Source organism: Salvelinus namaycush, chromosome 19, assembly GCF_016432855.1.
Source record: "Salvelinus namaycush isolate Seneca chromosome 19, SaNama_1.0, whole genome shotgun sequence".
Lineage (NCBI taxonomy): Eukaryota > Metazoa > Chordata > Actinopteri > Salmoniformes > Salmonidae > Salvelinus > Salvelinus namaycush.
Window position 1 is genome coordinate 31,833,069 of NC_052325.1, and position 124,248 is coordinate 31,957,316.

At 42.8% G+C, this 124,248-nt stretch overlaps 3 protein-coding genes across 3 annotated transcripts in view; all 3 read right to left on the reverse strand.

Moving 5' to 3' along the window:
* The window catches only part of LOC120063986 (gamma-crystallin M2-like), a 1,166-nt gene extending 264 nt beyond the window's left edge, over positions 1-902 (reverse strand). The window contains exons 1-3 of the mRNA XM_039014296.1: positions 891-902; positions 332-577; positions 1-18 (exon numbers count right to left, since the gene is read on the reverse strand). The exon at positions 1-18 is cut by the window's left edge and continues 264 nt beyond it. Coding sequence (XP_038870224.1) covers positions 1-18; positions 332-577; positions 891-902 — 276 coding nt within the window. The remainder of the gene's footprint in view (positions 19-331; positions 578-890) is intronic.
* A 36,634-nt stretch (positions 903-37,536) lies between these two features.
* On the reverse strand, positions 37,537-107,586 carry mao (monoamine oxidase). The gene is made up of 13 exons (XM_039014297.1): positions 107,574-107,586; positions 65,919-66,013; positions 65,462-65,599; positions 47,942-48,046; positions 47,700-47,791; positions 47,387-47,528; positions 40,929-41,078; positions 39,996-40,155; positions 39,171-39,267; positions 39,029-39,082; positions 38,808-38,865; positions 37,852-37,949; positions 37,537-37,672 (listed from the first exon to the last, which is right to left on the reverse strand). Exons 1-13 carry the CDS (start codon positions 107,584-107,586, stop codon positions 37,537-37,539), a joined length of 1,338 nt encoding a protein of 445 aa, XP_038870225.1.
* A 3,052-nt stretch (positions 107,587-110,638) lies between these two features.
* LOC120063988 (norrin cystine knot growth factor NDP) lies at positions 110,639-119,373 on the reverse strand. The gene is made up of 3 exons (XM_039014299.1): positions 119,361-119,373; positions 118,822-118,991; positions 110,639-110,863 (listed from the first exon to the last, which is right to left on the reverse strand). The coding sequence occupies exons 1-3, from the start codon at positions 119,371-119,373 to the stop codon at positions 110,639-110,641; spliced, it is 408 nt and encodes a 135-aa protein (XP_038870227.1).
* Positions 119,374-124,248: the final 4,875 nt, after the last annotated feature.

Here is a 124,248-nt window from a genome sequence, read left to right on the forward strand (position 1 = left end):
CCTGAAGTTTCCTATGTGCTGTTAGGAGGAAAGCAAAGGTTTCATGGATCAGGGAAATGGTACATACATGTCTATAATATGAGAGTACAACTATTAAAACCTGTTTTGCTTCACCCTACTGTAATTTAATGGCTATTACAACAGCCATCGGAAAGCCAATAGCCATAGGCAGCGCCATCCATGTCTCTAGCCATAGGGCCTCTTTGGGGGCAACAGGGCCTCTTGTGGAATGGGGAAATATTGCATTGTTCATATATGCTTTGTGAATTCTATATAAAGCATCATTGTTAGCTTCCACTGTGGAATAGCACCCACTCTTCTTTCCACCTACCATGGGGATCATGCGGCAGGACCGGATGCAGTCGTTCATTCCCATTCCCATGCGCTGGTAGTCAGGGTACTCGCCTCTCCTCATGAGGTACTGGTTCCCCATGTAGTTGTTACGATCGTAGACCATGAAGCAACCGCTGTCAACCCTGCAGGAGTGACACCTGCTCAGGAAGGAGGACATGTCAGCGCAGTCCTGGGTGGTCTCATAGGAACGGCCCTGGAAGTTCCTGTCCTCGTAGAAGGTGATCTGGAAGCACCAAAAAATATTTACAATATTATGGCAATATAAATAAAAATATATGAACCCGCAGATACGAGCTGCTTTATAACTAGCAGTGCTACATGCTCCCAAATGTTAAATCATTACAGGTTTTGCAAAATAACCAGCGAACAAATGTAAAAACTGTTTGGAGGAAACAACAACATTGTATGGATGTCGAAAAGAAGCCTCACGTGAAAAAAGGTAACTATCACTTTAAAATGGTGATTCACTTAACCAGCCATTATTCAGACATTGGTGAATTAAAACACTTAGAGTGTGGGATAAAACAGTAGCTTACTTTGCCCATCATGATTGCAGTTGTTCCTGAGAGCTGTGCTGCTGCTGCTACACTGACGTCCTGTCTGTTTTAGCCCTTACCTTTATACCTGACTAAACCCAAAGAGCCTGTGGCCTCCCATTGTATAAAACCCTGACCCAGCAACATATGGTATAGAGGCCTGCAGAGTGCTAGAAGACTTTAGAATAGATTTTTCCATTGAGAAGTCAATGCAACTGAGCTTTTGAAACAAGTATACAATGGTCTCTTTGACATGGTTCAAATCACACTCGGTAGTGTTCAGTGTACAGTAAACGTGCTCTATTGCTTTAGTTTGTTTGAATGTGATAGCCACAATCACATCATAAGTCTATACCAACTGCTGTTATTTTGGATTCATGTTTGGTGACTAAATATTCAGGTTTAATAATGTGTTAGGACCAAGTAAAGTGTTATCCAGATTGTTATATTCTTTTGGGAGTCCAGTTTAGCAATTAGAAGCAATAAATAGTAAGCTGATTGATTGATTGAATTTATTAGACAATAAAAAATGAAAAAACATACATAAGGGCGCTCCAGCCGGTGACGCCTCCACAAAGAACTTAAGAAAATCATCACGGGTAACACAATAAAGCTTGAACGCTTATTTCCATTGTAGAAGCAACAAACAATGACAGACAAAATTGTTGTTTGTTTCATAAATGAGCTACTGTAATTAGTACAGATCCATTTCCTAATAAACAACTCTGGACAGGTACATCTCCCTTGTCTCACATACCCCTAATATATACAGCATTAATGATCTTATATATAGACACAAGAAAATCACAATATAATACACAATAGGCACCAAAAGGCAGACCATATGCTATCCCAGGCATGTCCTTCTCACCCACGTACTGTAGTCTTACAACTCACTCTTGAGACATGCTGCTATTTAGCCATTTTTTCACTGGGAACTTGAAACTGCCTATGGAGGTTATACTTTTCAATTATTTTGGAAGACTATTCCAAAGAATGGCAGCTGAGTACAAAAAGTTTCTTTCCCCATACCACTATTATATCTAAAAGGATCAACATCAGTTTCACTCCTTCCAGTGGATTATCCAGGACAAAGTTAAAGTAGTTACATAGGTACCTGGGGACCATAATATGTACAATATTATGTACAAGACACAATTTAATCTGAGAGACTCCCTCCTCCACTTTGAGTCATCTGAGGCTTTCAAAGTGGGAACGGTCAAGATGAGTACGTGCCGGAAGTTTAAGAATAATCCTGACTAATTTGTTCTGAGATGTCTGCAGTTTGTTTTTAATTATCTTGGAGGCACTCTTGTACCAGGAAGAGCACACATAGTTAAAGTGGCACTGAATAAGAGCTCCTGCCAATGCCACCATTGCATTCTTATCCAGAAATGTAGAGGTTCTTGCCAGAAACCTAATTCTATGGTTCACTTTGGAGATAACTTTTTGTGCCACGTTCTCCCCTGTCAGATGGTTATCAACATACATCCAAGATAATTAACTGAGTCTTTTGCTGTGACTACTATGTCACCTACTACCACCTTAAAGTCAGGGCATTTCCTCAGTTTCACTTTGGACCTGTAAAAGATGGACTCTGTTTTTCCAAGGTGGAGTGACAGCTTATTGTCATACAGCCATATACTGACATTCAGAAGATCAGCACTGAGGGCTTTCTTAACCAGATTTTTGTCTTTGTGGGAAATCAACATTGCAGAATCATCTGCATAGAGGAAAAGGTCACATGTACAGACAGATTTCAGATGATTTATATACAACAGAAAGAAAAGTGGGCCCAGCCCACTCCCTTGGGGTACCCCACAGTTCAAGGTTTTGGGTTTAGACAGGGTCCTATCCATCATCCACTGTTTTCTTCCTTGCAGATAAGAGCTAACCCATTTTATGGCTAAGTTATTAATAGGGCACATGAACCGCTAGCGGGACACCTACGACAACATCCGGTGAAATTGCAGAGCGCGAAATTCAAAATACAAAAATCGTAATATTAAACATTCATGGAAATACAAGTGTCGTACATCATTTAAAAGCTTAAGCTTCTTGTTAATCCAACCGCGTTGTCAGATTTCAAAAAGGCTTTACGGCGAAAGCATACCATGCGATTATCTGAGGACAGCGCCACACATTAAAATACTTTTTCAACCAGCACAGGCGTCACAAAATCACAAATAGCGATTAAATAAATCACTTACCTTTGAAGATCTTCCTCTGTTTGCAATCCCAAGGGTCCCAGCTACACAATGAATGGTCGTTTTGTTCGATAAAGTCCTTCTTTATATCCAAAAAAGTCTGTTTAGTTGGTGCCAATGATCTCAGTAATCCACTCATTCAACATGCATACAAACAAATCCAAAAAGTTACCGGTAAAGTTCGTCCAAACAAGTCAAACGATGTTTCTAATTAATCCTCAGGTACTCTAATATCTAAATAAATAATAATATTTAAGACGGAGAATAGTATGTTCAATAAGGAAGATAAATATCGAAGAGCGCACACCTCATTCACGTGCCAACAAGACTTTTCTAATGAGAGACACCTTGGAAAAAATACAACTACTTGTTCATTTTTCAAGAAACAAGCCTGAAACCCTGTCTAAAGACTGTTGACATCCAGTGGAAGCCATAGGAACTGCAATCTGGGTCCTATCTATTTGTATATCCCATAGGCTAGCATTGAAATGGCCTGTGACCTCAAAACTTCAGAGTGTTTTCTATACAATGCTACCAATTATATGCATATCCTAGCTTCTGGGCTTGAGTAACAGGCAGTTTACTTTGGGCACGTCAGTCATCCGGAATTCCGAACACTGCCGAAGAAGTTAAAGCTAATTGTTTTTAGTTTGATTAACAGAATCTCATTATCCACTGTATCAAATGCCTTTTGGAAATCAAACATAACCATACTATAAAATTTCTCTCCGTCTGCTTGATTCCTGATGTGGTCAGTTAGTACGCAAGTGTAGGTGGAATGGGGTTTCCTAAAGCCAGATTGGAGCTCATATAGTAGGTTATGTAAGGAAATATAACTATCAATTTGTTCGAACATAATCTTTTACCATGACCTTCGATAAAATGCACAGGATTGAGACAGGCCGATACTTAATACGTTTAATTCCCTTTTTTATATAGAGGAATGATCCTTGTAAGTTTTAGTTCCCTAGTTCAATAGACAGATTTACAATGTGAGTTACGCAGGAGGTGATAATTACCGCAGCATCCCTTAGTTGTCATGTCAAACATTACTATGGCAACACATACACATATCATTATTATTAGGGACCATTATTTCTCCTGGGCATGACTATTCACTGTCTGATCTTCTGCCCCTGTCAAAACACACACAAACACACACACACGAGTGGCAGGAGGCTACCGAGAGTCAACTGTGCCCAGAAAGGTGCTCAGCGAGTCAGGTTGCTGCCTTATTGCACAGCACTGCTGGGATCTCCAAAGGATTTTCCGTTAGCGGTCAAATTAATTAGAATGTCTAGATTCGTTAGATGCCTTCTCGGAGTAATCCAACCATAATCTCAGCTCAACTGTATTCTTTTAATTAAAATGACTTCCTCACTGTGCGAACCAAGGGAATATAGTAATGTAGTAAATCAGAGGGGTAGGCAGAATGAGACTCAAATCAAATCACATTTTATTTGTCACATGCTTCATAAAGGTGTAGACTAACAGTGAAACGCTAACTTAGAACCTACTTAGGACTGAATTTGTAATAATACAGTTTATATCCAGCTTGACCTAAGACCATTTTCGAGGTGTGAAAATATCAATTTTTGTGAGTCCATACAGGACTGTCATACCGTATCTAGAAATAAAGTATGAAAATACAGTATGTAATTAATAACTTTGGGGGTGCTTATACTTATACTGTTATACACTTGTACTCCCCCTAAGACAACTGCAGGGAGTGGGGTCACGGCCAAGGTCACCATTGTCCAGCGCAATTGGGGTTAAGTACCTTGCTCAAGGACACAGTGCCTTTTGGTTACTGGGTCAATGCTCTAACCTCGAGGCTACCTGTCACCCCCTACTATATGTGCTAGCCGGTTTTACCAGTGAGATGGGTAGTGTGTCTGGTTCATTAGCTATAGGGGGCTATGTGGTGTCACTGATAAAGCATAGAGAGGATCTATTCTGATCACAGCTGCTTAACGATCCACATTACTCACACTGACACATGCTCCAGACAGATAAAAGAGAGTGTAAGAGAGGGGGAGAGTTAGAAAGAGAGAGGGAGATAGAGAGAGAGAAAAGAAGGAAGGTCAAGGAGACTAGGAGAGAGAAGTGCATTATGCTGAGAGGAAAGATACGAGGGAGAATAAACGAAAGAAGGAGAAAAGCAAAGAGAGAGATTATTTAAATTATACTGAGGGACGTGTCAGAGACAGACAGAGATAGGCCTCTCTTACGGCCATGGCCCCTTTGTTTCACCTTTGGAGACCCCAGAGGACATGCAGCTGTTTGAAGGAGCTGAGGCTGTGTCATGTCAGAATGAATGTCCTGTTTGTGGCAATCAACATTAAATTGCGAGACAGCAAGATGGGTAAACATCAGCTGAACAGTAACTATGTAGTAGTTAGTGAAATGGGGACTGGAGAGGACCAAATGAAACACAAGCAGACAGACAGCATGCTCTTGGAAGACAAGCAGCTGTGTCTCTTTGGTCTACAGACCATCTATCTGACTTCTAACATCTTTCTTCTCGTCTAAAAGAGCAGGGAGTCAGTCAGCTAAGCACTTGGAGAGAAGAAGAGAAGGGTTTCCTCCCTTCCTGGCAGAATGAGAAAAGTAATTAGAGTGAATTACACCAGGCTCTGAGTTTTAATTTCAGCCTGGCACTTTGTCACTCTCTCCATCCCTTCATCTTTTTGTCGGAGACAGAGCAGTAAATAAATAGATGGAGGGAGTAAATCTGATGCTGGATGGAGAGTGAAGTGAGTGAGTCCCAGAGTTGAATCCCCTGGGTGGGGAAATTACTGCGGTTAAGTCAAAAAGATTGGCTTCTCACCGAGGGATATATGTCTACTGAAGCTCTCTCTCTCTAGTCTTAAACCCTGAGAGAGAAAGGGGGGAGGGAGAGGGGGGGAAGAAAGTTATGACCTTATATCCCTAGTATCTCTCATTTTTTCTGCATCCCTGCCCTCTCTCTCTCATTCTCTGGACTCTCAGTGATTCTGTAGGCCTACATACCTGAAGAAAAATGTTATCTGTCAAAATCTGTAATTGCCATCTATTTCTTATTCAGACACTCTTGGAAGAAAAGGAAAATTTATGGAGGCATACTTCGTTACTATGAAAACCAACAACATTTAGCATTCCCCTTACTGTTGAGAGTAGAATAGTAGAATACAATTTTTTTTAAATGGTTGTGCACCAGCAGTTTTTATCTTGTTATGTAACTCATTTAACCCATGTCAAATAAAATGTTTTAGATTGATAAGTTTGTCTGGTGTCCAGCTATCTAAACTTGTAGTAATCATGGTCGAATTATTCTCTCCGCCCCATGGCAAAATGAGTAGAATTGCATACAATTTGTTATAAAATTGCTAAATCTTCTAAATCTAAAACTTGCTTTAATGGTGCAATATGCAGAAATCTTTCCACCATTTCCTGGTTGCTAAATTTCTAATAGTTCACCTACTGTAATTTCAGTTTATGTGACAAAACAAGCTATGTAGAGAAGCCCTACCATCTAAATTGATGTTAAATACCTTTTCAATAATCTTCAACTGTTTGATGGTGGTGTACAAAACCGGAAATAAAAGACACAAAAACAAAACTTGAGAACAGGAACAAAATTTTGCTTAGGGCCCCCAAAAGGCTGACTGCATGTGTGGGTACGGATCTGGGTATGCAGATCCACGAGGAACTGCGGCCCCTCATGAGTTCAGATTTTTTGTGGCCCCCACCCCCATCAAAGTTGCCCATCCCTGCTTTAAATAGATAAACAGGTCTATTCTACTTTCATTTCACTTAAACGCAATCTCCTACTCCGGTTAAGTTTTGGTGAGAACATAACCTTTTGAAGATGAGCCAAACTCTGGAGGTTTTTGTGTGTATGTGTCTGTCTGTGCACGAGTGTGCGTACATATGTTTGGTGTGTATGTGTAGTGCGTGTTTGGATGACTGCGGTGTTAATGCTAGCATTCCTCTTTTCGGTCTCTCCACCTGTCTTTCATTCCTTTGTGATTCCCTCCTTTCATCACAAACTGTGCCCCAAACGGAAAAGTAACATATGGCCATATATACAGTATCAAAGAACGTGACATATATTTAAAATATATGATCATATATTTAAAACCCATATATAAATGTGAAATTTTAAAATACATGATCATATATTTTAATAACATATATAACTCTCACACCCGCCATTCATAATTTTTGTTATGGATATGTATTTTCATCATGAAAAATGTACTCAGAACATTATAATTTTTTTCTTTCAATGCAGGGAAGCCTGGTCTAAGGCACTGCGCCACCATCTGTGCCACCAGAGATTCTGGGTTCGAACCCAGGCTCTGTTGCAGCCGGCCGCGACCGGGAGGTCCAGGGTTTGGCCGGCAGGGATATCCTTGTCTCATCATGCACTAGCGACTCCTGTGGTGGGCTGGGTGCAGTGCATGCTGACCAGGTTGCCAGGTGTACGGTGTTTCCTCTGACACATTGGTGTAGCTGGCTTCTGGGTTGGATGTGCATTGTGTCAAGAAGTAGTGCGGCTAAGTTGGGTTGTGCTTCGGAGGATGCCTCTCCCGAGTCTGTATGGGAGTTGCAGCGATGAGACAAGACTAACTACTACAGAAACCCATCTCAGTATGAATGTTTATTTTTGTACATAACATTTGTGGAATCACAATAAATGTATAAAACATGGTTTAGATATTGTTGTAATCAATGACTACCAAATATGCTAGTGAGAGGAAGCCCAGTGGCCGGCAGTAGGAGAAGATGGATTTTGTCCGACATTCTGCAAATGTTCTCATCGATGTAACATTTGATCTCAATACAGTTTTCTGTTCCCAAAACTAGAATCTGTTACGAGTGAACAGAGTGGACTAAGTTTTGTAGACTTTGCAATTTTTTAAAACTTTGACAAAGGGTAAAGGCAAATTTAATTATTGCACATGCGCACTTCACAAAGAAGCCGCTCCCGAACTGAAATATGGAAATTAAAGCTAGAACGTGCAATATGATCTCTCTAGCTCGTGCTTGGCTCCGCCCACTATGACTAATTTGAAACAGGCTGTGGTTTATCTTGGTTTAGTTATACAAATCTTATACCGTTTCTCCTGTCTAAATAGTTATCTGATTGATACTTACCTTTTACGTTGAAATTGTGAAGTTTGAATTTGTAAATTGATCGAGTGAAACTGTTAGCGATCTTGACATAGAGATGACTGGGTTTGAGGCTAAGCAAGGCTAGCTCATAGAATAACACAATGGCACTAAATAATGTTCAGGTTTGAATTTATTGATTTATAGCTCCTCTGAGGTAATATTGTGGTTTCTTTTCTACTCTGTTTATATGGTCTAGGCCCTGACATCTCCCCACCCAAGTGTTATATATTACAGAGTTGTATTTCATTTTCTACTGTGTACACTAAAGTTAATAAAACTGTGCTAATGCTAGCCTGTCAAGACTAAAGGGTTGCTATTAGCTTAGCGGCTACCGTTAGCTGGCTCAGTATTGAGATGGCTGTACTGGTTTATGATTTATTTAGCTATTTAAAGGAATTTTTTATTGAAACATAGCACATGCGGTTAAGATACAGTTGAAGTCAGAATTTACATACACCTTAGCCAAATACATTTAAACTCAGTTTTTCCACAATTGCTGACATTTAATCCTAAAAAAGGCAGACTATAGTTTGCAACTGCACATGGGGACAAAGATCATACTTTTTGGAGAAATATCCTCTGGTCTGATGAATCAAAAATAGAACTGTTTGGCCATAATGACCATGATTATGTTTGGAGGAAAAAGGGGGAGGCTTGCAAACCGAAGAACACCATCCCAACCGTGAAGCACAGGGGTGGCAGAATCATGTTGTGGGTGTACTTTGCTGCAGGAGGGACTGGTGCACTTCACAAAATAGATGGCATCATAAGGAGGTAAAATTATGTGGATATATTGAAGCAACATCTCAAGACATCAGTCAGGAAGTTAACGCTTGGTCGCAAATGGGTCTTCCAAATGGACAATGACCCCAAGCATACTTCCAAAGTTGTGGCAAAATGGCTTTAGGACAACAAAGTCAAGGTATTGGAGTGGCCATCACAAAGCCCTGACCTCAATACCATAGAACATTTGTGCGTAGAACTGAAAAAGCATGTGCGAGCAAAGAGGCCTACAAACCTGACTCAGTTACACCAGCTCTGTCCGGAGGAATGGGCCAAAATTCACCCAACTTATTGTGGGAATCTAGGGTAGTCTGACAGTCCAGGCCACAACGTGTGCTCTCATATGGTTGGCCGCCATGCAAATACTCTTCATAACACTCTTGGTTCTCTACTACTCTGCCCCTTCATACACACTGCCTCCTCCTTTATCCCCAAGCACTCCCTGGCTTAACGAACAACAGCCTTGCCTCGTTGGGGCAGGAAGTCCATATAAGGCCCGGGGGTGAAGCCAACAGGCTGCCAGATATCTCCCCTCAATAACCACTCCCCTCACCTCTCCCTACCGTCTGCCACAATACATATTGTGAAGGAACATTTTATGTTTCTGCTTTTCTAAAAACCAATTTGACTGGGTTCATGCAAGTGACTGATTGATCATGCATGGGAGTTATCCTCACTATCAGTTTAAGCAATTTGGTAGTACACCCAGAACATTGTTTTGAAGACGAAAGGGGTATCTCAGTTTCAAGGTCTCAGCTTGGAGAGAAGGAGCCTCATGAGGTATTGGTCGGTCACATGCATGAACCAAACGTTAATGATGAATTAATTATATAATAATGAATTAGCTAAATCATGCAAAAATAATTTGTCTGTGTAAACAGTATACAAGAGAACTAACAGGACTGCCCCGGCAGAGCTCCTGACCAACGTGTACTATGGTGCATTAAGTTTGTTGGAACCTCTCCAGCTTGATGATAATAAAGAATGATTAATTTAATATTGACTTCAGGTGTATAAGCAATATACAATATATAAGCATAGTTTTTTCCACCATATACTGTATGCCCATATAAAACATATAAGTAATGTACATATTTTGCCATAAATTACTTTTTCATAAGGGGCTCCTGGACCCCCATTGGCTTTACTGTAACCATGACGATTCTAATGCTGCCAAAGTACACCCCCCGGAGGGTTGCTGGCATCAATATCTCAGGTGCCACCTATCGCCGATGTTCCTTTGAGCAAGAATCAGATGAACTCGTGGATACAACTTTTATGTCTCTGCTTCTAGTTTGAAGGAAGTTGCTAACTAGTGCTAGCGTAATTGCTAACTAGTGTAGCACGAATACTAGAAGTCTATGGTATCTGCTCACATGCTAGAAGATATTACATTAGCTCGCAAAACTACCTCTTAACTTCCATAGTGTACACAAAAACATACAAATGGCATCCATGAGCTCATCTTACTCTGGGGAAGTAGATTTGCCAAAATCCCAAAGTTTCCCTTTAACCCCCTAAACCGCTCTTTGGGCGTTGGCTCCCCTCGGCGCTGCACTGCGAGGTGGAAGAGACAGAAAAGAGGAATGCTAGCATTAATACCGAAGTTACCAAAACACACACACACCAAATCATGTGCGCACTCTAACATGCACACACTCTCTCACACACACACACACAATTTCAAAAGTATTTTTACTTAAGTACTTTACACCACTGGTCTCAGGGTACAGAGATTGAGTGAGGCAGAGTAAACAGCTCAAACTAAATTTTATTTCATAATTGACCAACAGAAACACTTACAAATAAGAACCTTAAAGTGTAACTTCAAATAACAAACGTTATCATAACCAGATCGTCTTTCAGCCCTAACCTGCCAACTGCCATCTCCAGCCCTCTCCCTCAAACATGAACAGCAGCAGCCTAATCAACTGTTGGGGCTGATTGTCTAGCCAATCACATACTTGATTGACTTATTACCCTCAGCTGGGCTCCATTAGCCACCCAACAGGGAAGGTGCCAGAAAGGTGCTGGAAGGGCGTGGTAATAGGGTTTGCCTACTCCAGTGCCACACCTAGTGTCTAAACCATAAAGACTGGTTTTCGATCAGTCATGGTATTTCTGAGTTAATGGCCCACTCTCTGTCTTCTAAACCATAAACACATGATTTAGATCAGTCATGGTGTGTCTGAGTAAATGTCCTGGGTTGTGATACAACACACTGCACTGATGTCACATTCTGCTAGATCACAACACTTCAGTCTAATCTTTGACAGCTAGAAGGTTGTGTAATCACTGCTTGGGGTGCTGTGTATGTATATGTGTGTAATCTGGCTTAGTTTCTGAGATTTGGGTTTCCGGCAAAGAGCTGTAACACGCTCTGGGCATATGTTTGTGAAACTGCAGTGGGTTTATGTAACAGAGAAGACTCTGACTGCCATATGGCCTATCAGGAACCTGGCTGTGGCAAGACTGACAACACTGTTAACATGTTCTTTGTATTGTCTTTGTGATGGATCATGAGAAGGAGATGGTGTTTACACATGTTCAAATATTTTCTGCATTCGTATCAGTTGTAAAGGCAACAACAACAAATGCATGTGAAAACACAAGCTTATAGTAACACACGTACACGTGCACACACACACCACCATCCCCACCTTATTAGACTATAGCCCAGCTCCATGGCTCCAGCTGTGATATGAAATCTGACACAGCCAATTTGCCTCCCAATCCGTCAGCCACTGGAGCAGATTCATAAAGCAGTGTTTAGTAAGGCCTTAGAGCCTCAGGGCCCCACCTCCAGTCTTAAGCACCCATTCTCCTCCTTGACTCCCCTCTGTCTCACCCCTGTCCCCCCTGCCTCCCCCATGTCTCCCCCTGCCTTCCCTATGCTTCACTCAGATGCAGAGATCCTCTCCAATATCCTGCCGGTTTACAGGGTTTCCCTGGGGTCTCTGTGAACTGCAGGGGTGAGAAGAACCATCCCTGAGATCCCCTGAAGAGGTATTGTTAGATTACACTGAGCAGTATAGGGGTTTTATTCTCCAAACATCACCCTCCTAAAAACAAGGAAACACAGGGTATTTTCACACTTTTGAGCTTCCTGAGCTTCCTGAGCTGGCCTGGATACATACACTGTAATGGAAAATGTTTTATTATACGTTAACTTTTTGTATTATCAGCAGTAAAATATGTTTTACTGCAGCATACTGTAAATTATGGTGCATTGTGGGAAAGAATTGCTGTATTTCGAATGGTACTGTAATTATACCCCACAGATTACAGTGCCTTACCGTATTTTTGGAGCGCCAAAAACTTTTTGACCATTAGTGGGTGCATGGTATTGTTGTTTCTGGCTCATTAAAATATTTTGAGGCGTGCCTTGTAAGAGGCTATATTTGTTGTACCTGTGAGTGAGAATGCTGTACCAATTTAACTTCTATGTGGTTATAGTGCCCCTACAATTTAAAATGTATATGGGACAGATTGGAGTGGCAGCAAGTCTTCAACCTTAAATGGTTGTGCTTTTTGCCATGTCCTTTTGGTCTGTTTTGACCTGTAGTTGTTGCCAGTTTGGAAGCCTTTGTTATTAAGGCCTCTAGAAGTGCAAGTGATATAAAATACAAAATATTCATTAACATGCTGTAATGTTTGTGAACACTTTACCTAGCAGCCAACCTGCTTGCACCAATCCCTTGTAATTACAGTAAAATACAATCACCTACCCTCAACGAATTTCATTCATTCGTTCCGATTACGGTAGCTTTTACTTTTTTACAGCGTAATACAGTACATTTTACAGTATTGTACTGTGTTACACAGTACTTGCTTTGATACTGTATTTATATTACTGTAGATGTACTGTAATATGAAATACAGACTTTTACTTGACACCGAGCTGCCTGTAAGCTACTGTCAAATTCATGGTAACCCCTTTACAGTGTAGTGACTATAGTTGCTGGAACCATGCTGAAAAAGGCAACGTATGTAAAAAGACAATTCGTGTGAAAAGGGTTATTGTTGAATAATGCAATACTGGTTTTATTTCCTATAAACCAGATGGATCTTGTGCATACACTTTTGGGAGTTCTGTTCAGCATCAGTGACTTTCCCTTGGCTGACAAAAACAATAGTTTCTTATGATTAACGCTGGAATCCTTAGTGGTGAAACATCCATTTGCGATATTACAATAACAAATAAGTTACTGCAAATAACAAACACAGTTTTCTCCCTGCACATTTTTTTACCATGCAGCTTGACGCTCCTCAGCTCGGCAACGAAAGAGTCATTCCACCAATTAAGTGTCTTTTGAGTAGTATACAGTGGGGCAAAAAAGTATTTAGTCAGCCACCAATTGTGCAAGTTCTCCAACTTAAAAAGATAAGAGAGGCCTGTAATTTTCATCATAGGTACACTTCAACTATGACAGACAAAATGAGAAAAAAATATCCAGAAAATCACATTGTAGGATTTTTTATGAATTTATTTGCAAATTATGGTGGAAAATAAGTATTTGGTCAATAACAAAAGTTAATCTCAATACTTTGTTATATACCCTTTGTTGGCAATGACAGAGGTCAAACGTTTTCTGTAAGTCTTCACAAGGTTTTCACACACTGTTGCTGGTATTTTGGCCCATTCCTCCATGCAGATCTCCTCTAGAGCAGTGATGTTTTGGGGCTGTTGCTGGGCAACACGGACTTTCAACTCCCTCCAAAGATTTTCTATGGGGTTGAGATTTGGAGACTGGCTAGGCCACTCCAGGACCTTGAAATGCTTCTTACGAAGCCACTCCTTCGTTGCCCGGGCGGTGTGTTTGGGATCATTGTCATGCTAAAAGACCCAGCCACGTTTCATCTTCAATGCCCTTGCTGATGGAAGGAGGTTTTCACTCAAAATCTCACGATACATGGCCCCATTCATTCTTTCCTTTACACGGATCAGTCGTCCTGGTCCCTTTGCAAAAAAACAGCCCCAAAGCATGATGTTTCCACCCCCATGCTTCACAGTAGGTATGGTGTTCTTTGGATGCAACTCAGCATTCTTTGTCCTCCAAACACGACGAGTTGAGTTTTTACCAAAAAGTTCTATTTTGGTTTCATCTGACCATATGACATTCTCCCAATCATCTTCTGGATCATCCAAATGCTCTCTAGCAAACTTCAGACGGGCCTGGACATGTACTGGCTTAAGCAGGGGGACACGTCTGGCACTGCAGGATTTGAGTCCCTGGCGGCGTAGTGTGTTACTGATGGTAGGCTTTGTTACTTTGGTCCCAGCTCTTTGCAGGTCATTCACTAGGTCCCCCCGTGTGGTTCTGGGATTTTTGCTCACCGTTCTTGTGATCATTTTGACCCCACGGGGTGAGATCTTAAGTGGAGCCCCAGATCGAGGGAGATTATCAGTGGTCTTGTATGTCTTCCATTTCCTAATAATTGCTCCCACAGTTGATTTATTCAAACCAAGCTGCTTACCTATTGCAGATTCAGTCTTCCCAACCTGGTGCAGGTCTACAATTTTGTTTCTGGTGTCCTTTGACAGCTCTTTGGTCTTGGCCATAGTGGAGTTTGGAGTGGGACTGTTTGAGGTTTTGGACAGGTGTCTTTTATACTGATAACAAGTTCAAACAGGTGCCATTAATACAGGTAACGAGTGGAGGACAGAGGAGCCTCTTAAAGAAGAAGTTACAGGTCTGTGAGAGCCAGAAATCTTGCTTGTTTGTAGGTGACCAAATACTTATTTTCCACCATAATTTGCAAATAAATTCATAAAAAATCCTACAATGTGATTTTCTGGATTTTTTTTTCTCATTTTGTCTGTCATAGTTGAAGTGTACCTATGATGAAAATTACAGGCCTCTCTCATCTTTTTAAGTGGGAGAACTTGCACAATTGGTGGCTGACTAAATACTTTTTTGCCCCACTGTAACTTGGTAAAAAAAAAAATACTGCATATATTTTACCTCATTTTTATATTCTGTCATAAAGAGCACATGTACAACTAAATAAAAAACACTTTTTCCCATCTCAAGTGGTTAAATAAAAAATTACAATAGTAATTTTGAGAGCCAAATAAATTAACAGGGTTGACCGTAACAGAGTTGATGACTTCATCTTAAATATTGTGTGCAACAGGGAGGGGCAAATGAATGCAAGCTTCACTAAAACATTTAAATTGTTGGAAGATTTGTAGCCTGTTTATCTATGGGTAATAAGGTTGAGGTGTTATGTCCGACCCCCTCAGTTTTCCAACAAAAAACACCAGAAGATTGCAAAAAAATAGTAAAACCAGCTCACCTATGATTTGACTATTAGATGTTCAATGTTTAATTGAATGACCTAAAAACAATAACAACGGTAGTGGGGCGGCCAATGGCACTGTTTCCCCCTACTGCGGATTACATCTTTCACATTAGGGTCTTTCAATAACCCATTGTCTACAATCCTTCTTAAATGAGAGGTTAGTACGTGAAGTTTAGTTTTGCCAGTGGTTTTGCCAGTGGTTGTTTTTATACAAAGGTGTGTTATCCTGTGCTGCTACTTATCTCTGCAGAACACTGATGGCTCTTTTGAACTGGGGTTCTGGGTGAAAGACAGACAGACAGACAGACAGACAGACAGACAGACAGACAGACAGACAGACAGACAGACAGACAGACAGACAGACAGACAGACAGACAGACAGACAGACAGACAGACAGACAGACAGACAGACAGACAGACAGACAGACAGACAGACAGACAGACAGACACGCACATACACACACTGAACTGGAGACTGGAGCCACAGAGATAAGCAGAACTCTCCAGTGCATAACAGGATAAAAGAAGGGTTTAAAAGGAAGGGTTTATAAGAGGTGTAGTTTGTTTTTCAACATGTCAGTGGGATGTTGAACTGAAGATATACACTGAGTGTACAAAACATTGAGAACGCTGTTTCCATTACAGACTGACCAGGTGAATTCAGGTGAAAGCTATGATCCCTTGTCACCTGTTAAATCTTAAATCCACTTCAATCAGTATAGATGAAGGGGAGGAGACAGGTTAAAGAAGGATTTTTAAGCCTTGTCACAATTGAGACATTAATTGGGTTGACTGTACCCTTTTGGGAGTTCACTGTTTCCATGACATAGACTGACCAGGTGAATTCAGGTGAAAGCTATGATCCCTTGTCAACCTCTTAAGGATCGGACCCTTTTTTTCAATTTTCGCCCGAAATGACATACCCAAATCTAACTGCCTGTAGCTCAGGAACTGAAGCAAGGATATGCATATTCTTGATACCATTTGAAAGGAAACACTTTGAAGTTTGTGAAAATGTGAAATGAATGAAAGAGAATATAACACATTAGCTCTGGTAAAAGATAATACAAAGAAAAAACCATACGTTCTTTTGTATTTTTTGTACCATCATCTTTGAAATGCAAGAGAAAAGCCACAATGTATTATTCCAGCCCAGGCACATTTTGGCCACTAGATGGCAGCACTGTATGTGCAATGTTTTAGACTGATCCAATGAACCGTTGCATTTCTGTTCAACATTTTGTATCAAGACTGCCCAAATGTGCCTAATTGGTTTATTAATAAGTTTTCAAGTTCATAACTGTGCACTCTCCTCAAACAATAGCATGGTATTCTTTCACTGTAATAGCTACTATAAATTGGACAGTGCAGTTAGATTAACAAGAATGTAAGCTTTCTGCCAATTTCAGATATGTCTATGTCCTGGGAAATGTGCTTGTTACTTACACCCTCATGCTAATCGCATTAGCCTACCAATCCTGTAGAGGTTAAATCCACTTCAATCAGTGTAGATGAAGGGGAGGAGACAGGTTAAAGAAGGTTAAAGAAGGATGGCACCTACTGCCATTCAGAAGGTGAATGGGAAAGACAAAATATTTAAGTGCCTTTGAATGGGGTATGGTAGTAGATGCCAGTTGCACTGGTTTGTTTCAAGAACTGCAACGCTGCTGGGTTTTTCCAGCCAGGTCACCCGTGATACAAGTCAGTATTCAGCCTCCATGCAACTCAATATTAGGAAGGTGTTTCCAATGTTTGGTATGATGAACTGGAAAAAGTGTGTGCTGAATGATATCCCTCTGCCACATGCCCAGGGATAGAGCATAGACTAGTGCTGAGCGATTAGTGCTTTTGAGGTTGTTTCGGATTGATTATTTTAAAAATTATCACGTTTTTTGTGATTTTGATAATTGTTTTAGACATTAAATGAACTATGCATTATGTGTGTTGAATACTCTAACACAGAATAAAACAATTAATACAAGTCCCATGATAGTAGTGACTGCCCATTACTTCTTATCACTTATCATGTATTCACATTACTATAAGAAAAATATTTGTTTTAATTGATGGCTTTATTATTTAATTCCTAGTCATCAATTGAAATCAAATGACATTTCATTTGTCACATGCACCGAATACAACAGATGTAGACCTAACCGTGAAATGCTTACTTACAAGCCCTTAACCAACAATGCAGTTCAAGAAATAGAGTTTACTAAATATTTACAAAATAAAATAAAATAAAAGTAAAAAAAATGTATCCAATCAAAAGGTAACACAAGAAATGTACATAACAATAACAAGGCTATATACATTTACATTTACATTTAAGTCATTTAGCAGACGCTCTTATCCAGAGCGACTTACAAGTTGGTGCATTCACCTTATGATATCCAGTGGAGCAACCACTTTACAATAGTGCATCTAACTCTTTTAAGGGGGGGGGGGGGGGGGTTAGAAGGATTACTTTATCCTATCCTAGGTATTCCTTAAAGAGGTGGTGTTTCAGGTGTTTCCGGAAGGTGGTGATTGACTCCGCTGACCTGGCGTCGTGGGGGAGTTTGTTCCACCATTGGGGTGCCAGAGCAGCGAACAGTTTTGACTGGGCTGAGCGGGAGCTGTACTTCCTCAGAGGTAGGGAGGCGAGCAGGCCAGAGGTGGATGAACGCAGTGCCCTTGTTTGGGTGTAGGGCCTGATCAGAGCCTGAAGGTACGGAGGTGCCGTTCCCCTCACAGCTCCGTAGGCAAGCACCATGGTCTTGTAGCGGATGCGAGCTTCAACTGGAAGCCAGTGGAGAGAGCGGAGGAGCGGGGTGACGTGAGAGAACTTGGGAAGGTTGAACACCAGACGGGCTGCGGCGTTCTGGATGAGTTGTAGGGGTTTAATGGCACAGGCAGGGAGCCCAGCCAACAGCGAGTTGCAGGGGTGTACCGGCACCGAGTCAATGTGCGGGGGGGTACAGGTTAATCGAGGTAATTTGTAAAGTGACTATGCATAGACTTTTAATAAACAGCGAGTAGCAGCAGTGTAAAAAACAAAAGGTGTGGTTCAATGTAAATAGTCCGGTGGCCATTTGATTTGTTTAGTTGTTCAGCAGTCTTATAGCTCGGGGGTAGAAGCTGTTAAGGAGCCTTTGGTCCTAGACTTGGTGCTCAAGTACCGTTTGCCGTGCGGTAGCAGAGAGAACAATCTATGACTTGGGTGACTGGAGTCTTTGACAATTTATTGGGCCTTCCTCTGACACCGCCTAGTATATAGGTCCTGGATGTCAGGAAGCTTGGCCCCAGTGATGTACTGTGCAGTACGCACTACCCTCTGTAGTGCCATATGGTCAGATGCCGAGCAGTTGCCATACCATGCAATGCAACCGGTCAGTATGCTCTCGATGGAGCAGCTGTAGAACTTTTTGAGGATCTGGGGACCCATGCCAAATCTTGTCAGTCTCCTTAGTGGGGAAAGGTGTTGTCGTGCCCTCCACACAATTGTCTTGGTGTGTTTGGACCATGATAGTTTTTTGGTGACGTGGACACCAAGAAACTTGAAACTCTCGACCTGCTCCACTTCAGTCCCGTCGATGTTAATGGGGGTCTGTTCGGCCTTCCTTTTCCTATAGTCCACAATCAGCTCCTTTGTCTTGCTCACATTGAGAGAGAGGTTGTTGTCCTTACACTGCCAGGTCTCTGCCTCCTCCCTATAGGCTGTCTCATCGTTGTTGGTGATCAGGCCTATCACTGTTGTGTCGTCAGCAAAGTTAATGATGGTGTTGGAATCGTGCTAAGCTACGCAGTCGTGGGTGAACAGGGAGTGCAGGAGAGGACTAAGCATGCACCCCTGAGGGGCCACAGTGATGAGGATCAGTGTGGAAGATGTATTGTTGCCAACCCTTACCACCTGGGGGCGGCCCGTCAGGAAGTCCAGGATGCAGAGGGAGGTGTTTAGTCCCAGGGTCCTTAGCTTTGTGGGCACTGTCTCTACAGAGCTGCTGCCTATGCTGTCTGACAAAATCACAATTTTCGTAGTTCTTCAAAGTAAGTAAGGCATACTTTTATGACTGCTGAGTGCCAACTATCAATCAGTTAGATTTAGCATTTTCTTGCTCGCAAAGGAACTTCTTACCATCCCTCTTGATCTTGTGTTCACTCCTCTCTCAGTCTCCATGTTTGCTCTGCACAGACTGGAAAGTTTAAGCGGGCACGCCATGGATTATAGTCATTGTAGTCAATTACCACGTTTTCTGTATTAAACTATGTAGAATATGGGCCTGTTGTAAACTACGACTCCCTACTACATCGCACAGTTCAGGCTTGATCTGATATTGCACATCAAGGTCACAGAAAAAAAAAATGGAATTCAAATTATTGACCCGACTCCTTGGTCAATTAGTTTTTTAAAGACGAAAAATAACCACATTTTTGGTTAATCGCTCAGCACGAGCATAGACTGTAAAAATAATGGACAAAGCCATTAATGACATCACCCCATTGTTCCCTATGTGAAGTCTCAGTGGCGCATTTGAAGATCAAGAAGTGTCATTTTAGCACTTCGCCATCTTGCTTCATGGAGGACTTTTTGGGAACATTGCATGCGCAATTTGAGCTACTCTAGGAAGTGACATTGCAGGCTAGCTCAGTGCTGCCCCCTCTCATTGTGTATCTCAAGTTGAAGGCAGTCTTGGGTACTGCAGGCTGCACATTGTGTTTCTGACTTCTGTGTGCGGTTTTAAAATAATTGGTTCAAGGACGTACATCTGGTGAAATAAAATAAAGTATTGGTCCCATGATTGTGTTTGGTAAACTTGTATACCCACAAATATTGACCATGAAGATCGCTATACTCCAATTGACTATAATGGGGGGATTCTGCTTCCTGAAAACATTGCCTGCAGTACCCCGGTAGGCTTTGAACTTGAAATCCTCAATGACCATGTTTACATGCACACCCATATCTCCTTATTATTTGAGATACTCAAGTATTCTGTTCTTGAGTTGCGCATATAAACATCATATCCCGTTTACAATAACCCAAAAAAGCTTCTATTCCAGTTATGAGAAACCTGGATAAGATGCCTGGGATATGCTTATCTTAGACGGGATACTGTGGCATGTAAACATCTTATCTCATTTACTGTGGTTTTTCATGGTCTGCGCAGGCTGTGTCGCATATCATGGGTGCATGTGATTGGTTTTCATCTTTTTTATTTTATTTAACCTTTATCTAACCAGGAAGAGCTCATTGAGATTTGAAATCTATTTTTCAAGAGCGTCCTGGCCAAGATTGTCAAACAAATCACTACCTGCACATTTTGATCCACCATAATAATTCCATAATAATTTATTTAGCTGAGACTCTGTACTGGACCATATAGGATACTGTCTACTTTCACCCCTAATTTAGACAAGTTTCTGTTTATAATTTCCAACATTTGGTAGGCCATATTATAATTTCGGACATTTGGTAGGTCATTTGTTTGTCAACTATAGTTAGATACATGCAGCTTCTTTTCTGTCATAACTTGTTGTCATTGAAGACTAAATAAAGTAGTGCTCACCAGAATCATGTCTTAGAATAAATGCATTAGTAATCTATCCAGTACATTAGTAATCTATCCAGTACATTAGTAATCTATCCAGTGCATTAGTAATCTATCCAGTGCATTAGTCATCTATCCAGTGCATTAGTAATCTATCCAGTGCAGTAGTAATCTATCCAGTGCATTAGTAATCTATCCAGTACATTAGTAATCTATCCAGTGCATTAGTAATCTATCCAGTGCATTAGTAATCTATCCAGTGCATTAGTAATCTATCCGGTGCATTAGTAATCTATCCAGTTCATTAGTAATCTATCCAGTGCATACATTATTAATCTATCCAGTACATTAGTAATATATCCAGTGCATTAGTAATCTATCCAGTACATTAGTAATCTATCCAGTGCATTAGTAATCTATCCAGTGCATTATTAATCTATCCAGTGCATTAGTAATCTATCCAGTGCATTAGTAATCTATCCAGTGCATTAGTAATCTATCCAGTACATTAGTAATCTATCCAGTGCATTAGTAATCTATCCAGTGCATTAGTAATCTATCCAGTGCATTAGTAATCTATCCAGTGCATTAGTAATCTACCCAGTGCATTAGTAATCTATCCAGTACATTAGTAATCTATCCAGTGCATTAGTAATCTATCCAGTGCATTAGTAATCTATCCAGTGCATTAGTAATCTATCCAGTGCATTAGTAATCTATCCAGTGCAAGTGCATTAGTAATCTATCCAGTACATTAGTAATCTATCCAGTGCATTAGTAATCTATCCAGTACATTAGTAATCTATCCAGTGCATTAGTAATCTATCCAGTGCATTAGTAATCTATCCAGTCAATTAGTAATCTATCCAGTACATTAGTAATCTACCCAGTGCATTAGTAATCTATCCAGTGCATTAGTAATCTATCCAGTGCATTAGTAATATATCCAGTGCATTAATAATCTATCCAGTGCATTAGTAATCTATCCAGTACATTAGTAATCTATCCAGTGCATTAGTAATCTATCCAGTGCATTAGTAATCTATCCAGTGCCTTATTAATCTATCCAGTACATTAGTAATCTATCCAGTACATTAGTAATCTATCCAGTGCATTAGTAATCTATCCAGTACATTAGTAATCTATCCAGTGCATTAGTAATCTATCCAGTGCATTAGTAATCTATCCAGTGCATTAGTAATCTATCCAGTGCATTATTAATCTATCCAGTACATTAGTAATCTATCCAGTACATTAGTAATCTATCCAGTACATTAGTAATCTATCCAGTGCATTAGTAATCTATCCAGTGCATTAGTAATCTATCCAGTGCATTAGTAATCTACCCAGTGCATTAGTAATCTATCCAGTACATTAGTAATCTATCCAGTGCATTAGTAATCTATCCAGTGCATTAGTAATCTATCCAGTGCATTAGTAATCTATCCAGTGCATTAGTAATCTATCCAGTGCAAGTGCATTAGTAATCTATCCAGTACATTAGTAATCTATCCAGTGCATTAGTAATCTATCCAGTACATTAGTAATCTATCCAGTGCATTAGTAATCTATCCAGTGCATTAGTAATCTATCCAGTCAATTAGTAATCTATCCAGTACATTAGTAATCTACCCAGTGCATTAGTAATCTATCCAGTGCATTAGTAATCTATCCAGTGCATTAGTAATATATCCAGTGCATTAATAATCTATCCAGTGCATTAGTAATCTATCCAGTACATTAGTAATCTATCCAGTGCATTAGTAATCTATCCAGTGCATTAGTAATCTATCCAGTGCCTTATTAATCTATCCAGTACATTAGTAATCTATCCAGTACATTAGTAATCTATCCAGTGCATTAGTAATCTATCCAGTACATTAGTAATCTATCCAGTGCATTAGTAATCTATCCAGTGCATTAGTAATCTATCCAGTGCATTAGTAATCTATCCAGTGCATTATTAATCTATCCAGTACATTAGTAATCTATCCAGTACATTAGTAATCTATCCAGTACATTAGTAATCTATCCAGTGCATTAGTAATCTATCCAGTGCATTAGTAATCTATCCAGTGCATTAGTAATCTATCCAGTGCATTAGTAATCTATCCAGTGCATTAGTAATCTATCCAGTGCATTAGTAATCTATCCAGTACATTAGTAATCTATCCAGTGCATTATTAATCTATCCAGTACATTAGTAATCTATCCAGTGCATTAGTAATCTATCCAGTGCATTAGTAATCTATCCAGTGCATTAGTAATCTATCCAGTGTATTAGTAATCTATCCAGTACATTAGTAATCTATCCAGTGCATTATTAATCTATCCAGTGCATTAGTAATCTATCCAGTACATTAGTAATCTATCCAGTACATTAGTAGGCTATCCAGTGCATTAGTAATCTATCCAGTGCATTAGTAATCTATCCAGTACATTAGTAATCTATCCAGTGCATTAGTCATCTATCCAGTACATTAAATTTAATATAGCTTGTTGGGACAACCACATATCTCAGTCATAGTAAGTACATTTCCCTTCAATAAAGTAGCTATCAGCAAAGTCAGAGCTAGTAAGAAAAACAAAGTGTGAGTGTTAGATCATGAAAGGCTTTATTTGACATTTTTGCCTGGGGGGGGGGGGGGGGGGGGTACGCTTTGAAGAGGTGGAGTTTCAGATGTTTTTGGAAGATGGGCCGGGACTCTGCTGTCCTAGCTTCAGGGGGAAGCTGGTTCCACTATTGGGGTGCCAGGACAGAGAAGAGCTTGGACTGGGCTGATAAGACAATCACTTTGTCTAGGGTGCATATTTTATGTGGTTGAAATACTGTTTGCTTGCATAACAGTGTCAAAGATAATACATTACACACACATTCACATTTTATCAAGAGATGATGAAAAAATAAATCATATACCTCCACTCTTGTTCCAGAGACAAAATTAAAATGTATTGTATCACTTTACTGCAAGAAATTCATAATTTAGCAGGAGTTAATATTATATTATGCTACATGTGAGAGGTCATAGGCCTACAGTCAGTGTCAGTATTTCAGTTAGTATTCCATCTAACCCATATGAACTTAAAGGAGCAATATTCTGTTCACATGAGAGGGGGCAGTCGTTCTCCCCTTGGAGAGAGCCTAATTTGTGACTGGCTACTGCCACTATGTGGAGGCTAGAGGTACTGCAGCCTGTTGTGTATGCCTGACATTGCCCACCCATTAGATCCCAGCCAGCCTTCCAGCCAGACAGTTAGTTGTGTGCAGTGGGCTTAAAGGACACCACTTAACACTGGACTCAGACTAAGACCTTGTTTACACCTTGCATTAACATGTGGGTTTCGTGGTTTGTTCGCATCTACACACATTAAAATGTATCTCTTATCCGTCTACTGTGTCCGCACTGAGACCAAATTTCCTGGTGCCCAAATTATTTTACAGATATTCTTTCAAAATAATAGGAATGTATTTATTTTAAGACAATTGTTGATGCCATGATTTTAAAGGCCATTATAATGATTTAAAGAGTTTGAAGCCCAGATCTGTTTACACTTGATTAATATCCAGATACAATGGGTCCCTAACTACCTCCAGAGGTGGTCAGGAAGATCTGATCACAATCATATCACAATGCGTCTTTTAATCGTCTACACCAGTCTAAACATGTGAGCACAATCAGAAAGTGGGCAAGATCAGGACAAAGGATGCACGTTAGCTACAGGTATAAACAGGGCTATAGGTCAACATCTGGAGACCACAGACTACAGTTCAAGGTTACTAGCTTCGGAAAGTCTTCAGACCCCTTCCCCTTTTCCACATTTTGTTACGTTACAGCCTTATTCTAAAATGTATTAAATTATATATTTTTTCTCATCAAACTATACACAATACCCCCTACTGACAAAGCGAAAACAGGTTTTTAAAAACAGAAACACTTAATATACATTAGTATCCAGACCCTTTGCTATGAGACTCGAAATTAAGTGCATCCTGTTTCCATTGATCATCCTTGAGATTGATTGGACATTATTTGGAAAGGCACACACCTGTCTATATAAGGTCCCACAGTTGACACTGCATGTCAGAGCAATAACCAAGCCATGAGGTTGAAGGAACTGTCCATAGAGCTCCGAGACAAGATTGTGCCGAGGCACAGATCTGGGGAAGGGTACCAAAACATTTCTGTAGCATCCATCATTCTTAAATGGAAGAAGTTTGGAACCACCAAGACTCTTCCTAGAGCTGGCTGCCCGGCCAAACTGCAGAGAAGGGCCTTGTTCAGGTTGGTGACCAAGAACCCAATTGTCACTCTCACAGAGCTCCAGAGTTCCTCTGTGGAGATGGGACAACCATCGATGCAGCACTCCACCAATCAGGCCTTTATGGTAGAGTGGCCAGACTGAAGCCACTCCTCAGTAAAAGGCACATGACAGCCGCTTGGAGTTTGCCAAAAGGCACCTAAAGGACTCTCAGACAATGAGAAACAAGATTCTCTGGTCTGATGAAAGCAAGATTGAACTCTTTGACCTGAATGCCAAGCGTCACGTCTGGAGGAAACCTGGCACCATTCCTACGGTGAAACATAGTGGTGGCAGCATCATGCTGCGGGGAAGTTTTTCAGTAACAGGGACTGGGCGACTAGTCAGGATCGAGGGAAAGATGAACGGAGCAAAGTACAGAGACCCTTGATGAAAACCTGCTCCAGAGCGCTCAGGACCTCAGACATGGGCAAAGGTTCACCTTCCAACAGGACAACGATCCTAAGCACACAGCCAAGACAAAGCAGGAGTGGCTTCGGGACAAGTCTCTGAACCCGATCGAACATCTCTGGAGAGCTGAAAATAGCTGTGCAGCGACGCTTCCATCCAACCTGACAGAGCTTGAGAGGATCTGCACATTATGGGGTTTTGAGTGTACATTGACGTAGGGGAAAAAATAATTTAATCCATTCTAGAATAAGGCTATAATGTAACAAAATTTGGAACAAGTCAAGGGGTCTGAATATTTTCCAAATGCACTGTATCTAACTCATTAATTTACTCACTCGCATGCGTTGATCTGGCTAGTTCACAATCCTGCCCTGCAGTCCTACACACACGCACACATAAAAGATAAATGACTCCGAGACCAGTAGGAGGTACATTTCAAATAATTTATCATCAGCTTTGTAGAGAAATCATACAAAGACATTAAAGAATGCAATTACACGACTAGAAAGTTGGAGACTTCATACACACAGCCAGTGGGAGAGGGATGGAATAGATTAGAACAATCTCAGCTCAAGAACCAGACACAGAGAGGAATAGATGTGATAAAGAGGTCAATGGAACTCCATGGGGGGGAGATGCCGTAGGGTAAAGATCCTCAATCTCCTCATTGCCCCCCCCAGCTAAATTTGGGCTATTGTTTATATGTGTATTCCACACTACTGTACGTTGAGTATAATTCTTATATGGATTTCAACCACAATACATGTTCATGTCGTCACCAATCAACTGCATTACAGTTAAAAACAACTTTGACTAGCACCACCGATTTCTATATGCTAGCTATGCTACCAGCTTATACGAACAGGAGTTAGCATTTAGCAGTCACAACTTCTACATGTTATGCAGCAAAAACAGCCAAATATATCCAAATCAGACTTTAGTAACCACATGACAGTTTTGACAAATATCCATTTTGTTAGATCAGATTTGTTGAATGTGCGCCAATCTGGCATCCTTCTTCTATCCCCCACAGTGTGCGTTCCATGTACCTCTTTACTGCATCTATTGGACACTGATGATGTCATACAGGGAATCAGGGGAGCAGCTGGGAGCTGTAGTTCTAAAGGTTCCAGTTGGTTCCTGTAGTTCCATTCACTTTTCAGAATCATTATATACTTAAGCAATAAGACCCGAGGGGGTGTGGTATATGGCCAATATACCACGGCTAAGAGCTGTTCTTAAGCACGACACGACGCGGAGTGCCTGGATACAGCCCTTAGCTGTGGTATATTGACCATATACCACAAACCCCAGAGGTGCCTTATTGCTATTATAAACTGGTTACAAACATAATCAGAACAGTAAAAGTATATGTTTTTGTCATACCCGTGGTATACGGTCTCATATACCAAGGATTTCAGCCAATCAGAATTCAGGGCTTGAACCACCAACTTTATAATGTAGATTATATAAAGACTATACTTCTACTATACTTCTTAGAGAATGTTGAGATCTTTCTTGACATCGTTGTCCAATCCCTCTTCGTCAGATTCTAGTTACAACCAGGTCGCAAAAGTTATGTTGAGGCGAATCAAGTGCAAAAAGATGCAATGCTTGGGGCCTGGGGTTAGCAGTTAAAGTCTAGTGCCAAGGTAGGATGTAAGCTAAGCTAAAGTAAGGGATAGATAGCTTATCAGAGGAGTACATCAACAACAACATTACAGAACACCTAAATAGCTTCACTGGAGACGGATGGGCGGATTTACACAGTTCACAGTCTGCCATTTTAAGGCTCACGCATACACACTGGTGGTAGAAAGCTAACTGTAGTATCATGGAAGTTAGCTTGATTGTTTGTTTAGCCAGAGGCTAAACTAATCCTGTAGGAAACAGAGCTCAGTCATTGTCCTACTGTAGGAGGGTGACACTCAATCCAAGAATGGCCAATGAGGTTGCAGCTCTAGTTAATGCCAAATGGGGGAGAAGGGAGAAAGTGGGAGGAGGGAGAAAGTGGGAGGAGGGAGAAAGTGGGAGGAGGGGACGGGAAAAGAGTTTCATAGTTACACAGGCACTTGATAAATGACAACACACCACCACGACTTGTAATAAGGCACGACAGACTATACTCACGACGTACGCACACGTCTTCGGGACGACACCACGTTAATCCACCACTCAATGTACAAATGTACAGTACGCTTCAGAACAGATGGGTTTACAGGTTGATACTCTTATCTACTTAGAGCTATAATTTGGTTAATCTATTTAATCTATTTATTTATCTTTTAATTCCCTCACATTTTCTGAGGAGCAGTATCTTTTAATTCCACTGTTGTTTTGTAAAAAATAATCAAAATAAAAAATAGAGGGATATATCTGATTGGATAGAAATCTTTTCAAAACATATTTTTGTTGGGGGGAAAAAAATTCTATATCTGCTGAAAAAACGGTGAAACTATTTATTCAGTATCATGGGGAAATTTAATATAGCTATAAGGAAACTCAATGCTCTGGCTTCAGCAGAAATAGATGGGAGAAGCAATTTCATAAGGTTAAATAGTCGGTGTATATTTCCCTGGCTAATGGTTAGCCTGCTCAATAAATACTGCCTAATATATTTCTGTGATAAATCTAATACAGCATCTCATGTAGCAACGAGAGCATTAAAATAGAATGGTTACAAATAAGGTCTTTCCATAATTACACACGCACGCACACACACACAATAATGCATGGAGAGACAGACACAATAAGTGTACTCACACACGCACGTATGCACGCACAAACGCATGCACGCACAAACGCATGCATGCACAAACACATGCACGCACAAACACATGCACGCACAAACACACAGGGTTAGGTAGTGACATAATGGATGGAGCTCTAGCTTTTGATAAGGGCAGAATATCACATGTTTGTAGTACTGTAGTAATATTCTTAGTATTTTGTTTAGTTTGGTATTTTTAAAAATGGTTAAGGACCCAGACAATAAAAGGATTGTCTCTAAAATGACTTCCAAGTATAATAGGCATCTTGAAAATACAGTTTATGATTATCATCGAGGATTGAGCCTCATTGTAAACTATGGCAAATAGAAAGTGAAACGCATGATATTTCAAATTTGCTCATAGGAGATTAGAATGGAAACAACAATGACAGAAATCATGATATATGGAGGAAATACATTAAAATACTTCCATTCTCTATACAAGGCATACCATGACTATTAAGAGCAGCTTGATGGAGACACAACTCTAGATGCAGGATTCTGGTTACATTAATAACACAGGTATTCGGACACTATTATAACGTTACTAAACTGTTATTATGACTTTACTAAACGTCATCTTAGAGCTGGTTACAGCTTCTATGCCATTAGAGATCAGATCAGTCAGCACCTAAAATCAGCAGCGGTAATTAACACGGAGGTAACACACACACACACACACACACACACACACACACACACACACACACACACACACACACACACACACACACACACACACACACACACACACACACACACACAGAGATAAATTAGTCTTCACTATCCTCAAACAGTCAACGCAGGTTTGTGAATTTATTGGCAATTTCTGGAATGATAATGGTCATCAGAAAAGCTACTGTTTTCTTTTTCAATAACTCTGATTTAGTTGTCATCCTTCATTGGTTAAAGAGTCTGAATCAGACTTATTTTGGTTTATTTTGCTCTCTCTCTCACTCCCCCCTCTCTCTCTCTCACACACACACTCTTTCTCTCTATCCACTCACATCTTCCATCGCAAATCTGAGGTGTCAAAGACACAAATCTTAGCAGAACAGACAACATTATTGTGAGTTGGTCTTGAGAGATGGTCTGTTGGGAGACTGTTTACACTAGTTTTAGAACAATGGATGGGGGCGATGGTACAGTAGTGAATGACAGGGTTAAACAGTCTTTACCAAGGCCTATAACACACAGTGGCTATGTCTAATATGGCATCCTATTCTCTATATAGTGCATTACTTTAGAACCATAGCCATATATGGTCAAAAGTAGTGCACTACTCTTGTTCTGGTCAAAAGAAGTGCACTGTAAAGGGAATAGGGTGCCATTGGAGAATTGCTCTGTAGAGATGCAGGAGAGAAGAAGGAGGAACGTGGGAGGGGTTTAGGTTTAACTCCGGGTGAGAAGCCCCTTCTTATAGGCCAAAAGGCCTGCTGCCGTGGCAACAGACAGGACAGAGGCTACGCCCAGGAAGTTGATGAACCCACCCACCGACGGGAGGTTCCGCTGCCAGAAGGTGGTAACGAATGGCAGTGGTGGGACTTCCTGTGTGTGAGAGAGAGAGAGAGCAAGAGAGAGACGGGGGCACAAAGTTAGGTCTACATTCGCTAATGTCCTTTAGATACTTTACATTTAGATTTAAATTCGTTTTATATGTGACTTATAAAGTATTGAAATCCTTACCATTGACTCAGGCTCTGTTTGCCAGATCTGATTCTGAGGAATCCTGCCCATCATACACATGATCTGGAACAACAATTCATTCCTTTACAATACAAAACAATACACAAGACCATATGTACCACAATTTCTTTGTAATATATTTACATTTTTCTTTTTTGGGGGGTATATGAAATAAATATACACTCCCCTGCGTATTTATTTGGACAGTGAAGCTAAATTTAGCTAAATACTCCAGCATTGGGATTTAAGATCAAGTTGTAAGGTGGCGCCGACAGACATGGCAGCTCTGCTTCTAGCTCCTAAGCAACTTTGCAGTATATTGTTTTTTGTGTGTTATTTCTTACATTATTAGCTCATAACGTTTTGTGTGTTATTACATAAAGCCGGAAATAACTTTTGGATATCAGAGCGGCGGTAACTCACCAGCATTTCGACCAGGAATACAACTTTCCCAAATTGGATCCTTTGTTCGTAACCCCCAGGGCATTTTAAATTATCCCAGAGGGTGCTCCAAGACGCCTCCTTGGAGAACAGGTATTCAGGAGTGGACTTGTAGTCCAACTCAGGAGGTGTGCACACCATCCACCGCTTCCGAGTATATTACTCGCTAATGTTCAGTCTCTGGACAATAAAGTAGACGAGCTCAGGGCGGGGATCTTCTTCCAGAGAGACATCCGGGACTGTAGCATACTCCGTTTCACAGAATCATGGCTCTCTCTGGATATACTGTCCCCATCCATACAGCCAGCTAGGTTCTCAGTACATCGCGCAGACAGGAATAAAAAACTCTCCGGGAAGAAGAAGGGGGGAGTTGTCATGCCCTGACCTTAGAGATCCTTTTTATGTCTCTATTTTGGTTTGGTCAGGGCGTGAGTTGGGTTGGGTATTCTGTGTTCTAAACGGACCAAGCAGCGTGGAAAAAAGGAGAAATGGACATGGGATGACATCCTGGACGGCAAGGGTTCCTGGACATGGGAGGAGATCCTGGCCCGGAAGGGATCGCCTTCCATGGGAACAGGTGGAAGCATTGAGGAAGGCGGAGGCAGCGACGAAAGCAGAGCGGCAGCGTTACGAGGGAACACGGCTGGCAAGGAAGCCTGAGAGGTAGCCACGGGGAGTTTGGCTGAGTCAGGTTTTGAGCCAACTCCCCGTGCTTACCGTGGCGAGCGTCGTACAGGCACCATGTTATGCGGTGGAGCGCACGGTGTCTCCAGTACGCGTTCTTAGCCCGGTGGCTACATTCCAGCTCCCCGCATCTGCCGAACTAGGGTGAGCATCCAGCCAGAACGGGTTGTGCCAGCCCTGCTCTCCAGACCTCCAGTGCGCCTCCACGGCCCAGTGTATCCGGTGCCTCGGCCAAGGATAGGGCCTCCTGTATGTCTCTCCAGCCTGGTGAGTCCTGTGCCTGCGCCCAGAACGAATCCTCCTGTGTGTCTCCCCAGCCTGGTGAGCCCTGTGGCAGCTCCACGTACCAGACTGCCCATACGTCTCCGCCCTCCAGTGATGATCCATGGCACGAAGCCTCCAGTGAGGATCCATGGCAAGAAGCCTCCAGTGATGATCCATGGCACGAAGGCTCCAGTGATGATCCATGGCAAGAAGCCTCCAGTGATGATCCATGGCAAGAAGCCTCCAGTGATGATCCATGGCACGAAGCCTCCAGTGATGATCCATGGCACCATGCCTCCAGTGATGATTCATAGCAAGAAGCCTTCAGTGATGATCCATGGCACGAAGCCTCCAGTGATGATCCATGGCAAGAAGCCTCCAGTGATGATCCATGGCACGAAGCCTCCAGTGATGTTCCATGGCAAGAGGCCTCCAGTGATGATCCATGGCACGAAGCCTCCAGTGAGGAGTCATGGCACGAAGCCTCCAACGAAGGCCTCCAGTCCGGAGTCTCCAGCGACGCCTCCAGTCCGGAGCCTCCAGCGACGTTCTCCAGTCCGGAGCCTCCAGCGACGTTCTCCAGTCCGGAGCCTCCAGCTATGTTCTCCAGTCCGGAGCCTCCAGCGACGTTCTCCAGTCCGGAGCCTCAAGCGACAGCCTCCAGTCCGGAGTCTCCAGCGACGGCCTCCAGTGACGTTCTCCAGTCCGGAGCCTCCAGCGACGGTATCCAATCCGGAGCCCCCAGCGAGGGTGCCCAGTCCGGGGCCTGCAGCGAGGGTGCCCAGTCCGGGGCCCGCAGCGAGGGTGCCCAGTCCGGGGCCCGCAACGAGGGTGCTCAGTCCGGGGCCCGCAACGAGGGTGCCCAGTCCGGGGCCCGCAACGAGGGTGCCCAGTCCGTGGTCGGCGACGAGGGTCCCCGCACCAGAGGTGCCACCAAAGTGTGGTGAGCCAGTGGTGGAGCGGGGTCTGCGTCCCGCACCTGAGCCGCCACCGTGGATAGATGCCCACCCAGACCCTCCCCTATAGGTTTAGGTTTTGCGCACCTTTGGGGGGGGGGGGGGTTACTGTCACGCCCTGACCTTAGAGATCCTTTTTATGTCTCTATTTTGGTTTGGTCAGGGCGTGAGTTGGGGTGGGTATTCTATGTTCTATGATTTGTATTTCTATGTTTTGGCCGGGTAGGGTTCTCAATCAGGAACAGCTGTCTATCGTTGTCTCTGATTGAGAAGCCCTTTTTTCCACCTGTCTTTGGTGGGAAGTTGACTTTGTTTAGGGCACATAGCCTTTAGCTTCACGGTTTGTTTTTGTAGTGTTTATTGTTTTGTTCGGCGTCATTTTTATTAAATAAAGGAAAATGTACGCTCACCACGCTGCACCTTGGTCCTCTTCTTTTAACGGCCGTGACAGGTGGTGTATGTTTCATGATTAGCTACTCATGGTGTGATAGTGATAATACACAGAAACTCAAGTCCTTTTGTTTACCCGACCTAAAATACCTCACAATCAAATGCCAACCATATTACCTCCCAAAATAATTATCTTTGGTTATAGTAACAGCCGTGTATATTCCCTCTCAAGACGATTCCACGACTACCCTCAAGGAATTACACTGGACTTTATGCAAACTAGAAACCACATATCTGAGGCCGCATTTATTTTAGCTGGGGATTTTAACAAAGCAAATTTAAGGAAATTGCTACCGAAGTTCTATCAACACATTGACTGTAGTTGACTGTAGTACTCGCGCTGGGAAAACACTCAACTACTGCTACTCCCCCTTTCGAAATGCCTAAAAGACCCTTCCTCGCCCTCCCTTCGGCAAATCAGATCACGACTACATTTTGCTCCTCCCTTCCTATTGGCAGAATCTCAAACAGGAAGTAGCCGTGCTAAGGTCTATTCAACGCTGGTCTGACCAATCGGAATCCATGCTTCAAGATTGTTTTTATCACGTGGACTGGGATATGCTCTGGGGTGCCTCTAATAACACTGACGTATACACGGATACAGTGACTGAGTTCATCAGGAAGTGTATAGGGGATGTTGTTCCCACTGTGACTATTAACATCTACCAGAAACTGTGAATAGATGGTAGAATTCGCTCAGAACTGCCACATTTAAGCATGGCAAGGTGACTGAGAATATGGTTGAATACAAACAGTGTAGTTATTCCCTCCGTAAGTCAATCAAACATGCAAAACGTCAGTACAGAGACAAAGTGGAGTCGCAATTCAATGGCTCAGACATAAGATGTAAGCGTGTTAACCCTCGCAAGGCTGCTGGCCCAGACGTCATCCCTAGCCGCGTCCTCAGATAATGCGCAGACCAGCTAGCTGGAGTGTTTACGGACATATTCAATCTCTCCTTGTCCCAGTCTGCTGTCCCCACTTGCTTCAAGATATCCACATTGTTCCTGTACCCAAGAAAGCAAAGGTAACTGAATTAAATTACTATCGTCCCGTAGCACTCACTTCTGTCATCATTAAGTGCTTTGAGAGTCTAGTTAAGGATCATATCACCTCTACTTTACCTGACAACCTAGACCCACTTCAATTTGCTTACTGCCCCAATAGATCCACAGACGATGCAATCACCATAGCACTGCACACTGCCCTATCCCATCTGGACAAGAGGAATACCTACGTAAGAATGCTGTTCATTGACTATAGCTCAGCCTTTAACACCACAGTACCCTTCAAGCTCATCATTAAGCTCGGGGCCATGGGTTTGAACCCCGCACTGTGCAACTGGGTCCTGGACTTCCTGACGGGTCGCCCCCAGGTGGTGAAGGTAGGACACAACACCTCCACTTTGCTTATCCTTAACACAGGGGCCTCACAAGGGTGCATGCTCAGCCCCCTCCTGTACTCTCTGTTCACCCATGACTGCGTGGCAATGCATGCCTCCAACCAATCATCAAGTTTGCAGACAGCATAGCAGTAGTAGGCCTGATTACCAACAATGACGAGACAGCCTACACGGAGGAGGTGAGGGCCCTGGGAGAGTGGTGCCAGGAAAATAACCTCTCCCTCAATGTCAACAAAACAAAGGAGCTGATCGTGGACTTCAGGAAACAGCAGAGGGAGCATGCCCCTATCCACATCGATGGGACCGCAGTGGAGAAGGTGGAAAGCTTCAAGTTCCTCGGCGTACACATCACTGAAAGTTTTTAGATCCCTACACTTTTTCCACATTTTGTTACGTTACAGCCTTATTCTAAAATCGATTAAATAAAGAAAAAAATTCAGCAATCTACACACAATACCAAAGCGAAAACAGGTTAAACACTTTTTTGCAAATGTATTAAAAATAGAAATACCTTACTTACATAAGTATTCAGAACCTTCGCTATGAGACTCGAAATTGAGCTCAGGTGCATCCTGTTTCCATTGATCATCCTTGAGATGTATCTACAACTTGATTGGAGTCCACCTGTGGTAAATTCAAATGATTGGATCTGATTTGGAAAGGCACACACCTGTATATATAAGGTCCCACAGTTGACAGTGCATGTCAGAGCAAAACCTAAGCCATAAGGTTGAAGGAATTGTCCATAGAGCTCTGAGACAGGATTGTGTCGAGGTACAAATCTGGGGAAGGGTACCAAAACATTTCTGCAGCATTGAAGGTCCCCAAGAACACAGTGGCCTCCATCATTCTTGAATGGAAGAAGTTTGGAACAACCAAGACACTTCCTAGAGCTGGCCGCCCTGCCAAACTGAGCAATCTGGGGAGAAGGGCCTTGGTCAGGGAGGTGACCAAGAACCTGATGGTCACTCTGACAGAGCTCTAGAGTTCCTCTGTGGAGATGGGAGAACCTTCCAGAAGGACAACCATCTTTGCAGCACTCCACCAATCAGGCCTTTATGGTAGAGTGGCCAGACGGAAGCCACTCCTCAGTAAAAGGCACATGACAGGCCGCTGGGAGTTTTCCAAAAACAAGATTCTCTGGTCTGATGAAACCAAGATTGAACTCTTTGGCCTGTATACCAAGTGTAACGTCTGGACGAAACCTGGCACCATCCCTACGGTGAAGCATGGTGGTGGCAGCATCATGCTCTGGGGATGTTTTTCAGCGGCAGGGATTAGTCAGGATCGAGGGAAAAATGAATGGAGCAAAGTACAGAGATCCTTGATGAAAACCTGCTCCAGAGTGCTTAGGACCTCAGACTGGGGCGACGGTTCACTTTCCAACAGGACAACGACCCTAAGCACACGGCCAAGACAACGCAGGAATGGCTTCGTGGACAAGTCTCTAAATGTCCTTGAGTGGCACAGCCAGAGCCCAGACTTGAACCCGATTGAACATCTCTGGAGAGATCTGAATATAGCTGTGCAGCAAAGCTCCCCATCCAACCTGACAGAGCTTGAGAGGATCTGCAGAGAAGAAAGGTGTGCCAAGCTTGTAGCGTCATACCTAAGAAGACTCGAGGCTGTAATTCCTGCCAAAGGTGCTTCAACAAAGTACTGAGTAAAGGGTCTGAATACTTATGTAAATGTGATATTTCAGTTTTTTATTTTTTATAAATTAGCACCAAAAAACACTTCTTTTTTTTTTAGCTTTGTCATTATGGGGTATTGTGGGTAGATTGATGAGGAAAACAAACAATTTAATACATTTTAGAAAAAGCCCGTGACGTAACAAAATGTCAAGGGGTCTGAATACTTTTCCAAAGACAGTGTAATTTTTTTTACCAAACTAGGCAAGTCAGTTAAGAACACATTCTTATTTTCAATGACAGCCTAGGAACAGTGGGTTAACTGCCTTGTTCAGGGGCAGAACAACAGATTTTTTCCTTGTCGGCTCAGGGATTCGATCTCGCAACCTTTCGCTTACTAGTCCAACGCTCTCACCACTAAGCTACCTGCCGTATCTGTTTTACCATTTAGAATTCAGGGCACCTTAATATATCTAGTCCCCCCATTTGAAGGTGTCATAAGTATTTGGACAAACTCCGTCTTCACTTCTCCTCCACATTTACTGGATTGGTTGAACAGTGCAGAAGAGAACCTCCCCTGACAGTTATTTTCTTGTCAGGACCAAAAAAAATTGAAGACAAAGGGAGATACCTAGTTAGTTGTACAACTGAATGCATTCAACTGAAATGTATCTTCCACATTTAACCCAACCCCTCTGAAACAGAGAGGTGCAGGGGGCTGCCTTAATCGACATCCACAGCGCCCGGGGAACAGTGGGTTAACAGTCTTGCTCAATCCAGGATTCAATCCAGCAACCTTTCAGTTACTGGCCCAATGCTCCTACCCGCTACCTGCTAACCTCCCCTGTTATTACTAATGGTGAGAGATTAGCATGTTTTGGGGGCATAATTTTGTGCGTCTGTAACTTTCTCACTCATCATTATTCACGATTCATTCATGATTATCCATAATCATGGTAGCATTCACATTAATGTAGAAGTGTTCAGAAACAGGGTTTCTGAAAACATATTATTTTCTTATTTCCAATAAAAATGACTGAAAAATTACACAAAACATTATTTACCATTAATTTCTATTGGGCACAACATAATCCGAAACACAACCAAAACAAACTGCAAATGCATCCAACAAGTTTGTAGAGTCACAAGCTTGATGTAGTCATTGTGTGCTAGAAATATTGGACCAAATACTAAACTTTTGACTAAATGTAGTACACTATAAGTGAATTTGTCCAAATACCTATGATATCTTAAAATGGGGGGACTAGATATAAAGTGCATTCATTTGGAAACGGTAAAACAGGTATGTACTGTATGAAAGTACCCTGAAATTAAAGGTGACATTCTGTACTGTCACCTCATATAAAACATTTGATCTCAAATAAAAAGTTTTAGCTTCACTGTCCAAATAAATATGTACACTTTTAGAACAAAATTAGCTATCTAGAACCTAAAAGGATTCTTCAGCTGTCCCCATAAGATAACCCTTTGAAGAACCCTTTTAGGTTCCATTTAGAACCCTTTTGGTTCCAGGTAAAACCCTTTTGTGTTCCATGAAGGACCCTTTCCACAGAGGGTTCAACATGGAACCAAAAAGGTTTCTCCTATGGGGACAGCCGAAGAACCCTTCTGGAACCCTTTTTTCTAAGAGTATAGGGGAGTGTATTACTGCATTGTGAAGGCTCTCACCTCTCTGGCGGCCCTCTCCCCTGCCTGAACAGCCCCCTCCATGTAGCCACTCCACTCAGTAGCTGTCTCTGTGCCTGCAAAGTACAGTCTGCCTACTGGCTTCCTGAGAACCCTAAAAAGAGAAGGGAGGAGAAGAGGGAGCGGAAGGTGAGAGGGAGGAGGGGAGGTATAAAGGTTAAATAAAAGGTTAGATAACGTCACAGTGTGTGTGTGTGTGTGTGTGTGTGTGTGTGTGTGTGTGTGTGTGTGTGTGTGTGTGTGTGTGTGTGTGTGCGCGTGTCTGCTACTTACTTGCCGTACTGGGTGAGTATACCAGGGGGGAAGTAAGCAGTGTAGCAGCCTCCAGAATACTCCTCCTCACACCAGTTCTTCTCCTCGTAGTGCACAGGCTGGGCGAGAGAGGACTGGGGGTTAGTACTCATATCAAACTTAAAGCTACAATCCTTAGTTGCTACATCCATCCTTGGACCTATACATTTATGATAAATACCCATTGATTGTTTAAGAATAAAACGTAGAAAGGCCTGATGAGCTTAGTGTGTGTGTGTCACAGTGTATGTGTGTGTGTGTGTGTGTGTGTGTGTGTGTGTGTGTGTGTGTGTGTGTGTGTGTGTGTGTGTGTGTGTGTGTGTGTGTGTGTGTGTGTGTGTGTGTGTGTGTGTGTGTGTGTGTGTGTGTTAATTACCTCTGCTGATTTTAGGTGCTGACTGATCTGATCTCTAATGACATAGTCATGATGTACCCCATCAGAACCCAAAATATAAGCTTTGTTTTACTATAATGTTTGCAAACAAATTAAATATAAACAAATACTGTACAGTCTCAAAACATGGTTAAAACTATAATTGATGGTCAGTGCTTGCATCCATAGTAGTAGTAGTAGTAGTAGTCATAGTAGTAGTAGTAGTAGTAGTAGTAGTAGTAGTCATAGTAGTAGTAATAGTAGTCATAGTAGTAGTAATAGTAGTCATAGTAGTAGTAGTCATATTAGTAGTAGTAGTAGTAGTAGTAGTAGTCATAGTAGTAGTAGTAGTAGTCATAGTAGTAGTAGTAGTAGTAGTAGTAGTAGTAGTAGTCATATTAGTAGTAGTAGTAGTCATAGTAGTAGTAGTAGTAGTAGTAGTAGTAGTAGTCGTAGTAGTAGTAGTAGTAGTAGTAGTAGTAGTAGTAGTAGTAGTAGTAGTAGTAGTAGTAGTAGTAGTAGTAGTAGTAGTAGTAATCATAGTAGTAGTAATGGTTCCACTCACATGCAGAGCCTCCTCTGAGCCCAGCACTCTGGAGTAGATCTCACAGATCCTCTTCTTCCTACAGGGGACAACAACCATTTTTAAGGGTTAAGGAAGGGATAGGGTTAAACTCTCAATGCTAGTGCACATGGACATTCCTACTAGCATAGTATACACATGAGGAAGTGAAGTAAAACGCACTGTAGGTACTGAACACGTTAAACAGTCAGACAGATGTTTACCTCTCCTCTCTGGTCAGTTCACATAGCTTCCTACACTTGCGGGCCAGGATGAAGCTGTGACAGAAATACAGTTATTACCACAGTTTCTTGTTCTCTATGGGTAATCATAATGGGATGCAGGAAACTAAATATCTGTGTTTACCCCATAATGGCAGGCACAGTCCCATCAGGCTTTGTGTCATCCAGAGTCAAGCTGATGGGGGCCTCTTCCTCCTCGATCACCATAGTGCCACAGTACCCTGAGAGAGGGGGAGGAGTGAGATACAGGAGAGAAGGAGGACAGGAAGAGAGAAGGGATCAATAGACAGGAATAAGGAGGGAAGGAAGAGAGGAGAGAGAAGGGATCAATAGACATGGATAAGGAGGAAAGGAAGAGAGGAGAGAGAAATGATCAATAGACAGGAATAAGGAGGGAAGGAAGAGAGGAGAGAGAAGGGATCAATAGACAGGAATAAGGAGGGAAGGAAGATAGGAGAGAGAAGGGATCAATAGACATGGATAAGGAGGGAAGGAAGATAGGAGAGAGAAGGGATCAATAGACATGGATAAGGAGGGAAGGAAGAGAGGAGAGAGAAGGGATCAATAGACATGGATAAGGAGGAAAGGAAGAGAGGAGAGAGAAGGGATCAATAGACAGGAATAAGGAGGGAAGGAAGATAGGAGAGAGAAGGGATCAATAGACAGGAATAAGGAGGGAAGGAAGAGAGGAGAGAGAAGGGATCAATAGATAGGAATAAGGAGGGAAGGAAGATAGGAGAGAGAAGGGATCAATAGACATGGATAAGGAGGGAAGGAAGAGAGGAGAGAGAAGGGATCAATAGACATGGATAAGGAGGAAAGGAAGAGAGGACATCTATCCCTCAGTCCTTCATTTATTTCTCCAAGTTATCTCTCTAGTATACCACATATTTGATGACAGAGCCCATGGACCCTCCCTCTCTCCCTCCCTCACTCCCTCTCTCCTTACCTTTCTTCCTCCAGAAGTTATCTCTGTAGTAGACCATACACTTAATGACAGAGCCCATGGGGACCCTGTGGATCAGCTGGTTTCTGAGCGGGGGCAGCTCGGGGTTAAAGTGCATCTTCAGGTTCAGACCAGGGGCGGTTGCCACAATCACATACTTGGCCTGGGAGAAACAAAACACACCAGAGAAGAGTTGAGGCCTACGTGGTGTGTAGTGTGTACCTCCCCAGTTCTTCACGGGTGACTAAGCAGCTCTAGGGCACTTCTGCTTAATGGGTTTTAACAGGGAAAGAGGATGTGGTCTGGATAGAGAGATGAAGACCAGCTTACTGACAACAATGTCCTCAGGCTTACACACACACACAGACACACACACATGCACTCCCGCCCACCCGCCCGCACACACACAAATGCAGACAAACATACGCACGCATGCAGGCATGCACGGCACATAGGCACGCACGCACACACAAACTAAGGGGTCCTGTAAGTACAGAGTTGTATGGATAAATGAAGGATTCCTAGAATGTTCCAGGAGTTCTAGAATGCAGGTTTACAGTAGTCACAACATGGACCTTATGAGGTGTCATGTATTATGAACATACAAGCTCTAGATGGCAGCAGAGGCACAACCTGAAATCAGTAGGTTACAACAGAGTGGAATGTGCACTTTATAAACCGCTAACTTACAGCAACAAGTTACCTGTAAGTTACTGTAAAAAAACAGGTACAATATGTTCCTGTCAACTGCAAAGAAACTTTGGTTAAATTAAAGTTTTCTGGGAAGTTACGGTAACATACTGTTACTTTTTTTTACAATAACTAAAAGGTAACTGGGTGCCAGTAAGTTACCACAAAAACAAGTTGCATTTTTTACAGTGTGGGCTGACATCATCAATAGGTTGATGGATTGGAGACGACTGCTCTCTCACCCACCTTGTATGTTTCCTTGTTGAGAGTCTCAACCTCGACCATGTCCCCTGTCTGGTCGATCCTGTAGACGGGAGATTCCATCTTGACACACTCACCCAGCTCCTTGGCCATACACTCACTGATCTGGCTGGAACCGCCCACAAACTTCCTCTCCTGAAATGTAAATACTGTATCATCAGTCATATGAATCAAATACACGCAATGGTAATAAGGCCTAACCTGCTCCAAGAGGGCGCTGCTCTGCGACTGACCCCGTGCTGCTTCCAGCCTCTGTGTGTTTGTGTAATGTTCAGAGGGTTGGGAAAAACATAAGATAGGGAAAGGCACCTTTATTTTACAGTGGACTATTACTGAAGTGCACTACTTTTGACAAAGTTAGATATAGTATTCTCTATAGGCTGAATCCTAACGGCAGAATACGCGCTATCCTAATCCTAATGACATCAGTGCCAGATTTACACCCTATGAGACATGAAATTGTTGTTCTGTTCCTTCTTCTGCATCCCTAAATATACCTAAGACACTCAGACTGAGGACAATTTATCTGCAGAGAATATGCAACTATGCTTGGCATGCATGGCAATTGACTTCAACATAGGATGCAGGCCAGGCAGCAGGCTGTTAGCCAGCCTGCCAGCTTAGTGGAGTCTGCCACTAGCACAGTCAGTGTAGTCAGCTCAGCAATCCCCATTGAGACCGTGTCTGTGCCTCGACCTAGGTTGGGCAAAACTAAACATGGCGGTGTTCGCCTTAGCAATCTCACTAGGATAAAGACCTCCTCCATTCCTGCCATTATTGAAAGAAATCGTGATACCTCACATCTCAAAATAGGGCTACTTAATGTTAGATCCCTCACTTCAAAGGCAGTTATAGTCAATGAACTAATCACTGATCATAATCTTGATGTGATTGGCCTGACTGAAACATGGCTTAAGCCTGATGAATTTACTGTGTTAAATGAGGCTTCACCTCCTGGTTACACTAGTGACCATATCCCCTGTGCATCCCGCAAAGGCGGAGGTGTTGCTAACATTTACGATAGCAAATTTCAATTTACAAAAAAAAATTAAGTTTTCGTCTTTTGAGCTTCTAGTCATGAAATCTATGCAGCCTACTCAATCACTTTTATAGCTACTGTTTACAGGCCTCCTGGGCCATATACAGCGTTCCTCACTGAGTTCCCTGAATTCCTATCGGACCTTGTAGTCATAGCAGATAATATTCAAATTTTTGGTGATTTTAATATTCACATGGAAAAGTCCACAGACCCACTCCAAAAGGCTTTCGGAGCCATCATCGACTCAGTGGGTTTTGTCCAACATGTCTCTGGACCTACTCACTGTCACAGTCATACTCTGGACCTAGTTTTGTCCCATAGAATAAATGTTGTAGATCTTAATGTTTTTCCTCATAATCCTGGACTATCGGACCACCATTTTATTACGTTTGCAATCGCAACAAATAATCTGCTCAGACCCCAACCAAGGAGCATCAAAAGTCGTGCTCTAAATGATCAGACAACACAAAGATTCCTTGATGCCCTTCCAGACTCCCTCTACCTGCCCAAGGACGTCAGAGGACAAAAATCAGTTAACCACCTAACTGAGGAACTCAATTTAACCTTGCGCAATACCCTAGATGCAGTTGCACCCCTAAAAACTAAAAACATTTGTCATAAGAAACTAGCTCCCTGGTATACAGAAAATACCCGAGCTCTGAAGCAAGCTTCCAGAAAATTGGAACGGAAATGGCGCCACACCAAACTGGAAGTCTTCCGACTAGCTTGGAAAGACAGTACCGTGCAGTATCGAAGAGCCCTCACTGCTGCTCGATCATCCTATTTTTCCAACTTAATTGAGGAAAGTAAGAACAATCCGAAATGTCTTTTTGATACTGTCGCAAAGCTAACTAAAAAGCAGCATTCCCCAAGTGAGGATGGCTTTCACTTCAGCAGTAATACATTCATGAACTTCTTTGAGGAAAAGATCATGATCATTAGAAAGCAAATTACGGACTCCTCTTTAAATCTGAGTATTCCTCCAAAGCTCAGCTGTCCTGAGTCTGTACAACTCTGCCAGGACCTAGGATCAAGAGAGACAATTAAGTGTTTTAGTACGATATCTCTTGACACAATGATGAAAATAATCATGGCCTCTAAACCTTCAAGCTGCATACTGGACCCTATTCCAACTAAACTACTGAAAGAGCTGCTTCCTGTGCTTGGCCCTCCTATGTTGAACATAATAAACGGCTCTCTATCCACCGGATGTGTACCAAACTCACTAAAAGTGGCAGTAATAAAGCCTCTCTTGAAAAAGCCAAACCTTGACCCAGAAAATATAAAAAACTATCGGCCTATATCAAATCTTCCATTCCTCTCAAAAATGTTAGAAAAAGCTGTTGCGTAGCAACTCACTGCCTTCCTGAAGACAAACAATGTATACGAAATGCTTCAGTCTGGTTTTAGACCCCATCATAGCACTGAGACTGCACTTGTGAAGGTGGTAAATGATCTTTTAATGGCGTCAGACCGAGGCTCTGCATCTGTCCTCGTGCTCCTAGACCTCAGTGCTGCCTTTGATACCATCGATCACCACATTCTTTTGGAGAGATTGGAAACCCAAATTGGTCTACACGGACAAGTTCTGGCCTGGTTAAGATCTTATCTGTCGGAAAGATATCAGTTTGTCTCTGTGAATGGTTTGTCCTCTGACAAATCAACTGTACATTTCGGTGTTCCTCAAGGTTCCATTTTAGGACCACTACTGTTTTCACTATATATTTTACCTCTTGGGGATGTCATTCGAAAACATAATGTTAACTTTCACTGCTATGCGGATGACACACAGCTGTACATTTCAATGAAACATGGTGAAGCCCCAAAATGGCCCTCGCTAGAAGCCTGTGTTTCAGACATAAGGAAGTGGATGGCTGCAAACTTTCTACTTTTAAACTCGGACAAAACAGAGATGCTTGTTCTAGGTACCAAGAAACAAAGAGATCTTCTGTTGAATCTGACAATTAATCTTGATGGTTGTAAAGTCGTCTGAAATAAAACTGTGAAGGACCTCGGCATTACTCTGGACCCTGATCTCTCTTTTGACGAACATATCAAGACTGTTTCAAGGACAGCTTTTTTCCATCTACGTAACATTGCAAAAATCAGAAACTTTCTTTCCAAAAATGATGCAGAAAAATTAATCCATGCTTTTGTTACTTCCAGGTTAGACTACTGCAATGCTCTACTTTCCGGCTACCCGGATAAAGCACTAAATAAACTTCGGTTAGTGCTAAATACGGCTGCTAGAATCCTGACTAGAACAAACATTTTTTATCATATTACTCCAGTGCTAGCCTCCCTACACTGGCTTCCTGTTAAGGCAAGGGCTGATTTCAAGGTTTTACTGCTAACCTACAAAGCATTACATGGGCTTGCTCCTATCTTTCCGATTTGGTCCTGCCGTACATACCTACACGTACGCTACGGTCACAAGACGCAGGCCTCCTAATTGTCCCTAGAATTTCTAAGCAAACAGCTGGAGGCAGGGCTTTCTCCTATAGAGCTCAATTTTTATGGAATGGTCTGCCTACCCATGTGAGAGACGCAGACTCGGTCTCAACTTTTAAGTCTTTACTGAAGACTCATCTCTTCAGTGGGTCATATGATTGAGTGTAGTCTGGCCCAGGAGTGTGAAGGTGAACGGAAAGGCTCTGGAGCAACGAACCGCCCTTGCTGTCTCTGCCTGGCCGGTTCCCCTCTCTCCACTGGGATTCTCTGCCTCTAACCCTATTACAGGGGCTGAGTCACTGGCTTACTGGTGCTCTTTCATGCCGTCCCTAGGAGGGGTGTGTCACTTGAATGGGTTGAGTCACTGACGTGATCTTCCTGTCTGGGTTGGCGCACCCCCCTTGGGTTGTGCCGTGGCGGAGATCTTTGTGGGCTATACTCGGCCTTGTCTCAGGATGGTAAGTTGGTGGTTGAAGCTATCCCTCTAGTGTTGTGGGGGCTGTGCTTTGGCAAAGTGGGTGGGGTTATATCGTTCCTGTTTGGCCCTGTCCGGGGGTATCATCGGATGGGGCCACAGTGTCTCCTGACCCCTCCTGTCTCAGCCTCCAGTATTTATGCTGCAGTAGTTTATGTGTCAGGGGGCTAGGGTCAGTTTGTTATATCTGGAGTACTTCTCCTGTCTTATCCGGTGTCCTGTGTGAATTTAAGTATGCTCTCTCTAATTCTCTCTTTCTCTCTTTCTTTCTCTCTCTCGGAGGACCTGAGCTCTAGGACCATGCCTCAGGACTACCTGGCATGATGACTCCTTGCTGTCCCCAGTCCACCTGGCCGTGCTGCTGCTCCAGTTTCAACTGTTCTGCCTGCGGCTATGGAACCCTGACCTGTTCACCGGACGTGCTACCTGTCCCAGACCTGCTGTTTTCAACTCTCTAGAGACTGCAGGAGCGGTAGAGATACTCTTAATGATCGGCTATGAAAAGCCAACTGACATTTACTCCTGAGGTGCTGGCTTGCTGCACCCTCGACAACTACTGTGATTATTATTATTTGACCATGCTGGTCATTTATGAACATTTGAACATCTTGGCCATGTTCTGTTATAATCTCCACCCGGCACAGCCAGAAGAGGACTGGCTACCCCTCATAGCCTGGTTCCTCTCTAGGTTTCTTCCTAGGTTTTGGCCTTTCTAGGGAGTTTTTCCTAGCCACCGTGCTTCTACACCTGCATTGCTTGCTGTTTTGGGTTTTAGGCTCGGTTTCTGTACAGCACTTTGAGATATCAGCTGATGTAAGAAGGGCTATATAAATACATTTGATTTGATTTAGGAGCAAATGCAATTGACCTCAAAAGGAGAGCGAATGCTATATCAACTCATGACAAACTTAGGTTTCTCTATTGCTCTACCTGGAAAATAAACACACTGAATAAAAACATTTGGAGCCAGAGAGCGGGGCGGACCAAACAGGAAATGAAAGTGGATGACCTCACAACAACATTCTCTAATTAGTCCAACACATCCCCTTCAACCGTCACCTAGGCAATGGAGCCACTCAGCTTTTCAAAGTAAACCAGAATAATGGGTTCTCCCTGGGCTCTGAGGAACAGCAATTGTGGAGGGAGGGATTATTCCTGTAAATTAGAGAGCAGGGAATGAACAAGGTTAATGGGGGGGGGGGGGTTGAAGGACGGCTCTACAGGGCCAGGGAATGGTAAGATTTAGAGTGGCTAATTTTGCCACCAGAGGTTTCATGTTAGTGACAATCTAAGTAGAATCCAAATGAGAATGTTGTTGTTGTGGAATGTTTTGTGCTAACATGGAGGATCGTTTTCTGAGCTCAGTTCAAAGGCTCCTGTGTGAGAGGCTCAGCTCAGCAAACCTAGAACCCAAACTTCTTTTAGGTAATATGGTTGTACCTAAAACCTTCTATGAAGGGTTCAGCATAAAACCCTCTATGAAGGGTTCAACCAATAACCATTTTAGCATCTAAAAGTTATTCCGGGAACCCTCTATGAAGGGTTCTACCAAGAACACTTTTCTCTTTGGAGGGTTTTTCTTAGAACCATCAATGAAAGGTTCCACCAGCATTATTAGACTTTCAAATAATTACATATATCATACAACCTTTCTTTGAAGTTCTATCTACCCTAACACAGTGGTGTTAGGAAACTCCTGGTTTACAGGCCACAACAGGCCTGCAAATCACATAATGTTGGCTTGCAAAGTGATATGCAATTCCTATTGTAATCTAGCCAGAGTTAGGATATCCTACAAGTGGAATTTTTTATCACCTGCATTCAGAATGACTGCCAGGGTAGGGAAGATTAACTACCTCATCATCTAAACTGGAACAACCATCCCAGTAACGGGTGCAATTAGTCCAACTACTAACAGATTGGATTAGTTTAGAAAACAAACAATTCTGAAAATCTCCCTGCAATAGAGCTTGCTGGGAAATATAATATATGTTTCTATGTAGAAACCTTATTGCCTTCCAAAGAACCATAATCCTTCTTGCCAAATAATCATCAAAGAACCCTTTCTTCCAAAAATGGTTCTTAGGATGTTAAAGGTTCTAGGTAGAACCCTTTGCCTTACAAAGAACATTTGTCTTTTTCTAAGTGTGTAGAACCCTGTATGGATATGGAAGAGCCAGTCCACTTGGTCAGAGAGATAGCCAGGCAGACAGACAGACAGACAGACAGACAGACAGACAGACAGACAGACAGACAGACAGACAGACAGACAGACAGACAGACAGACAGACAGACAGACAGACAGACAGACAGACAGACAGACAGACAGACAGACAGACAGACAGACAGACAGACAGACAGACAGACAGACAGACAGACAGACAGACAGACAGACAACCAGCCAGACTGTCAGACCGTCAGACCACCAGCCTGACAGACAGGCATACAGACAGACAGACAGCCAGTTGTGTACAGTACCTGTCCTCCGTTGGTGGTGGAGAAGATCCTCATGGTCCCTCCACACTGCTTGACGTACCAGAGGAACCACAGGGCCGACACCTCGTGGGGTTCAGAGGTCACGTTCACGTTCACAAACAGAGTGGCAAACCGCCTCGCAGAACTGTGAGGAGAGGGAGGAGCATGCACATGCGCACACACACAGACAACACACAACACACACACACATGTAATCACTCAATCACAAAGACTATAAAAAGTGTAATATTATTGAATGATGCTCCATGAGGTTGAATGGTCCTGTGTGTATTGTGAAATAGGTGTAGTACAGTACCTGGTCCAGCAGATCTTGTCAAAGAGCTGCTTCATGGTCATCTTGTCCCACTCCTCAGCATGGGGAGCCCTCCATGGAGCCTCTCTGGGGATCTTTAACACACACACAAACACACTATGAGGGTGGGACCATCAAGAAGTATCAATGGCTAGAGACTAGGGAGTAGGGGTTGGTTTGGGATTGGGCCTGAGATGTGGAGGGGATGGCTGCACTAGACAGAAAAGGATGACGTGTGTGTTTACCTCGCTGCCCATCTCATCCATCTTCCTCCACAGGTTGTTGTAGTCCATCAGGGCAAATGGATTCCACATGGGGGGGAAGGAGCCTCTGAATGGGTAGGACTTTCCCTGTAGGACACAACATGCATGGGAGAAGACATGGAAGGGTTAGTTATCTTCAACATCGTCATCATCTTCATCATCCTCCGCCTCATCGTAATATTAATCTTCATCATCATCTTAGTCTTTGTATTCATCATCCTCCTCCTCATCATCAGCAGTAACAGCATTATCTTCATCATCCGCATCATCATCATCATCATCATCACTATAGACTAATAGTGATCTGAAAAAGCAATATTTTGCAAATGTTTCGGTTCTACTGAGATTCTGAATTGAACTACACATTTGTATTTGTATCTATTATGAATCCCCATTAGCTGCTGCCAAGGCAGCTAAATACAGCAGTAACGACATTATAACAAAAAAAATAACATTAAAATACATTTTACAACAGATTTCACAATACCTTAAATGTGTGCCCTCAGGCCACTACTCTAGTACAACACTATCCAGATGTACGTGTGTGTATAGTGTGTATGTTATGTGTGTTTGTATCTGTGTATTTGTACCTGTGTGTGTGACTCTTCACAGTCCTCACTGTTCCATAAGATTTATTTGTATCTGTTTTTTAAATCAGATTTTACTGCTTGCATCAGTTACTTGATGTGGAATAGAGTTCCATGTAGCCATGACTCTATGTAGTACTGTGCGCCTTCCATAGTCTGTTCTGGACTTGGTGGAATGTCTTGTGGGGTATGCATAGTTTCCGACCTGTGTGCTAGTAGTTTAAACAGACATCTCTACGTGTACATTTAAGGCCCAGCCTTGCTGTCCTGTTCTGGACCAGTTGTAATTTTCCTAAGTCCCTCTTTGTGGTGCAATAAAACTACGACCTGTAGAACCTGCCTTGTTGATATTGTAGTTAAGAAGGCCGAACAACACTTTATTATGGACAGAGCTCTCCCCACCTTAGCTACTGTTGCATCAAAATGTTTTGACCATAACAGTTTACAATCCAGGGTTACTCCAAGCAGTTCAATCTCCCCAACTTCACATTATTCATTGCAATATTTAGTTGAGGTTTAGGGTTTAGTGAATTATCTGTCCCAAATACAATGCTTTTAGTTTTTGAAATATTTAGGACTAACTTATTCCTTGCCACCCATTCTGAAACTGACTGCAGCTCTTTGTTAAGTGTTGCAGTGATTTCACTTGCTGTAGTAGCTGACGTGTATAGTGTTGAGTCATCAGCATACATAGACACACAGGCTTTACTCAGAGCCAGTGGCATGTCATTAGCAAAGATTGAAAAAAGTAAGGGGCCTAGACAGCTGCCCTGGGGAATGCCTGATTCTACCTGGATTATGTTGGAGAGGTTAACATTAAAGAACACCCTCTGTAACGATTTTCTTCTTCTTCTGACGAGGGGTATGAAGGATCGGACCAAAATGCAGTGTGGTACGTGTCCATGTTAAATTTATTAAACTGAACACAAAAATAACAAAGGAGAAAACATGAAAAAACGAAACAGTCCTATCAGGTGACACAAAACAGGAAACTACCCACAAACACAGGTGGGAACAGGCTACCTAAGTATGGTTCTCAATCAGAGACAACGATTGACAGCTGCCTCTGATTGGGAACCATACCAGGCCAAACACAAAAATACAAAACATAGAATGCCCACCCCAACTCACGCCCTGACCAAACTAAAAAGGAGACATAAAAAAGGAACTAAGGTCAGAACGTGACACCCTCTGTGTTCTCTTAGACAGGTAACTCTCAATCCACAATATAGCAGGGTGTGTAAAGACATAAGATATACTGTAAGTTTTTCCAGCAGCATACTATGATCGTTAATGTCAAAAGCCGCACTGAAGTCTAACAAAACAGCTCCCACAATCTTTTTATTATCAATTTCTCTCAGCCAATCATCAGTCATTTGTGTAAGTGCCATGCATGTTGAATGCCTTTCCCTATACACACTGATCTTCTGCCTTCTCCCTGACAGAGGGAGCTGTGAGGAAATCCTTACCCCAGAGCTAGCTCCATTGGGGGCAGAATACGATAAGGCAGCTTGCTTCATATTTCACTCCAGATCAAAGATAGCAGCTAATTGCACATTCAGCAAGGCAGATAAGTTTATCTCGATCTCACGCTCAGACTATTTCTCAACCCCTACAGGTTTGTAAAGTAGTGTAGAGTTCATTTATTTGTGATTTCTAGACATTTCCTTTGAACGTGGGGCTTTAGAAAATAGACTGGGAAAGCCATATCAGTTCATTCAACAGTGTGCGTTTGTGTGTTTCTGTCTGTGTTACTCTTACATAACTGGTATTAATCACTTAGGTTGACAATTAAATGGGTCTACCTGAAGGCCCATTAAACATATAACTACCAGAGAGAGAGAGAGAGAGAAGGAGGGAAGGAGAGACAGTGTCTGAAATACAGTACATAGACAATGGTGAGGAAGCTGTGGACCTATAGTTCTTGTACTGGACTATAGTCCTTATACTGTACAATAGCCCTATACTGTACTATAGTCCTATACTGTACTATAGTCCGTATACTGTACTATAGTCCCTAAACTGTACTATAGTCCTATACTGTACTATAGTCCTATACTGGACTATAGTCCTTATACTGTACAATAGCCCTATACTGTACTATAGTCCTATACTGTACTATAGTCCGTATACTGTACTATAGTCCCTAAACTGTACTATAGTCCTATACTGTACTATAGTCCTATACTGTACAATAGTCCTATACTGTACTATAGTCCTATACGGTACTATAGTCCTTACTAGTCCTATACTGTACTATAGTCCTATACTGTACTATAGTCCTATACTGTACTATAGTTCTTATACTGTACTATAGTCCCTAAACTGTACTATAGTCCTATACTGTACTATAGTCCTATACTCTACAGTAGTCCTATACTGTACTATAGTCCTATACTGTACTGTAGTCCTATACTGTACTATAGTCCTATACAGTACCATAGTCCTTATACTGTACTATAGTCCTATACTGTACTATAGTCCTTACTAGTCCTATACTGTACTATAGTCCTATACTGTACTATAGTCCTATACTGTACTATAGTCCTTAGTCCTGAAGTGTTTGATATAGGACCTTAGAAAATACAAGTTGATTGACCCTGAATATGAAAGCATCTCTGCGATGCACTATATATTGTTCCTTGAAAAAGTTAATTAATGTCTGTATTTCATGAAACTCAGACTATTTCATGTATAATTCATATAATTTTGTAACAGTCAAAAGACTTGACCTTGGTTATTCAAGTACAAGTTTTATGAAAGACATTCTTTGTACATGCTTTTCTAGAACTGCACTCTAACAACTAAAAAGTTGTTTCACAGTTCCTCTTGGCACGCTAAACCCAATCTGAGCCTAATTTATTTTAATTAAATTTTGGTCACAACATCAATGTCTACTTATCCAAAGCTTCTTAGGGCCTGCTCTCAGGACATGCAAGAAGTACATGTGCAACAAACAAAAAGATATATCAAACTTTCTGCCCTCTCTCTCTCTCTCTTTTATTAGGTGTTCCTTATGTTTGGTATACTCAGTATATAGTTAGTGATTAACTAATGATTATTATGATATATTCTACAGTATGGCATTTGTCCTAGTTACTATCAATGGAAAGTCCAAGTCTTGATGAAAAGAGCTACGGTTGTAATGTGTCCTTATCAGTTACAACCGATATCGCACCTGAGTTATCCACATGACATTAGCTAGTACAGTACAGTCCTGAGATAATTCACTCACTCACAAGGGATGGAAATACACACAAACAAACACACACACTCACTCTGTGGTACAGGTTATGATTGCCAAAAAGATCATCAAGGACAACAACCACCCGAGCAACTGCCTGTTCACCCCGCTACCATCCAGAAGGCGAGGTCAGTACAGGTGCATCAAAGCTGGGACCGAGGAAAAATAGCTTCCATCTCAAGGCCATCAGACTGTTAAACAGCCATCACTGACACAGAGAGGCTGCTGCCTACATACAGACTTGAAATCATTGCCACTTTAATAAATTGATCACTAGTCACTTTATTAATGCCACTTTAATAATGATGTTTACATATCTTGCATTACTGGGGCAGCAGGTAGCCTAGTGGTTAGAGCATTGGGCCAGTAACCGATAGGTTGCTAGATCGAATCCCTGAGCTGACAAGGTAAAAATCTGTCGTTCTGCCCCCGAACAAGGCAGTTAACCCACTGTTCCTAGGCCGTCATTGTAAATAAGAATTTGTTGCCTAGTTAAATAAAAAAATTACTCATCCTGTATGTATATACTGTATTCTATGCCGCTTGCTCATCCATATATTTATATGTACACTTATTCCATCCCTTTGTTTGTATTAGGTAGTTGTGGTGGAATTGTTAGATTACATGTTAGATACTGCTGCACTGTCGGAACTAGAAGCGCAAGTACTTCGCTACACTCGCAATAACATCTGCTAACCATGTGTATGGGACCAATAAAATTTGATTTGAGGGTGAGCGCCTTTTGATGAGGTGCACTACCATGGCAACCAGCCAGGAAGGTACCAGAGTGAGTGTAAATGCAGATCTCAGACATAGAGATAGTAGCTAAGAAAACACAGTCACACAGGGGTTCCAGTGAGCTGCTGGTAACGTCAGAACTCAGAGTCTAGCTGCATTACAACATCTTAAATGAGGAACACATATCCTTTTCAGAAAGGAAACCTTTAATTGCAGAAAATCAGCTGGAAACATGTGATTTCACACGGAGAGACACACTGTATTTAGAGCCCATAAGTCAGTGGAGTCTCTTGCCAAATTTGACGTGTGACCCTGCAGCACACATTCGTAACTGCTATCTACGTTATTCCACATGCTTGTGGCATGTCAGGCAGGCTGTGGCAGGCTGAAATAGATCATGTCAATAAAACTACAGTGTGACTAGAGTGACTGGACTGAACTAACACTCACATTGATTCATGTCTACTTCCCTGTAGCCAATCAGAGCATTTGGTTACTCTAAGAATGAGAGCTCCTCAGAAGCATGTGGACTATAGTGACGCAAAAAGACCACGTCCAGTTCTTAGTGGTCTGTGTCTACAGAAGCTAGACGGGTTAGGGTTAGGGTTGAACTGGGATATGGACATGAAGCTAGGGTTAGGGTTGAACTGGGATATGGACATGAAGCTAGGGTTAGGGTTGAACTGGGATATGGACATGAAGCTAGGGTTAGGGTTGAACTGGGATATGGACATGAAGCTAGGGTTAGGGTTGAACTGGGATATGGACATGAAGCTAGGGTTAGGGTTGAACTGGGATATGGACATGAAGCTAGGGTTAGGGTTGAACTGGGATATGGACATGAAGCTAGAGTTAGGGTTGAACTGGGATATGGACATGAAGCTAGGGTTAGGGTTGAACTGGGATATGGACATGAAGCTAGGGTTAGGGTTGAACTGGGATATGGACATGAAGCTAGGGTTAGGGTTGAACTGGGATATGGACATGAAGCTAGGGTTAGGGTTGTGGTTAAGGCTATGGTTAGGGTTAGGGTTTAACCAGGATGTGGCCCCGTGTGGCTCAGTTGGTAGAGCATGGCACTTGCAACGCCAGGGTTGTGGGTTCGATTCCCACGGGGGGCCAGTACAAAAAAATAAATAAAATAAAATAAAATAAAAAAAAGTATGAATGTATGTACTTGTAAGTCGCTCTGGATAAGAGCGTCTGCTAAATGACTTAAATGTAAATGTAAATGTAATGTGGACATTAAACTAGGGTTAAGGTTGTGGTTAAGATCGAACTGGTATGTGGACCTGAAGCTACGGTTAGGGTACTGTCCCTAAAAACTACTGCCACGTCTGAATACCTGTACTTGCTTTCTAGATAGTAATAATTTGGGGTATGCGAAAATATTATGTTTTATAGTAGTGCAGGTTGCTAGTGCCAACGACGGGCAGTATTTCTGTTTCATGTATTTGATATAGGCATTTCAATACTTTCAATACCTATTTTGTCATTTGTATTTCACTGGTTTGCACTACATTTCATATGGCCTATTTTGTAATAATTTAATTAGAATTTTCTAATACAAATATATACTTGCAAGTAGCACACTTAACTACAACATTCTCTGTAACGGTAACATAATCTCTTTACTTGCTATGACTGTTGTATATTCTTGTTAACCTTAGTTTAATACACTGACTGTAAGACGCTCTGGATAAGAGTGTCTGCTAAATGACCAAACGTAAATGTAAAAATTAACCATTGCAAAGCAAGCACCAACCAAGCTTCTGGGAGAGCGCAATGGTCCTCTTTTGATTAGTTATTATTATAATGCCACCTCTGGCAGCACAGTAGCCAGTAAATAATTGTAGACTAGATTTACAGGAAAAGGTTTTTAGATTAAAAAAATACATTATGGTACTGTATTCTGTGGGGTGGTACTGAATTACAGTAAATTACTGGCAGCACAGTAGCCAGTAAATTACTGTATATTTATAGGACAAATATAACAAATACAGTATGGTACTGTATTCTGTGGGGTGCAGCATTCTCACTAATGGGTGCAACAAATATAGCCTCTTACAAGGCATGCTTCAAAATATGTTAATGTGCCAGATATTTACAGAAGCAGTATGCTACACACATAATTTGGTTTTAATCCAGAGAGGATTGCAAAAGTATCTAGATCCTCTATGAGGCCGTGGAGAGATTCTAATTGTGGTTTTAAAAGAAAACAATGAATCATCAACGTACAATGACACCTTCGTTTTTAAGCCACGGATTTCTAATACCTTAATATTATTGTTTGATCTAAATTTAACAGCTAACATTTTGATGGCAATAATAAATATATATGCCAATAGTGGACAACCTTGTTTTACTCCTCTAGATAGTTTAAAACTTTCTGAGATGTAGCCATTATTTACTATTTTACACCTAGGGTTACTATACATAACTTTAACCCATTTTATAAGAGATTCCCCAAAATTGAAATATTCTAGGCATTTATATATAAACTCCAGTTGTACTTTATCAAAAGCCTTTTCAAAATCAGCTATGAAAACCAGGCCTGATGTCCCCGATATTTCATAGTATTCTATTGTGTCCAGTACTTGTCTTATATTATCTCCAATGTATCGTCCATGTAAAAAACCTGTCTGATTAGGATGAGTAATATCTGACAATACTTTTTTTATTCTATGCGCCAAGCATTTTGCTAGGATTTTGCATCACAACACTGAAGTGTAAGAGGTCTCCAATTTTTTTAATGGACTGGATTTTTATATATACCACTTGTTCCTGTTTCAGTAATAATGATATCAGACTTTCTTGTTGCGTGTCTGATAATCTACCATTTATATAGGAGTGGTTAAAACATGCAAATAATGGTCCTCTGAGTACATCAAAAAAAGTTTTGTATACTTTCACTGGTATGCCATCCAGCCCTGGAGTTTTCCCAGCCTTAAAGGCCCCAATTGCATCAAGAAGTTCCTCCTCTGTAATTTGGCCTTCACATGAGTCTTTCTGTACAGATGTTAATTTTACATTATTATTAAGAAAAAATCCATACAATTAGTTTCAGTTAGTGGAGATGGAGGAGACTGAAACAAAAACATATTCTTAAAGTACTTTACTTCCTCTTTCAAAATATAATTTGGTTAATAATGCGTGACTGATTTTTCCCCATATTCCTTCCAGTTCGCTTTATTTTTTATAATATATTACATTGGATCTTTCTTGAATAAGTTCCTCCATTTCTTTTTGTTTTTCCTCTAACTTATTCTGTGCCTCTATGGTACAGTTTTATTGCTGTCTAACTGTACTGTTAGTCCTTCAATTTCCTTTGTTGATATGGACTCTTTTGATCTAAATTGCTTTTGTTTTATAGATGAGTACTGAACTGCATGGCCTCTAAAGGCACATTTAAAAGTGTCCCATACAATAAGGGGATCTGCTGTACCTGTCACGACTTCCGCCGAATTTGGTCCCTCTCCTTGTTCGTGCGGCATTCGGCGGTCGACGTCACCGGCTTTCTAGCCACCGCCGATCCACTTTTCATTTTCCATTTGTTCTGTCTTTGTCTTATCACACCTGGCTTCACTTAATCACCAGGTCTCCACCGTGCGCATCCCCTCAGAATATGCCGATTTGGCTCTCGCCTTCTGTAAGAAGAGGGCGATTAAATTACCACCTCATCGACGGGGGGATTGTGCGATAAATCTCCTGGTAGACGCAGCACTTCCCATGAGTCACGTGTATCCTCTGTCACAGGAGGAGACGGTGGCTATGGAAACATATGTCTCCGGATCCCTGGGGCAGGGATACATTCGGCTCTCCACTTCACCTGCCTCCTCGAGTTTATTTTTTGTGAAGAAGAAGGATGGGGGTCTGCGCCCGTGTATTGACTATCGAGGGATCAATCAGATTACTGTGAGGTACAGCTACCCGCTGCCTCTCATTGCCAGTGCGATCGAGTCAATGCACGGGGCGTACTTCTTCACAAAATTGGATCTCAGGAGCGCTTACAACCTGGTGCGTATCCGGGAAGGGGACGAGTGAAAGACGGCATTTAGTACCACCTCAGGGCACTATGAGTACCTTGTCATGCCGTACGGGTTGATGAATGCTCCATCAGTTTTCCAGGCCTTTGTTGACAAGATTTTCCGGGACCTGCACGGGCAGGGTGTAGTGGTGTATATCGACGACATTCTGATATACTCCACTACACGCGCCGAGCATGTGTCCCTGGTGCGCAGGGTGCTTGGTCGACTGTTGGACCATGACCTGTACGTCAAGGCTGAGAAATGTCTGTTCTTCCAACAGTCCGTCTCCTTCCTAGGGTACCGCATTTCCACGTCAGGGGTGGAGATGGAGAGTGACCGCATTTCAGCCGTGCGTAATTGGCCGACTCCCACCATGGTAAAGGAAGTGCAGCGGTTTCTAGGGTTTGCCAACTACTACCGGAGGTTTATCCGGGGTTTTGGTCAGGTAGCAGCTCCCATTACCTCACGGCTGAGGCGGACAGGGCTTTTGGTCACCTGAAGGCTCTGTTTACCTCACCTCCCGTGCTGGCTCATCTGGATCCCTCTTTGGCGTTCATAGTGGAGGTGGACGCGTCCGAGGCTGGGATAGGAGCCGTGCTCTCTCAGTGCTCGGGGCACGTCACCAAAGCTCCGCCCCTGTGCTTTCTTTTCGAAGAGGCTCAGCCCGGCGGAGCTAAACTATGATGTGGGGGACCGGGAGCTGTTGGCTGTTGTTAAGGCTCTGAAGGCGTGGAGACATTAGCTTGAGGGGGCTAAACACCCTTTTCTCATCTGGACTGACCACCGCAATCTGGAGTACATCCGGGCGGCGAGGAGACTGAACCCTCGCCAGGCAAGGTGGGCTATGTTCTTTAACGTTTTGTTTTCACTCTATCCTACAGACCAGGTTCCCAGAACGCTAAGGCAGACTCACTGTCCCGGATGTATGACACAGAGGAGCGGTCTATGGATCACACTCCCATACTTCCGGCCTCTTGCCTGGTGGCATCGGTGGTGTGGGAGCTGGACGCGGACATCGAGCGGGCGTTACGCACAGAGCCCACTCCCCCCCAGTGTCCAGCTGGGCTCCTGTACGTTCCGTCTGCTGTCCGCGACCGTTTGATCTTTTGGGCCCATACGTCACCCTCCTCTGGTCATCCTGGCATCGGTCAGACGGTGCGTTGCCTTAGTGGGAAGTACTGGTGGCCCACCTTGGCCAAGGACGTGAGGGTTTATGTTTCCTCCTGCTCGGTGTGCGCCCAGTGCAAGGCTCCCAGGCACCTGCCCAGAGGGAAATGACAACCCCTACCCGTTCCACAACGGCTGTGGTCACACCTGTCGGTGGACTTCCTGACGGATCTTCCTCCCTCACAAGGCAACACCACAATCCTGGTCGTTGTGGATCGGTTTTCTAAGTTCTGCCGTCTCCTCCCTCCTCCCGGTCTCCCTACGGCCCTACAGACTGCGGAGGCCCTGTTCACTCATGTCTTCCGGCACTACGGGGTGCTTGAGGACATAGTCTCTGATCGGGGTCCCCAGTTCAGGTCCAGGGTCTGGAGAGCGTTCATGGAACGTCTGGGGGTCTCGGTCAGCCTTACCTCAGGTTTTCACCCTGAGAGTAACGGGCAGGTGGAGAGAGTAAATCAGGATGTGGGTAGGTTTCTGCGGTCATATTGCCAGGACCGGCCGGGGGAGTGGGCGACGTTCATCCCCTGGGCAGAGATGGCCCAAAACTCACTCCGCCACTCCTCCACTAACCTCTCTCCTTTCCAGTGCGTACTGGGGTATCAGCGCTTGGAGGAGATCTGGGACGCCGCCCATGTGCACCTACAACGGGCCGTGAGGCGGCAAAAAGCGAGCGACAACCGCCACCGCAGCGAGGCCCCGGTGTTCGCACTGGGGGACCGGGTCTGGCTCTCGACCTGGAACCTGCCCCTCCACCTGTCCTGCCGGGATGCTGGGTCCGCGGTTTGTGGGGCCATTTAAAGTCCTGAGGAGACTGAACGAGGTATGCTACAGGTTACAGCTTCCCCCAGATTATCGCATTAATCCCTCGTTCCATGTGTCTCTCCTCAGGTGGCTGGTGGCTGGTCCACTCCAAGAAGCTGAGGTGCGGGAGGTTCCTCCGCCACCTCTGAACATCGAGCGGGGCCCCGGCGTATGGGCCTTCAGTACCTCGTGGATTGGGAGGGGTATGGTCCGGAGGAGAGATGCTGGGTGCCGGTGGAGGACGTCCTGGACCCTTCGTTGCTACGGGATTTCCACCATCTCCATCCGGATCGCCCTGTGCTTCGTCCTCCGGGTCGTCCGCGAGATCGGTGTCAGTGCGCAGCAGGAGCCGCGTGTCAAGGGCCAAAGTAAGCCAAAGTCAGACATTTTCTGTTGAGTATGAATAATAAAGACAGCGATACAGATTAGTTTTTTTTTTTTCATGTACTTTTTTTCTGTACAATCTTTAACCAGGTCATAGGAAGCAACGGACTCCGGAGATGGATAGGATGCATTTTTTTGTTGTAAATATCATAGAGAATATTGTCACTTTATGCCAATTATGTTTGTGTTCTTAATGTATTTGTTTACAAGTGTACTTGCCCTAAAATGTCTCTCTAAATGATCCTCTCTACTGTCACGACTTCCACCGAAGTCGGTCCCTCTCCTTGTTCAGGCGGCGTTCGGCGGTCGACTTCACCGGCTTTCTAGTCACCGCCGATCCACTTTTCATTTTCCATTTGTTCTGTCTTTGTTTTATCACACCTGGCTTCACTTAATCAACTACTTGTTTATTATTTAACCCCCTGTTCTACATGTTGTATTTGTAAGTGATTGTTTGTTATATTGTGGTCCGTATTGTGTGGCCGTGTATAGTACGTGTTATGTTTGAATTTTTGAGTAAAGTATTGACTCATCTCACCAGCTACACACAGACGCCTTTACAGTACCTATGTTATGTCTGAAAAAGTCTGTTATAAATTCTATAAATCTAGTAGGCTTTGACTAAATGTCCAATATCCTCGCCCACGTGGAAATTCTGTAAGAGTAATATATATGCCAATTATGTGATGATCTGACCGCATTCTGTCCCCTATCAACACTTTTTAAACTTTTGGGACCAGAGAGAATGGCATAAGAAAGTAGTCAAGATGACTAGCTTGATTAAGCCTCCGCCATGTATATCTCACTAGGTCAGGGTAATTAAGTCTCCATATATCCACTAATTCCAATATATCCATGACATTCATGATTTCCTTAAGTGCCTGAGGGTGATAGTTTGTAGTGTGATTTCCTTTCCGGTCCATAGAGGTATTAAAATATTAAGACAGTATTAAAATCTCCCACCATAATAATAGAGTCTAGTGTTGTTTGCAGAGTTGATAAATTCGTATATATATTTTCAAAGAAGCTTGGATCATCATTATTTGGACCGTATAGGTTAATAAGCCATATCTGTTTATTATCCCTGAAAAGACTGGGATCCATCCTTCGGAAAGAGCACACAGTGCCATTTACAGAACAGAAGTAGATCAACCGCCAAATGCATTTGCATCGCTCTCACCTCGATTTGTATTATATATAGCCATCAAAAGAAATATATATATTTTTTAAATCCTGTTTCTTATTTTCCATAATTAGCTATTAATATTTGTAGTAATGTCATTTGGACGTCATTTGCAAACCGAGCGCATACCGATTCTACATGTACAAATGGCCGAAAATGTCGGCAGTCAGACGCCCCCTGGCAGGTGGTCCCTAAAACACATCGTGCCAAATGAACGGCGCATGAACGACAGACACTCGGTGCAATGTTTTCTCCCTAAGTTAAGGGGATGTGAAGAGGAATCCACTTTAGACTATTGAGGTGTAGGAAAGGAGATGTGAAAAGAAAGGCATCTATAGACTATTGATATGTAGGGAAGGAGATGTGGTGAGGAAGGAAAGGGAAAGGGGGATACCTCGTCATTTGTACAACTGAATGCATTCAACTGAAAGGTGTCTTCCGCATTTAACCCAACCCCTCTGAATCAGAGAGGTGTGGGGGGGGGGGGGCGCCTTAATCGACATCCATGTCTTCTGCGCCCGGGGAACAGTGGGTTAACTGCCTTGCTCAGGGGTAGAACGACAAGTACCTTAGACTATTGAGATGTAGAGAAGGAGATGTGAAAAGGAAGGCCCCTTATACTATTGAAATGTAGTGAAGGAGACGTGAAGAGGAAGGCACCTTAGACTATTGAGATGCAGGGGTGGTTCTGGGCATGCCCAGTAGAGAAGGGTTGAGTGATGTCATGTGCCAGAAGGCTCTCCCGCTATAGTCCGAGATCCACTGAACACAGTGATATCATCCACATGACCACTATGCTGCATTTTAAACATGTCTTATCGCATTCTCTGCTGTGTGGGGGGGTGAAGGGCATACCAATGTGTGTGTGTGTGTATATGCATGTGTATGGGGGGGGCTTACTATTGTGTGTGTGTGTGTGTGTGTGTGTGTGTGTGTGTGTGTGTGTGTGTGTGTGTGTCTGCTCATGTGTGTGAATGACTCCAAAGTGAATGACTCCATGTTTAAGCCTATGACTCCATACATAGGAAGGGTGGAAAAAGTACCCAATTGTCATACTCGAGTAAAAGTAAAGATACCTTATTAATAGAAAGTCACCCAGTAAAATACTACTTCAGTAAAAGTCGGAAAGTGTTTGGTTTTAAATATACTTAAGTATCAAAAGTAAAAGTATAAATCATTTCAAATTCCTTATATAAAGCATACCATTTTCTTACATATTTTTTATTTAAGGATTGCCAGAGGCACATTCCAACACTGAGACATAATTTACAAACAAAGCAATTGTGTTTAGTGAGTCCGCCAGATCAGAGGCAGTAGGGATGACCATGTTCTCTTGATAAGGGTGTGAAGTGGACCATTAACAAGTACTTTTGGGTGTCAGGGAAAAGTACAATAATTTCTTTATGAATGTAGTGAAGTAAAAGTAAAAGGTGTCAAAAATATAAATAGTAAAGTAAAGTACAGATAGCCCACAATATAAGTAAGTAGTACTTTAAAGTATTTTTACTTAAGTACTTTACACCACTGTATGAAACAAAGGCCCATACAGTAGAAACAGGAAGAGAAGTGTCATCCTAACCAGTTCAGAGAGCCCATTGATTTACAGTAGCGAGAGTAGGTTAGCCTGGGTATATGGCTGGAACCAGAGGGACCAATCTAATAAGGAGGTACAGCATGCTGTGTGTTAAGAACAGTGGTGTACCTACTATAATAAGATATGGAGGAATATTTTGGAGAGCGAGAGAGAGAGAGAGAGAGAGAGAGAGAGAGAGAGAGAGAGAGAGAGAGAGAGAGAGAGAGAGAGAGAGAGAGAGAGAGAGAGAGAGCGAGGGAGAGAGAGAGAGAGAGAGAGAGAGAGAGAGAGAGAGAGAGAGAGAGAGAGAGGGAGAGAGAGAGAGAGAGGTAAAGAGAAATGGGGGTGGCTGTAGCTCTCTCTCTTTTCTCTCTTTCGCTCTGTCTTTCTCTCTCTCTCTCTTTATCCTTCCTCCCTCTCTCCTGGGCCACTCAGAGGAAGAGAAACTATATTAGAAAACTCCTTGAGGCAGAGATTAGCATCTCCAGTCGCTAGCGCTCACCGCTAATGCTGGAGAGAGGCTGGATGCACTGAGGGTCATGTGGTTGATACACAGGCAGAGAGGGCGGGTAGTCACTAGATGGCCATGCTGGAAAGGACGATATTGTTATCAGAACTATGTGAAGTAGGGTTTAGAGTTAGGGTTGTGGTTGAGGCTAGGGTTGTGGTTGAACAGGGATGTGGACATCAAACAGCTCGAGGCAGGGCTTTCTCCCATAGAGCTACATTTTTATGGAATGGTCTGCCTATCCATGTGAAAGACGCAGACTCTGTCTCGACCTTTATGTCATTACTGAAGACTCATCTCTTTAGTAGGTTCTATGATTGAGTGTAGTCTGGCCCAGGGGTGCGAAGGTGAATGGCAAGGAGTGACGATCCGTCCTGTCTCTGCCTGGCCGGCTCTGGGATTCTCTGCCTCACTGGCTTACTAGTGCTCTTCCATGTCGTCCCTAGGAAGGGTGTGTCACTTCGTGCCTGTCGGGGGGCTAGACCCTCCCTCTCCCTCTCCCTCTCCCTCTCCCTCCCTCCCTCCCTCTCTCTCTCTCCCTCTCTCCACCGCTCTTGCTGTCTCAACCTCTGAATGCTTGGCTATAAAAAGCCAACTGACATTTACTCCTGAGGTAATTAATACTGCTGGTCATCTATAAACGCTTGAACCTCTTTAAGAACGATCTGGCCTTAATGGTCATGTACTGTTATAATCTCCACCCGGCACAGCCAGAATAGGACTGGCCACCCCTCAGAGCCTGGTTCCTCTCTAGGTTTCTTCCTAGGGAGTTTTTCTTAGCCATCGTGCTTGTTCATCTGCATTGCTTGCTGTTTGGGGTTTTAGGCTGGGTTTCTGTATAAGCACTTTGTAACAGGGCTTTATAAATACATTTGATTTGATTTTGATTTGATTTGATGAAGCTAGGGTTACAAGGAAACCAAACCGGTCACGTTACGTGCGTGAGTGTTTCAAAATAAATGTACACATACATTGTTATTCAATCATTTTATCCACACTGATCGCACGCTTAAGCATGCGTCTGCGATGCCAAACGCTAAAGTAGAACTTGGTTCTATTTGAGACGCTCGGCAAGTCCCGCATTTCCCATCTCCTTATTGGTTTTCACGAAGATACAACCTAACATACACTAGTTGTATAAAAGACAACGAGGAGATATTAATCAAAGATAATTAACTAAAAACTAACTAGGTTTACCTTTTTATGTGTGGATTAATCGTCGGAGTAGAGAAACATAACATTTTTGTACGATCCGGGTCAAAAGAACCAGCTAAAAACGGGATCAATGTTCATCTCCCAGGACAAACTGCTAGCAACAGCACATCCATGGATGTTCCATGTGTCTTTATACCTGTCCCCAAATGAATATACTGTAGATGGTTCACAGTTGCGTGTCATAATCACGTCTGGTGGGAATATACAAAATCCACATGTGCATGATGGCGCACGAGGACGCACACGCAGGGCCGTGTAGCCATGGTGTTAGAGTTAAGGGTAGTGTTAAGGCTTGGGTTAGGGTTGAACCAGGATGTGGCCATGAAGCTAGGGTTAGGGTTGTGGTTGCGGGTTAGGGTTGAACCAGGATGTGGCCATGAAGCTAGGGTTAGGGTTGTGGTTGCGGGTTAGGGTTGAACCAGGATGTGGCCATGAAGCTAGGATTAGGGTTGTGGTTGTGGGTTAGGGTTGAACCAGGATGTGGCCATGAAGCTAGGGTTAGGGTTGTGGTTGCGGGTTAGGGTTGAACCAGGATGTGGCCATGAAGCTAGGATTAGGGTTGTGGTTGCGGGTTAGGGTTGAACCAGGATGTGGCCATGAAGCTAGGATTAGGGTTGTGGTTGCGGGTTAGGGTTGAACCAGGATGTGGCCATGAAGCTAGGATTAGGGTTGTGGTTGCGGGTTAGGGTTGAACCAGGATGTGGCCATGAAGCTAGGGTTAGGGTTGTGGTTGTGGGTTAGGGTTGAACCAGGATGTGGCCATGAAGCTAGGGTTAGGGTTGTGGTTGCGGGTTAGGGTTGAACCGGAATGTGGACATGAAGCTAGGGTTAGGGTTGTGGTTGCGGGTTAGGGTTGAACCGGAATGTGGACATGAGTGCTAGCGTTAGGGGTAAGGGTTGAGTGAGGTCATGTCTTCTCTAGCATTGCCCTATAGTGTTCAGTCCTTTCAAGCATGGCCAGATAGTCATGACTGGAAGAGAGACATGCATTTCCTCTGCATTAGAATGTGAGAAAACAGATTCTGTTCTGTTCTGGCTATCTAAAGCCGGGTGTACACTACACGATTTTGGCCCCGATTTAGCTGTCCCAGACATGTTTTTGAGATCGGAGACAAAATCCCCATGTCGTTGCCTACACAGGATGCGTGGCCGTCACATTTCATGTGGGCGAGTCAGAGACACAATCTGAGGGCTATCGATCTCGTCTTTGAGCCGTCCCAGAACGACCCAATATTTTCAAATATGTTTTCATTTATCTGCAGAAAATCAGCAATGCTCTTCTAGTGTGAGACAAGTTCTGAGAACGGTGATCAGCAATAGCCAATAAGAGCAGAGAAGAAGCCAGTGAGATGATGACGTTGTTTAACATCATCCATGTAGCAGGAGCAATGACTGCTACTAGTATGGGTTTGTACTCGCCTTTAACCAAAACCAAAGTGTCAAATCGTTACAGCTCTTAAGTTCACAAGCAATGTTATTCAATTCAAAACGTTGGCTAGATATTTCAGCTTTGTATGGCAAGCGTGAGTGTCTGACTGAAAACGTTTATGAGGCTGCTCCGAGGCTGCTCTGAGCGTTAAATCTAATCACTTCAGTACATGCATGTAGCATGTGACCCCCTGTCTGTGTCAGATGGTTTAGTCTGCGCACCACTATGTTGGCAAGACAAACAAAACTACAGGAAAAACGGTTGTTTAATGTGAGAGGCTCAGTGATGTTAGGATTTTGTGTACACCCGGTTTAATGGAAGTGGTCAATACTAACTGCAGCCCAAGCCCTGCTAACAGTGTTTCTGAGAAACCCATGGATTTATCATGGATCTGTCCTGTGTTTGTTCTGTTCAATTAAGTAGGACAGGGACAGACGTGGCCTATGTGGTCCTGCACTGGGTTTCAGCATGCGCGCGCACACACACACACACACACACACACACACACACACACACACACACACACACACACACACACACACACACACACACACACACACACACACACACACACACACACACACACACACACACACACACACACACACACACACACACACACACGGTGGGAGTGCGCGCACACACCTTTACATAATGCACCAGCCTCTCCTCCTCGTTGACTTTGTAGGTCTCGACTCCGTACTCTTTAGCCAATCGGAGGATCCGATTCTGTGTAGGCCCGATGTAGGCCCCACCTAGGTCAACATACTTAGTCTGCTCATTCTGGAGAGAGAGAGGGAGGGAGGGAGGGAGGGAGGGAGGGAGGGAGGGAGGGAGGGAGGGAGGGAGGGAGGGAGGGAGAGCGAGAGAGAGAGAGAGAGGGTTCATCAGACAAGAAGTGGACAATCCTAATCCCAGAGATCAATTTAGTTTAAATCTTTTACCAAATCAGTTGCTTGAAAATGCTTTACATTATAGCACAAGTTAAGCTGCTAGACAGCATCTAGAGAGGGACCTGGTACGGTCATCAGAGAAAAAACTGGATTCTTATAGGGATTACACTTTGACTGGCACTTTGCCTGTGGTGTGACTGAGGTCTTACCCGTACGGTGAAGGTCCGTCCACCAACCCGATCTCTAGCTTCCAGAACCACAGGACTCAGCCCTTTCTCCTTCAACAGCTTAGCTGCACTCAGCCCTGAACGAGACAAAGAGTGGACAGAGAGAGAGGGAGAGGTTAGTGTAAACATGCCAGCTGAACATCTAATGTTGATGAAATGAAGAAACATTTTGTGTAAACAATCCAAGTTTGAACATAAATAATTTTGGTATGTCACTCCTCTCCATATCCCCTCTCTCATCCTCCCCCTGTGTTTGTCCTGTTGTGTAGAACAGGAGAGGATAGCCCAGTGATATAGCAGGCTGTGATACAGTATGAGTCTGTGAGAAAACAGGCCAGAGGTGGAATAAACTCCAGAAATCTCTCTAAAATGTTGTGTTTTGGTGCTGCTAGGGCAATTCAGGTGGCTAATTGGTGACCTTTTTACTGAAGAATGCATTCGTTTTTATGATTGTGTTTTGTAAGTTGATGATGGAACATTTAGTATTTGTAAATGTCGTAAATTTGTATTGGTTGTGTAAATCAAATCAAAGTGTATTGATCGTGTACACAGTTTAGCAGATGCTATAGCGGGTGCAGCGAAATGCTTATGTTACTAGCTCCTAACAATGCAGTAAAATGTCAGACAAGTACACAAATAATCATCAATTTAAAAATGTCATGAGAAAGAGACAAACACACCAACTGATCCCCTGCTTATTTCAATATCAAGGAAGTGTAGAGAGCAGAAAATAGCTGAAGACTTTCACATCCCCAACACGCACATCCCCAACACGCACATCCCCAACACGCACACACACACACACACACACACACACACACACACACACACACACACACACACACACACACACACACACACACACACACACACACACACACACACACACACACACACACACACACACACTCACACACACACACACCACACCACACACACCACACACACACCCACACAAAGAGAGAGAGTGAGGTAGTCAAGTGAATTACTTCATCTGTAATTGACCTACAAGCCTCTACTCCTAACCACTTCTCCATGCCTCATCAATCTCATCAAAAATGAATAAATCACACCCTATAGTGTTCCCTCATAGTAGCACATTACATGGGTAATAGGGTAATTTGAGACACAGTAGGGTAATTTGAGACACAACCTAGGACAGTACTTTATATATATCAGTCCAAAGTTAACACATTTTGTCTCCACAGATAGAATGGGCTGTTTCCCCTACACTCGTAGAAAAAAAGGGTTACAAAATGGTTCTATGGTTGTCCCCATTGTACTGTATAACCTTTTTTGGTTCCAGGTAGAACCCTCTTTGGTTCCAGGTAGAACACTCTTTGATTCCAGGTAGAACCCTTTATGGTTCAATATAAAATCCTCTGTGGGAAGGGTTCTACATGGAACCCAAAAGGGTTCTACCTGGAACCAAAAAGGGTTCTTCAAAGGGTTGTACTTTGGTGACCGCTGAAAAACCCTTTTAGGTTCTAGATAGCATCTTTTTTTCTAAGTGTACCACTCAACAGTCAGCCCACTCCCAGTCCAAACCATAAATAACAAGCTCATATCAGTAATTTTGTCTTGTTTTGTTTCTTGCTTTTCAATAGTGTTTTCAATAGTGTTTTCAATAGGGTTTGCAATAGGGTTTTCAATAGCATACTAGAGTCAAAAGCAGGGGTGTCCACTGTCCAACACTCCTCCTGGAGAGATAACCACCAGCAGGATCATTTGGTCAATGGCTACTTGTTTGTTATTGTAGTGTGACTGAATGATACTTAGCTACAGAGGTAGTATGGGCCTTTCTCATCACCATAGTGACCCCAAGGCCATCTCAGTCTAGAGCTTGATTCAATAAGACATTACATTTCACACATGTAATTTCAGCTGAAGCTAGGCGAGATCACACAGGCGCAATCACACACACACACACACACACACACACACACACACACACACACACACACACACACACACACACACACACACACACACACACACACACACACACACACACACACACACACACACACACACACACACACACACTTGAAGGATTAGGCACAATGGAGCCTCTGGCCTTTGTCAGTCGAGCAGGCATTCAAATAGAAGACACAGGCAGCAGTGTCCCAGTGCCAAGGATCCATTCAGAATGTCTCAGTACACACACATATGACCAAAAAAAGGATTCCTGGAAAAGTGTGCTTTGCAGCAGGTTGTAAAACACAGCACAAACATCCTAAGCAGAAACTGTGTGTGTGTGCCAAAGGGCACTTTATAATGCTCTGATACAATGGAGATGTTAGTTTGTCCAGTGAATACAGACTGTATTACATTCTCTCCTACTGGGAGAAGTGTGGATATTCACCCCAAGACACTGCTCTACATACTGCATGGAAAATCTAACATGAGCTGAGGCCAACAGGAGGTAACTAGAGGAGAGGGAGGTAGTGTGTGAGGGTAAAGGAGAGGGACGTAAAGGGGGCAGAGAGGGGAGAGATGGAGGAGTCAAATAGAGAGAACGAGAGAGCGAGAGAGGAGAGAGACTTGATAAAGAAAGACGCACTGTATTCATCTCCACGGTCCGTGTTGCCATCTCTCAACAGGAGCTCCCATCTGTCTAAATGTTCTCATGGCTCTCTCTCCATCCCGCCATCCCTCCCTTCGTTTATCCCTCTATCTCTCCAGAGCAGCCTGGAAAGCTACCAGGGTTTATATTGGTTTAAGCATACTTGTTATGCATTACCAAACTTCTCCATTGCCCTTATGCACGCACGCACGCACACACACACACATGCACACGCACACACACACACACACACACACACACAGCGCTCTGGGGGGGTACTACTTCTTTTAAGTAAATTGATGCTATTAGGTGTTCTTTATCCAAAGGTCAGACAAGCGCAATTGTCCAAAACAAAAACAAGCTCCGACTGTTTAACCTTGTTGTTTATGCCGACAGCACTCTGGAAAAACAAGATAACTTTACCCCTGGGGTTTTGCTTTGATCAAAAACCCATTTGGGGGTATATTATTTTTTTCAGAAGAAAATTATGAATATAAAATAAGGATCCAGTCAGAGGATTTCTTTGTTGCTCAGTTCCATTTGGATAGAGGTCATTTGTCTGGCTGGGACGAGACAACAATGAGTGTGTTATGAAATACATGAAATGAAATGAGCAGCTGAGCATCTAAGAATATTATGGACACACGCAGTTTGACTGATGCCTTATTTCTAGCTGAAAAGAGAGAATAGAGAGAGAGAGAAGAGGCTGAGAGAGGCAGATTCTCTGAAAGATTAAGGGAAGTGATAAATAAATAACTTTGTGATAAATGGTATATCAAAATTGCCCTGCAATATGGCCAATGGGTGTTTCCCCTTTTACTTGGAAGTAGAGACACTGATTTCATTCCACAAAAAAAATCAACAATGCAGTGATTAATGCTGGTATAGTTAATTCCCAAGTAAACTATAAGAGACACTATTTTGAAGTCCTGAGATATGATTGGTGTATAGGGCTGGTTTAGGTTTAGGATTGGTGTATAGGGCTGGTTGGTTAGGTTTAGGATTGGTGTATAGAGCTGGTTGGTTAGGTTTAGGATTGGTGTATAGGGCTGGTTGGTTAGGTTTAGGATTGGTGTATAGAGCTGGTTAGTTAGGTTTAGGATTGGTGTATAGGGCTGGTTAGTTAGGTTTAGGATTGTTGTATAGGGCTGGTTAGTTAGGTTTAGGATTGGTGTATAGGGCTGGTTGGTTAGGTTTAGGATTGGTGTATAGAGATGGTTGGTTAGGTTTAGGATTGGTGTATAGAGCTGGTTGGTTAGGTTTAGGATTGGGGTTTAGAGCTGGTTAGTTAGGTTTAGGATTGGGGTTTAGAGCTGGTTAGTTAGGTTTAGGATTGGGGTTTAGAGCTGGTGTGGAGACACAACCACCACCAAAACTCTATGGTGTACCTACAGGCCAATTTGCACCTACCCAGGTGTTAGTCTTTCAATTACATTACCATCTATACAAAAGGGGAAATCTTAGGAATAATGCTGTACTGTAATGTAAACATGGACCCAGCCAGAGATAGAAAAGTGGCTGACAGAGGAAGAATAGTGGCTGGGAGAGGGAGAGGAGTATTTGTGGTGGAAGAAGACTGAGAGGAAGATCAAGAGCTGTAGTCTCAGATGAGATTAGGGATACTATAACTGATCATGTAATAAATCATGGTCTATCAATGAGAGACTGATCTGAGAGTGCAGCCAAATCTGCAACGCTCAACAGTGGCATCTATTGTGAGAAATTTCCAGCAAAACAACAGGTAAGATGTGCATTCTGCAAGGGCATCTGACTGAACTGCACATTACAGAAGTAAATTGAGCAAAGCCTCCAAACCCACTTGTGTGTAATTGTTTCTGTATTTCTGCTTAGGACCCAGCGGTTACCTCCCACAGGCGGGAGAGGTAGGATTTTCACTGCTGTGAGGAAACTGCAATCGTTGATATGGTCATCAGAAACAATGGCATAAAACTCAGAGATTCGGGACAGAGTGTTGGCAGACAACATTACATTTGGAAATATTCACAATGTAAGCATAACAACTATTTCTAGAGTCCTGAAACAACATCAAGTCAGGATGAAGCAGTTGTACACTGTCCCCTTTGAGAGGAACTCTGAACGAGTCAAGCAACTCAGGAACCAATATGTCCAGGTAAGATGACTATAAAATACAGAACTGGTTTTGAACAGAACCAAACAGGGCACAGGCACCCAATGGCATGTTTTAAGGTATAATGTAAACTACCGTAATAGCCTAACTCTTATGTTGCCTTGTTGATTTATTTTAGAGAGTCATGGAGATTGAAGCCAGGCAAACACCCCACATATTCATCTTTGTGGATGAGGCTGGTTTCAACTTGGCCAAAACACGGCGGCGAGGAAGGAATGGGATTGGGAAAAGAGCCACAGTGGATGTCCCGGGCCAGAGGGGTGCCAACATCACAATGTGTGCAGCAATATCCTCTCATGGATTGCTGTTACACAAACCGCTAATTGGGCCATACAACACCCAGCGTCTCATTTCATTCCTGGATGACCTCTATAGAAGGGTTGTGCCAGGTGAGGAAAGAGTTGCAGTGAGGCGAAATCGGCCAACGTTTGTAATTGTATGGGACAATGTGGCATTTCACCACTACCGGGCAGTCACAGAGTGGTTTGCAGCCCATCCCAGGATGGCGTCACTTTTTCTCCCACCTTACTCTCCATTCCTCAACCCCATAGAGGAATTATTTTCCTCATGGAGCTGGAAGGTTTATGACCACCATCCACATGATCAAATGTCCATCCTAGATGCAATGAATGCTGGATGCCTGGACTGTAACGCTCGTCTTCCTCCTCGTCTGAAGAGGAGCAAGGATCGGACCAAAACGCAGCGTGGGTTGAATACATAATAATTTTAATAATAATAACGAAGACGAAAAAACACTTGAACAAACTACAAAATAATAAACGACGTTAACAGACCTGAACTTGAGAACACATAAAACATGAACGCACGAACAGGAACAAACGAACGAACGAAACGAAACAGTACCGTGTGGTGAACAGACACAGCAACAATCACCCACCAACAAACAGTTAGAACAGCCTACCTTAATATGGTTCTCAATCAGAGGAAACGTAAAACACCTGCCCCTGATTGAGAACCATATCAGGCTAGTTGACAACCCAACATAGAAACACATAACATAGAATGCCCACCCAGTTCACGTCCTGACCAACTAAACAAGACTAAACAAAGGAAATAAGGTCAGGAACGTGACATGGACATATCTGCAGAAGATTGCCAGGGATGGACCAGGCATGCCAAAAGATTCTTTCCTAGGTGTATTGCCCAAGATGACCTAAGATGTGATTTGGATGAGAACCTGTGGCCAAATGCAGAAGACAGGGTTGACTAGCATTGCTACTGTATCTGTATCGGTAGATGGTGTATATACAAATTCTTGTATTTTGGAATCACTCAATGCCAAAAAATGACATAAAAGATATTGAAGCATATTGCATCATGTCTGATTCATTCCTGTAACATATACTGCAGTGAATTCTAAACAGTAGAGAGGTGTCATTCTTGTTTTGTAAAGACATTTTACAAAAGAAAACATTGTGTAATGCTACCTGTTGTTAGTGTTTTTTAGGTCATTGTTTTATGAGTGACAAAGTGTGCTTGTTGGGTGACAACCTTTGTGGGTTGTTTTTTTTTGTTCTGGAAAAAGGTGTTGATCTGAGACATGTATGAAGTGTTTTGGTAGTTTTAATGCATTTTGGATGTGAAATGAACTGCTGTGCTAAGCTGAAAGTTGGTTAGGAGAACTGTGTGAAGAGTTTTGAAAAAGTGAACTAGGTATTGAGAAATGGGTCCTAGCGATTGTAAAAAACTGTAACACGAGGAATAAAATAAAATACACTAGAATGGAGCTATATACAGGGAGTACCAGTACCAGATCAATGTGGAGCTATATACAGGGAGTACCAGTACCAGATCAATGTGGAGCTATATACAGGGAGTACCAGTACCAGATCAATGTGGAGCTATATACAGGGAGTACCAGTACCAGATCAATGTGGAGCTATATACAGGGAGTACCAGTACCAGATCAATGTGGAGCTATATACAGGGAGTACCAGTACCAGATCAATGTGGAGCTATATACAGGGAGTACCAGCACCAGATCAATGTGGAGCTATATACAGGGAGTACCAGTACCAGATCAATGTGGAGCTATATACAGGGAGTACCAGTACCAGATCAATGTGGGGCTATATACAGGGAGTACCAGTACCAGATCAATGTGGAGCTATATACAGGGAGTACCAGTACCAGATCAATGTGGAGCTATATACAGGGAGTACCAGTACCAGATCAATGTGGAGCTATATACAGGGAGTACCAGTACCAGATCAATGTGGAGCTATATACAGGGAGTACCAGTACCAGATCAATGTGCAGAGGTACCAGGTACTTGAGGTAGATATGTACTGTACATGAAGGCAGGGTAAAGTGACTCGGCATCTAGATAGATCATAATAAGACTAAAATGAAGAACAGAGTAGCAGCAGCAAATGATGAGTGTAAAGGTGTGTGTGTGTGTGTGTGTGTGTGTGTGTGTGTGTGTGTGTGTGTGTGTGTGTGTGTGTGTGTGTGTGTGTGTGTGTGTGTGTGTGTGTGTGTGTGTGTGTGTGTGTGTGTGTGAGTGTGCGTGTGTGTGTTATGTGTGTGCATATGTAGTGTTTAAATGTGTGAGGGATTTGTGTGGGAGTGACAGGGTAGTGTGTATATGGTGTGTATATAAAGTCTAGTGAGTGTGCGTAGGGTGCATAGGGTCTGGCTATTTAGCAGTCTTATGGCTTGGGGGTAGAAGCTGTCTCGGAGCCAGTTGGTCCGAGAGCCGATGCTCCAGTACAGTTTGATTGGAGTCTTTGGAAATGTTTCGTGCCTTCCTCTGACACCACCTGATAGAGAGGTCCTGGATGGCAGGGAGCTCGGCCCCAGTGATGTACTGGGCTGTCCGCACCACCCTTTGCACCGCTTTGCAGTTAAGGGCAGTGCAATTGCCGTACCAAGCGATGATGTAGTCAGTCAAGATGCTCTCAATGGTGCAGCTGTAGAACTTTTTGAGGATCTGAGGGCCCATGCCAAAACTTTTCAGCCTCCTGAGGGGGAAGAAGTGCTGCCGTGCCCTCTTCACGACTGTGCAGGTGTGTGTGGACCATGTTAAGTCCTTAGTGACACAAACCTACATACACACACGCCAATGAACTTAAAGCTCTCGACCTGTTCCACAACAGCCTCGTCGATGTAGATGGGGCGTGCTCTCCCCTCTTTCTCCTATACTCCACGATTAGCTCCTTGGTCTTACTGACATTGAGGGAGAGGTTGTTGTCCTGCACCACACTGCTAAGTCTCTGATCTCCCTGTCGGCTGACTCATCGCCTTCGGTGATTAGGCCTACCACTGCCATGTCGTCAGCAAACTTGATGATGGTGTTGGAGTCGTGCGCGGCCACACAGTCGTGGGTGAACAGTGAGTACACCCCCCTGAGGGGGCCCCGTGTTGAGGGTCAGCGTGGCAGAGGTGTTGTTGCCTACCCTCACCACCTGGGGCTGACCCGTCAGGAAGTCCAGGATCCAGTTGCAGAGGGAGGGGTTCTATCCCAGGGTCCCTAGCTTGGTGATGAGCTTAGAGGGGACTATGGTGTTGAATGCTGAGCTGGTCTATGAACAGCATTCTCACACAGTTATTTCCCCTCTTGTCCAGGTGGGAGAAGGCAGTGTGAAGTGCAATTGAGATGGCGTCATCTGTGTATCTGTTGGGGCGGTATGTGAACTGGAGTGGGTCTACAGTAAGGTTTCTGGGATGATGGTGTTGATGTGTATCATGACCAGCCTTTCAAAGCACTTCATAATTACAGATGTGAGTGCTACAGGTCGATACTTATTGAGGCAGGTTACCTTGGAGCTCTTGGGAACAGGGACAATGGGGGTCAGCTCATCCAGCCTCGTTTCAGAAAGACATAATATTGCAGCTTTCCTCTGATAGGAGACTCTCAAACAAAGCTCATCCATCTTATTCTCCAGTGACTGGACATTTGCCAATAGAACGGAGGGGAGCGCCGTTCAGTTTCTCTTCGCCTCAATTTCACTAGGACTCCACCTTGTCTCCCACGTTAACGCCTGCTGTGTTTTGGTAGCCCATGGAACAAAGGAATAGGGTGCGGTATGAAGAGTGGAACAGCTGAGTCAGAATTGAAGTTGTATTTAAGTCAAAATCAAGGTGAGTAACTGTCGATCTGATGTCCAGAAGTGTTTGGCGGTCATATGTGATAATAGTATGGTCTTTCTGTACAAAGAATGGAAAGATAAACACAATAAAAGTCACTGAATAGCAAAGTTGGGTTGGAACTCGTAAGATGTCGCCCTTCTCCGTCGGCGCCATCTTGTCATCTTGTTGTTTGTGCTGCACTGGTTGCCCTTTTCTCATGGCAACGGGCCACAACTCTCGCTGCTGTGATTGCACACTGTGGTATTTCGCCTAACAGATATGGGAGTTTATCAATGTTTGATTTGTTTTCAAATTCTTTGTGGGTCCGTGTGATCTGTGGGAAATAAGTATCTCTAAGGTGGTCAAACATTTGGCAGGAGGTTAGGAAGTACAGCTCAGTTTCCACCTCCTTTTGTGGGCAGTGTGCACACAGCCTGTCTTCCCTCTCTTCCTATCTCTACCCCTGTTTATTCTCATCTTTCTCATTCTCTATCTGTCGTTATCTCTCTCCTTATCTCCTTCTCTGTCTCTCCCCATCCAGCCTCTCCTCTCTCCACCAAGCACCTTCAGGCAGTAGCTGACCTGATTGTGTGGTGGTTTCTCTCTACTGTTAGTGAAGGGAGAAATCCAGACAGCTCTTTCTACTCTCACTGTCTGCTCTCTGCATAGCTACTGTTTGCCAGCCTTTTAAAATCCCAGCCTCCGCAACTTTCTGCTACTGAGAAACAACAACCAAAGAGGACTACAGTGGATTACAGAGTTTGTATGATAAATACACACACGCGCGCTCAAATACACACCAACACCAACTTGCACACATGTACGTGCGCTCCTAAGGACACCAACACAGGAGTGCACAGTCCAACACAGGAGTGCATTTGAAAAATCTTGGGTTACAAATTGTCCACCCCACCGCAAACATTCACTTGTCTCATCTGGCTTCTGCCAGTGTCAAAACACACAGAGCTTTTCACTGGGAAACAAGATTGAGAGGACAGCCGTGTTACTGTGACAACACAGTAAAGGGTGTGTGTGTGTGTGTGTGTGTGTGTGTGTGTGTGTGTGTGTGTGTGTGTGTGTGTGTGTGTGTGTGTGTGTGTGTGTGTGTGTGTGTGTGTGTGTGTGTGTGTGTGTGTGTGTGTGTGTGTGTGTGTGTGTGTGTGTGTGTGCGTTGGCAGGGGTAAATGTGTCCATTGTTGTTCGAATGCCTTGCCTCTTTTCAGAAGCCAAACAGCATCTTACAGCCAGTCCAAAAAACAAACACAAACTACGGGTCTGGAAGACTATTTGTTCAATAGCTTACTCAGTATCCTTACAAAGAAGTTATGAAACACCAGCTACGCAAAAGGGTATGCAAAGACAAGTGCAAGCTGTCATGACAGTGCCATTGTTGAATGCAAACACTTTCAGTTACCATGGCCATCTCAGCAGTCAGACAAAGGCCACAGAGTTAGTATTCACAAAGTCTCAGAATGCTGATATAGGATTAGTTTGGTCTTTCCGATCTTAACGAATAAGATTTTATTGACAGGGAACACTGATCCTAGAACGACACTTTTACTCTGAGATGCTTTTTGAATAGGAGTCTATGATTACATAAATCTAATCAAATTTCCACTGTAATAGACGAGACTCTAACCTGCTGTAATCTATGTGACACTGTTAGTAGTTCTAATCTCCGTTTCACCCAGGCCCAATCAGACCAGACATGTAATCAGTCACCTCATATATCCCTCCTTATATGACCAACTTTGATCCCTCTTTTTGCTCTCCTGTCTCTCTTCCACCCCTCTCTTCCCCCATCTCCCTCGTCTATGCCGAACCCTCCCTCCCTCTCTCAATTCAATTAAATTCAGTATACTTTATTGACAAGGAAAGAAAACACTTACATTGTCAAAGTAAACATATAGTGACGATTGTCAAATACAAGAATATACTAGACTGTTTGTAATTAAGCAACAATAATGATTGTGACTCATTTTAACAGCAATGACAACAAAAAAAGTATATGAATAATCACACTGTACTTCTCACTGGCTGTCCCTCAGGTCTCTCTCTCTCTCAACCTCACTCACTCACCCTCCCTCCCTCCCCCCTCTCTTCTAATGGCAAAATCACATTATCACTTCACATTATCACCGACAGCGCTGCAGATGGGAGGTGACATGACATCCACCTTTAACTCAGAGTCTTTCCTTTTCAACGCCTCAGGAATCTCTCAGCCTGAGACAGCCAACAGACTAGCCTGAACCCAGATCTGTTAGGGCTATATGGCCAACAATCACCATAGCCCTTGCGGAAAAACCACATGATTTCACAAGTGGAAAATCACATGCTTTGCACATGTGAAATCATGTGAAACCATGTGTTTTTGGGACTCTTCATATGTGATGATACAGTATTTTACATGAAGTTTCACATGTGGAATCATGTGAAACCATGTGTTTTTGGAACACTTCACATGTGATGATATTTCTCATGAAGTTTCACATGTGGATTTTGGTAATATAACACTGAGTGTTAAATTATGTGAAATATCACGTGAAGTGTTCCAAAAATGTTTTATTCACATGTGAAATGTCAGGTGTAAAGCGTTCCAAAAACATGTTTTCACATGTGACATTTCTGGGTTCAACATTTGATAACATGAAACTACACTGTAAGCCATTGCTGTTCATTTTATGGTAAATTGTACAGTCATTATACAGTACATTTCTACATTAATAGGATACTGTACTAGTGTTTTGCTATATACACTACATTACCAAAAGTATGTGGACACCTGCTCATTGAATACCTCATTCCAAAATCATGGGCATTAATATGGAGTTGGTCCCCCCTTTGCTGCTTCTGGGAAGGCTTTCCACTAGATGTTGGAACATTGCTGCGGGGCTTACATTCAGCCACAAGAACATTAGTGAGAGCGGACACTGATGTTGGGCGATTAGGACTGGCTTGCAGTCGGCTTTCCAATTCATCCCAAAGGTGTTCGATGGGGTTGAGGTCAGGGCTTTGCGCAGACCAGTCAAGTTCTTCCACACCGATCTCGACAAACCATTTCTGTGTGGACCTCGCTTTGTGCACGGGGGCATTGTCATGCTGAAACAGGAAAGGACCTTCCCCAAACTGTTGCCACAAAGTTGGAAACAAAGAATCGTCTACAATGTCATCGTATGCTGTAGCGTTAACATTTCCCTTCACTGGAACTAAGGGGCCTAGCCCAAACCATGAAAAACAGCCGCAGACCATTATTCCACCACCAAACTTTACAGTTAGCACTAATGCAATGGGGCAGGTAGTGTTCTCCTGGCATCCACCAAACCCATATTCGTCCGTCAGACTGTGAGACAGTAAAGCGTGATTCATCACTCTAGAGAACGTGTTTTCACTGCTCCAGAGTCCAATGGCAGTGAGCTTTACACCACTCTAGCCGACGTATTGCGCATGGTGATCCTAGGCTTGTCTGCGGCTGCTCGGCCATGGAAACCCATTTAATGAAGCTCCCGACAAACAGTTATTGTGCTAACGTTGCTTCCAGGGGCAGTTTGGAACTCGGTAGTGAGTGTTGCAACCGAGGACAGACGATGTTTGTATGCTACTTGCTTCAGCACTCGGCAGTCTTGTTCTGTGAGCTTGTGTGGCCTACCACTTTGCGGCTGAGCCATTGTTGCTCCTAGCCGTTTCCACTTTACAATAACAGCACTTACAGTTGACCGGCAGCTCTAGCTGGGCAGAAATTTAACAAACTGACTTGTTGGAAAGGTGACGGTGCCACGTTGAAAGTCACTGAGCTCGTCAGTAAGGCCATTCTACTGCCAATGTTTGTCTATGGAGATTGCATGGCTGTGTGCTCAATTATATATACCTGTCAGCATCGGGTTTGGCTGAAATAGCTGAATCCACTAATTTGAAGGGGTGCTCACATACTTTTGTATATATAGTGTATTTACTGTCAATTGCAATGCACTAAGGTACTTTTTGGCCCGTCCTGCAAATTAACTTGGCATGCCTCACTTGCAATTGCAGTTAAACTTATAGGATACTTTAGATATGCTTATGGCACAAACTGTTAAAAAAAAAGTTTCCTGTAATTTTACAGTAAGTTACTGGCTACTGAGTTGCGGTGAAAATAATGGAAACAACTTTTAATACACTAAACAAAAATATAAACACAACATGTAAAGTCCCATGTTTCATGAGCTGAAATAAAAGATCCCAGAAATATTCATTCGCACAAAATGTTGTGAACAAATTTGTTTACATCCCTGTTAGCATTTCTCCTTTGCCAAGATTATCCATCCACCTAACAGGTGTAGCATATCAAGAAGCTGATAAAACAGCATGAACATTACACAGGTGCACCTTGTGCTGGGGACAATAAAAGGACACTCTAAAATGTACCATTTTGTCACACAACCCAATGCCTCAAGTTTTGATGGAGCGTGCAATTGGCATGCTGACAGCAGGAATGTCCACCAGAGCTGTTGCCAACTTTAATGTCATTTTAGAGAATTTGGCAGTATGTCCAACTGGCCTCACAACTGCAGACCACGTGTATGGCAAGTGGTATGCTGATGTCAGCGTTGTGAACAGAGTGCACAATGGTGGCAGTGGGGTTATGGTATGGCCAGGCACAAGCTACGGACAACGATTAGGGCCTAATTCATTTATTTCAATTGAGTAAAATTGTTGCATGTTGCGTTTATATTTCTGTTCAGTATATATTCTACAACTGAACTGTATTTTGTCAGTAAATATACAACAATGAACTGTATTCAGGAAGTACACAGAAATTGCAATATCGGAGAAAAAAATGGAATTTAAATTTGGTTTACATTCTGAATTGACTGGAACTTAAATGTAATTGACCTAAACATTGGTTAGCACACTTTGGATACAACCACACCTGGGATTTGAAGTCACAACCTCTTGAATGACAGCAACCTGAATTTCCTGCTTCGCCACCGCGAAGATTGTGATAAAGATTGTGTACAAAAGCTGAAGAACATACGTACATCCTGGTACTTTCCGCAGGTGCTGGAGTCGTAGGCAAACTCATGGAAAACAGAAAGGAAAAGCTGTACACTGCTGCTCATGCTCCCAGGTGATATTTATGTATAACAACGTTTCGATAGAGATCGGCCATAGATTTATTATCAAGAACACATTTCTGAACTTTGCTAAAAGTTGCCCGGAATCAAGTCAATAATTGTGCCATTATCTTACAACACCAACTAAAAAGTAGCAGTGTTCAGAGACACTTGACATTAAGGCCTAGATTCAATCTGATCAAGCGTACGCAGTTCTACCTCCGACACAACTGCTATGCGGGTGTCTGCTAGCATGGCTCTGATAGAATCTAGCCCTAAGTGGGAGTAAATGCTCTCGGGATTTGAACTTGCAACCTTTTGGTCTGGAGTGCATTATTGCCTCAACAGTGCCACCAGATGGTTATTTGTTACCAATAACATATAGTAGATGTGTTGGTGACAGCTGCAGAAAAGGATTTGGGAATATGAGATTTAACTTCAGAAGAGTTAGAGTGTGTGTTAAGTGGTGGTGTTTTTAGCTCGCTAAATAAATAGCTACATAAATAGATAAGTTAGCCTATTAGCCACGTATTGACTGACTTGTGATCATTGCCCTTGCTAGTTTGATTGAATTGACATTCCCAGCCTTAGTTACATTAGTCCGTTTTTATCCAAAATATTGAGTAATTGAAACTGAATCTCGATTGACTTGAGACAGCACACAATGTACAAGGCCAGCTGTGATTTACAACCTGATAGCAATATTTGTTGGACTACCAAGAAATGTATTAGTGAATTATACTGATCATGCATTGAACTGCATCCATCTATTCTGCCAACAATGCCTTACTCTACATCATTGAGTCAAATACAAACTCATTTTAAAACCTCTTTTGAAGTTATTATGATTGTCTGTTTGTTTCATATCTGCAAAGTAGTTAAAACGCTGTCAGTTCCTCTTTAATGGCAAATGGTTCACAGGAGGTTAATATTTAATTTTCAATAACTTACTGTCAACTATAATAGTTACAAGGGAGGTATTGTAAATTTCACAGTAACTTACCATATCTAATCCATCATACTCACTGAACTGACGGTCTGATAGGAAAATGAGTATTACAATTGCATGGTAACTAGCTATAAGTTAAAGCTCTTATGATGCTTGGTATCACATGCACTTATGTCAGCCTTTAACAAACCTGCAGAACTAACAGTGTCAAAGCATAACATTTATGAACAGGCCAGATTAACTGGGATGACAGCCCCTCTTATGGAAGACTAAAAAGAGCTAGCTGAAAGCCATGCTTCGAATAAGCCAAGCCTGTATGCAGTATGCTGCCAATCAGCAAGTGATGTGCATGTTGTCAACAGAAGAGTCAGTGAAGGCACAATAGGTCGCTGGCAAGATTGCTAGCGGCAGCAGGGTTGCCATGTTTACCCTTTTCCCGCAAATTGGGCTACTTTCAAAACAATGTCGCGGGTGAAAATGTATTGGTAGCGGGTAGCGGGTTTTTGGGCTACTTCTAAATTGCACTGTGGCCGCCATTGTATTTCTCTTAAAACATATATATTTTAAAATATTTCACTGTGACCTGCTGCTGCTAACTATGTTACTGAGTGAGTGGTTGGGAGGGCCTTAGGGATGTGTGTGTGTTGAGAGAGCACTGCAGCATGCAGCTTAGTCCACTATTGGCTGAGTCATGTGAGTTAGAGGAGACAGAGCAGCAAGATGTGACAACTTTTTACCAGTTGTAGGTAGGCTATTTAACTTGTCATTATGCGCGAGTGGAAATTTGAAATAGGAATTTTGGAACTCCCTCACCTGCTTCTGTTATGGGGAAAAGTACTCAATGAAACTGACATTAAATGTGGAGAATGATACATTTACATTTGTTGTCCATCAAGTAGCCTATTCATTTATATGCCATTGTAGGCTACCATTTGATACAATAAATATGTTAAAATGACGTTATCACTGGAGTCATTGCAAAACAATTTGTGCCACTTGTGTATCCTACCTGGAGCTGGCAAACGGGTTTAATAAATAGCATATAACATCAGTGTATTGTTGTTGCAGCCTTGTGTTATTATGCAATTATTATGGCCATGTTTAGTTAAATAAATTGGAAGTTATCAAAGCTCTATCGCAATTGCCAATCAGTTGTTGGAACGCAGTAGACTGACGGTAACAGTCAATCAGATTTGGCTACAGGTAAAAAAACAAAAACAATGGCTGTTGTTGACAAGCAAATTCAGTTCATGTACATATACATAATATTTAATTCAGTGATTGAAATTACGACCCCATCCTCAGTAACCTATTCCAACAGGCTATTGGGAAACACAAGCACTTTTTACTTCAAAATCGCCAAACTATTCATGTTTAATAAATTAGTCTGCTAAATCGTTCAGTTTACATCTTGCCTACATTTTTCCTAGGCTACAGTAGACTATCTGAAACTAGATGTAGGCCTATCAGGGGCTATAGGCTGCCTGCATCTATCCAAGCAAACAACAGCAAAGTTGAATTACAATTATAAACCCAGATTTTCGTCTGTAGCCTATGCCTATTGAAATTACAAATCAATCTCGCAAATGGGCCATTTATAAAGGTTTTTAGTCAATATCTGGCACATGATAATTGCCAGAAAATAGCCTAACAATTGTTTTTAAGTTCGTCCTAGTGTTTCTTGCTCAGAGATTTCGACATCCTCTGTCCACCTTTCATCACTCAAACTCTCCTGTCGGATTTATCTATAGTTATGCACATGCGCACAAGGGATTTATTTACAATTATAAACGAGGTTCAAGCCCTGAATGCTGATTGGCTGAAAGCCGTGGTATATCAGACAGTATGGGTGCAAATTTCGGTGTTATTATCGGTGATACTATCAAGAGCAGTGTGTGGTTTCCTTTTTCCTATATCAGACAGTATACCATGGGTATGACAAAAAAAATATTTTACATTGGTAACCAGTTTATAATAGCAATAAGGCACCCTTTGGTTTGTGGTATATGGACAATATACCACGGCAAACAGCTGTATCCAGGCACTCCACGTTGCGTCAAGCTTAAGAACAGCCCTTAGCCGTGGTATATTGGCCATATACCACAAACCCATAGGGTGCCTTAATGCTTAATCATAGCAGTCAAATGAGTTAAATCGACATCCGTTAATGGAAAATTATCTGCCGATTTTAATAAGGGCAAATTATATTTTCTCTTGCAACATATTCCAATTAGTTTATTAAGTCATGTCATAGTTCACAATAACTATTATTTTGGTGAAAACCAAATTTAGCTTCTAACGTAGTTACAAGTTACGTCGATATTCCTTCTTAATTGGCTCAATACAATTATGGAAAATGTGTTTATTGTATAAATACGGCAACTCCTCTCTTGCTGGCAGGTTTTGAGTTGTCATTGGGCTAGTAATTTTAGCTATACCTGGCAACCCTGAGTGGCAGCAAGAGTTCTGTAGGTTACTGGCAACATTTCCACAGTGAGTTACAATAAAATTCCAGTAAAAAAAGACAAATTCACAGCAACAACTTGCCATTAAGTTAATGGAATATCCACAATAACCTCTAGTCTATAAAGACCAGCTCATCACTGACACACTCTCTTACAAAGTCTGAAGAACAGCCAGTGCCAAAGGAATTGCTCTGCTTCATTGGCATAACCATCAAACAATTAAATGGCTACAACACTTCGACTGACGGTTGGCATAAATACACATATATTTGACCACGCCCCAAAATATGATAATGCCCCCACCAGTACATTGCCCCCACCTATCAAAGCACAGTGATGATCATACATTATATTCAAAATATTGGGTAGAAAAATATCCTATTATACCTACCAGGTACTGAACTGTACCGTGTGATTTCATATGTGTTCCTGTGAAGTGTACCTTTGACCTTTTTGTACCCCCAGGTAGCAACACTGTTCCCTAACCATCCCCTTATATTTATTTTATTTTTCGTGTTTTTTTCTATTTTTTAAATCTACTATTATTTAAAAAATGTTTCAACATAGTATGAATAAGTACGAACCTGGTGGCTCTGCAAAAACATTGATGCACTCCCAACCAAGAAGAAGCAAGTTGAAATCCCCAAAGTGTTAATGTATACCAGGGATGAAGTGCCGCAAGCACCTCATGTTTTTGATTTAACCAACCTGGATGACCAGGTGTGTTGAATTTAGGCAATCACTGAACTGATCAACTGGCTCAGCTGGTCGGGTGTGGTGCCTAGTTGAACAAAATCCTGCGGCACTCCAGGAACAGGGTTGCCTACCCCTGATGTGAACTCTATGTCAAGTGTCCTTGAGCACTGCTAGTTTTATGTTGATGTTATATTGGTGGTGATAATTGGACAATTATTGACTTGGATTCTGGGCAGCTTTTAGCAAAGTGTAGAAATGCATTAAGTCCGTGGCCAAACTTTTTCATGCTCGAAGATCTGATGTTATAGCTGCACTGTAGCAGGATGTTTCAGGTTGTTAGTGACCAAGAGGTTTTTATTTCAAATCCCAAGTGTTGTTACAGTACAAAATTACAGGTTATTTACACTAATTGAAATCAGAATACAACAACATACTGTCATTTTATAGAAATAACACCAAGTAGTATATATTTACTTTATTTTACTACAACGTTAGGCAAAGTGCAGAAATGTATTTTTGCCAATTTCCATTACACCAGCAGACCTGGTGGTGCAGTAGGAACTTCAGGTAGTTAGCAACCAGGTGGTTGTGAGATCAAATCCCAAGCGAGGTTGATTCCCAAGTATCAGCATACTGTCTACTAACACCTGTTTTTAGCTGTAAAAATACAGTAACTAGTTCTATATATCATATTTTCACCGTAACTGGACAAAAACCTCCAGGGGACCATGACAGAACGTTCTAAAAATGTCCTTGGGGATGTCCCTGAAACAAACCGGGAACTAGACAAAACCTGCAGGGAACCATGTGTCACGCCCTGACCATAGAGAGCCTTTTTATTCTCTATTTCGGTTAGGTCGGGGTGTGACTAGGGTGGGTAATCTAGGTTGTTTTATTTCTATGTTGGCCTGGTATGGTTCCCAATCAGAGGCAGCTGTTTATCGTTGTCTCTGATTGGGGATCATATTTAGGCAGCCATTTCCCCACTGTGTTTTGTGGGATATTGTTTATGTGTAGTTTCCTGTGAGCACTCCATAGCTTCACGTATTGTTTGCTTTTTATTGTTTTTGTGCGTTTCACGTCAATAAATTATGTGGAACCCATATCACGCTGCGCTTTGGTCCGAATGTTCTTAGGACGATCGCGATACCATGACTGTTTAAATTTAATTAACGTCAATTATGCCTTTCAAAGTAAAATATTCTAAATTACATTTGACACCTGGGTTTTCAAATGATGTGACGTGTAGTTTCAAGTTATCACATATTGACATTTTGCTATTGCTTGTTGTTACATTCATTTCACATGAGCTCATGTTCTCACATGTTGTCACGTGTAGTTTTATGTTATCATATGTTGCTTCACATGCTATCACATGTTATCACATTAACTTCCCATTAAATCAAATGTGATTTCATGAGGTCACACACGATCACGTGTTCACATGTGAAATTCATAAGGTTTTTCCATAAGGGAGGAGTTGGCTAAACAGATCCAAGACAGGGCAAGACATAAGACCATAGGAGTTTCTACGGCATTGTCTTACAAGGGCCACTCATGCAAATGCACAAGCTTCTGCACACTGGTATACTTGGAACTGCTTACAGTTTGACACTTGTTTTCTTTTAACCTGGCAGGATTACTAAAGACAGCCAGCTGTGTGTGTGTGTGTGTGTGTGTGTGTGTGTGTGTGTGTGTGTGTGTGTGTGTGTGTGTGCGTGCGTGCGTGCGTGCGTGCGTGTGTGTGTGTGAACCTCAAAACATGTCAAAAGAGTGAGATGAGACTATTCTATCTCCCAGATAATGTGGAATGTTTTTTCCCTGAGCTCTGCCAAGACAGAACAGCGACACAAAACAAAAATCCAATACCAAGAACACAACAAGAGGACATTCTGCCACTGTCCTTAGGCCCTAAAATGCTGTGTATTGATCCGGCAGAGGGGAGACATTTACAAGACGTAAGGGCTCAGACAGTGATTGCCTTTTCAGATCTATCAAACAAAGCAGCTGTATCGAAAAGCTATTATAAGGAGGAGAGATGTGTGAAATTGCATGTTAAACAGGTCATGTCCGCAGGGTGGTGAGAGAGAGATTGAGAGAGAGAAAGTGGGAGGGAGACAGAGAGAGAGAGAGAGAGAGAGAGGAGGAGGAAGATGGGAAGAGACGAGGAAGATGGGAAGAGACAAGAAAGGGAGGGACTGTGTGAGAGAAAGAGGGAGGGAGAGAATAGGGAGAGTCAGAGAGAGACCGATGGAGAGACAGCGAGAGAGAGAGAGGAGTAGAGAGAGAGAGATGAGCCTCTTTTCCCTACATTCTTAGAAAAAAGGGTTCCAAAAGGGTCCTATGCAGAGGGATAAGGTTCTACCAAGAACCGTATTCATCTGAACAAAGGTTCTTCAAAAGGCAAAGGATTCTACTTAGAACCTTTAACATCCTAAGAACCATTTTTGGAAGAAAGGGTTCTTAAATTATCCTTTGGAAGGAAATAATGATTAATTGGAAGGCAAGAAGTATTGATTCAGAAGTAACCCCCCCATCCCCAGCATTTCTCTATTGCAGGTTGAATTTCAGATTTTTTTTTTTTCAATATCTGTGTTTTTGCATGTCATTGACTGGTTGATTAGTCTTATACTACACAAAGATAAATAACATAGCTACATTTTTTTAAACTAATACAATCTGTTAGTTGGACTTACAGTATGCCCCGTTACTGAGACGGTTGTTCCAGTTTAGATGATTTATGCAGTCTAAGTAATCAGTCTTCCCCACCCTGGCAGTCATTCTGAATGAAAACGGTCGTGGGTGATTAAGAGTTCCAATTGTTAGATATCCTTACTCTGGCTGGATCCCAATAGGAAATACACATCACTTTGCAAGCATAATATGACTTGCAGGCTTGATGTGGCCAGGTATTTCCTAACACCACTGTGTTAGGGTATAACTAGCCTGTCAAAGAATGGCCTTATGATATATGTAATGTATACTGTCCTACAAAGGCAAAACGCAGTAACTACACCTTTGGTAAAAATTAAGTTAAAACTGAAATCAGGCTTTGTAGTATCTGTTTTATCTTATGACAAAGTGTACTGGTTCAATTATGTTCCGTTCCAGAGAAAAGGGAGTGTGAAATTTGCAGTAACTACAAAATCCAAGTAAGAACTGAGGCAAACAGCAATAACTGAAGTTACTGCACTTTGGTTTTGTTCCACCTTGTTGTGACTGCAGTTACCCGCTTTGCCATACAAAGGCAAAGAGCCGTAACCACGCAAACAGTGAAACGGAGAAAAATGGATTTAAAGTATATTTGCTGTCCATCCAAATATGTTGTAGACACGTGATAATGTATTATCTTACTATCAAGTTATTGTCTATGCATATCAACCATGACCACTGATTTGACATGTGACCCCCTAAGTAAAAACAATAACCACTCAAAGTCAAACAGAAAAAAACACAAGAAAGTTGGATAAAGACATTTACATTGTAGATACTGCACAAAGTTGTAAGTATAAACATTCTGCTTGATGAAATAGTCCTTACCTTATGGTTGAAAAAAATGCTTGAGGGTTACTACAATACAACATTAAAAACATGAAAATATAACTACATAAAACCATTAAATACATTTGAAATGTAGTTAGATCTCACACATCAAACAGAAAACCAATAAGAAAGTTGGATAAACACATTTAGATTGAAGACACTGCACTTTGCCTTTGCATTACCCATATAGTTGTTTAAGGTCATACAAAGGCAGAGTGCAGAATCTGTATTTTAGGGGTCATAGGTCAAATCAGTGGTCATGGTTGATATGCACAAAAAATACTTCATAATAAGATGATACATCAGTGCATTATCACTTATCTACCTACAACATATTTGGCTGATTAGCAAAAAGATCCGTTACTGCTACTGTAGTTACTGCGTTTTGCCTTTGTAGTAATATACAGTTTAATTTTAAAGGATAATAAGGCTGACTGAACTGTTCATAGAGAGTTCTAGGAAGAACCCTTCAAAGATAAAAGTGTTCTTAGTAGAACCGTTCATGAATATGTACAATATATGCTGTATGAATAGTGTGTAAATTGTATTTTTGTTGTCTCTTGGTCTTTCCAATATATAACTCTTATTTAATGTTTAATTTAGAATTTAATGTAATATCATGTGTTGTTCTTGTCTATAACTGTTTTGTACTTTTTGTTTATCATGTATTTGTATGTTTTATGTGGACACCAGGAAGAATAGCTGCAGCATGTGTGGTAGCTAATGGGGATCCAAATAAACTAAACTAAACCAGGAAAAAGGATTCAACCTTACTGTGTTTGGTCCTTGATGTATTGGTGTACTTTTTCCCCTGCCAGAGGTGCATGATTTGATCATCGATCAGATCAATCTATCTATCAATTATTCACAATGAATCATCTTTGTATTAGAGTCCCTGCAGTACTCTTGCACCTCTCCCACAGCTTGACTGCCATTATCTAACATCCCATTATCTAACATCCCATTATCTAACATCCCGTTATCTAACAATAAAGAGCTCATATGTCTGTGTGGACTCATCAACCACCCTATCTATAATATTCCCTCTGTCTTTCCAGCTGTGCAAACAAGAAAAGCTATCAATTAACTTTTACCATTAGATATATCGGTAGTGTATGTGCTCTACTTTATTTACCTGCTATAAATTAATGTTTGAGATGTTTCTTCGAGGCTTCAGCTGTGTCTCTCTCACCCTGGAAACAATGGCAGCTATGGATTTGAATAGCTCTCTCGCTCTCTCTCTCTCTCTCTGATGTTTGTCAGAGTGATGAGAACACCTGAAATGACTGTATACCGGCACACAGAACACTGTGCCCTCTTTAGAGAGGTAGTCAAGTGAGATCAAACACACATTCTTTAGTAGGTAGGTATAAAATACATAGAGCCTGCGCTTATAATCTCCAGGAAGTGTACCACGCCCATATTTATAGACATAAGACAAGCACTAAGTTCATGATGGCGCCGGTGGGTAGGGCTGCCGTCTTATTGGCCCTCAACCAATCATGCTATTTTGTTTGTTTTTTGGCGTTGTTCGTAACTTGTTTTGTACATAATGTTGCTGCTACTGCCTCCTATGACCGAAAATAACTTCTAAACATCAGAACTGGGATTGGAGAATTTTATGATAAGCTGTATTCTCAATGAGTCGGACGCGAGGGATATACTGTTGACACCCGACCAGGCCCCGATCCCTGTGATTCGCTGGAGAAGGAAACGGCGATTCCGAGGCAAAAGATCAGGTTGCCTTGTGAGGACCAGGCGACGAGTGGCTATTCTGCCCTTGCCCTCCGTTCTGCTAGCTAATGTTCAATTGCTAGAAAATAAATGGGACGAACTGAAAGCACGTACATCCTACCAACGGGACATTAAAACTGTAAGATTTTATGCTTCACTGAGTCGTGGATGTTGTATTCGGCCCATGTGACAAATACAATTTTATTTTATTTGCTTTGACCTACTACTAAAGAATGTGTCTTTACATATTTAAGTTTTCATTTTTATGAAAGACTGTAACACCAGGAAATCAGCTCCAAGTGATTTTAATTCAGGAAATCTGTTCCCAAGTATTCCCACACATAATAGAGAGACACGTGATCTTATAGAAATGTAAGCAAATTATTGAAATTATGTTTTAGTCAAATATGTTTGGGCTTCTTGCGGTCAATTTGCAGTCTACAAATCATTTGTAATTATGTTCCGGCCCCCCCGACCAGCCACTCAAGAAAAAAATCGTCTAGTTGATGATCCCTTCTTTACGCCCTGAAGCCCCTGAAGATTTTCTGCAAAATCCTTTGTATAAACAGTACTGTAGCTACAATACTGTAGATAATCCTAAGCCACACCTGTTTTCTATTGTGTTCCACAACACATTGACTGCAGGGCTCTCTGCCTCTGCTAACACTAATACAAAAGGCAAGCTGGAGTTGGCTGGCTGAAGGCCTTTGGAAACATCTACTGAGTCTTGACCCAGAATTTCTATTGAGCGTGATGCAATTACACAGCCACTTAACTTTTACACCAATGTTCCAGGGGAAAGGTTCAGGAGAAGGGGAATCCAGCTGCTTTCTATAAATATCTGGCCCTCAGTCAACAGCCCAGTCAAACCAAGCCTGCGTCCAAATCGCTAAGCAGTGTATGTCAAAGCAGTGTGCCGATACCTGTATTACTTTATCAGAAGCATGTGATCAATGACATCCGAAGCTTAATTTTGTCAAACAACCACCTTTTTGATTTGGTATTGGTTTCGGTAGAAAACAAAAAAGGATACGGCGTGTGGGACATCGTCTATAATTATTTGGCTGGTCTAAATTATTTTCACCAGCAGGTGCCACTAGTGTACACTGTGTTGATCAAATCCTTGAGTAATGAACCTATTTTCGACACAATTGGCTGGAAAGTCCCAATGCTTCAGAAAGCTCTGTTTCTCCATCACTAGTAAATAGTGGAAAGAACATACAGGTTATTTCTTAGTTAGGTTATTGGCCTGGAGGCATGGTTTAGTAGGGGCTTGGCTTTCAAATAGTTTTTTTTGGCCACCCATGAGAGTAAACGTCACCCCGGTTAATCTGTTTTGTTGTATTGTCAACAAATGATACGGTTGAGTACTGACACTTTTGTAGCTTAATGAGGTGTATACAAGTTGAATTCCTCAAGTGCCTATGTGTATCCCAATGTTTGAATAGTTACCACTTTGTTATCATATTTAAATAATAATGTTATTAATTGCATATTAAAATATTGACTTATAAATCAGAAACAATTCTAAAAATCAACCTGCAATAAAGCATGCTGGGAAATATGATAATGATGGGTTCTAGTTTTGGTTTAACACTGGTTACTAACACCAACACCGGGGTTATTTTACACCAATGAGTGTTAATTTAACACTTACAGAGTTAATTTAACACCAGCATCAACACTATAAATGTCTCTTTCTCTCTGGTTTGGTAACAGTCTGTGTTAAATGTTCTCTACACTCTCGGAATTAGTGATGACTCAAGGAACCCTGGAGATCCTCAAGGAACCCCTGGAGTTCCTCAGGGAACCATTGCTAGTCAATGGTTCATATTTGCACATTCGGTTTAGTTGAGGGGTTCTTGGAGGAACCTTTAATGGTTCAATGTAGCAACATTGAGGTTGAACACTGACAGTTTTGTAGCTACAATGAGGCTAACAGAGGTGTCTGAGCTCTTCAAGAGCCTATGCATATCCCAAAGTTGGAATAGTTACTACTTTATTCCTCTTGCTGCTCTGTAATTATTAGAATAATAAAATAATTTGCAGTGTATGAACTTAACATGATGAACAGGAATTACATTTACGCTAAAGGGTGGGCAAAAATAACTATCTGAAAGCCATGCCTCCAGTCTGATAGGCTGCCCCCTCTACAATATATGATCAAAAAGGTAAAAATGTGAATCCCTCCCATCACAGGGGTTCTTCTGAGACCATTTTCAGAGGGGTTCCTTGATGAGCCCTTTTGAACTGGAAAGGTTCCGCCTGTGTGGCAACCCAAAAGGTTCTTCCAGGTGACATGTAGACTACTGGTTAGAGTATTGGGCCAGAAACCGAAATGTTGCTTGTTCAAATACCTGAGGTGCAAAGTGCAAATATAATGATGTGCCCTTGAACAAGGCACTTAGCCCTAATTTGCTCCAGGGGTGCCGTACTACTATGACCCTGTAAAACAACACATTTCACCTCACCTATCCAGTGCTGCTGCTAGCGCCCCTGGGGGCCAAGGGGCTGGTGGCTGCATGATGAATTGCAGAGGACAATTTGCAGCAAGAAGAGAACACAGCTCTCCACTGCTCGGTACATAAGGAGAAGCAGAGAGAGGGGGGGGGGGCATTACTCTCTCACCCTCCCTCCATCTCTCTTTCTTTCCTTCCTTCATCCCTCTCTCCTTTGATTAGAGACAGTGATTGAAATAAGTGGGCCTCATTGTCACCTTCTAAAGGGCAACAGCACAGACAAACAGAGATATTTAAACCTTGTCCTAGTGTAACTGTAGGAGAAAGAGAGAGAGAGAGAGATAGAACAAGAGAAAGAAAGAGAGAGAGAGCAAAGTGTGACACTATGATTCATATGTAAACCTGCAGAGACATGCTTTTATAAATACAAAGGAGTAATTAAGAAATATGTATTTCGCTATTGCAGAATAATTTTTCTCTATTATTCTGTCTATTGTTGAATATTTATTGCAGAGGTGGTGGATATGCTTAAGACGATGCTGAGTTTACCTATAAGGTTCGGGTTTGCAGGCAATAGCTTAATGCTATCTATGTTTCCAGGCTGTATCACAACCGGCCGTGATTGGGAGACCCATAGGGCGGCGCCCAATTGGCCCAGCATCGTCCGGATTAGGTTTGGCCGGGGCAGGCCGTCATTGTAAAAAATAATTTGTTCTTTGCTGACTTGCTAAGTTAAATAAAGGTTAACTACAAAAAATAAATTCAACATAAAGTGATGAAAACTCTATTCCACTTCAATTCAACCCTGAGACAACCCTCTCTATGGAGCCCTCTCTATGGAACCCTCTCTATGGAGCCCTCTCTACAGAACCCTCTCTACGGAACCCTCTCTACGGAACCCTCTCTACGGAACTCTCCTTTATTAATCATAGTCATTCACAGACAGGCCAAAATACCTCTCCGAAACAACATTTAACAGCGTAACTGATACATTAGGCTGTAGTATGGAAATATGATTATACTGGATTTGAAACGACAGTATGTGATTCACTAACAGGAACATTGGTGTAGCAGCTGATAAACTGGTTTTAATCCAGATATTTAACATGGTCTGTCCTATTAGGAGTTGAGCTCTTATTGACTGTCTGCCAGCACTGACTGACCTAAATCAATGTTTCCAAACTCGGTTCAACACAGGTTCCACTTGTTGAAAGCTGTAATAGCCCTGTGTGACACTTCCTCAACCAAGACATTTGACAGCTCTTGTTCTGTCTCCAGGAAAGAAAGAGTTTACTTACTATTTATTACTCACCACTCAGCTTCTACAACTGTAGAAATAAAATGGGTTCAACCTAGCCAAGTCTGGAGTTCAGACTTAGAAGGCACCAGTGGCGGTTAGTGCCGTTTAAGTTGAGGAAGGACGTAACATTTTTTTCATGAACATGGCCTTATTTCTATTACCACATTTTGGATGACTGTCATTCATATTCCATTCACCCAGTTAAATGTAACACACGATTGGTTTAGGCTACTACATGATACTCTCATTTTCCCTGTACCCATCATGAGGTTGCTACAACCTGGCCTATGAATGAAAGTTTACAACATAGGTGCACACAGGTCGAGAGAAACATTTGAGGTGACAGACAGGGACACATGGACAGACAGTGATACATTCAATACCGCCTTTCACACTCTTGCCTGCATATAGTGTGTAATCCTTAGTCCAATAGTTGCAAACGAGAGTTTCTATTGGACAAATTCAGGTATGTTTATGCCCGTTTGGTTCCGTTTGCTTCTGTTTAAGAAACGTTTTTCAATGAATACATCACTGATCACGCGTAAAAACAATTCACATTCATAGCTGCCAAATTGTATTCCTTCTCGCATCTATGCACTCTCCTCCTCTCACCTTTTCCCTTCGCTTGTAGACTTCAATGCACAACACATCAGCTGTATGTGACCAGGCAAAAAAAACTTTCTAAGCCAAACCATATCATAACCGCTACACACAGCCTACATTGTTGTCACCTGCTACAATCATGCAGTAACCTTACAGTGTACAGTCAGTAAGGGTCTGTAGTGACGCCTCTAACACTGAGATGCAGTGCCTTAGACCGCTACGCATCTCGGGAGCCCCTATCTAGCTTTCTCTTGCTTCTACATCATTTTGGAATAAATTCATTTGTTCAAAACTGTTCAACTTTCTCTCTCTCTTTGAGTCAACTACTCACCACATTTCATGCACTGCAGTGCTAGCTAGCTGTAACATGCTTTCAGTACTAGATTCATTCTCTGATCCTTTGATTGGGTGAACAACATGTCAGTTCAAGCTGCAAGAGCTCTGATAGGTTGGAGGACATCCTCCGGAAGTTGTCATAATTACTGTGTAAGTCTACGGAAGGGGGTGAGAACCATGAGCCTCCTACGTTTTGTATTGAAGTCAATGTACCCAGAGGATGACAGAAGATAGCTGTCCTCTGGCTACACCATGGTGCTACCCTACAGAGTGCTGTTGAGCCTACTGTAGACCTTCATTGCAAAACAGTGTGTTTTAATTAATTATTTGGCGACGTGATTATATTTAGTGTAGTTTTATCTTAAAAGGATAACTTTTTAAATGTTTTACAATAAAAAAATGATCAAATTCACTGAGGAGGATGGTCATCCCCTTCCTCCTCTGAGGAGCCTCCACTGGAGGGCACATGATTACAGACATTGATTCAGCCATAGCATACAGTAAGCATTATTTTCCACAATTTCATTGGCAACAATATTTGAATGCTCTAATCCAACATATTCCATGTGGGAGGTGATATACTCTCTCCAGCTGCAAAGAGAATGTGAAAAATCGGTCGATGTGCCTTTGAGCAAGGCACTTAACCATAATTTGCTTCAGGGGCGCCGTACTACTATGGCTGACCCTGTAATACAACACATTTCATTGCACCTAGGTGACAATAAAAATATATATTATTTTCATGTCACGGGCAGTACCTGAACCCTGGTTTCCCACAGGAGAAAACAACTTCTTAACCATTTTACCAAGAGAAAATTCCCTGTTGGGCCGAAGGTGACAGTGATTTTAAAGTCGCAGGTACTGCATCATGAAACCGTGAGCCTGACTCTCGTCCGCTATATATAATATAGCTAATATTGCCGTTATAGTATTCTATATGCAATCCCTATTTAAGTGGATGCTTACTCATAGCATTGATGCTTATAAGGCAGACTTGATTTTTATTGGGACTGTACAGCCCTCTATGAGGCTACACCCATACAGCTATTTACACACAGCAAATGCAAAACACCACCAGCTAGCCGTATTCATTATGTGGGGTTAGAGTCATCACACAGTCAGACTTTCAAATCAGGACACAGCTTTATGTGTGAGATGAGATGAAATCACGATCAGCAACTCAAATGACATATCAGGCAAACTGTGACTGCTAGTTGTGTGAAATGCTGACATGACAAATAAGATAACTGTTGCATACAGGTGTAGGATCTTAATTTGACCAGTTTCTCACAGCAGGAAATGTATCCTGCAGCAAAAGGAAATGTGCATTATTGTATGGATTATAATTAATGGAAATGTGTATAGGGGTTGATGCATTTTTTGTTAGCGCAAATCAAGTCTGACATTTTAAAATGGAAATTACTAACTTTTAGTAATTTTAAACCACCTTTCAGTTTTCTCAATGTCATTCAATTCAGCATTGAAAAAAGGGTCAAGTTAAAATGTGCTCCACCTGAGCCAGTGTAAACACAGGTCAGAGACCACTATAACACACCAAATGCGTTTGATGAATCCTTTTCGTGTTATTCTATGTCTCTTAAAGGGAAAGTAATCCAAAACGCATTGAAAGTAAACTGATTACGTTACAGAGTTTGGGGGTAATCCAAAAGTGATGTTACTGATTACAATTATGGACAGGTAACACGTAACTGTAATAGATTACATTTGGAAAGTAACTTACCAACCCTGTATAAGGTAAAATAAGGCTTTTAAAGTTTGTGACTGTGATGTGGAGAATTAGGCTACAGCAACCCTAGTCGGAAGTCAAATGTCATATAGCCTATACTGCATGTTCATCATATCAAGTGCATGACAGCAAAGAATAGCACGAACAAAGATGCTCCAGTTGTTAAATTGTAACCACTGTTGTTACAATATTAAAGAAATATGGTGCAACATGTGCATTTGGACACTCCTACTACAAAGCGACATGTTATCAGTCGATGTAGCTTCACGGAAGAGACTATCTACAAGCAAAGCAAACGCAGATGAACTGAAACTGCACAGTAAGTCCATATTGATTAAGAATAACGCGTATTCAATCATGGCCAATGTAGGCTATATGCCTCTACAATAACAGCGCACATTTATTGTCTGACTTGTGGGCTACAGTGTTGCACATTTGTGCTGCAACAGTTGGCCACTTACATAAAGCAATGTGGCTGCTATTCGTACAATATCATATCACCCCGAGTTCCTATCGATTCCCTTCCTCGCAGTCCATTGTAATATTCCCAGTAGTCTATTTACTAACTGCAGTAAATTGTTTGGAAGCTTCCCTTTAAATTGCACGTACCTGATATTCCTCCTCCGATCACTATTACGTCGTATGTGTTCGGTGCTGTCATGGTGTTGTTTTGCCGGTCTCTCTCTTTCTCTCTCTGTACGTCCGCTGCCTGCTGTTCGCTCGCCTCGCTCGGTGCTGGACGCCAGGCGGACAGAGGATCGCATCTGTATTAAAAGCGGAGAGACAGGCCCACTTGAGCCGACTCCGCCTACGGGTTGCAGCCTAGCCTACTCTGCATGATTTTATTCTGATGTCAGGGGTGAGAGAGGGACCATACATGCTCTTTGTCCTAGAACGACACCTGCTCCAATAGGCTAGGCCTACTGTAGTATAGAATTTGGACATTATATACTGAGATAGGGTAGTGTGATTGCATGCTTAGTAGCAATGTGTTGTTTTGCAATCCTGCACATGTAGCCACTAATCCTGTAAAACAAGATTACAGTTACAGTATCCGTGATACAGTATCAGGTGTTGATGTGTTGCAGTATCAAGTATGCTAGGTTATGGAGGGTCAGTTTAAAGTCATTGGTCAATGGTCACTATAGAAAGGCTAACATTATAGATGAGTTATTATGCATGGACAAGTAATGACTGAACATTAGTCTTCATGACTGGACATGATAGCAATTAGATAGCAAAGCATGAGCTAAGTGACACCATTAAGTTATGTGTGATACATTTATAAGTTGTTATTCATACTGTAAATCATAGGCTATATAGGCCTACAGCTGTCCATATAAATGTATTTACAATTTGGATTTAGTCATTTATGTTGCCCCCTTGTGGAAATATTTGGTCATCAAAACACTGAATAAATTGCCTTTTTACTCTCTGATTATGAACCTTTTACACTGCCATGGGGTCCAAAACAACTTCCAGCTAACTGAGCCCCTTTCTCTAGCCCTGGCCCAGCCCTGGCCCCTCAGTGACTGTAGATCTTTGGGGTAACTAGTTGAGGTGTCTGGGGACCTTGACCTACCGCTATACTAGCCTTTCATAGGGGATAACAATGAGCATGTTGTGCAGTATAGAGCATTGTAGTGTAGAATATAGAGAGTGTGTAGGCAGAGATCTGTGTCTTAGCGAGTGTCCAGTACAGTGTATTATATGATCCATAATGGGTATATTATATCCTTCTAACCCCCCCCCCCCCTCTTAAAGAGTTAGATGCACTATTGTAAAGTGGTTGTTCCACTGGATATCATAAGGTGAATGCACCAATTTGTAAGTCGCTCTGGATAAGAGCGTCTGCTAAATGACTTAAATGTAAATGTAAATGTATTGTGGTTAATCATATAATCTGAGTTAGATCCCATATGGTTTAAGCTAGTAAAGTGCCATGCTGCACAGTAAATTCTCCAGTGTTAGAATCAACGTTGAAAGAGTGGGACCATATACACACTGGAACCAGTGTTAACACTTTGTATTCAGGATAATACGTTAATTGCTTTACCACATTTTTTGCAATATTACTTTAGTGCCTTGTTGAAAACAGGATGCATGTTTTGGAATGTTTTCACTCTGTCAATTAAGTTAGTATTGTGGAGTAACTAAAATGTTGTTGATCCATCCTCATTTTTCTCTTTTACAGCCATTAAATTCTGTAACTGTTTTAAAGTCACCATTGGCCTCATGGTTAAATCCCTGAGCAGTTTCCGTCCTCTCCGGCATCTGAGTTAGGAAGGACGCCTGTATCTTTGTAGTGACTGGGTGTATTGATACACCATCGAAAGTGTAATTAATAACTTCACCATGCTCAAAGGGTATTCAATGTCTGCTTTTTTGTATTTTTACCCATCTACCAATAGGTGCCTTTCTTTGCGAGGCATTGGAAAACCTCCCTGGTCTTTGTGGCTGCATCTGTCTTTGAAATTCACTGCTCGACTGAGGGACCTTGCCTTACAGTATGGTGGGGTACAGAGATGAGTTAGTCATTAAAAAATCATGTTAAACACTATTATTACACACAGAGTGAGTCCATGAAACTTATGTGACTTGTTAAGCACATTTTTACTCCTGAACTTATTTAGGGTTGCCATAAAAAAGGGGTTGAATACTTATTGATTATTTTTTACTATAGTTAGTATTTTTATTCACAAACAAACTAATAAAAATGTAAAATAAAACATTGTACAGCATAAAAACATTGAGCATGACATCAAGACATATCCTCCAACATAGCATACATACACAGTCAAATAGTATCTAACAAGCTACAGTACATAATAAATGGGTTCACAAGCATAAGTCATCACCTCCCAGTCTTAGAGACGTATCCAGCTTCTAGAATTGTCATTTCTACCAGTGATCCTAGCAAGCATGTGTTCATACTATGCTACCACCAACATTGATTCTATCCACTGTTTCAGAGTAGGAGTGGCATGACCCTACCAAATTCTAACGATTACTCTCGCTGCTATAACGATACCAACAGTGATCAGTGCAAATTTCTCATTTGTTACATTAGGTAACTCTGTTCTATCACCCAAGAGACATATATTCTCAGTGAAACTGGAATTGTTAACTCAAACCATTCCTCCAGATATTTGAAAACATCCTTCTAGAAAGGTAGCAGTAATGTACATTCCCATATTGCGTGTAAAAATGTCCAAGTGTCTTTTTGGCATTTCCAACACAGATAACGTATGAAGCCTTGTTGGGGTCCAATAAAACCTATGTAGTATCTTGTATTGAGTAAGTTTCCCCCTGGCTTCCCTTATGTTCCTCCCTGAGCTGGATAAGATCTTCAAACAGGTATCATCCTCAAGTTCACACTGAAGGTCAGTTTGGTTTTTACAGTCTTTACTCTGCAGATGACTAAATATTGAGTAAGAAATGGCTGCTTTATGTTTGGGTAATTCCAAATACACAGCTATTGGGTCCTTTCCTGGATTTTGTTGAAGGCCTGTTAACAAACATTCTCTCAGTTGTAAATATTTCCAGAAATGCTCCTTTTCTCCCACATCATATTTTTGTACCAAATCTGAGTATGGCATTAAAACATCTTCATTTTACAGATCACCTATAGTATGAATTCCTTTCATTAGCCACTGTTTCCAGTACACAGACTTCTTTCGTGTCCTTAGCCTAGGATTGTGCCACAATTATGAGTATTCTTGTTATAGATGTGAAATTCCACATATCTTGTGTACTGTTCTCCACACCTCTTTTGAGTGTAACAAAATTGGGTTGGGAGTATCAACAGACCTATCCCATGTAAGACTGTGACAGAATATCAACAGACCTCTCCCCTGTAAGACTGTGACAGAGTATCAACAGACCTCTCCCCTGTAAGACTGTGACAGAGTATCAACAGACCTCTCCCCTGTAAGACTGTGACAGAGTATCAACAGACCTCTCCCCTGTAAGACTGTGACAGAGTATCAACAGACCTCTCCCCTGTAAGACTGTGACAGAGTATCAACAGACCTCTCCACTGTAAGACTGTGACAGAGTATCAACAGACCTCTCCCCTGTAAGACTGTGACAGAGTATCAACAGACCTCTCCCCTGTAAGACTGTGACAGAGTATCAACAGACCTCTCCCCTGTAAGACTGTGACAGAGTATCAACAGACCTCTCCCCTGTAAGACTGTGACAGAGTATCAACAGACCTCTCCCCTGTAAGACTGTGACAGAGTATCAACAGACCTCTCCCCTGTAAGACTGTGACAGAGTATCAACAGACCTCTCCCCTGTAAGACTGTGACAGAGTATCAACAGACCTCTCCCCTGTAAGACTATGTGACAGAGTATCAACAGGCGTGAAAGGATAACTTGGTTCCCGTTCTATTGTTATCCAATCCAAGCTAGCATACCCTTTACCCCAACGCGTCGCCAATTTAGCCATTTCAAATGATACATTTTACAATTTAACATATGGTAAAGCCAAGCCTCCTACATCCCTTGGTAAGCACATCTTCTTCATATTAATCCTGTTTTTTTCCCTATCCCACAAAACGTTTTTAGTTAATTTGTCATATTGTTTAAAATAACTGTCAGGAATATTCATAGGTAACATTGCAGAGATATGTTTAAATTATGGGACCACAACCATTTTAATCATGTTGATCTTTCCCCATAAAGAAAGTTTGATATTTTCCAATTTTTCTAAATTGGTCTTAATCTTGACTAGTAGTGGCTAAAAATGTTGTCCCATCACTTCCTCTAAATTTGAGCTCAACTTAATATCCAAATATTTCATCCCAGTAGGAACCCATTTGACATTAAATGGGGTAACATTTCCAGAGTACATATAGCATTATTTGGCATTGCTTCCGACTCATCCCATTGCATTTTGTAACCTGACATACTAGAATATGATTCAATACAAGTAAGTAATCATGGTACAGACTGAAGAGAATCAGAGACCAGCAGTAGAATGTCATCTGCATACATAAGCAGCTTCGGTTTTTTTCCTCCTCCATGTACACCCCTAATTTCTGTATCTGTTCTTATCATTGTTGCAAGAGGCTCTAAAACTATGGTAAACAGGAGAGGGGAGAGCGAGCCACCCTGCCTTCTGCCTCTAGAAAGACAAAAAAAAAGAAGACATCGTAAGTACTGCTGCTTTAGGATTGGAATAGAGGACCCCTATCCATATACAAAAGTCAGGCCCAAAACCACATTTTTCTAGGGTTCTAAGGAAAAAAGCCCACTCTACCCTATTAAATGCCTTCTCAGCATCTAAGGAGACAGCAGCGGTAGCGGTTTAACCACATGAGATGTAAGAGCCTCCTCATAATATCAGTTGAGGTCCTGTTCTTAATAAATCCTACTTGGTCACTATGTATAATATTAGGTAGTTCCTTCTCTAATCCACATGTATAATATTAGGTAGTTCCTTCTCTAATCCACATTAAGGAGGCTGATAGTTAAAATTCCCAGGTTCTGTAGCATCTCAATCCTTTTTAGGAATCAGCGATATCAAAGCCTCATTAAAGGTGTTCGGAAGGGATCCATTTTTAAATGCCTCCTGGTAAACCACTGTCAAATAAAATAAAATGTTATTGGTCACATACACATGGTTAGAAGATGTTAATTCTAGATGTTAAATCTAGTGCAGTAATATCTAACAAGTAATTTAACAATTCCACAACTACCTAATACACACACATCTAAGTAAAGGGATGGAATAAGAATATGTACATATAAATATATGGATGAGCGATGACTGGCATAGGCAGATGCAATAGAATACAGTATATACATATGAGATGAGTAATGCAAGATATGTAAACATTATTAAAGTGTCATTATTAAAGTGACTAGTGATCCATTTATTAAAGTGGCCAATGATTTTGAGTCTGTATGTAGGCAGCAGCCTCTCTGTGTCAGTGATGGCTGTTTAACAGTCTGATGGCCTTGAGATAGAAGCTGTTTTTCAGTCTCTCGGTCCCAGCTTTGATGCACCTGTACTGACCTCACCTTCTGGATGGTAGCAGGGTGAACAGGCAGTGGCTCGGGTGGTTGTTGTCCTTGATGATCTTTTTGGCCTTCCTGTGACATCGGGTGCTGTAGGTGTCCTGGAGGGCAGGCAGTGTGCCCCCGGTGATGCGTTGGGCCGACTGTACCACCCTCTGGAGAGCCCTGCGTTTGTCGTGGTGCAGCTGCCGTACCAGGCGGTGATACAGCCCGAGAGGATGCTCTTAATTGTGCATCTGTAAAAGTTTGTGAGGGTTTTAGGTGACAAGACACATTTCTTCAGCCTCCTGAGGTTGAAGAGGCGCTGTTGCGCTGTTGCGCTGTTGCGCCTTCTTCACCACACTGTCTGTGTGGGTGGACCATTTCAGTTTGTCCGTGATGTGTACACAGAGGAACTTACAACTTTCCACCTTCTCCACTGCTGTCCCGTTGATGTGGATAGTGGGGTGCTCCCTCTGTGGTTTCCTGAATTCCACGATCATCTCCTTTGTTTTGTTGACGTTGAGTGAGAGGTTGCTTTCCTGACAGCACAATCCGAGTGCCCTCACCTCCTCCCTGTAGGCTGTCTCATCGTTGTTGGTAATCAAGCCCACTACTCAATCATCTGCAAACTTGATAATTGAGTTGGAGGCGTGCATGGCCACACAATCATGGGTGAACAGGGAGAACAGGAGAGGGCTGAGCACGCACCCTTGTGGGGCCCCAGTGTTGAGGATCAGCGAAATGGAAATGTTGTTTCCTACCTTCACCATCTGGGGGCGGCACGTCAGAAAGTCCAGGACCCAATCGCACAGGGCGGAGTTGAGACCCAGGGCTTAATGATGAGCTTGGAAGGTACTATGGTTGTCACGATCGTCGTAAGAACATTCGGACCAAAGCGCAGCGTGATATGGGTTCCACATATTTATTGAAGTGAAACGCACAAAACAATAAAGAACAAACGAAATGTGATGTCAATGAAGTGCTCACAGGAAACTACACATAAACAAGATCCAACAAAACACAGTGGGGAAATGGCTGCCTAAATATGATCCCCAATCAGAGACAACGATAAACAGCCGCCTCTGATTGGGAACCATACAAGGCCAACATAGAAATAAACAACCTAGATTACCCACCCTAGTCACACCCCGACCTAACCGAAATAGAGAATAAAAAGGCTCTCTATGGTCAGGGCGTGACAATGGTGTTGAAGCTGAGCTGTAGTCGATTGAACAGCATTCTTACATATTCCTCTTGTCCAGATGGGATAGGGCGGTATGCAGTATGATGGCGATTGCATCGTCTGTGGACCTATTGGGGCGGTATGCAAATTGAAGTGGGTTCAGGGTGGCAGGTAAGGTGGAGGTGAAATGATACTTGATTATTCTCTCAAATGATGACAGAAGTGAATGCTATGGGGCGATAGTCATTTAGTTCAGTTATCTTTGCCTTCTTGCTTACAGGAACAATGGTGGTTATCTTGAAGCATGTGGGGACAGCAGACTGGGATAGGGAGAGGGAGAGATTGAATATGTCCGTAAACACACCAGCCAGCTGATCTGCGCATGCTCTGAGGACGCGGCTAGGGATGCCGTCTGGGCCGGCAGCCTTGCGAGGGTTAACACTTAAATGTCTTACTCACGTCGGCCATGGAGAAGAAGGGGGGACGAAGTCCTTGGTAGCGGGCCGCGTTGGTGGCACTGTATTATCCTAAAAGCGTGCAAAGAAGGGGTTTAGTTTGTCTGGTAGCGAGACGTCACGGACGACGTGGCTGGTTTTCTTTATGTAGTCCGTAATTGTCTGTAGACCCTGCCACATACGTCTCGTGTCTGAGCCGTTGAATTGCGACTCCACTTTGTCTTTATACTGACATTTTGCTTGTTTGATTGAGGGAATAACTAAACTGTTTATTTTTGGCCATATTCCCAGTCATCTTTCCATGGTGGAATGCAGTGTTTCGCGCTTTCAGTTTTGCGCGAATGTCGCCATCTATCCACGGTTTCTGGTTAGGGTAGGTTTTAATAGTCATAGTGGGTACAACATCTCCAATGCACTTCCTTATAAACTCAGGAATGTCAATATATACTTTCTATAATATTCTACAGGAAGGCCGTCCAGACCAGGTGATTTCCCTGCTTTCATAGATAAAGTGGCATTTCTAACCTCCTCTTCTGTTATAGTTCAGTCCAGGTCCTCTACCTGGCTATCTGATAATACAGGTAATTCTATACCAAAAGTATCCATATCTATGGGGCTCGCTGAACAGGAGAATGCATATAAATCTCCATAAAAACATTGACACACACTGTTTATCTCTTTGGATGAGGTCACCATCTTATTGCCCTTCTTAATTGCTGGAATTACTTTAGAAGTGATCTGCATTTGTAGTTGTCTTGCCAGTAGCCTGCCTGTCTTCTCACCTCCCTCATAAAAACTGGTTCTAAGTCTGAACAGTGCATCTTCTGCCTTTTTATGTCCAGCACCTAAAATGTTCTACTGCTTGAGTTCCTGCACCCCTTATAAAATATTGGCTCAAAGGTAATGTGGAGTTCCTGCACCCCTTATCAAATATTGGCTCAAAGGTATTGTGGAGTTCCTGCACCTAAAAACAGTACAAACAGTACCGGAACTGAAAATGAATACTTCCGTCCATGAGTATTTCAGTCCAAGTCAAGCACTACACATATAGCTATATATATAACCCCCCCCCCCCCCCCCCCCCCCCGAGAATTCTGTTTCATTCTGGGTTAGGCCTAGTGATAAAATATTAGCATAGATGTAGGATCGTAATTTTGATCACCCTGGACAGCAGGAAATTCAAACTTGTAGTGTATTCAAGGTTAAAAAAGGCTTCTAAAATGAATAATTTCCACTTTAAAATGTCAGACTTGATTTGCCCAAACAAATAATGTATCACCCCCTACAAAAATGTCCATTCATTATAATCCACACAATAATTCACATTTCCTGTTGCTGCAGAATTATTTTCCTGCTGTGAGAATATAATCAAATGAAGATACTATATATCTAGGTGAATGCATGGAAATCATTTGGTTTCTCCCGTTTGCGAGGTGTTATCATTGTTTATTAGAATGCAAATTATGAATTTGCTTTGATAAATGCATCACGTATTAGACATTTATTATGTAAAAAGAGCAATACTATTGCCTTTCAGGTGAGCTATCACTGTTTACTGAGAATGTGTAGAGGTGCTAATAGTTTATGCCGTGGACGGCTGGGTTGGCTGTAGTTAGATAGATGAGTAGAAGTCTTTAGTTTGGGTTGATGTAAAAATACAATAGGAGTATACCAAACCATTGGGACATGCAAAGACAGAGGAGATAGAATGTAGCTGTCAGAGTTGGGGATCAATTCCAGTGAGACCATAGTAAGGTTAGAAAATGATCCAGAAATATTGTATGAAGATTTAGATTTAGTTAATGGACAGAGTTGCCCAAAACTGCAGGCAATGTTTGAGAGTGGAGTTTATTCAACAGTTGTGTGTATTCCAATGGTTCAACAGAGGGCGATGATGTCCCACAATACCTTTTACTCTGGACAACAGGATTCAATTCAAGTACCCAGTCCAAAAATAACCCATATCCCTATACAGCTTTGGTGTTACCAGCTCTGAAAAGACCAGATAGGTGTAAGCAAAATGTTTGGGGATGGCTACTCTAAGCCTTCCGATGAACTTAGGAGAGCTTTGTCATATCGCTTACACCTCTAATATCTCCTTCAGGGCTACAAAAACATAAGATAAAGAGGCAAAGGGTTGTTTCTGGACTGGGCTATAGAGGGTGGGTTGTAACTTGTTTTTCTTGTTGACTGTATACTGGAAATACAATTTAAGATGATTGTATATTTTCAGTAACGACAGATGACGGTGATGGATGGGTTGATGCTGTAATGAAGAGAATTGTACCATATCTTCTGTAACTCAAGAAATACAAATGAGAAATAATATAAATGCAGGTTATTTTGCTCAAGTTTAATAACATTAACACACTCAATCCATTTTCTCTCTCACGTTCAGCATTCCACCAGTTATCTTCCTATTGATCCACTGTATATCAAATCAAATGTTATTCGTCACATGCTTCATAAACAACAGGTGTAGACTAACAGTGAAATGCTTACCTATGGGCCGTTCTCCACAATGCAGAGAGAGAGAAAATAACACGTAACAATACAAGTAATGATAAACACACAATGAGTAATGATAACTTGGCTATATACACAGGGTACCAGTAATGAGTCGATGTGCAGGGGTACAAGGTAATTGAGGTACATATAACTATGAATGAAGTGACTTGGCAGCAGGATACATAATAAACAGTAGCAACAGCGTATGTGATGAGTAAAAAAAGTTAGTGCAAAAAGGGTCAATGCAGATAATGAGGGAAGCTATTTGGTTAACTATTTAACAAACAATTTATCAATCTTATGACCTGGGGAGTAGAAGATGTTCAGGGTCCAGTCGGTTCCAGACTTGCATCGGTACCACTTGCCGTGCGATAGTAGAAAGAACAGTCTATGATTTGGATGGCTGGAGTCTTTGAAAATGTATAGGGCCTTCTGACATCGCCTGGTATAGAGGTCCTGGATTGCAGGGAACTCGACCCTAGTGATGTACTAGACCATACGCAGTATCCTCTGTAGCGCCTTGCAGTCGGATGCCAAGTAGTTGCCATACCAAGTGGTGATGCAGCCAGTCAATATGTTCTCTGTGGCGCAGTTTTAGAACTTTTTGAGGATCAGAGGGCCCATGCCAAATCTTTTCAGTTTCCTGAGGGGGAAGAGGCATTGTCATGTCCTCTTCTTTACTGTTTTGGTGTGTGTATTGTGGACCATTCTAGATCCTTAGTGATGTGGACATAGAGGAACTTGAAGCTCTTGACCCTCTCCACTACATCCCTGTCGATGTGGATGGCGTGCTCGGCCCTCCATTTCCTGTAGTCCACGATCAGCTCCTTTGTCTTGCTGACGTTGAGTGAGAGGTTGTTGTCCTGGCACCACACTGTCAGGTCTCTGACCTCCTCCATATAGGCTGTCTCTTTTGTCGTTGGTTATCCGGCCTAGCACTGTTGTGTCGTCAGCAAACTTAATGATAGTGTTGGAGTCTTGCACGGCCATGCAGTTGTGGGTGAACAGGGAGTACAGGAGGGGACTAAGCACACACCCCTGAGGTGCCCGTGTTTTGAGTGTCAGCGCATCTCCCTGACTAAGGGCCTTCTCCCCCGAATGCTCAGTTTGGCCTGGCGGCCAGCTCTAGGAAGAGTCTTGGTGGTTCCAAACTTCGTCCATTTAAGAATGATGGAGGCCACTGTGTTCTTGGGGACCTTCAATGCTACAGATCCTTTTTGGTACCTTTCCCCAGATCTGTGCCTCGACACAATCCTGTCTCGGAGCTCTATGGACAATTCCTTCGACCTCATGGCTTTGTTTTTGCTCTGACATGATCTGTCAACTGTGGGACCTTATATAGACAGGTGTGTGCCTTTCCAAATCATGTCCAATCAATTGACTTTACTACAGGTGGACTCTAATCAAGTTGTAAAAACATCTCAAGGATGATCAATGGAAACAGGATGTACCTGAGCTCAATTTCAAGTCTCATAGCAAAGGATCTGAATACTTATGTTAATAAGTAATAAGTAAAAAGTAAAACATTTGCTAAAAATTTTCTAATAACCAATTTTTGCTTTGTCATTATGGGGCATTGTGTATAGATTGATGAGGATTTTTTTATTAATCAATTTTAGAAAAAGGCTGTAACGTAACAAAATGTGGAAAAAGGGAAGGGGTCTGAATACTTTCCGAATGCAGGGAGCACCCAACACATCCACTCATTTTACCACATCCACTTTTTACCTGGCATAGTTCACCACTATAGTACCTTTGATCTTCATGTCTAATATAAAGACCTTTGGTTGTGTCCAAATGTGCTATATGATTCAAACTAAAATATTGGATCCAACAACCCAACCCTGCAGCGACAGGCCAAATGGATCCTGTTGTGTCTTGGACCATCTAAAAAGCATCACAGTGAGCAGAGTGATGTGAAGTCATCATCCAATTAGAAACATATGGCTATGAATGATAATTTCCTTTGTATGATTTTTATTGAACGTTGAATGGTTATGATTATCACCGTTGTGAGGAAAAAGTCAAAGATTGTAATATAAATCAATGATTTGAAGGGTTATGAAAATACCATATGTGCCTTATTGTCTCCACCTGGAAACATTCCAACCCAAGAATTCCTGGAGGGGCTAAAATGAATTCTATATTTGATGATGACATGTGAGCGTGTTGTTTCTGTTATTAGAACTGCAGCACTGTGTGTGAATGTGTGTGTGTATGTGTGTGTGTGTGATCATGGCTGCTTGCATTGCCAAACAGCTCATTCATATGCCACTTTTAGGGCAGCCATAAGAACATTGTTAGCGTCAGTGTGACAAGCATTATGTTGCTCCTCTGTCTTGCTGTCAATTCAATCCCCACATAATTATACCCACAGGTTCACGGCATGGAACTGTGTGCGTGTGCTGATGAAGGAGACACACAGAGAGGAGACAACCAGTGAGGGACAGATCAATCTCTAGAAACAAAGGAAGAGTGTTTTATTATGTTCATGTGTGAAGCAGCCAGTTGTGCTGTCAGCAGAGAGCTGCATTAAAAAGTCCTCAGACCAGTAAATTGTATGATTTCATAGGGGAGGGTACAGTTTGAGGCCATAGCAAAGAACAAAGGCATTTCAGAGGAGGGAGTGTGAGTGAGTGTGTGTGTGTGTGTGTGTGTGTGTGTGCGCCTGTGTGTTTGTGTCCATTCCACTCTATTCCAAAATGTAACCCTCCCCCATACCTTAACCTGCTAAATACAATAGTTGACTCCTGATACATTCAATGGTTTGGGACTGTCTTAAATGCACTAAAGAAGAACATGCACATATCCAGAGTAAGTCAAAATGATGTTTTTGAATTGTGACTGGTGAGCAGCACAAGCCGTACACGTTTCCTTTCTCAAAGTATCTAACCCCTTGTATTGAAATTACATCATTAGTAAAGTAGTAACACTTACTGATAACAAAACATGTCAGTAATCATAAACTCTGGCATGATAATAATATTAATAGTTTCAACATCAACAACAACCATATTGTCAGTTGCACAGAGTATTTAACATAAGCATTGACAGACCCTTTCCCTTTAGAGAGTATATGCAACTCCATAAAATGGCTTCCCATCAACAGAATGTCCCTCCGGATACTCCACTCTGCTGCCTCTCTGCTGCTAGTCATTTTGTAAGAGTCTATCCTCTGAGAGTCATGTTTTACACAGATAGATGAAAGGCTGGGTTTGAGTGTGCTAAATGTTTATGGTCTGGCTAGGAGACGGGGCTCCGGTGCAGTTAAAAACAGTTAATACACATACAGCATATATTGTAGGATACATGGCCTGTTCTGTCCCATGCTGCTTTTAAAGGCCCAGTGCAGTCAAAATGTAGTTTCCCCTGTGTTTCATATCATATTGTACAACAGCTGTTGAAACTAACACTGTAGAAGTGTGATTTTTCTTTTAAATCACTGTTATTTCCTGATAGTTGCTGGTTGAAAATACAATCTACACGGAACCTTAACAGCATTTTTGCATGGATAGGAGTTTGGGCTTTCCATGGTGACATCACCCTGCGGTAAATTGGTTAATAGACCAACATCAAAGAAAGTTCCAAACCTCTCTGCCAATAAATTTCCCTCTCCCCACTCAGACCACCCTCAGACAGTCCAGGCAAAATTCTTGCTTGAGAAATAGTTTTTTTTGCTAAAAAGCTATTTTTGATCATTTTAATGTAAATCTGTTACAGTAAGGTACTTAATTGTTAACCCAAAAATTATTTGATATTGATATAAAAATGGCTGATTTGGGCCTTTAATGACATTTGTTGTTGTGTTGTTTGGCACTGGTGGGTTTTTATGACGTTGGCACCATATCTTTATTGATGCCTGTAATGATGGGTGACTGGTGAGAGAGTGTGTGTAGTAAGAGAGGGGATGTGTGTGTGGATGTGTGTGTGGATGTGGGTTGTTTTTGCCTGTAATGAGTGGTGAGAGGTTGGCTGAAACCCTAAAAGCAGTTAGTTGTTTAGGGTCTAAATTCATGGGAGGGAATGGAGGGTTGTATGGGATCCGGGGGAATCGCATCTACCCTGGATGGATTAGCAGAAATTACTCTTTCAGGGAACCTTGAGGAACTGATTGTTCTGCTTGTTCTAGACACACAGAATTGGGGATCAGGGTTCCTAATTGGTCATCGGTTGGGGACTGAGCCACTGGAAGAGGAATAGGAACTCAGGTCTCAGAGTCTTGCAGTTTGATCCAGACTGATAGGTAGTGAATTTAGGATGGAAAAAAAGCAGTTTGACAAAGAGTCACGAACGAGAATTAAGGTTCTCATGACTGACTTCTCAGTCAGGCCTAGAAACACAAGTAGAACCATGAAATTGTACATGGGGTTCCTCAATGGTTCTTAACTCCCCCTCCCCTCCCCAATATCCCTGTTCCAAAAGTCCAGGGCTCCTCTCCTTGTACATTTATGGTCAGATAGCAGTTGGGGCACTGGAGTCATTATCGCCAACAAGCATGATGGTTCTATATGCGTCCATGGGTTGGGCCTAGACTCACAGGTTTTAGAGTTCGATAGGGTGCTAAGGGTTCCACTACTTGCAGATGAAGGCCAGCGGAGAAGTTAGGGCACTTGAATCATCATACAGGGACAAAAACACTGTCTTGTTCCATTGGTCAGGTCTAGACTCACGGGTTCTACAAAGGTGTGGGTTCTTCAAATTCTCGAGTTCTAGGATTCCACTCCTTATAGCTGCAGACTCACAGGGGTAGAAACTCTCAAAGAGCCGGTTCTAGCGTTTCTAGAGTTCTAAAGTGTTCTAAAATGTTATTTTCTCTGCTCAGCTGCACTCCTCACAGTTGCAGGCAAGGATGTAGCGGTAGGTGGCGGTGATGCGTGTTCCTCCGGCACAGCGGAGCCTCACAGCCTTCAGCTTGGAGGTGTGGGGCCTGCAGCAGAAACAGGTGTTCTTAAAGGGCTGCTTCAACACCGAACTGAAGGAGATGAGAGGGTCGGAGCGGGACGTGTGGCTGCAGTGGCCCTCACACCGAGCCAGCAACACCATCTGGAGAGGAGGAGAGGAGAGGGGAGGAGGAGGGGAAAGGGGAAGATAGGAGGAGTGAGGGGAGAGGGGAGAAAACATACACTTAAAGGGAGTTTAGAAAACAATAAAGTTATGTTATCCTGTTCAAGGAGCTGATGTCTATATACTATAGTTCATGTCACAGTCAGGCTTTGTATTCTCTACTGTAATCTACAGCCTGTAGTATAACTCCCAGTCTGTGGCCTTGCGCCTGCTGTGATAGGAGTCAGGCTGGAAAGCTCAGGGTTAGTCACACGCACACTCACACACACGCACACGCACACGCACACACACACACACACACACACACACACACACACACACACACACACACACACACACACACACACACACACACACACACACACACACACACACACACACACACCACACGCACGTAAATCACATGAGTAACCTCGCCTGAGACTTGCGTTAGCTCCCTGAGCTCTCAGCAGGCTAACAGCAGTGACACAAACACACAGTATCATAGCCCTAATGAGTGATCTTGTTAATTACTAATGATTCAGGGCTCCATCCTTTCTGTGTGTTTGTCTGTCAGAAGAACACCACGCTGCAGAACATGGCTGACCCTTTTCTTTGTGTTCTACTGATCCTCATCTAGACTTGATGGCCTGCCTGTGATGTGACCACTTTCTATTGCCTACACACGCACGCACGCACGCACGCACGCACGTACGCACGCACGCACGCACGCACGCACGCACGCACACACACACACACACACACACACACACAGACAGACACAAACACACATGCACTCCCTCTGATGCCTCAACAGTGAATCATCACTCAAACACACTTACCAGTACACACACAAACACACATACACACACACACACATTGCTGTCGTGTCCGCAAGTGGACTCCTGTGTCATGTTCCCTGTCAGCTGCCTCGTGTCGCCACCGATGTCACCCTCTCTTACAATAGCTCATCTGGGGCCAGGGGATATGGATATCTTTCTGTCTCTCGTTCTCTCTCTCGGTCTTTCTCTCCCTCTGGATATAGCCTGTCTGGGGATAGAGGATATGACACACACACACTTGCCGGCGACGACTGCAAGGGAGTTAGCAGCCACTTTAGGAACGTGTCCTCATTACAATAGCTGAGGACTAGACAGTGAGCTATCAGCTAGGAAGAGTTTTAGGTATTTTCACAGAGAGAGGTTGGAAGGCTTTGTGTGTGTGTGGAGGGGGGAGAAGAGGGGAGAATGGGCAGAGGAGGATTGAGATTCAGAAGACCATGGCAAGTTGACAGCTGGGCAGCAGATCAAGGCTCCTTCCCCTTGCAAAAACTTTCCGCCTTCCCAGTCAAACTTACAGATACACATGCACCTACTTAGGCACTGTTGCATACTGTGCATTGGGAAAGTATTCAGACCCCTTCCTATTTTCCACATTTTGTTACGTTACAGCCTTTTTCTAAAATGGATTCACTTCATTTTTGTCCTCATCAATCTACACACAATACCCTATAATGACAAAGCAAAAACAGGTTTTTAGAAATGTTTGCAAATGTATAAAAAATAAAAAACAGAAATACCTTATTTACATAAGTATTCAGGCCCTTCGCTATGAGACTCGAAATTGAGCTCAGGAGCATCCTGTTTCCATTGATCATCCGTGAGATGTTTCTACAACTTGATTGGAGTCCACCTGTGGTAAATTCAATGGATAGGACATGATTTGGAAAGGCACACACCTGTCTATATAAGGTCCCACAGTTGGCAGTGCAAGTCAGTCAAAAACCAAAGGAATTGTCCGTAGACTTCCGAGACAGGATTATGTTGCTGGACAGATCTGGGGAAGGGTACCCAAACATTTCTGCAGCATTGAAGGTCCCCAAGAACACAGTGTCCTCCATCATTCTTAAATGGAAGAAGTTTGGAACCACAAGACTCTTCCTGAAACTATCCGCCCGGCCAAAATGAGCAATCGGGGGAAAAGGGCCTTGGTCAGGGAGGTGACCAAGAACCCGATGGTCACTCTGAGAGAGCTCCAGAGTTCCTCTGTGGAGATGGGAGTCTAGTCAGGATCGAGGGAAAGATGAACGGAGCAAAGTACAGAGAGATCCTTACTACCGGAGGTTTATCCGGGGTTTTGGTCAGGTAGCAGCTCCCATTACCTCACAGCCAAGACAACACAGAAGAGGCTTCGGAACAAGTGGCTGAGTGGCCCAGCCAGAGCCCGGACTTGAACCCGATCGAACATCTATGAAGAGAACTGAAAATAGGTGTGCAGCGACGCTCCCCATCCAACCTGACAAAACTTGAGAGGATCTGCAGAGAAGAATGGGAGAAACTCCCCAAATATAGGTGTGCCAAGCTTGTAGCGTCATACCCAAGAAGACTCGAGGCTGTAATCACTGCCAAAGTTCTTCAACAAAGTAAGCACACTGCTGAAGGGGGGACCGGTGCGGCTGCAGTGGTCGGCTGAGCCGGACAGGGCTTTTGCTTTGTCATTATGGTGTATTGTGTGTACATTGATTGAAAAACAACAACATTTTAATCAATTTTAGAATAAGGCTGTAACGTAACATGTGGACAAAGTCAAGGGGTCTGAATACTTTCTGAATGCACTGTATATGTGGGACAGAGAGAGGTCCTCCTCCACAAACAGTCCCCTAGGAACCCCTGTGTCACTCTGGGCCCGGCCCTAAGCCCAACAAGGGATCACTTACACTCATTAACACTCCTTTACAGCAGGAACTGTCACTATCACTCACTCCTCACTACAGATCCTCAGTGTCAAACCATGGACTGCATGTTGTATAGTCCACATGCCTTATACCTCAGAAAGGGAGCAGAAAACTCCATCATATGTTACTCAGCGCCTGTTTGCCACACTAATTTTTCTCTTTCCCTCTCCACCCCTTTTCTTTCTATCTTTCTATTCTTTGTTTCTATTAGACCTCTCTCTCACCTCTCACTTTGTCTCTGTCTCCCTCTCTCTCTTTCTGTCTCTCTCTCCCTTCTCTCTGTCTCTATCTCTCCCCCTCTCTCTTTATCTCTGCCTTCCCCCATCACCCTCTCAATTTCAATTCAATTTAAAGGGATTTACTGGCGTGGGAAACATATGTTTACATTGCCAAAGCAAGTGAAATAGACAATAAACAAAAGTTAAATAACCAATCAGAAAGTAAACATTACACAAAAATGTTTCAAAAGAATAGAGACATTTCAAATGTTATGAGCTTGTCAATGACCTTGACACCTTGAAAAGCTCATTTCCTGATGATGGCTCGCCGCTCTTCGTACTTGGCAACTTCAACCTCCCGACTTCTGCCTTCAGTTAATTTCTAACCAACTCTCTCTTTCCCCTCCTTGCCCCGTTTGACCTCACCCTTTCCCGGTCCCCTACCACCCACAAGGCAGGCAATACTCTTGACCTCATCTTTACTAGAGGCTGTTCGCCTACTAATCTCACTGTAACCCCCCTCCAGGTCTCTGATCACTACTTAGTTTCCTTTTATGTCTCCATTTCCTCCAACCCAAACCACTCAGCCTCTACCCAGATGATCAGGTGCCGTCGCAATATTTGCTCTCTCTCTCCTACACTACTCTCTCCGCTTCTATCCTATCATCTCTCTCTTTTGCTAAATTCTTCTCCCTCCTGTCTCCTGATTCTCTCTTCAACCCAACTCTCCTCCCTTTCCACATCCTATGCCTTGCACTGTCTCATTTCTTCCCGGCAAGCTCGGCCCTCCCATTCTGCTCCGTGGCTGAGTGTTTAAGCAAAAATGGAGGAAAACTAAACTTCCGGAGGACCTATCATCCTTCCACTCCCTCCTCTCTACCTTCTCTTCCTTTGTATCCGCTGCTAAAGCCAATTTCTATCACTCATACCAGTTACTCTCACACTGGTGTCCCCCAGGGCTCGGGTTCTAGGCCCTCTCCTCTTTTCTCTTTACACCAAGTCACTCGGCTCCGTCATATCCTCATAAGGTCTCTCTTATCATTGCTATGCAGATGACACTCAACTTACTTTTCTCATTCCCCCTTCGGACACCCAGATGTCGACACGCATCTCTGCGTGATAGCTCAGCTTGGATGTCGGCCCCAGACCTCACAGTTATAGAGGGCATTAGGTTATTGTCCCATTTTGTGACTTCTTGGTTGGCGAGTGGACCCCAGACCTCACAGTTATAGAGGGCAATGGATTCTATAACCGATTCAAGTATTTCTAGCCAGATTCTCTTGGGATGTTGAATGTTATGTTCCTTTTGATGGCGTAGAAAGCCCTTCTTGCCCTGTCTCTCAGATCGTTCACAGCTTTGGGGAAGTTACCTGTGGTGCTGAACATTGCTGCGGGAACTTACTTCCATTCAGCCACAAGAGCATTACTGAGGTCGGGCACTGATGTTGGGCGATTAGGCCTGGCAGGCAGTAGGCGTTCTAATTCATCCCAAAGGTGTTGGGGTTGTGGTCAAGTTCTTCCACACCAATCTCGACAAACCATTTCTGTATGGACCTCGCTTTGTGAACGGGGGCATTGTCATTCTGAAACAGGAAAGGGCCTTCCCCAAACTGTTGCCACAAAATTGGAAGCACAGAATCATCTAGAGTGTCATTGTATGCTGTAGCATTAAGATTTCCCTTCACTGGAACTAAGGGGCCTAGCCCGAACCATGAAAAACAGCCACAGACCATTATTCCTCCTTCGCCCAACTTTACAGTTGGCACAATGCATTCGGGCATCCGCCAAACCCAGATTCGTCCAACTGCCAGATGGTGAAGCATGATTCATCACTCCATAGAATGTGTTTTCACTGCTCCAGAGTCCAATGGTGGCAACCTTTACACCACTCCAGCTGATGCTTGGCATTGTGCATGGTGTTCTTAGGCTTGTGTGTGGCTGCTCGGCCATGGAAACACATTTCATGAAACCACTTCTACGCTGCTGCTACTCTCTGTTATTATCTATGCATAGTCACTTTAATAACTCTACCTACATGTACATATTACCTCGACACCGGTGCACCCACACATTGACTCTGTACCGGTAACCCCTGAATATATCAATAATATTGTTACTTAATGCTTCTCTTTAATTATTTGTTATTCTTATCTCTTACTTTTTTTAGGTATTTTCTTAACTGCGTTGTTGGTTAAGGGCTTGTAAGTTAGCATTTCACTGTAAGGTCTACACCTGTTGTATTGGGCGCATGTGACAAATAAAATTAGATTTGATTAGCTCTTCGTGTTGTTGTTTGTGAAGTGTGTTCCAATTTTTCCAGAAGTGGTTCAATTCTATGGATTCTTCGATTACATTGAGCTGGTTTCTGACGTGCTGTTCCTTCTTTTTTCTTGGTGTATTTCTGTGTTGTTTTAGTGTTGTACCACAGTGAAGGCGTAGGCTCAGGTTTTCTGGTTCTCTGTGTTTTTGGTTGGAAATGTTTCTTAATTTCTTTGTTAGAGTTTTGCATTCATCAAACCATTTGTAATTGTTGTTAATTTTCTTAGGTTGTTTGCTGGAAATTTGGGGGTTTGATAGGGAAGCTGAAAGGTCAAATTTACTGTTTAGGCTTTCTACTGCCAAGTTTACACCTTCACTATTGCAGTGAAACATTTTGTCCAGGGAGTTGTCTAAAAGGGATTGGATATTTTGTTGCCAAAATGTTTTTTGGTAGGTTTCTACACTACTTTCCTTTCATCTATAGCATTTCTTAAAAGTCTGCAGTTTGTTGGGCTTTGATGCCTCTTGGTTGAGTGTTGCTCTTTTCAAGTAGACTGTGATTTTGCTATGATCTTATAAAGGTATCAGTGGGCTGATTATGAACACTCTGAGAGACTGGGTTGAGGTCGGTGATAAAGTAATCTATAGTACCACTGGAAAGGGATGAGTTGTAGAAGTCCCATAGGAGTCCCCTCGAAGCCTACCATTGACTATGTACAGACCCAGCGTGCAACAGAGCTGTAGGAGTTGTGACCAATTTTGGGGGGCTGTTTCGTTGTAGTTGTGTCTAGAGGGGCATATTTGGGAGGGAATGCTGTCACCTCCAGGTAGGTGCTTGTCCCCCTGTGTCTGGTTCTTGTCCAATTCTGGCATGTGCCTGGCGCTGCTGTGGTCTGGATGTAGGTCTGTTACTTCTGTGTGAGGTGCTGGGACTGCGGTTGAGGGCCATGTCTTTCAGGGTCCTGGCAAAAGTAGGGACTGCTGTTTTGTAGAGGTGGACCTGGTCTTAAAGGCTGTTCAGGTCCAGGGTGGAGTGATGGGCCAGGTAAGCATTTGGTTTTGAGGTATTTTTTCGTGGTAGCAGTGTGGAGAGAGCATTGGGGAAAGTGGAATAAACGTTTTCAATCTCTCCCTTTCCTGCTGGGGCCACCCTTTCCTGCTGGGGCCACCCTTTCCTGCTGTGGCCACCCTTTCCTGCTGGGGCCACCCTTTCCTGCTGTGGCCACCCTTTCCTGCTGTGGCCACCCTTTCCTGCTGGGGCCACCCTTTCCTGCTGTGGCCACCATTTCCTGCTGTGGCCACCCTTTCCTGCTGGGGCCACCCTTTCCTGCTGTGGCCACCCTTTCCTGCTGGGGCCACCCTTTCCTGCTGGGGCCACCCTTTCCTGCTGGGGCCACCCTTTCCTGCTGGGGCCACCCTTTCCTGCTGTGGCCCCCCTTTCCTGCTGGGCCCACCCTTTCCTGCTGGGGCCACCCTTTCCTGCTGGGGCCACCCTTTCCTGCTGGGGCCACCCTTTCCTGCTGGGGCCACCCTTTCCTGCTGTGGCCCCCCTTTCCTGCTGGGCCCACCCTTTCCTGCTGGGGCCACCCTTTCCTGCTGGGGCCACCCTTTCCTGCTGGGGCCACCCTTTCCTGCTGGGGCCACCCTTTCCTGCTGTGGCCACCCTTTCCTGCTGGGGCCACCCTTTCCTGCTGTGGCCCCCCTTTCCTGCTGGGCCCACCCTTTCCTGCTGGGGCCACCCTTTCCTGCTGGGGCCACCCTTTCCTGCTGGGGCCACCCTTTCCTGCTGTGGCCACCCTTTCCTGCTGGGGCCACCCTTTCCTGCTGTGCTCTCAGGTTGTTTGTGTTTTTTCAACCCCCCCCTTCCCTGCCTGGTCTGGTCTAGGTGAGTCATGCTTCTGTTGTGTGTGAGGTGTTAGATGTGGGCCACACTACAGACATTTGCTACTCTCTCTGTGGGGGCTCGTTTTAATTTTGGCCTAGGTGAGGAACTCACACAGAGAGATTGAACAGACTGCATTTATCTACCTCTGCCAGGGGTCACTGAGAGAGAGAGAGATAGAGAGAGAGAGATTGCTATTTGCATATTGTCACAACACTGTATATAGACATAATATGACATTTGAAATGTCTTTATTCTTTTTGAACTTCTGTTACTTTTGTTTATTATCCACTTGCTTTGGCAATGTTAACATATGTTTCCCATGCCAATAACGCCCTTACATTGAAATTGAATTGAATTGAATTGAGAGAGAGAGAGAGAGAGAGAGAGAGAGAGAGAGAGAGAGAGAGAGAGAGAGAGAGAAAAATACATAGACAGTGAACAATAAATGAGAGAGAGAGAGGAAAAGACCTACTCGTTAGAGAGAGCAGACAGACTTTTGGCTGTGTTTCCCTGTCTGTAGTCCCAGGGGTCTGGTTTGGAGGTTTGAAGCAGATTTCTGTTCTGATATTTATCATGTAAAACATCCTGTAAAACCTCTGGACTGGCGCTGTTATCTAAAACAGCTTGTTAGCTGGGATGAATGACAGGATTGGCTTACAGTGTGTGTATATGCGTGTGTGTGTGTGTGTGTGTGTGTGTGTGTGTGTGTGTGTGTGTGTGTGTGTGTGCGCCCACACGTGTGTTTTGACTTACAGGGAGATCTGACCTCCTTTATCATTATCTATCTGCTAGTGTATCCTTGTCCGTGTGTGAGAGAGCATGTGTGTGCACATGCTAGTGTGTGCACATTCAGCCGGCTTACCTTGGAGTTACACTTGTAGATGGGGTGTGTGATGGTCTCTACGAAGTGATGCCTCATACAGCGGTCTGGGTCTGTGTCTCCCAGGTGTGTGCTGTGTCCGTTCTCTGCCTTACTGCTGCTGGCATGCACTACCACCAATAGGGGGCAGAAAACCAGCAACAGCACCAGCCCTGAGGAGGGAGAGAGGGGGGCTGGGGTCCGCATACTTGGGCCAGGGAGGGCTGGGGTGGGTGGGACAGGAGTTAGGGGGTAGTGGGGTAAAGTCCAAGAGGCACGGAGGAACTTTAGAGGTGACACAAAGAGGTCCGAAAGAGGGACACCCTCTGTCTTTCTCTCTGTCCACTTATTTTTTTTCTGTTTGTCTGTTTGTCTCTCTTCTCACTGGGAGTGACTTTTCTTTCTTTTTTTCTCTCTTTCTTGTTCTCTTTACTGATGTGAAAAAGTGAGGCTTTCCCTTGTCCTCTCTCTAATGGAATTGGCGTGGAGCTCCTAGCCCGGGCCCAATGTGCTGCTGCAGTCTGGTCTGTGGGTCCTCACACCGGTCCTCTCCATATCGCCTGTCTGGATCTAGGGATAGAGGGAAATAATAAAGGAAGGGTAGATGGGTCAACTCTTTAAAGCACCGTACATATTTCACCTCTAATCGAGGAGTGATTTAGACCTGGACACCAGGTGAGTGGAATCCCTGACTGATCAGTGGTATGAATCAATCTATTAACTGAGGAGAGGGAAAATCACAAGAGCTCTGGACGTTGAGTTATGCTATAAAGATGCCTGCGTTGCACTTTTCCTTGGCTCCTCATAGACTACGCAGGGGATGCATTGTTTCCAAACATTTGTGATTTGATTTATACAAATGTTACAGTTGCTATTTAAGTTTTGTTGCGGGATATGGTTGGATCTGAATTGATTTCACAGCTATTTGTGTTTTCAAATCCTTTCTAGTCTTTGAAGAAATCCCACAGATCTCGTCTGGTACAACTCATACTGGTTCGTTTTTGTTGTTGTTGTAATATTGCCCGTTCTAATATGGCATTTCCGCTAAGCATTTGACGTTACAGACTTATTCTAAAATTGATTCAACTGTTTTTTCCCTCATCAATCTTCACACAATACCCCATAATGACAAAGGAAAAACAGGTTTTTAGAAATTGTTGCTAATTTATAAAAAATAAAAAACTGGAAAAAGGGAAGGGGTCTGAATACTTTCCGAATGCACTGTGTGTGTGTGTGTGTGTGTGTGTGTGTGTGTGTGTGTGTGTGTGTGTGTGTGTGTGTGTGTGTGTGTGTGTGTGTGTGTGTGTGTATATATATATATATACACATATATATATACAGTGGGGAGAGGAAGTATTTGATACACTGCCGATTTTGCAGGTTTTCCTACTTACAAAGCATGTAGAGGTCTGTAATTTTTATCATAGGTACACTTCAACTGTGAGAGACGGAATCTAAAACAAAAATCCAGAAAATCACATTGTATGATTTTTAAGTAATTAATTTGCATTTTATTGCATGACATAAGTATTTGATACATCAGAAAAGCAGAACTTAATATTTGGTACAGAAACTTTGTTTGCAATTACAGAGATCATACGTTTCCTGTAGTTCTTGACCAGGTTTGCACACACTGCAGCAGGGATTTTGGCCCACTCCTCCATACAGACCTTCTCCAGATCCTTCAGGTTTCGGGGCTGTCGCTGGGCAATACGGACTTTCAGCTCCCTCCAAAGATTTTCTATTGGGTTCAGGTCTGGAGACTGGCTAGGCCACTCCAGGACCTTGAGATGCTTCTTACGGAGCCACTCCTTAGTTGCCCTGGCTGTGTGTTTCGGGTCGTTGTCATGCTGGAAGACCCAGCCACGACCCATCTTCAATGCTCTTACTGAGGGAAGGAGGTTGTTGGCCAAGATCTCGCGATACATGGCCCCATCCATCCTCCCCTCAATACGGTGCAGTCGTCCTGTCCCCTTTGCAGAAAAGCATCCCCAAAGAATGATGTTTCCACCTCCATGCTTCCCGGTTGGGATGGCGTTCTTGGGGTTGTACTCATCCTTCTTCTTCCTCCAAACACGGCGAGTGGAGTTTAGACCAAAAAGCTCTATTTTTGTCTCATCAGACCACATGACCTTCTCCCATTCCTCCTCTGGATCATCCAGATGGTCATTAGCAAACTTCAGACGGGCCTGGACATGCGCTGGCTTGAGCAGGGGGACCTTGCGTGCGCTGCAGGATTTTAATCCATGACGGCGTAGTGTGTTACTAATGGTTTTCTTCGAGACTGTGGTCCCAGCTCATTGACCAGGTCCTGCCGTGTAGTTCTGGGCTGATCCCTCACCTTCCTCATGATCATTGATGCCCCACGAGGTGAGATCTTGCATGGAGCCCCAGACCGAGGGTGATTGACCGTCATCTTGAACTTCTTCCATTTTCTAATAATTGCGCCAACAGTTGTTGCCTTCTCACCAAGCTGCTTGCCTATTGTCCTGTAGCCCATCCCAGCCTTGTGCAGGTCTACAATTTTACCCCTGATGTCCTTACACAGCTCTCTGTTCTTGGCCATTGTGGAGAGGTTGGAGTCAGTTTGATTGAGTGTGTGGACAGGTGTCTTTTATACAGGTAACGAGTTCAAACAGGTGCAGTTAATACAGGTAATGAGTGGAGAACAGGAGGGCTTCTTAAAGAAAAACTAACAGGTCTGTGAGAGCCGGAATTCTTACTGGTTGGTAGGTGATCAAATACTTATGTCATGCAATAAAATGCAAATTAATTACTTAAAAAATCATACAATGTGATTTTCTGGATTTTTGTTTTAGATTCCGTCTCTCACAGTTGAAGTGTACCTATGATAAAAAATTACAGACCTCTACATGCTTTGTAAGTAGGAAAACCTGCAAAATCGGCAGTGTATCAAATACTTGTTCTCCCCACTGTATATATATATATATGAAAGCCAGTTTCATAATAATGCTTGATGGTTTTTGCGACTGCAAAAATATATATATATAAACACTAGCGGTCAAAAGTTTGAGAAGACCTAACATCCTCAAGAGGCAAATCATTTTGCAGCAATCACATAAACAACATCCCATATTAAAAGGCCACACATACCAGTCAACAGTGTGGACACACCTACTCAAGGATTTTTCTTTACTTTTACTATTTTCTACATTGTAGAATAATAGTGAAGACAACAAAACTATGAAATAACACATATGGAATCATGTAGTAACCAAAAAAGGGTTCATGAGGTAGTCACCTGGAATGCATTTAAATTAACAGGTGTGCCTTGTTAAAAGTTAATTTGTGGAATTTCTTTCCTTCTTAATGCATTTGAGCCAATCAGTTGTGTTGTGACAACGTAGGGGTGGTATACAGAAGATAGCCCTATTTGGTAAAATACCAAGTCTATATTATGGCAAGAACAGCTCAAATAAGCATAGAGAAATGACAGTCCATCATTTATTCAAGATATAAAGGTCAGTCAATACGGAACATTTCAAGAACTTTTAAAGTTTCTTCAAGTGCAGTCGCAAAAACCATCAAGCGTTATGATGAAACTGGCTCTCATGAGGACATGATTCCATATGTGTTATTTCATAGTTTTGATGTCATCACTAGTATTCTACAATGTAGAAAATAGTAAAATAAAGAAAAATCCTTGAGTAGGTGTGTCCAAACTGTTGACTGGTATGTGTGGCCTTTTAATATGGGATGTTGTTTATGTGATTGCTGCAAAATGATTTGCCTCTTGAGGATGTTAAAGTTTTCTGAATCAGAATCGGATGATGACGATGATGATGATGATGATGACGATGATGACGACTACGATAATAGCTATGATAACTATGACAATAATGTTAACTATGATAACCATGACTACGATGATAACTATGACAACGATGACAGTGATTACACCAGTTGCTATGCCAGCCAGGTATGTGTGATATTAAAATAACTGTGATAAACAACTGTGAAGGCTGGCTGTCTGAGAGGTAGAGGTAGGCTGCCAGTGCTCCCCTCAGTAAGAACAGATTGTGATGTCTGCTGTGCTGTATAAACCATGTAGCAGCACATGTTACTGGCCAGCTAAACATCTTAGGGAGTATTTATTTTAACAGGCCAACTGATACTTCTATTCCTAACAGGAGGAATTCTAAAGTTTTTAATGATTCCCTCTAGAAAGAAAAACACTGGGATGGAGGAATGGAGGGATGGAAGGAGGGATGGAAGAAGGGAGGAAGGGTTTAATTGAACTTAATGCATTCTGAACGCACACACACACACACACACACACACACACACACACACACACACACACACACACACACACACACACACACACACACACACACACACACACACACACACACACACACACACACACACACATACACACACACAAACACCCACCTCAACATGCACCACTCCCATCCCCAACACACACCAACCCTGCCTCTCACCAAGCCTATTAGCAAAGCTGCCCCAGCCAATGGAACTGGCCAACACTCTCAACACCAATGCCTTTGTCAGGAGAACCATAAAAAGCAAAGTATCTCGGGGTAAGAAAAGAAAAACATGAATACAGATGAAAATATGTAGAATCTCTGGCGGTGGCTTTGCGGTCGTGAGAGAATTTGTTGGGAGAGCAATTCGTTTTAATGAAAAGTAATTCCTGGTGGAGAGGAAAGGGTCTGGCTAGAGGCTGTTTGTGCTTGTATTGGGTTAATCCTCTGTGTAATAAAATAACTGAGTTCTCGGTGTGTGTGTGTGTGTGTGTGTGTATTGGTAGTGTGGGAATAACATTGGAGTGGGCTGCCAGGTCAACCCACGTGCTCCTGGCTATAGGACCCCCTCTGTCACGTACAGCACACACACACACACCAACACACACACACATGCATGAACGCAGGCATAAACACGCACACACACACACACACACACACACACACACACACACACACACACACACACACACACACACACACACACACACACACACACACACACACACACACACACACACACACACACACACACACATTCAGTGAAGCTGACACAGGATCTGGCAACAACACAGATGCCTCTGTGACGGGTCCTCTGTCGCCAACATCATATCCTCACTGACATATTGGCACACACACGATAAAACACTCGGACGGATGGACGGACATTCGGACGGACGGACGGACACCTGGACGGACAGACAGACAGGCGGCTGGACGGACAGACAGACACAGACATTAGCCATGTCAGGAAGCGTCCCCACCCTGTACCTTGGTTCACCTGCCCCACGCTTACTGCTGATCTGTTCAGCAGCTCCTGGCCCACCACCGCTAAAGGCTAATAGACAAAACATGACCTGATACTATACACACAACCACACGCCAACACACACACACAGACACCACACACACACACACACAC

Excerpts from the sequence above, each read along its gene's own strand:
- mao (XM_039014297.1), bottom strand. Across the intron at positions 39,268-39,995 it reads TAACTTCTGGAGGAAGAAAG|GGTACTGTGGCACTATGGTG; the intron begins GTAAGGAGAGAG and ends CCCCTCTCTCAG. Across the intron at positions 39,083-39,170 it reads ACTGTGCCTGCCATTATGGG|CTTCATCCTGGCCCGCAAGT; the intron begins GTAAACACAGAT and ends TTTCTGTCACAG.
- LOC120063988 (XM_039014299.1), bottom strand. Across the intron at positions 110,864-118,821 it reads TCTACAAGTGTAACTCCAAG|ATGGTGTTGCTGGCTCGGTG; the intron begins GTAAGCCGGCTG and ends CCTCCTCTCCAG.